The following is a 138,404-nucleotide window of genomic DNA, read 5'->3' as shown; positions in this document are numbered from 1 at the left end:
AAAAATTGTCTTCCACCCTGACCCGAACCCCTGGCACTGCCTTCCACAGAACAAGACCTGATTTTGTTTGGTAAGAATTTTATATGTATCTTGTGGAGTGAGTCCAGTCGTGTGCTGATAAATGTTTAAGAACTAGCTTCTGAGGGTGGGAGGCAGGATGATTTACAGAACTGGCCAACTTCTGTGGGGTGAATACTACAACCAGAGCCCATTTCAGGCTACCACCATGATTTCACCAAATGGGCAACCAGGAGGAAAAATGCTCAGACCTTTCAAGCCTGAGAAAGCCAGTTCCAGTGCCAATTCCCAGCCACTCTCGACAAATAATTGGATATTGAACTGCTTTCTTAAAAAAAAAAAAAAAAAAGTCAGAGTACAATCAGCTTACTGAGCTTTTCTCTTTTTGAGTGGGATAGGCAAGTTGAGGGCCAGAACTGAGTTCTTCCAGACGGTGGAGGGGAGTTTATGTTGTGATGGGGAACCCAGACAAAGGGAAAGAAGGGGGAGGAGAAAAGGGGAAAGGAGGCGGATATTTAGAGAAGAAGTTTGGGCAGAACTAAGGTGTTTAAAGGGAATTGCTTTGGTGTTTGCCACAAGGTATGCAATGTCTCTGTGAGGTGGGCACAGTGGTAAAGAACCCGCCTGCCAATGCAGGAGATGCAAGAAACATGGGCTCGATCCCTGGGACAGGAAGATCTCCTGGAGGAAGAAATGGCAACCCCTCCATTATGCTTGCCTGGGAAATGCCATGGACAGAGAATCCTGGTGGGCTACAGTCCATGGGATTACGAAGAGTCAGACACAACTGAGCACACACACACCAGCACACACACACATGCAATGTCACCCTTCTGCCACACCTTCTCCAGAAAATCTTCAGTAAAACTCTATCGCTGCATCACTGATAGAGCTGGTTTCCTGGCATTGCATTTAAATTCTGAATCCAGCCTCAGAGTGGACCAAGGGTGAGCGCTGTGATTACCGTTGGGGACCTTGCTGCATCTAGGTTATGTATTTTCCGGTCACATTTGATTATTTTTAATCATGAGCATGCATTATTCAAGTTGTCAGCAAAAATATCTTTTAAGTTACTTTCACCTAAAAATGTGGAGTTACTTTCTTACCCAACTCAGTTGAACGTGATGTAGAAACCTTTGCCCTTGCAGGAGGGAATCAAGTCCTGGAATGAAATATAAAGTCTCCCTAAAACTTCTGGTGAAATTTCTTCTTCTTCTCCATTGTGTTTTTATTACAAACCGTTGGCATAACCTCACACATGCTAATAAGCCAACCAAATAGCTTTATAAAGAGTAGACAGCTGTGCAAACTTGCCCTGTGATTCAAGTTCCTGAGATCATGCTGATCCTGTGGGCTAGAAATTTGGATGGAAGGCATTCAAGTCTCTGACATGTTCCTGCAATGAGGTGCAAATATGGATTCTTATTATTGCTAAGGTCCAGGACTATAACTAAGAAACTGACACAGAGAGAGAGACAGAGAAAGAGAGGAAAACAAAAGAAACCACATCTTCACACCTCGCTATAGGTATACATTTCTTGGCTTTCGATAGTTGCTTTCTTTATTTCAGTGGTCTCATGGACAAAGTCTGTCGGGCTACAGTCTATGGTGGTCACAAGAGAGTTGGACACGACTTAGTAACTAAAACAACAATAAAAACAACCTCTCAAATTCACCCTCTTAGCTGTTCTCAATGATGGGTACTCCTGAGGCTGGCACCCACCATACCAGTCTGGAAGAAAGGGTACCCAAGTTTGCTGCAAAGGCACACAGACTTGATGCTGTCTGCCTCTATCAGTGCATTTTCTAGTTTCCAGTCAGCCACTCAGTCTTGACCACGTCCCTTCTTTTTGCCTTCTAAAGTTTCTCCCTTTCCAGTCTCTGCATGCCTAGAGTGACACACAGCCTTGCCTGGGTTCCCAGCTGCAGAGTCCATCTAATGCTTGCTCTCTGATCCCCACTCCCTGCCCAAGCTTCCTCCTTGTGGAGGACTTCCAAGACTGCAGATCCTGAGCGCAGCCTTGATGGCTAATGTCACGCTATTTTATATCCTCCATCTCTTAAAGGTTCTGTTGACCTAAGACTAGTGCACCCAGTAGGGGCCTTTGGAGTCAGTACAGAATAATGAATAACAAAGCACAGGGCTGGACAGCAGGTACACAGAGAAGACAATGTGAATTGCTCCCCCCTGGAGGAATATCCCAGCTCTGCAGTCCATAGGAATGATTTTCCCTCCCTTTCCCCAAGGTTGAGCAACAGGGTCAACAAAGGTCTGTCTAGCCACAGACGGCAGCCCACCAGGCTCCCCCGTCCCTGGGATTCTCCAGGCAAGAACACTGGAGTGGGTTGCCATTTCCTTCTCCAATGCATGAAAGTGAAAAGTGAAAGTGAAGTCGCTCAGTGGTGTCTGACTCTTCATGACCCCATGGACTGCAGCCTACCAGGCTCTTCTGCCCATGGGAGTTTCCAGGCAAGAGTATTGGAATGGGGTGCCATTGCCTTGACGGACATGACTGAAGTGACTTAGCAGCAGCAGCAGCAGCCAAAGCTATAGTTTATCCAATAGTCATGTATGGATGTAAGAGTTGGACCATAAAGCTGAGTGCCGAAGAATTGATGCTTTTGAACTGTGGTGTTGGAGAAGACTCTTAAGAGTCCCTTGGACTGCAAGGAGATCAAATCAGTCCATCCTAAAGGAAATCAGTCCTGAATATTCATTGAAAGCACTGATGCTGAAGCTGAAGCTCCAATCCTTTGGCCACCTGATGTGAAGAACTAATTCATTGGAAAAGACCCTGACACTGGGAAAGATTGAAGGCAGGAGGAGAAGGGGATGACAGAGGATGAGATGGTTGGATGGCATCACTGACTCGATGGACATGAGTTTGAATAAGCTCTGGGAGTTGGTGATGGACAGGGAAGCCTGGTGTGCTTCAGTCCATGGAATTGCTAAGAGTCAGACATGACTGAGTGACTTAACTGAACTGAAATAAGCAACAGGGTGCTCTTACAAGCTATGTGACTGTGAACAAGCCAGTTTATCTCTCAGCACCTCGGTTTCATCATCTATAAAAAAGAGCTAAAATTCAGTGTTTATGTCACAGGACTGTTGTAAGGGGAAATGCTATGTAAAAGCAGCATAGTGCCTGGTACATTAAAAATGTTCTATGTGCCTTAATAGTTGTTATTTTCCAAGTATAAACTCAATGGCCAACCTTCTTTAAGTTGGATCAGAGATGCTGTCTTTCTACATATTGGTGGGACCAGCAGTAATATTCCTGGGTTGCTAGGAGTTTAGCTGGGCTGAGCTGGAAGATCCAAGATGGTTTCGCTCAGTATCTGGGTGGGTGCTGATTGTCACTTGCGGAGCCTCAGTTCTCCTCCACATGACCTCTCGTCCTCCAGTTAGCCAGCCCTACACCAGCACTCATCAAGGAGAGAACAGAAGATGTATCTTTTCCTCCCTAAATGGTGGGGCATGAAGATAGGAGATGCACTGAAAATAGCAGAACCCAGAGCAGCCACAGGACCAACCCTGTGTCACAGGGTGGTTGTAATGATTAAATGAAATAGCACGTGTAAAATGCCTAGAACAGTACTTGCACATAATAGGTACACAATACGTATGTGTAAGCAATTGTACTCATGCTGGTTTTTAACTTAGATTAAAATCCAGCCTCTTTATTGATCAACTACAAGAGCCTGCTCGAACTCTGTCCACCTTCTCCAGCTCATCCGCTCCACTCTCCTCAATGACTTACCTCTCGAAAACCACACTGGCCTTTTTCTTTCCTAAGTATGCCAAGTGTGTCCCTGCCCCAGGGCCCTTCTGCTCGCCATTCCCTCAGGCTGGGCTCTACCAGCAGCTCCACAGACAGCGAGCTCCATCTTGTAGCCTACCTCGTGGTTCAAATATGCCCTCCCGTGTGGGCATCACACAACCCCAAATTAGCCACCCCTACTGATTTAGTTTCTCTCTCCCACCACCCTGGCATTTCTGCTGTCTGTAACCATCTTGCTCATCTGCTTGGCAGCTATGTGATGACATCTTCTTAAGATCAGGGACCCTAAATATCTCCTTTACCCCTGGAACCCAAACTCCTCAAGTAATGCCCAAGGTGTAAGTCAGCACGCTATAAATGTCTGTTGACTGAAGGACTCAGGCGGGGCTTGCTTCCCTTTGGATATATCAGCACTCCACTCTGAGAAAAAAAATCTTCTCTATAAACTTGAGATAACAATGAATTTCTGCAGCAGAAATATTTTTCACATTAAATAATCGGATCCAAAAATGAAGTGGCTTTCAGGAGCCACGTGTGGAGGAAGTGCCATTTTTAACAAAGGGCTGACAGACTCGCCGTGCCGGCCGATCCACTTGGCAGCCTCAGCACAGACGCCTGGCAAAGTACTGTACCTACTACGGGCAAATTTTTTCTGCGCATTACTACCCTAGAGATAGCTATGTGCGATGTCCTAACAGTTGTATGTACACATACTTTTGGGAGACAGATAATACTGTAGGTTTTAAAAGTTTCTAATTTGAGAAGAATCACAGGCTCCGTGTAGAAATTTTGGAAAGCAAAAGCAAAAAACACAAAGAAAGCACTAGTCTTCCAAACAGTGAAACATTCCAACCTGTGTCTTTCAGTTTTTGGTTTTTTTCTCTTTGAATGTTTTACAAATGAGCCTGTGTCACATAAACCACTTTGGAATTGTGTTTTTCCAGAGGTGGTGTCTGCAGGATTTGGTGACTGATTGGCTGTGAAGGATGAAGGAGGAGGAGTCACAGACAACCCTGAGGTCTCTCCATTCCTGACTTGTTGGATGGTGGTGCGAACAAGGACACAGGAGCAAAAGCAACTTTGGTGAGAAAAGCAATGTGTTCAGTTTTGGATCTGATGCATTTGAGATGCCTCTGGGACAGCCAGTGTGGATACTTGGTGAGTGACTAGATGGTCAGCTATGCAGTCAGGAAAGATGATGGACTGGTGAAGAAGGTCTGAGTGTGGCTGGAACAAAGGCAGTAGTCAAAGAAATGGAAATGCGTTAATTCAGTTATGGCAGACTTCTCCATCTGCCCCAGCAGGCCCCGTGCTTAGTACCCACAAAAACGTGAGCAGAAAGTGAGTGAAGGGGTAGACAGAAATTGGGGAGAAACGTCAGCTACTTTGTCGTCGTTTCATCAGCCGCTAAGTTGTGTCTGATTCCTTCAAGACCTCATGGACTGTCTCCTGCATTGCAGGCAGATTCTTTTACCACTGAGCCACCAGGGAAGCCCGAAGTTACTTTGTTGGTTGAAAGCGTGTTAGTCGCTCCATTGTGTCTGACTCTTTGCAAACCCATAGACTGGGGGCCTCTGTCCATGGCATTCTCCAGGCAAGAATCCTGGAGTGGGTGGCCATTCCATTCCCTTCTCCAGAGGATCTTCCCTTCCCAGGGATCGAACCAGGGTCTCCTGCATTAGCAGGCAGATTCTTTGCCTTTTGAGCTTGTGGTGGTTTAGTTGCTCGGTCATGTCCGACTCTTGAGACCCCATGGGCTGTAGCCTGCCAGGCTCCTCTGTCCATGGGATTCTCCAGGCAAGAATACTGGTAGGTTGCCATTTCCTTCTCCAGGGGATCTTCCCAACCCAGAGATCGGGAAACTGATGAGAGGAAGCCTCTGAGGGGGAACTTGCTTTTGCTGCCATCTAGTGGCTGTTCCTGGTAGCTAGTGCTTCCCTGGTAGCTCAGACGGTAAAGCGTCCGCCTACAACGCGGGAGACTGGGGTTCAATCCCTGGGTCGGGAATATCCCCTGGAGAAGGAAATGGAAACCCACTCCAGTATTCTTGCCTGGAAAATCCCAAGGACTGAGGATCCTGGTAGGCTACAGTCCATGGTGTCGCAAAGAGTCGGACACGACTGAGCGACATCACTTCACTTCACTTCAGTGGCTGTTACTGGAGCAATTCCTGGGAAACAGACCTAGCGTTCCCAGGCCATTGAGGCTGGGCAAGAGCAGCGTTCTAGTGGGGCTGGAACCCACGTTTTCTGACTCCTAGTTCACTGACTACGACCAAACCAATATTGCTTCTTCTTTTAATATTAATTTTTATTTATTTATTTGGTGGCATCTAGTCTTAGTTGCAGTACTCAGGATCTTTGATCTTTGCTGCGGCATGCAGGGTCTTTAGTTGCAGCATGCAAAGTCTTAGTTTCAGCTTATGGGATCTAGCTCCCTGATCAGGAATCTAACCTGGGCCCCCTGCATTGGGAGCGTGGAGTCTTGGCCACTGGACCACCAGGAAAGTCCCTGAGGAAGCACTGTTATCATCTCTACAGATGAGGAAACTAAGGTTCAGTTCAGTTCAGTTCAGTTCAGTCGCTCAGTCGTGTCCGACTCTTTGCGACACCATGAATCGCAGCACGCCAGGCCTCCCTGTCCATCACCAACTCCCGGAGTTCACTCAGACTCATGTCCATCGAGTCAGTGATGCCATCCAGCCATCTCATCCTCTGTCGTCCCCTTCTCCTCCTGCCCCCAATCCCTCCCAGCATCAGAGTCTTTTCCAATGACTCAACTCTTCACATGAGGTGGCCAAAGTACTGGAGTTTCAGCTTTAGCATCATTCCTTCCAAAGAAATCCCAGGGCTGATCTCCTTCAGAATGGACTGGTTGGATCTCCTTACAGTCCAAGGGACTCTCAAGAGTCTTCTCAGCACCACAGTTCAAAAGCATCAATTCTTCAGCGCTCAGCCTTCTTCACAGTCCAACTCTCACATCCATACATGACCACTGGAAAAACCATAGCCTTGACTAGACGGACCTTTGTTGGCAAAGTAATGTCTCTGCTTTTTAATATGCTAACTAGGTTGATCATAACTTTCCTTCCAAGGAGTAAAGCGTCTTTTAATTTCATGGCTGCAGTCACCATCTGCATTGATTTTGGAGCCCCAAAAAATAAAGTCTGACACTGTTTCCACTGTTTCCCATTCTATTTGCCATGAAGTGATGGGACTGGATGCCATGATCTTCGTTTTCTGAATGTTGAGCTTTAAGCCAACTTTTTCACTCTCCACTTTCACTTTCATCAAGAGGCTTTTTAGTTCCTCTTCACTTCCTGCCATAAGGGTGGTGTCATCTGCATATCTGAGGTTATTGATATTTCTCCCGGCAATCTTGATTCCAGCTTGTGTTTCTTCCAGTCCAGCGTTTCTCATGCCTTGCAAATAGCTGAGAAGAGAGGTTAAAGGCAAAGAAGAAAAGGAAAGATATACACATCTGAATACAGAGTTCTAAAGAACAGCAGGGAGAGATAAGAAACTCTTCCTCAGTTATCAATGCAAAGAAATAGAGGAAAACAATAGAATGGGAAAGACTAGAGATCTCTTCAAGAAAATTAGAGATACCAAGGGAACATTTCATGCAAAGATGGGCACAATAAAGGACAGAAACAATAAGGACCTAACAGAAGCAGAAGATATTAAGAAGAAGGGTCAAGAATACACAGAAGAACTATGCAAAAAAGATCTTCATGACCCAGATAACCACAGTGATGTGATCACTCACCTAGACCCAGACACCCTGGAATGTGAAGTCAAGTGGGCCTTTGGAAGCATCACTACGAACAAAGCTAGTGGAGGTGATGGAATTACAGCTAAACTATTTCAAATCCTAAAAGATGATGCTGTGAAAGTGCTACACTCAATATGCCAGCAAATTTGGAAAACTCAGCAGTGGCCACAGGACTGGAAAAGGTCAGTTTTCATTCCAGTCCCAAAGAAAGGCAATGCCAAAGAATGCTCAAACTACCGCACAATTGCACTCATCTCACACGCTAGTCAAGTAATGCTCAAAGTTCTCCAAGCCAGGCTTCAGCAATACATGAACCGTGAACTTCCAGATGTTCAAGCTGGTTTTAGAAAAGGCAGAGGAACCAGAGATCAAATTGCCAACATCCGCTAGATCATGGAAAAAGCAAGAGAGTTCCAGAAAAACATCTATTTCTGCTTTATTGACTATGCCAAAGCCTTTGACTGTGTGGATCACAACATACTGTGGAAAATTCTGAAAGAGATGGGAATACCAGACCACCTGACCTGCCTCCTGAGAAATCTGTATGCAGGTCAACAAGCAACAGTTAGAACCAGACATGGAACAACGGACTGGTTCCAAACTGGGAAAGGAGTACCTACGTCAAGGCTGTATATTGTCACCCTGCTTATTTAACTTATATGCAGAGTACATCATGTGAGATGCTGAGCTGGATGAAGCACAAGCTGAAACCAAGATCTCCGGGAGAAATATCAATAATCTCGGATATGCAGACGACACCACCCTTATGGCAGAAAGTGAAGAAGAACTAAAGAGCCTCTTGATGAAAGTAAAAGAGGAGAGTGAAAAAGTTGGCTTAAAGCTCAACATTCAGAAAACTAAGATCATGGCATCCAGTCCCATCACTTCATGGCAAAAAGATGGGGAAACAGTGGAAACAGTGTCAGACTTTATTTTTGGGGGCTCCAAAATCACTGCAGATGGTGACTGCTGTCATGAAATTAAAAGACGCTTACTCCTTGGAAGAAAAGCTATGACCAACCTAGACAGCATATTAAAAAGCAGAGACATTACTTTGCCAGCAAAGGTCTGTCTAGTCAAAGCTATGGTTTTTCCAATAGTCACGTATGGATGTGAGAGTTTGACTATAAAGAAAGCTGAGGGCCAAAGAATTGAAGCTTTCGAACTGTGGTGTTGGAGAAGACTCTTGAGAGTCCCCTGGACTGCAAGGAGATCAAACCAGTCCATCCTAAAGGAAATCAGTCCTGAATATTCTTTGGAAGGACTAATGCTGAAGCTGAAGCTCCAATCCTTTGGCCACCTGATGCGAAGAACTGACTCATTGGAAAAGACCCTGATGCTGGTAAAGATTGAAGGGAGGGGGAGAAGGGGACGACAGAGGATGAGATGGTTGGATGGCATCACTGACTCGAAGGACATGAATTTGAGCAAGCTCCAGGAGTTAGTGATGCACAGGGAAGCCTGGCGTGCTACAGCCCATGGGGTCGAAAAGAGTCAGACACGACTGAGCGACTGAACTGAATTGAATAAATTTGCCCAAAGCTGCACCATTAATAATTAACAGAGTCATGCTTTGAATCCAGACAGTCCAATGACAAGAGTCCCTACTCTTAATTGCTTCATTTTACTACTTCTGAAAAGAAGCAGATGGTAACATGCATTGGAGTCAGTCAGTAGAGAGAGGCAGTGAGTGACATGGAGAAAGATGAAAAATAAGGAAGCTGAAAATTAAAGATGAGTTTTTCCTGTTGTAAAATTTGCTGAGACCGGACACTGTAAGGGGAGGGGAGAGGTTTCTTACATTCCGTTTTGTCATGCATTAAATTTCCTTAATGATAATATATGACTATTATTTTCCAAGGATCAGAATAGACATAAACTAAACATTGGTAATTCTCACATTCAGTTGTATACTGAGCTACCCCTCTTTTTGCTAAAGTGCTTTAAATACTGTCTTTAAAACAAAGAGTCCAGGGAGGGAGGTTCGAAAAGGAGGGGATATATGTATACCTGTGGAGAGTGAAAAAGTTGGCTTAAAGCTCAACATTCAGAAAACGAAGATCATGGCCTCCGGTCCCATCACTTCATGGGAAATAGATGGGGAAACAGTGGAAACAGTGTCAGGCTTTATTTTTCTGGGCTCCAGAATCACTGCAGATGGTGACCACAGCCATGAAATTAAAAGATGCTTACTCCTTGGAAGGAAAGTTATGACCAACCTAGATAGCATATTCAAAAGCAGAGACATTACTTTGCCAACAAAGGTCCGTCTAGTCAAGGCTATGGTTTTTCCAGTGGTCATGTATGGATGTGAGAGTTGGACTGTGAAGAAGGCTGAGCGCTGAAGAATTGATGCTTTTGAACTGTGGTGCTGGAGAAGACTCTTGAGAGTCCCTTGGACTGCAAGGAGATCCAACCAGTCCATTCTGAAGGAGATCAGCCCTGGGATTTCTTTGGAAGGAATGATGCTAAAGCTGAAACTCCAGTACTTTGGCCACCTCATGTGAAGAGTTGAGTCATTGGAAAAGACTCTGATGCTGGGAGGGATTGGGGGCAGGAGGAGAAGGGGACGACAGAGGATGAGATGGCTGGATGGCATCACTGACTCCGTGGACATGAGTCTGAATGAACTCCGGGAGTTGGTGATGGACAGGGAGGCCTGGCATGCTGTGATTCATGGGGTCGCAAAGAGTCGGACATGACTGAGCGACTGATCTGATCTGATCTGATGGCTGATTCATGTTGCGGTTTGACAGAAAACAACAAAATTCTGTAAAGCAATTATCCTCCAGTTAAAAAATAAATAAATTAAAAAAACAAAAAAGAGTCCAGAGGAGCTTGAAAGGGTGAGTTTTCCAAGCAGTTTATCTGGGCACTTGCAAAACTGTTTTACCTGCCATGTTCACCACCCTCCTCCCAAATTGGGAAGACACAACTTCAAGTGTACCTCCCTGTGCCAAGACCAGCCATTAGAGTGTGCTACCTAAGTTTTTCTGTCAAGGCAAGGCTTCTTGTTGAGACTTCTTTATATACAAAGACAAAGACCATATCTGTATGTATAGATGAGAGATTCTCAACCTCACCTTTATTGAGATTTTGAGCCAGATGATTCTTTGTTGTGGGGAGGTGCTCTCTGCGCACTGCAGGGTATCTAGCAGTATCCTGTCCTCCTACCCACGAGAAGCCAGTAGCACCACCCTCATTTGTGACAGTCAAAACTGTCTCCAGACATTGCCGTCATCCCTAGGAAGTCACAATCACCCTCAATCGACAGCCACCAGCATAAATCAATGACAGTTTACGGTTCAAGAATGCCCACCACCATCTGTGAGTAGGAGTGTACATTGGCACAAACCATTTCGAGAGTGATTTTGAAAGTAGACTTTGGAAAGTCATCATTAACAATATTCAAAATATTTTCATTTGGAAGGAAAAGAAAAGGATTTACTGTTTATAGCCCCCGAAATAGAAAAAGATTCGTTAGGAATAAAGGTTTGACAGTGTATTAAAAGATTTTATTTTCCTTGAATGATGGGCACAGATCTGGTGGCTGCCAGCTCCCCCAAATCGCTGAAGCAACTGTGTGCGTGAGAAGCCCTCGGGCAATTGATGGGAGGTGTGGGCAGCTGACTTAGTCTATACTTTATTTCCTGGACTACAGTGATTGGTCCAAGGGTGAGCCAATCAGAGTGCCTCGCTCGGGTTCTTCTAACTAATCTGAGGGGACCGGCTGGGGAACAAGGGCTTCTCTCCTCTATGATCACGAAGAGGTAAAGATGTGAGCCCAGCGTCTGATAGCCATGCCCCCACCTAGTGAAGAGCTGTTCCAAGATAATGAAGTATAGACAGCAGCATGTGTGAGAGACACAGAGAATCCTTTAGATGTTCCAGTCTCAAGTTCTGGCCGTCCCTGTGGCCAACTCTGGCCAGGACGTTCCTGTGGTTTCATTATGTGAGCCAGTTTATTCAAGCTAATTCACGTTGGATCTTTGTCTCTTGTAACCATTGGAATTTTTTATATACAGTTTTTTTTAATATTTATATTTCTTTATTTGGCTGTGCCGGGTCTTAGTTGCAGCACATGGGATCTTCGATCTTCACTGTGGCACGTAGGATCTTTAGTTGTGACATTCGAACTCTTAGTTGCAATATGCAAACTCTTGTTGCAGCATGTGGACTCCAGTTTCCTGACTAGAGTCCACATGGAACCCCGGACCCTGCATTGGGAGCACCGAGTGCTTAGCCACTGGACCACCAAGTTGGAAGTTCCCAACTTGGGATTTTTATTTATTGTTTTTAACTAAACTTTTTATTTTGTATTGGAATATAGCTGATTAACAGTGTTGTGATAGTTTCAGGTGGACAGCAAAGGAATTCAGCCATACATATACCTGTATCCACTCCCAACCATTGAATTTTGACTAAGACACCTTAGCAAAGACATAAAGAGAATTCACATAATGAACAGGAACACTGGTAAATTTTTCACTCATAAATGTTCTGTGCAAACCACATGGGTACAAATCCACCTATATTGTAAATTCTAGTGTGGCTCTGGAAAACTAAGCAGATATGGCTGCCTCTTGCCACATACAGATAAAACCCACAATGGCTCCCATTGGTTCAAGGGATTTATACCTCCTGAAGCTTTCACATCCATTACCTCATTTGCCTTCTACCAAAACTCAACCAGACAGGGAAGGAGACTTTAGCATCCCCATTTCCAGGTGAGAAAGTGGAGACACCATATGGCTAAATGACTTTTTTATGTAATGCAGGGGTTTGGATCGAGATCAGCAGTTCTCAAATTCAGTCAGTCACGAACTGTGTCATGACTGATTTGATGCTGGTGGTTAAAGTACCGGAGCAGGAGAATGATTCATCTTTTTAAAAATAACACATTATCCTTGTAACAACCTAACTCTCCCCAGCAGTCGGTATGCTTTCCTGGCTAGGAGAAAAGGAGTGGGGTTACAGCTGGCATAATCGGAATTCCCATGGGGGTGTTATGCATGTGAATAGTCAACCATGTGCATTCCAACAGTTTGGGGGAATAAAAAAACAGTTGAGAGTTAATGGATAAGCCAGGCCTGGAGGTTGCTTCCAGCTCTAAAACTGGATGATTCACCCAAAATAAACTATGAGTTGATGGCATACAAGATCAAAACAAACCACTTTTCCCTGTCCATGGATCTTATTAAGGATCACTTACTTTAAAGCGTTGTAGGTTGATCATAAGATGTATCATCCAAAACAAGATGGTTTTGTTTTTTAAATATTTATTTATTTGGCTCTCCCTGGTCTTAGTTGCCGCACACGGCATCTTCAGTCTTCACTGCAGCATGGGGGATCTTTAGTTGATAAGCTGCAGCATGTGGGATATAGTTCCCTGACAGGGATGGAACCCAGGCCCCCTGCATAGGAAGCATGGAGCCTTAGTGACCGGACCACCAGAGAAGTCCCTAAACCAGGATAATTTTAGGAGAAAAGGGGGCATCAATGGAATGGAACATCAGGACAACATATTAAACGGGAATGACTCGATGGACATGAGTTTGGGTGAACTCCGGGAGTTTGGTGATGGACAGGGAGGCCTGGCATGCTGCAATTCATGGGGTTGCAAAGAGTCTGACACGACTGAGCGACTGAACTGAACTGTGTTGAACAAATCAGGACTAGAATCACCCTACGTATATGTAATGCAAGATATGTGTGCTTCAGTCATGTCCAACTCTTTGTGACCCTGTGGATTATAGCCTGCTAGGCCCATCTGTCCATGGGATTCTCCAGGCAAGAATACTGGAGTGGGTTGCCATGCTTGCCTCCAGGGGATGTTCCCGACCCAGGGATTGAACCCATGTCTCTTATTACATCTCCTGCATTGTCAGGCGGGTTCTCTACCACTAGCGTCACCTGGGAAGCCCCAGGTACATTTATAGAACTGGAAACTGCCAGACCTGCCCCAAGGAACATCATTGTAATGGTGAATTGGATGTGCTTTGATTTCAGTTCCCCCAAAAGCAGACTCTAAGACAAGGATTTTGGTGCAAGTAGTTGATTAAGAGGTGAAGGAGAGTGGGTAAGTGAGGCAGGGGAAGAAAGGTAGCCAATAAGAGTATATCCTCAAAAACAAAACAAAACAAAACTAGTATATGGAAAGGAAAAAAAGAGTGTGTCCTCAAGCCAGCAACGGCAGAGGCCAACTGCAGTAGAATCCCCGAGCTTGTCACAGAGGTGTGCCACCCAACATTCCCCCTTTAAGAAAGGGCTTGCTGTCCACTTGCAGGGAGTGGGGTCAGCAGATGGCCCCCAAGCTCCTTCAGGGTCTGTTTTAGGAGCAGAGCTGCCTTGCTCAAGGTCATACCCTTTCCAGAGCAGCCTGTACTACTGAGCAACCAAGGCAAGGCTGTGAAGGGTGCCCGTCTCCTCTGGATGCAGGGCACTCTGATGGGCAGTCCTCACTGCACACCTTCCCTCTGGGTTGGCCAAGACTTTGTCAAGCTGGTACTGTAGCCAGACTCTTCCTCTCCTTTCAGAGGGTCTGATCCCTAATAAAAACCCCATAAGTATCTGCTTGCATAGAACCAATCCCAAAACCATTCCTCTAGGGACACTCAGTGAATTAACATTTTTTTTAATACCTTAAAAATGTTTATTTATTTATTTATTTGGCTGTTTCATGTCTTAGTCACCACACTCAGAATCTTCAGTGTTTGTTTTGGCATCCAGGTTCTTTTATTTTCGGCAGGCGGAGTCTTCATTTGCAGCATGTGGAATCTTTAGTTGCAGCATGCAAACTCTTAGTTGTAGCACCTGGGATCAGTTTCCCTGACCAGGGATCAAACCTGGGCCCCCTGCATTGGGAACTTGGAGTCTTACCCACTGGACCACCAGGGAAGTCCCTAATCATGTTTTGTTTTGTTTTTTTTTTTTTAATTTTCTATATCTTATGAGATTGTGACATCTTGGGGGATCTTGCAGATTAGAGGAGAGACTGCATTTGTAGAGCTAGCTAATCCCTTAGAGGAGGTAGATTGCTTTCTGGAACATATCTAGTTATGCAAAGGTCGTCTGACTCAGTGTCATATCCCACCCACCTGCTTATCTAACTCACACACCAAGCCAATAGCTGCTCCTCCCTAATCACCCTAAATCAGGTGCCAGACAATTGAAGACAGCTCCTATGGCCTAGAGCCCGCTGGAATTACGCAAAGGAGCCCATCCCAAGTGGTGTACACTGTCTCTCCTTTTCTGCAGAAACTTGAGTAAAGGCTGTGGCTTAGGCTTTCCGCTTATTCCTGCTTCTGCCTCCTGATCAAGACCTGACGCCTCCCCTGTGGCCCTGAGTGGCGTGCTGTGTCCCCTTCTCTCAGGAAGGTGAGTAATAAACGATCCATTCAGTGGCACTGGCTTCTCCACGTCATCACTCAATCAGAGAATGCCTGTAGCACCTTTGTTTAAAACTGCCCCCACTCTGAAATGCTTCAAAAGGTGAAAAAACAAATGAAAGCAGCCAGTTTGAAAAGTTCAAACTCTGTATGACTCCAGCTACACAACATTCTGGAAAAGACTATAGTCAAAAGTAAAAAGGCTTCTAGTAAAAAGAGATAGGAAGAGATCAATGGTTTTCAGCACTTTGGAGGCGGGAGGGAGGGATGAATAAGAAAAGCACAGAGGATCTTCAGGGCAATGAAACTGCTCTATAATAACAGACATATTACGTATTTGTCAAAAGCCATACCACTGTACAGCACAAAGAAGGCCCGTGATATAAACTAAGGGCTTTAGTTAACAATAATGTATCAATATAAATTAAAAATAACCCTGAATCAATATTGGTTCAGCAACTATAACAAATATATCACACTAATGTATGATGTCACTAACGGGAAATTGTGAGCAGAAGAGAGAAGTGGTATATGGCGACTGTCTGTGCCTGCCTGCGTGCCAAGTTACTACAGTCATGTCTGACTCTTTGTGACCCCATGAACTGTAGCCTACCAGGCTCGTCTGTCCATGGAATTCCCCAGGCAAGGATATTAGAGTGGGTTGCCATCTCCTCCTCCAGGGGATCTTCCCAACTCAGGGACTGAACCCACATCTCCTATGTTTCCTGCATTGACAGGCAGGCTGTTTACACTAGTACCACCTGGGGAGCCCAGCAACTCTTTGTACTATCTGCTCGATCTTCTGTAAACCTAAAACTTCTCAAAACAAAAGTATGTGGAAGAAGAAAGATGGTGGGGGCAGGGGGGAAGATGGATGTTTGTTCCAGGACAGGTATATCAGGGCTCAGACAGGACAGGGGGAAATTTAAATTAAAAAAAAATAATAGAGGTAACCCACAAGATACCACTTCACACTTATTAGGATGGCTATGAAAGAAAGTAAGTCGCTCTGTCTTGTCCGACTCTTTGCGACCCCAGGAATGTAGCCCACCAGGCTCCTCTGTCCATGGGGATTCTCTAGGCCAGAATATTGGAATAGGTTGCCATTTCCTTCTCCAGGGGATCTTCCCAACCCAGGGATCAAACCCAGGTCTCCTGCATTGCAAGCGGATTCTTTACCATCTGAGCCGCCACTTTATTATTTTTTAATATTTATTTATTTGATTGTGCCGGTCTTAGTTATGGCTTGCAGATCTTCAGCCTTTCATTGTGGTATGTGAACTCTTAGTTGCAGCATACGGGAGCTAGTGCCCTGACCAGGGACTGAACCCAGGCCCTCTCCATTGGGAGCACAGAGTCTTAGCCATTGGACCACCAGGGAAGTCCCAGGTTGGCTATGGTTTAAACACACACACAGAATAACAAGTATTAGTGAGAATGTGGAGAAAGAATTCTCATACATTGCTGGGGGGAAAGTAAAATGAGTGTAATCATTTTGGAAAACAGGTGATTCTCATATGACCTAGAAATTCCAATCCTAGATAAGTACCCAAAGAAATGGCAAGTAAGGACTTGAACAGATTACTTGTATGTAGGTGTTCAGTTCAGTTCAGTTCAGTCGCTCAGTCGTGTCCGACTCTTTGCGACCCCATGAATGGCAGCACGCCAGGCCTCCCTGTCTATCACCAACTCCCAGAGTTCACTCAGACTCACGTCCATCGAGTCAGTGATGCCATCCAGCCATCTCATCCTCCGTCGTCCCCTTCTCCTCCTGCCCCCAATCCCTCCCAGCATCAGAGTCTTTTCCAATGACTCAACTCTTCACATGAGGTGGCCAAAGTACTGGAGTTTCAGCTTTAGCATCATTCCTTCCAAAGAAATCCCAGGGCTGATCTCCTTCAGAATGGACTGGTTGGATCTCCTTGCAGTCCAAGGGACTCTCAAGAGTCTTCTCCAGCACCACAGTTCAAAAGCATCAATTCTTCAGCGCTCAGCCTTCTTCACAGTCCAACTCTCACATCCATACATGACCACTGGAAAAACCATAGCCTTGACTAGACGGACCTTTGTTGGTGAAGTAATGTCTCTGCTTTTGAATATGCTATCTAGGTTGGTCATAACTTTTCTTCCAAGGAGTAAGCATCTTTTAATCTCATGGCTGAAGTCACCATCTGCAATGATTTTGGAGCCCAAAAAACTAGTCTGACACTGTTTCCACTGTTTCCCCATCTATTTCCCATGAAGTGATGGGTCTTAGTTTTCTGAACGTTGAGTTTTAAGCCAACTTTTTCACTCTCCTCTTTCACCTTCATCAAGAGGCTTTTGAGTTCCTCTTCACTTTCTGCCATAAGGGTGGTGTCATCTGCATATCTGAGGTTACTGATATTTCTCCCAGCAATCTTGACTCCAGCTTGTGCTTCTTCCAGCCCAGCGTTTCTCATGATGTACTCTGCATATAAGTTAAATAAGCAGGGTGACAATATATAGCCTTGATGTACTCCTTTTCCTATTTGGAACCAGTCTGTTGTTCCATGTCCCATTCTAACTGTTGCTTCCTGACCTGCATACAAATTTCTCAAGAGGCAGGTCAGGTGGTCTGGTATTCCCATCTCTTTCAGAATTTTCCACAGTTTATTGTGATCCACACAGTCAAAGGCTTTGACATAGTCAATAAAGCAGAAATAGATGTTTTTCTGGAACTCTCTTGCTTTTTCGATGATCCAGCGGATATTGGCAATTTGATCTCTGGTTCCTATGCCTTTTCTAAAACCAGCTTGAACATCTGGAAGTTCACGGTTCACGTATTGCTGAAGCCTGGCTTGGAGAATTTTGAGCATTACTTGACTAGCGTGTGAGATGAGTGCAATTGTGCGGTAGTTTGAGCATTCTTTGGCATTGCCTTTCTTTGGGATTGGAATGAAAACTGACCTTTCCCAGTCCTGTGGCCACTGCTGAATTTTCCAAATTTGCTGGCATATTGAGTGTAGCACTTTCACAGCATCATCTTTCAGGATTTGAAATAGCTCAACTGGAATTCCATCACCTCCACTAGCTTTGTTCGTAGTGATGCTTTCTAAGGCCCACTTGACTTCACATTCCAGGATGTCTGGCTCTAGGTGAGTGATCACACCATTGTGATTATCTGGGTCATGAAGACCTTTTTGTACAGTTCTTCTGTGTTTTCTTGCCACCTCTCCTTAATATCTTCTGACTTCTGTTAGGTCCATACCATTTCTGTCCTTTATCAAGCCCATCTTTGCATGAAATGTTCCTTTGGTATCTCTGATTTTCTTGAAGAGATCTCTAGTCTTTCCCATTCTGTTGTTTTCCTCTATTTCTTTGCATTGATCGCTGAGGAAGGCTTTCTTATCTCTTCTTGCTATTCTTTGGAACTCTGCGTTCAGATGCTTATATCTTTCCTTTTCTCCTTTGCTTTTTGCTTCTCTTCTTTTCACAGCTATTTGTAAGGCCTCCCCAGACATCCGTTTTGCTTTTATTCCATTTCTTTTCCATGGGGATGGTGTTGATCCCTGTCTCCTGTACAATGTCACAAACCTCCATCCATAGTTCATCAGGCACTCCATCTATCAGATCTAGTCCCTTAAATCTATTTCTCACTTCCACTGTATAATCATAAGGGATTTGATTTAGGTCATACCTGAATGGTCTAGTGGTTTTCCCTACTTTCTTCAATTTCAGTCTGAATTTGGCAATAAGGAGTTCATGATCTGAGCCACAGTCAGCTCCTGGTCTTGTTTTTGTTGACTGTATAGAGCTTCTCCATCTTTGGCTGCAAAGATTATAATCAATCTGATTTAGGTATTGACCATCTAGTGATGTCCATGTGTAGAGTCTTCTCTTGTGTTGTTGGAAAAGGGTGTTTGCTATGACCAGTTCTTGGCAAAACTCTATTAGTCTTTGCCCTGCTTCATTCCGTATTCCAAGGCCAAATTTGCCTGTTACTCCAGGTGTTTCTTGACTTCCTACTTTTGCATTCCAGTCCCCTATAATGAAAAGGACATCTTTTTTGAGTGTTAGTTCTAAAAGTTCTTGTAGGTCTTCATAGAACCGTTCAACTTCAGCTTCTTCAGCGTTACTGGTTGGGGCATAGACTTGGATTACTGTGATATTGAATGGTTTGCCTTGGAAACGAACAGTTGGTGTTCACTGCAACCTTATTCACAATAGCCAAAAAGTAGAAACAGCCGAGTGTCTGTCCATGGATGAATGGATAAACAAAGTGTGGTGTAGCCATACACCAATGGAATATTCTTCAGCCACGAGAAAGGAAGTGTTGATACATGGCACAACATAGTGAAACTTAAGATCATTCTGGCAAGCGAAAGAAGCCAGATTGGAAAGGTGACATATCATATGATTCCCTTTATATGAAATGTCTAAAATAGACAAATCCGCAGAGATGAGTGGTTGCCAGAAGCTGGGAAGAGCGGGGAATAGGAAATGACTGCTAATGAGTATTGGAGTCTTTGGGAGGCAAAGGAGCAGTTCTGGAATTAGGTGGTGGTGACAGTTGCATAACATAGCGAATATACTAAAAACCACTGCCTGCAATGCAGGAGGTGCAGGCAGATGCGAGTGCTGTCCCTGGGTCGGGAAGAACTCCTGGAGGAGAGCATGGCAACCCCCTCCAGTATTCTTGCCTGGAGAATCCCGTGGACAGAGGAGCCTGGCGGGCTACAGTCCATGGGGTCGCTAAGAGTCGGACACGACTGAAGCGACTGAGCACACACTCACTGGTTCATTCACTTTAAAAAGGGTGAACTTGGCTGCCAGACTTGCCCTCTGTGATGGCCCATACTCTGTCCGTGGAGTGTGTTTCTCTCTAAATAAATCCACTTCTTACTTATCAAAAAAAAGTATGAACTTTATGTTATTCAAATTAAATCTTAATTTAAACACACATAAATAAAAGAAATGCCAAACTATGTCACTGGAACTCCATGAAAATGGAGCTTCCTAGAAGTAACCTACTTATGGGTAATGCTGATCTGTTAAGTGGAAAAAAATTTGTCTTTCAGAGGCTACACTTTAATTTCTACCTAGTGTTTTATTAAAACTACTGGGGAAATGTCATAGCCAAAAATAAAAAAGGAGGGGAGATGTGATAGCCCCCCCAAAAAAACCCAATCCAGATACCTACATGCCTATAACCTGCCACTTAAACCACAACTTCTTTCTTTCCTGTTTCTTTCTTCCCTTCCTTCCTTTCTCTGTGCTGAGTCTTAGTTGCAGCATGCAGGATCTTCAGTTGCAGCATATGGGATCTAGTTCCCTGACCAGGGATTGAACCTGGGCCCCCTATGTTGGGAACGTGGAGTCTTAGCCACTGGACCATCAGGGAAGTCCAACAATTTCTGATTCATGAGATATAAAGCAGTCACTCAGTTTCTAGCATCTGAGTTTCCTGGGGAACCCAGTTTCTCAATAGGAGTATTATGAGAACAGTTTGCCAGGACACCTACAAGCAAAGATTGGGTTCACAAATAGGCTGCATTTGCGTTACCAATGGGTGTTCTGAGATGCACAGAGCCTGCTGGATATACACTTTAAAACACCATCTCTAGATCTATCTTTAGTTCCTGCCTCCCAGCTTATTACACTCATGAAAATAAGTGCATCCACATGATAAGGGCAGTTTTGCCCTTAGAAAACACACAATTCCAGTGTGTTGATGGATTTCTAAATGGTGATCCACGGGAACCCTCATTGATATAGGTGTTCCAAGTCCCGTTCTTTCATTTAACAAACATTGGCTGAGCATCTGCTATGTGCAGGCAATATTTTAAGCTCTGGGTTCAAGAAAGAAGGGACCAGAGAGTCCTGTGCCTCTGTTTCTGGTCACAGAGTCAGTTTATAAACCCACTGCATATCTTTGTGCTGCTCGACAGAACAATAATCAAATGCCTTCAATGTGCCCTGCACAATGCTAGAAGCAGGTAAAAGAGGCCCTGGTCCAAAAAGTTCACAGAAGGGAAAAATGGTCAATAAATAAAGGGAAAATGTTAAACCTTGCTAGTGTTTATTTATTTATGTGCTGCTGTGTTCCAAAAAAAGATTTAAGGCAGCTTACAAGGATACATAAAACACAGCCAGATTGCATAAATTGTAAGTGGGAGAGAAGGGAGAGAAAGAAAAAAAAAGAACGAGGACTGGCAATGGGGCCAGAAATGAGACTATGTGATAACTTCCTCTATGCCTGACGCTGTGTAGTAGATGCTGCTGGGGTCCTGCCCAGAGTTCCTCAGTCCTAATCTCTGTACACAAAAAGATGCTCATCGCTACACCTGCAACTCTCTGAATGAGGGCTTTGTTCTGGCTGTGGAAGGACACCTGGCCAGCAAGCAGGATGGCCCAGAAGTCGCAAGGCTTTTCTGTCTGTAGAAACGGCCCCACCAGTTGGTAGATGAATATCCCAGCTTCCTCTCCTTCCATGGAGATAACACGGGACTTGTTCTCTGCAGCCTGCCAGTGCCCCCTGCCCCCAAGGATGCTGAGCTCCAGTTGCCTACAGCAATAACTCACTTGCCACATGTCCCTTATTGGCCCTCTTCCTTTCTGTGTCTCCCTTTCTATCCTCCCTACTGTGCTTCCTGGAATCATCTCCAGAATAAACTACCTGCCCTTGAATCCTTGTCTCAGAATGAGCTTCGTGGGGAACCCAACCCAATATAGCTCACCATACCCTCATTTGCTATTTATTGAACCTGTATCCCCTGCATCGGAAGGTGGATTCTTAACCACTGGACCCACCGGGGAAGTCCCTATGCCTTGTTTTGAGTTTGAATTATTTGACTGATCTTGTCTTTCCTTCTGGGCTTCCCAGGTGGCTCAGTGGGTAAAGAATCTGCCTGAAATGAGAGAGACCTGGGTTTGATCCCCGGGTTGGAAAGATCCCCTGGAGGAAGGCATGGCAATCCACTCCAGTATCCTTGCCTGGAGAATCTTCATGGACAGAGGAGCCTGGGGGGTTACAGTCCATGGGATTGAAAAGAGTTGGACACAACTTTTGATGAATTATCTCCTAGTAGCGGGGGGCAGGGGAGGTGGTCCTTGGGCCCTTGGTGCAAACAGTATACATTCAAGGTGTCTTGGTATACAGCAGTATTAACTAAAATACTACTGAATACTGGAGGACATCTACCCGAACCGATCAGTTCTTCTTTCTGGCAATTATAGAACAGGGTCAGCTGTCCACTGATGCTACCGCTGGATCATCTGTATGAAAAAGAAAAAAAAGCATCTGTTACACCAAGGCTCCCCATTACCCATAAAATAAAATGTAGGTTTCTTTACATGACCTACTGGCTCCTGCTTGCCAGTCCTGTCTCCTGTTCTTTTCCCTTTTGCTCACCACATCCTCATCATATGACTTCCTTTCTGTTTCTCAAACACACCAAACTCTTTTCCAACTTTTGCTTTGCAGAGTGTGTCTTCTGCCTGGACTGCTCTTCCCATGGCTATTTGTGTGGCTGATTCCTTTTTCTTCAAATGTTAATTGTCATCTCAGAGAGATTGCCCAGTTACCTAAATTAGACACATAGTGTACACACACACACACACACACACACACTCCCGCCATTTGATAAAGTTGCTCTTTATTAAGTCATTATATTGATACATTGATATTCATTTTTTCCCACAGAACATGTCAGCATTTGGTGCTTATCTTATCTTATTCATTGGTTTCTGTCTCTTTTCACTGGGATGTAAGCTTGATTCAAGGACAGGCACCTGGTTTGGTCTTTACTCCTAAACATGCAGCAGCCAACAAAGTACACGTAGTGTCCACTCAATATGTTGATGAATGAACATACATAGACAAGTGCTTATTTTCTGTTCTCAACGGCAGAAAAGTGCACACTTTCAGTTCATTCAAAACTGAGAGTGTAGATCGATATGTATGTCTTAAAAAAGCAAGAAGGTCAGAAAGCATCCCTTATTTTTCCTCACTTAAAATATTTTAGTGATTGTATCATAAGACATTTCCCAATGATTCTGCCTTCATATGAGCATCAGTAATTGGCAGGAGAGGAGGAAACCTTCATAGAATTCCCACAGCTTAACTGGTAACCAATTCTGGTCCAGGCTAAAGTCTAAGGAAAGGTCAATAAAATTGCAAACATTGTTTCCAACCTACTTTTTCACAGGATAGCAAAATTATATATAAAAGTTCACGGTGGGGGACTTGCCTGGAGGTTCAGTGGTTGGGACTCCACGCTTCCACTGCAGGGGGCACAGGTTTGATCCCTGGTTGGGAAGCCAGGATCCGTCATGCTGCTTGAGGAGTGGCAAAAAAAAAAAAAAAAAAAAATGTTCACAGTAGGTAGTTAAAAAGTTTTCTGAATTAGTATCTAGCTTGAGTTAAATCTTTTGATAGACCAATATTGTCCAGTAGAAATAAATGTCAGTCACATGTGTTATTTTTTTCCCCACATGCATAATTTTCAATTTTCTAGTAGCCAAAATGAAAAGAATAACAAAAGCTGAAATTAACTTTAGCAATACATTGTATTAAACTTAATATTTCTAAATAGTATTATTTCATTATTAATTAATATATTTTTAAAAAAGATAAATAAGATCTTTTACATTTTTTCTTATTTTGTAGCGTACCTCAATTGAGATGATACATTTGTTGTTTTTTTTTTTTTGTCATACTCTATGGTTTCTTCATATGGGATCTTCATTCCCTGACCGGGGACTGAACCTGGGCCCCAGCAATCAAAGCACAGAGTCCTAACTGCTGAACCACCAAGAAATTCCCGAGATGATAAGTTTGAATTGGAAATTATTGTTCTGTATTTATTTTATTTTTTAAAACATTTTTTATATGGACCATTTTTAAAGTCTTTACTGAGTTTGTTACAAGACTACTTCTGTTGTTTATGTTCTGGTTTTTTGGCTATGAGGTCTGTGGGATCTCCACTCCCCCACCAGAGATCAAACCTGCACCCCAGCTTTGGAAGGTGAAGTCTTAACCACTGAACTGTCAGTAAAGCCTCTACTCCTCTGTGGTTAGATTTCAAAAGTGTAGAGTTGAAAAAGTAGATTCATAGACCCAAGGAATTCCAAACATATTTAAAAGTTTTTCAATAGTGGAGTTAAGTATCAATTTGACTTGATACTTGACTCCAGTATCAAGGGGGAGGGGAGAGTGAGGAATACTTAAAGGATACGAGGTCTTTGGTGGGGGTGATGAAATGTTCTGAAACTTGATGGAGGTGGCTGCACAACAGTATGTGCTGTGCTAAGTCACTTCAGTCGTGTCCAACTCTGCGACCCCATGGGCTGCAGCCTACCAGGCTCCTCTGTCCATGGGATTCTCCAGGCAAGAACACTGGAGTGGGTTGCCGTAGGCTCCTCCAAGGGCTCTTCCCAACCCAGGGATCGAACCCGCAGCTCTTATGTCTAACCTACATTAGCAGGCGGGTTCTTTACCACTAGGGCCACCTGGGAAGCCATGGCGTTGTTCATTTATAAATGTTTAATTTTTTGTTGTGTGACTTTGACCTCGATTTAAAAATTTGAAATGAATACAATTTAATTAAAATTATGACATCAGTTCCACCATCCCACTAGCCCCAATCCAAGTACTCAACAGCACTGGACTATGACGTCACTCAACATGGGGCCAAACCACTCCCACGCAGAGGCCGGGGCTCTTTAAATCATTTATTTCTCTTTTTACAGGACACAGCTTCCCAGCACTTCCTGAAAGTTTTCAAGGTGAAGTGCCCTAGTTTTATTTAAGCACCACCTGGCAGCCGCTGAAGTGTCACGTTTCCATTTCACGAGAGCCAGCCACAAATCTGATTGCTCCTGTTCCACATGATTAGCACGTTTTGGGGTGACATTGTTAGGTCGGTCACACTTCTGAGCATGTTGTGATTCTTTAATAGTTTTTCTGAAGGGCGCCAGGCATCCAGAAGCCTGTGGCCTGTGCTTCAAAAGACATTACAAGTCGTTCTAGTGGTTTGCAGAAGCTTTCCTCTCCAGGGAGCCGAGGAGAGCAGAGAAGGGAGGTCAGGGAGAGGAGGTGCTGCACTGTGACACCCATGAAGAGAGCAGTTTAAATGAGGAGGGATATACATGTTTTAATGCCATTCACAAAAAATAAAAAAAATAAAAAAATAAATGAGGAGGGGGCACAAAACCCCGAGAAACTCCAAGGAGGACTCACAGGACTCTGAAGGCTCTGATCAGCTCACCCGGTCCATCCCAAATGAATACCAGAAATTTGTTCTTTTCTCTGAACTCCCCAGAGATAAAGATCCACAACCACTCTTGTTTTCTGATTGAACTATATCGTACCTCTCAGGTATCAAGAAGTATTCCTCTAAGTCTTTCTTACCCAAAACTCTCCTATTAGTTTCTCTTTTTTTCTCTTGTAAACCTCCCAGCTAAGACCGGGAGGCTGTTCCCTGAACATCAGGACCCTTTACCTGGAAATATCTCCTTAGTATTTTCTCACTTTTGATGCTTCTGCATCCCAATATGATTATTCAGTTTGTAGACTTGACTGTTTATTCTCTTTCCATTTTTCTTGCTCCCCACTGCCTTTTTTGTTCTTCTCCTTTATCAGATTGGAGAGAAAAGTGATTAAAGTTTCCACTGGTCAGTTTTTCCTTGGCCAGTCCTGTAGAGGAAATGTATTCAAATTCTACTTTATTAATACTGAAGTGATAGCTGTCACCACATATCTATGCCTCTTATTTATTTATAACACAGACAGTGGGTAGTTTCTTTGAATAGCAACAACAACAGCAAAATATAAATCATGGTGACATATTCAATCCTGTTGCTGACAAAAGTGATATTCTTTTATAGACGCCTCAGGAGAAATGACATCCTCCCAAAGAATTGCTGTCTTTTTACCTCTTTTAAGATTAAATTTGGCTGTATGCAATGTCTCACTTTAAAAAAACTTTTTTTGGCCACACTGTGCCCCAGGCGGGATCTTAGTTCCCTGACCAGAGATTGAACCTGCGCCCCTGCATTGGAAGCACAGTCTTCCAATGTCCCACTGCACAGCAGGGAAGTCCCTTGCTTGTAAAATTTTGATGGCAATTAAAAGAAGCGTCCTGTGGTTAGTGTAAACCAAAGAAGAAAAACTGGATAAGAGAGAAGAGGAAGTTAATGAAAGGATGTTGGAGGTATTTTGTGGCATCAAAGGAAAAGCTGAACTATTAAAATTTATCAAAGGAGGAATCCAGGGGTGAGTCTTGAGAATTCGACAGCAGCTCATGAACTTGTCCTCCAGAGCCCTGCGTGAAGGAGCACACCATTTGGTTCCACCACTTGGTCTCCTTCTGCTTCCTTCCTTTCTATTTCTGAGTTCAGATTCCTGAGAGAGAGCCCAGGGTGGGTCAGGTGAGTTTTAAGAGACTTGGTGCAAGTGAAAGATGAAACTAACATTTAAGAGGGGTGACATTTGATTTGCTCAAATGATATAAAACATGTAAGGTGAATTGTGTTTGCCGAAGATGGCTACATCCGTATCTGCCACACACTCTTTGGCAATGCAACCTTGTCACTCCCTCATCAGGAGATGTTCTAATCCCTCCCCTTGAACCTGAGTTGCCTTAATGGCTCACTTGTAACCGATGCAAGAAGACCACACCACTGACAAAGTGACAGCAGCCCTTGTGCCCTACTGTTAGCGCTGACGGACAGCATGCGGGACACACGGCCAGCTTTGAATTGCAGATACCCAGTGAATAATTTTCAGATAAACACTGAGTATGTCCAAATGGGACACACTTACACCAAAACAGTTGTTTATCAGAAATTCAAAGTTAACTAGGATTCAGTTCAGTTCAGTTCAGTGGCTCAATCGTGTCCGACTCTTTGCGACCCCATGAATCACAGCACATCAGGCCTCCCTGTCCATCACCAACTCCCGGAGTTTACCCAAACTCATGTCCATCGAGTCAGTGATGCCATCCAGCCAGCTCATCCTCTGTCGTCCCCTTCTCCTGCCCCCAATCCCTCCCAGCATCAGAGTCTTTTCCAATGAGTCAACTCTTTGCATGAGGTGGCCAAAGTATTGGAGTTTCAGCGTTAGCATCAGTCCTTCCAATGAACACCCAGGACTGATCTCCTTTAGGATGGACTGGTTGGATCTTCTTGCAGTCCAAGGGACTCTCAAGAGTCTTCAACTGGGATTATTATACTCTAATTCTGGCAATCTTATCCAGTTTCTATTCTCCCTTTCTTCCTTTTAGTACTAGTACCCACCCCCAAATCCAGGGGTTTTAGCCCAGCTAGAGATGGTTTCTTTGCCTCCCTTGCACTGAAAGTGGTCAGGTGACTGATTCTTGTCAGCAGAACGACTGGAAGTGAAGTAGGCTGCTTCAGCGGCTTGCCCACTCAGTTCCTCCCCTTCCTTCCTTCCCACAGGGTCAAAAGCTGATGCTGTGCTGGAGAGCCAGCTTGCACCATGTAGATAAAGTCAGTACCCACCCGGTACAGCAGGGCAACAACAAAGAAGGAACCTGGGTCCCCTTTCAGCTTCCTGGAGCAGACGCCTAATCTTGGACCAACTCCTACCTATGGGCAAGAGCGTGAGAAAGAAGGGAATGTCTAACTTGATTAGCCCTCTCTATTTTGAGGTCTGTTTGTTTGCTTTAATATTTATTTACATTTATTTATTTGGCTGCACCGGGTCTTAGTTGCAGCACTTGGGATCTCTAGTTGCGGCTATGCAAAGTCTTAGTTGCGGCATGTGGGATCTAGTTCTCTGACCAGGGATCAAACCCTGGCCCCCTGCATTGGGAGCATGGAGTCTTAACCACTGGACCACCAGGGAAGTCCCAGGGTCTGTTTGTTATGGTAACTTATTCATGAAATAATAGAGCTGGGATCACTGCACTGGATCTGAAGGGCCTTACAGTTTCTGCCTACAATCTAGGCATTCAGAAACCCAACAAGATCCAGTTTCCATACATGCAGGGAAGCTGAATTGTGTGCTTTTATCTGGGTTCTCATGAGGCGGCCTTTTGAGTTTTCTGCCTTCCCCATTTCCATTTATATGCTTGTGGTAATAGGAGACCATCTGTTTCTTGACACCAAAAGCCCCTAAAAAATTCTCCCCTTTACTCCTGCACTTTTCAGTTGTATGTGTCCTTTCTGTCTTGCCTGCTGAAAGTGAGTTCTGTGAGGACCAGAATCATTCTCTCTCCAGTGCTATTTCTTCAGCAGCTTGTGGGGTTCCCGACACACAGCAGGTGCTCTATAGAGGATGGGTGGAAGAAAAACTACACTGTAGCTTATAGGAAGGAAAGCTTTATGAAATTTCTACCCTTAAGTTCTGAATTCCTTCAGCCTTAACCACCTCTGTGTCACTGTGACATTTAAGTAGGCCACATTCCCTGTTTTTCTCCAGTTGTGGAGAAATGCTTCAATGGAAGTGTTAAGTTAGGAAAATGTGCCTTTAGGATCTTCCTTTTTGGCGTTTTCTACAGTCTTACAAGAGCCTCCCAGGGGGATTCGTGGTAAAGAACCCACCTACCAATGCAAGAGACACAAGAGATGTGGGTTCGAACCCTGCATCAGGAAGATCCCCTGGAGAAGGAAATGGCAACCCACTCCAGTATTCTTGCCTGGAGAATCCCATGGACAGAGGAGCCTGGTGGGCTACAGTCCAGTGGGGTCCCAGAGAGTTGGATGTGACTTAGTGACTCAACAATAAGAACAATCTTACTGCCTTCCTCCTGAGCACCTAGAGGCCTGATATTATGGACCTTCCCTTAATCAAAGATTCCTTTCCTGGGTTCTACTTACTCTGAGACAAGGATTAAAGTGCTTTATTTAGGAGGTAAAAGCCTACAGGAGGTGACGATTTGGAAAAAAAGAGAAAAGTGAGGAAAGATGCAAAGCAAACATGATGCAATTCCATGCTGGCTTAGTGATCCCATGATGAGTCGTATATGCCATCCAGTAATTTCTGGTTTTTCCACCAAAGGGAAAGAAACCATCTGTAAGGGAAATTTCCCACTTGCTGCTTGAACTGTTTCACCTTTTGTTATCCTAACCACCAAGGTTAGTTAATCACAAACAGGACTTTGAGACATAGCCTCTGTGATGAAAGAAAATAAGGTTACGAGGCAGGGAGGGGGCCAGCTCGTTACCATGCTGAAGCGGGTGAGCGTGTCTTTGTAAAGATGAGGGGAAAGCAGGGGCCGACCACGGAGAGGTAGACACTGGGAGGGGAGGTTGAGTGGAGTTTTAAAAAAATTTGGCCAAGAATCTAACAGTACATCATTTTGTTTGCCTGTGTGTTTTAGGCTAAATGATACCTGAGATTTCAAACAGCAAGCATGAAAAGTGCATTCTTTATGAACTTTTAAAAATAACTCAGGCTTCTTGGCTAAGACCTATAAATTTGGACGAACACATACATTCAGAGTTTATTTCCTCTATTTTTATTAAAGTTAAATCCAATTGGTATGACTCAAGCCGAAATTTAAAAGTGGCATCAGGTGTCTTTTAGCTTTTCTTCACCCCCCCCCAGGTAGCCAGCTGAAATGAGAAAGTGATAAAAGTAAACTTAAAAACCAGAACTCATTTTCTTAACGAATTTCTCAGCTCTGCAACTCACCCACACAGAGCTGTGTGCAAGTGGTAATTGATACTGAATACATTAATGGCTTCCTAAAATAAGCAGAACTGAACCACAGAAGTTGGGAAGGAGGCTTAAAATAAATAAATAAGATAAATAACAGAAAGCCCTCCCTACCACAAAAGACTCACTTTTAATCATCACTTGAAATAATATCAGATAATTATGCCGGACATTCCCAAGAATGCCCTCTGCAAAGAACAGTCAGCCTCAAAAGTTAGCCCTCTCCAATTCGTTGAGAGCCTGAGCAGAATAAAAAGGCGGAGCAAGGCTCTATTTGCTTGTTTTGTGTTGTTTCCACCTAAGTTGGGACTTTCATCTTCTGCCATTGAACATTTTTGCTTGTTTCTCAGGTCTTCAGACTTGGAATGAGACTTACACCAGCAGCCCCATCCCCCCCCCTTTCTTGAGCTTTTGACCTTCGACTCAATGGCACCGCCAGCTTTCCTGCTTCTCCAAAAGGCATATAGACAGATTGGGGGTTTCTCAACCACCATAATCATGTGAGCCACTTGCTATAATGTTTCTCCCTCTCTCTCTCTCTCTCTCTCTCTCTCTATATATATATATATATATATATATACACACACACACACACACCTTATTGGTTCTATTTTCCTGGAGAACCTTGACTGATAACAACCAACCTTCAGTAAAATAACACAGGGTATTTTATTAATATTACCTATCTCTGGTTAAATACTTCTCTTCACTCACATTTTCTTTGTAAGTCCTATTTACCAGTTGTTTAACCATGTTTTGTGATTCTCTGAACCATCCGCTAGTTTTAGCATCGAATGCTGGCTCATGATTAGAAAGTAGCAAAGTGAATGGTGACTAGTCCCTCTCTTTGCTTGAGGTCCCCTGGACCAAGCCTAGTTTGCTCCAAAGGAAACAATGTCCTAGGCTCAGATGAGCTCCATTTCATGTTATTCTTCTGTACCTGCCCCAAACTACCTTATAGTTAATGTGCAGCAGCTCACCCACACCTGAAAACCCCTAATTTAGTGCAAGAATTTCCCTAGTCTCACCCAAAGTCCTATAAATCTCATAAAACCCCTTGAATTCACACAAGAGCAGAAGTTTTCTTGCTGTAATGGCCCAGAATTCTTTAAAAGGACAGGGGAGAAAATTGTAGACTTGAGAGGTGGCACCAAACAGACCTCATATGACCCAAAGTTTTCTTTTTTCCCTATTGGCCAATTTCAGTCAATTAAATTCTACAATTTGAGAGCATTCCTTTGGATGTTAAAACATTGACATTATCAGTTGTGACTTCACTGGCATCAGTCAAGTTCTTATATTGGCTGTAGTGACCAGTCCTTATGAACATGCAAGTTGGGTTATGTGACGGCCAGAGCGTGGGGTACTGCCTGTGGGGGTGCTGGCTTTGTCTTGCCAGAGCACAAAATCCTGGGAGTGTGGGATACGAGGAAACAGAGGGAGGGGCACCAAAGGAAGAGGTAAGAATAGACAATTCAAATAAATCCTTCACAAGTTGGCTTGTGCTTTAAGAATAAGAGTTATGCAGATTCCAACAGAAAAGAAGCAAATGTGCTCTATGAGGTCAGATTTTGTCTACCAAGAAAACTCATACAGTATTAACACCTTGGAGAATTTCCCACCAATAACAAGATCAACATTTGATCAACAACTCCATAATGTAAGCACTATTTTTTTTTAATTGAAGTATAGTTGATTTACAGTATTGTGTTAATTTCTGCTATACAACAAAGTGATTCAGTTTACCACAGGATACTGAATATAATTCCCTGTGCTATGCAGTAGGACCTTGCTGTTTATCCATTTCATATATAGTGGCTTGCATCTGCTAATCCCAAACTCCCAAGCCATCCCTCTCCCACCGCCTCTCCCCACTGACAACCATAGGTCTGTTCTCTATGTCAGAGTCTGTTTCTGTTTTATAGATAGGTTCATTTGTGTTATATTTTAGATTCCACATATAAATGATATCATATGGTATCTTTCTCTGACTGACTTCACTTAGTATGATAACCTCTAGATCCATCTATGTTGTTGCAAATGGCATTGTTTCCTTTTTATGGCTGAGTAATACAGTCTTAACATACTTGTTTTTTTTTTAAGATCTGCAAGAAACATATGTACCAGCTGAATGCCGCTGAAGAAAATCGTTATAGGATTAGCAGTTTTCTGACCCACTTACTAAAAAAAAGCCGAATCACTCAATTGAGACCCCAGGGAAATGCAGATTTATACCTTTGACGTATTACTTGGTTTTTCTTCAATTAACTTAAATTCTGTAACCAGTTTTTGAGTCCTTGCCATCTTCTTTTCTTTTAATTGGGTGATTTTATATGCCTTATTGAATATAAGCCTTTGCAAATTCTTGGTTTTTCTAAGTGCAAATGTATAATGAAACCTGCATACGGCTTTCTTCTATGCAATTATTTTCTAAACCCATCAGGAGGACTGCTTCTCTCCCTAATCCTTTCCTTTACTAGATTGGGGCTGGATGGGTGGAGTGGGCAGTTGAGAAGAAATGTCCAGTGCTCTTTGCTTCCAGATGGGAATTGGGGGAGATGGGGAAGAGGGTCTCTCCACCTGTGGCCATAGTGGTGCAGTAGATGAGAGGCGCTTCCATTCCCACAGGCATGGAGCCATGATCAGCTGTTTCCTGTCTCCTGGCCTTGACTAACGCTTTTCCAACCACAAGGAACAAGCCTTTTCCTCCTGTCAAGTACTCTAGCCCTTCTCTTCCATCCAGTGTAGCTTTCTTTAAGAAGGTTTCTTTCAGTTGAAGAATCTCTTTTTATTTTCAAGCCCACTGATACAATTCCTGACCAACATCTCCACAACTCACTCTTACAACTGCTGTGTTTATGCTGATTACATGCTTGTCTTATTTCCCTGTACAGGCCAGACGTCCTCGGCCACAAACAAATCCAAGGGCCTGATTGTGGAATTCTCTTTTTTCTGGCTTTCTTGTTTCTGGCAATAGCACCATCATTCTATTGCCCCAGTTAGTAACCTCAGAGGCATTTCTGCACCCTCCTTTTTCCTCACTCGCACTCCCTAATCTCCAATCAGTCTCCAAATCCTAGCAGTTCTTTTTTGTTATTATTTTTTAAACTTTATTTATTTTTGGCTGTGTTGGGTTTCTGCTGCCGTGTGGGCTTTTCTCTAGTTGCGGCAACCGCGGGTTACTCTCTAGCTGCAGTGCGCAGGCTTCTCATTGTGGGGGCTTGTCTCGTTACGGAGCACGGGCTCTAGGGCCCAGGCTCAATAGTAGTGGCACATGGGCTTAGTTGCTCTGCAGCATGTAGGGTCTTTCCTCACCAGGGGTCAAACCCGTGTCTCCTGCATTGGCAGGTGGATTCTTTACCACTGAACCACCAGGGAAGTCCCCCTAGCAGTTCTTTTTTAATAACCTCTCTGATTTCTTTTCTGTATTTCCCTATTTCTTTCATCCCTGTCATCTAGACTCTTCCAGCTGCATCTTAACTGCTCTCACTGGTTCCCAGCTCCCACCACGAGCTCGTCCTTAATACTAGCGCCAGGTGGGTCTTCCTGAGCTACAGCTTTATTCAGGACACTTCACAATTTTAAAATCACCAGTAGCCCCCTGTTGTCTTGGGGTTAGCATTCAAGGCTGCTGCTGCTGCTAAATCGCCTCAGTCGTGTCTGACTCTGTGCAACCCCATAGACGGCAGCCCATCAGGCTCCCCCGTCCCTGGGATTCTCCAGGCAAGAACACTGGAGTGGGTTGCCATTTCCTTCTCCAATGCAGGAAAGTGAAAAGTGAAAGTGAAGTTGCTCAGTCGTGTCCGACTCTTAGCGACCCCACGGCCTGCAGCCTACCAGGCTCCTCCGTCCATGAGATTTTCCAGGCAAGAGTACTGGAGTGGGTTACCATTGCCTTCTCCAAGCATTCAAGGCTACATAGGTGGAAAGACCACAGGTTTTATAAGCAATCTGAACTCTGCTCACATACCAACTCTGCCCTTTACTAGTTTCAGGGCAAGACCCTGACCCTCTCAGAATCTGTTTCCACATCTATAAAATGGAGATGATAATACCCATATGGAAAGGTGACTGTAAAGTTTAAGCAAGCAAACATAAGCTAACCCTTTGGCCTCCCACAGCAGGCACTCAGAAAATGGCATCTTTCCTTCTTCTGCAAGTCAATGCCAGACTGTCTTTACCTTTACAACTTCATTCTCCCTCCTTGGTTCTTCTCCAACACAACTCCTGCCTCCTGTGTCTTTGGAGAAGCGGTTCTCTCTACTTGCCTTTCATCTTTGCCCATGGAGTCCCCTATGTCCTTTAAGGGCCAAAGTCATGAAGTGTTCCTTGATCAGTTTTGTCAAATACTGTCAGTGGGATGCCAAGGTGGGGGAGGTGAGAGTGTGTTGCCACGGACATTGTTTAGAATCACCATCTTATAGTGACAATAAAAAGCATACAGGGATTCCCTGGTAGTCCAGTGGCTAAGACTCCTCACTCCCAGAGCAGGGAACCAGGGTTCTATCCCTTGTCTGGGAACTGGATCCCACATGGCACTACTAAAAGATCCCTCATGCCGCAACTAAGACTTGGCACAGCCACGTAAGTAAATATATATATATATATATATATATATATACAAGACAGACTTTTTTTGGGGGCCTCACCACACAACATGCAGGATCTTAGTTCCCCAAACAGGAGTCCGAACCAACACTCCGTGCAGTGGAAGCACGGAGTCCTAAGCACTGGACTACCAGGGAATTCCCTATGCTCAGTTATTTTATGCATTTATTTACTTATCAAGCGCCCACACTGTGCCTCCCATGCGCCAGGCGCCATTTTAAGTGCTGTACATTTATGAAGTCTTTTTAATAAAAAGCTGAGGGAAAAGGGGGAAAGGGAGTGTGAGGTGGGGTTGAGGCCCCAGAGAGGACCCTAGGAGGGTGAAGGGAAATGTGAAGGGGCTGCCAAGATAAGAACCTAGAAATGAGAGAAGCTGGGTAGGAGGTCCCAGCAAGGTGAACTGGGGCACAGTAACAGGTAGCAAAGAAAGCTCACTCCTCCACCAGGCAGGGCATGGCACCTGCTAAAGACTGATGCTACTGAGCATCAGCCACTGTTTTTCCCTTAAAAATCAAGTTGAGAATCCCTAGAGGTACACATACCGCATTTTGAAAAATGTTGAGTCAATTCATCTCCAAAAAATATAAAAAGCTTTTGGGTAACATTTTAGGAATTTTTGAGAATTTTATGTTCCCACTACTAGTTCATAAATAAAATATAAAACTTAAAAAATGCATATGCACTTATAATTGCTGAATGAAAATACCAAGTGTAGAACTGCTTTATCACATAAAGCAGTGATATGCCAGCTCCTCATATTTCTTCCACACTTGACTTTTCAAAAACAAATTTTCTGGAATGTTTTGTCTTCTACACTTTCCAGTTTTTGCAGATCAGGAGGCTAGTAAAAAGAAATAAGGAAATTTGATGAGTGTTATCACATTTGGAAATATCAGGATTCCTAAGAAAGAATATTCCATGCTTTGCTCTTAGGGATGTGGCAGCACTTTCATGTGGAAATCCATCCGTGGCAAGTTAAGATGGGTCTCACCTAAGTTCACAGGATATCCAGATACCAAAAGCAACAGTGATGCAAATATATTATAAAGGAATATAAAAATGATAAAAATGCAAGGCTTAGTAACCAAGAGCAATTCTTCATGTATTTCAACCAAAACAAACATCACTACATTGAATGGAGAGGCAGATATAAAAACCCATTTTCTACTGTTAAGTCAAACATTAAAGAGATTTTATAAAAATAAAAAATAATGCCATTCCTCTTTGCTCATTTTTTAAATTTGGGAATTGCCTTGATGGGAGGGAAGTTTGAGGGAGAATAGATACACATATATGTATGGCTGAGTCCCTTTGCTGTTCACCTGAAACTGTCACAACATTGTTAATTGGCTATGCCCCAATACAAAATAAAACACTTAAAAACATAAACTTGGGAATATATATCTTTTATTAACTATATTATGTCAACATTTAATAGGTTTATTATAAGTATTTAAAATAAGAATTAACATTTTTTCAGTTTTAATTTTAATACAGCAAATATCAATATCTAAACCAATATAAAGATTTTTGAGATCTTCAATGATTTTTAAGAGTGTAAACAGGTTCTGAGAGTGAAAAGGGTAAGAACCACTATTCTAAATAGTTCTCCAAACTTGGGCTGGTCTCCTTTGACTATTCACAGGAAGATAGTACTTTAGGGCCAAAGTTGTAGTAGAATATGATTGCTTCCTAGTCAGGTTAGGCAGGGGAACATTGTGAGGAAGGTACTTCAGAAATGAGAGTTAGCATTGTAAAAGTTCATTCTCACAGTAACAGGCAAGTCTAATAGAGTAGGACCACGGAGCTTAAGGAAGGCAAGACAAAGACCTCTGGGGAGAGATAGGCTGCAAATCTGCTTCAAGGGAAAATAAATAGCTGAAACCCCTTTTGATTAGGATTTTGTTTGCTCTTGATATGTGTGTCCCTAATCCAGTGTTCTTGCCTGGAGAATCCCAGGGACGAGGGAGCCTGGTGGGCTGCCGTCTATGGGGTTGCACAGAGTCGGACATGACTGAAGCGACTTAGCAGCAGCAGCAATCTGTTTACAGGAGTAACTTCTTTCCTGATCAAAAAAGACAAAAGGGATTTGCAGTTGGCTGTCACCATGGACCCACTATTTCTGCTCAAGGGGGCATAATAAAAACTGCTAGAACAATGCATTGTTGGAATGATACCACCGTCAACTTTCAAAACTTGGTTCTAAGATGTGTGAACCCCTCTATTGTCTGTCTTCTTTTCAATCAACTAGAGAACAGAGTCATCCCCTTCAGTCGGAAGGTAAAAAGTATGTACTGGAGTTTTGTTTAGGCTTTGACTTTAATAAGGAGAAAAACCCATGAGAAACCATTTGACTCATTTCAGCCAACTGGTGTCCTGAAATATTCCATCTCACTGTGATGAAAAGGATCAAACTGTGATCTAACTCAAAAATGGATTGTTGTCCATAAGAAAAGGGAAAGAACAAGGACAAATTCTAGCCTCAGATGGGGTTGTTTCTGAAAACAGGAGACTGGGCATCACTAATGAGGTCAAAGCAAGAACTGACTGGAATCACCCATTAGGCTCTTCAGTCCTTGATTTTTGATCATTGCAGGAAGCTTTCCTGATAGAACCATGGATACTGACCCAGGCCATCTTGGTCACAAATTACTACTTATCTTCCTCAAGACTTGTATGTGAGGAAAGTAAAGAATAATAGTATATACGTGAACCCTGGAGTCAGCCTGCCTAGATCTGATTCTGTATCTCAGGGCCTCAGTCTCCTTCTCTGTAAAATGAGAAGAGTGACAGTACTGACTTTTAAGATTCTTGTGAGGATTATCTAAGATAATGCCTATAAAGCACGAGACATGGCACACACTAAGTGCCTAATAAACAGAAGTTATTAGGGAGGGTCTTTGCTTCGCATTCCCATTTGTGAGCATTTTTCCCCCGTTATTTCTCAACAGCACCCCTTTCTTTCGGAGCTGCTGATCTCCGAGGCTTCTAGTTCCTTATATCCCTGAGTCATCATCGAGATGCTGGATTTCTGAAGTCGTCCCTTCTACTGCTTTCTAGGGCTCCCTCTCCTGACTGCTTAGCTCTCGCGGGGGCTCAGACCCACAGTCAGTGGCAGCAAGTCTCCGTCGGGCTTGGCCACCCGTCTTGGAGAAACGTCCTGAGTCCCCTTTGGAGACCAACCACCTGAGACCCATCGCACCCACAGAAGCTCGCCAGTCCAGAATCCCGAGAGAGGTCGAAGGCGGGGCCAGGCCTTGAGGTGAGAACGAGGCTGGGGGTGGGGCCGTGCTCGGAGGTGCGCGCGAGGCCACACCCCGAGGTGAGCGTGCCGGGGGCGGAGCCACACCGCGAGGTGGACGCGAGGCCGGGGGCGTGGCCGCGCCGAGGAACCGCCCGGACCGTTACGGAAGAGCCGGCCGTCTCCCCGGGCTGCGCACGCAGCTGCCCCCGGGCGTGAGGCAGTGCAGGGGTTAAGGCTGCCGGCGCCACCTGGGCGCCGCTGAGGAGACCCACGAACCGGCGAATCGCGAGCGGGCGCGGCGAACAGGTGCCCGTGCGCGTCAGGCGCCGGCAAGGGGCGGGAAGAGGGGGCGCGGCCGGAAGCCCGGGGCGGGGCGCGGCGCGGCCGGCCGGGTGGAACTGGAGAGAGCTGAGGCAGGCAAGAAGGAGGTCGCCGGGCCGCGCGGTGCGCGATGTGGAGCCGCCGCCTCGGCGCCTGCAGCAGCCGCCGTCGCCGCCGCTGCTGCTGCTGGGGCTGCCGCCGAGCCGAGGGACATGGAGCGCGGCTGCAGAGAGCGGCCGCCGGCAGCAGCAGCGAGCGTCGCAGCGACAGCGGAGCGCAGCCCGCCCCGTGAGGCGCTGCCCGGCCGGCGGCGGCAGCGGGAGCAGCAGCAACAGGGTGGCTGAAAACCCGGCGGCGGCGGCGGCGGCGGCGGCTTTCCTCCCCGCAACCTCCCCTCCCGCTTCGCGTCCCCGCAGTCTTCCCTTCCTCAGCCTTCCCTTTGCCATCCCCCCGTCTCCTCCTCCTCCTCCCCCCCGGCGCGCGCCGAGCAGCTGAGCCTGGGGGCGGGGGGAGGGGGCGCGTGCCGCCGGCGCGGGGGAGGGGCGGGCCGGCGCGCGCCGCGCCCAGGGCTCGCGGAGACCCGAGGGGCGCGTGCCGCGGCGTGAGGCGAGGCGCGGGGCGCCGGGCGGCGCGGCGGGGCCCCTCCCCCCTGCAGCCTGGCGCGCGCCGGCCGGGCCGCACCGCTGCGGGCTCGGCGCGCGCGGGCCATGTCCGCCTTCTGCCTGGGCTTGGCCGGCCGCGCTTCAGCACCCGCCGAGCCGGACAGCGCCTGCTGCATGGAGCTGCCCGCCGCGGCCGCGGACGCAGTCGGGAATCCAGCCACCGCCACCGCCGCTGCCCTCATCTCCTTCCCCGCGGGCCGCGGGGAGTTGGAACTGGCGTTAGAGGAGGAGCTGGCGTTGCTGGCGGCTGGGGAACGGCCGTCCGAGCCCGGGGAGCATCCTCAGGCCGAGCCCGGGCCTCCAGCCGAGGCGGCCGGACTGCAGCCGCTGCCCGCCCAGGATCCCGAGCTGCTGTCAGTGATCCGGCAGAAGGAGAAGGATCTGGTCTTGGCGGCCCGACTGGGCAAGGCATTGCTCGAGAGGAATCAGGACATGAGCCGGCAGTACGAACAGATGCACAAGGAACTGACTGATAAGCTGGAGGTGAGGACGTCACTTCTGGGATAGGTGGGAAGCGGGAGTGGGGGGAGACCAGGTACCCGCCCGCCGGCCCTGGGTAGCTTCGGGGGCCAGGCACTCATCCACCTCACCCCACTCCTTGCTTATCCTGTCTTAACAGAAAACCACCTGGGAGGTGGGTAGCATGGAGGGTTTGGGGTTATCAGACGAGGGCATTCTTTGAACACACCTGGCTTTCCTACCCTGCTCACAGCAAATGGGTCCATGCACGGCCCCAAACGCTGTGGGCCGTTCTATATATGTACTGTACACAGCATCTAAAATAGAGCTTACAGTATGACTAATTTATACAGCACTGAGGTGATGTCTGCACACAGAGAAATTACAGAGTCGGGAACATTTAAAATATGCTCCAGGTTTTCAGAGAGGTAGTTAATCGCTAATCAGGGTGTTAGCCTAAAGCTTTTTAGCTTTGGAGTTAAGGGCTTCCACATGCCCTTGTCTTAACTTCCATACAGCTCAGAATGGTGGGATACGAGTGCTCCTAAAGGAGCTTTATATAGCCTTCAGATACTCACGGATTAGGAAATACGGTTCCACTGCAGAAATCAGGTGAGCCTGGGCTCAACATGTGACGGTTGTGATTTGATATGGACTTCAGTATATATATGTATTTAAACAGTACTTTTGTTTCTGTTCTGGGTCTCACACATGCATTTGGATGGCCAAATGCAACTTGTGAGAACCATGTAACTTTAACCATTGTTATAAATACCCCTTAAAATATCTATAAGATTTCTGCCAATTCTCTGGACCAAAGTCTTTTGCTTCTGTTTTCTTGCCCTTAACTAGAAAAGGGCCTTGAAACTGATACAAGTGGCCGCCACTTCTAAAAAAATTTTTAGAGTCTTTTTTTCTTAAGTGAAGATGGGGAGATGCATCTGTGGCAGTGGCGATGAGCTTATCTTTTTCTGTCTATGCATTTAACATTGTCTCCCAGTTTGGTGGCAATGAGTTCTTTTTATTCTTGTTACAAGAGAATAGTACAGCCCTGAGTAAGGTTTGAAATTAACCATTGCCTGGTTCCATATCACCGCTACTGGTTTAATGGTCAGAGTGTAGATTCAGAAACTTTTCTCTAGTAAGTATGTCTGTAGTCCAACAATATATCAAAAATAAATAAGAGAGGAAAAAAAGGAAACCAGTGAGTGCCCTGTAGTTCAGTTGGCCTGTTAACTAGGTCTGCCAGTCGATGAACTCCTGAGATACCTCTCTGAAAAGTGGTTTGTGAAACCTATATGTAGATTGCCAAAAAGCAACCCAGTGAATTGAATTGTTTGATTTTCACTTGAAGTACACGTCTCAGACTAAAAGTGTGTCTTTTTTTGAAAAAGAGATTAGATTACAGACTCTAAATAGAAGTACTACTGCAGAGATGTATGCTTGTGATTTGAAATTCCTTCAGTGAGAGACTTGATTAAAGAGACAGCTGGCTTGAAAGGAACATCATATCAGTTGATATGTTGAGTGATAGTTTTCAAGGGTAATCCTGAATGTGTAGTTAAACACATCCTGGGTTCCACTTGGAACCTTTATATGTGTCTTCACCAAAGGAAAAAGATTTTCAAATTCTGTAACAAGAAAGGTTATATTGTAGAAGAATAAATTACATTTGACTTTTTGCTATTGACTTGATAGACAATATTAAAATAGTTTAAAATTCTTATTAAACTATTTTTAAAAATCTTCACTCCTCTCAGGTCAGCATATGAACTCAAGTGTTAGAGGTTTATTTTTAATTTCTGGAAGTTGGTTACACAACAGTATGAATGGACTTAGGGCTACTGAACTAACAGTACACTTAGAAATGGATACGGTGATAAATTTTATGTTATGTATGCTATGATCTAAGGCACTAACTTACATTTATACACTTTTTTCTTCAGAGATTTAATCTTTATTTAGTTTTTTAAAAGTATGCTTTTGAAGTCCAGGATTCTCTTTTTCCCCCATTCCAGGTGAGAGTGAATTCTCTCTTAATGCAGAGGTAGTCTCTTGCCTAGGTTACATTTTCTTCCCTCTTCCCTAGGCCAATTCTAATGATTCTGGCACTACTTTTTTTTTTTTTTTTAAGAGGCAAAACAAGTATGGTGGGACTTCCCTAGTGGCCCAGTGGTTAAGAATCTGCCAATGCAGGGATCTGGGTTTGATCCCTGGTTGGGGAAGTTCCACATACTGTTCAATATGGCCAAAAAAAAAAAAAAAAAAAAAAGAATAAATGTTCTTGTTAAACTTTTTTGTTAAAAAAAGTAAGGTGAAAATGATTACATAATTGGGTAGTAGATTTAGTTAAGCAAATGCAGGAGTCCTTGTTTACATTCAGTGCTTGATCCACTTAAATAGTATTTTTTTTCTTTGTATCTTTCAAGAACCATATCCTGGACTTAGGAGAATAATATGCTTTTTTGGTTCGTGGCAGAAGTCCATTTCTGTAACAACCAATTTTAGGTGAGCTAGTGATACTAACTTCTTCAGAGTTTTAAATAAGCTGTTTTTAGAATGGTTTTAGATTTACAGAAAAATTGGAAAGATGGGACAGAGTTTCCATATGCCCTGCCCCCAGTACTTGCCATAATTAGTAAACCAATAGTAATACAGTATTATTAGCTATGAGGCTTTCTTGGTGGCTCAGATGGTGAAGACTGTGCCTGCAATGCAGGAAACCCGGGTTCCATCCCTGGGTTGGGAAGATCCCCGGAGAAGGGAATGGCTACCCAGCCCAGTATTCTTGCCTGGAGAATTCCATGGACACAGGAGCCTGGCAGGCTACAGTCCCTGGGCTTGCAAAGAGTCTAACACGACTGAGCGACTAACACTTTAACTTTTTCATTTAGTTTAATTAGATTTCTTTGGGCTTCTCTTGTGGCTCAGCTGGTAAACAATCTGCCTGCAATGTGTGGGAGACCTGGGTTCGATCCCTGGGTTGGGAAGATCCCCTGGAGAAGGGAAAGGCTACCCACTCCAGTATTCTTGGCCTAGAGAATTCCATGGACTGTATAGTTCACGGGGTCGCAAAGAGTCAGACACGACTTATTAGCAAATAGATTTCTTTAGCCTTTGCCAAATGTCTTGTTCTGTTTCATGATACCCTTACATTTAGTTTCTGTATCTTCTTAGTCTCTTTTTTCCTGTATCAATTTCTTAGACTTCTCTTGTTTTTGATGACCTTGACAGTTTTGACATGAACTTTTTTCTTTTTCTTATTGAGGTGTAATTGACATATAGCATTATATTAGTTTCAGGTGTAGATATTGCCTTTTAAAGTACAGTGTAACCCCAAGAAACAGGGAATAGCATGGACAGAGCCTGACCGCTACACTTTCTGATATTCTTCCTAGAGTTTACTGGTTAATTTAGCACTTCACTGAAAATGTAATTCTGGGAGAAACCTTTCTTTTCTCAGAATAGACAGAAGGCTAAGTTCTGTATGTACGTTAATAGGAAAGTCTTGACTTTTTCCCCCAGAGTGTTGGGAAACCTGAATTAGGAAGAAATGTAAGGACAGAAGAGATTAATCAGCATCACTTGTCCTCAACCCTGCCTCACTCCCTGCACGTGGATTAGATTGTTTTAGTCGCTTAGTTGGGCTGTTCACTAACAGCTGTTTGCGGAATATTTTTAAGTCTCTCTGTTCTTTTAGAACACAAGCCTAATTTATCTGGCCTCTCAGTAATACTGTGATTACTGAGTTCTTGCTGTTGCCTTCTGCTCAGTCTTTTCCATTTTGGAAAAACTCAATAAAACCAAGTATCACAATTTTAGAATTGTAATTACCATTTACTTCTGCATCTCATCTTTCTGAAGTTTGTGTAGTGACTAAAACATCCTCATTTTTGGAAGTTTAGCAAAATGAGGGAAGCATAGAACAGAAAATTTTCATGCTGAGAAGTACAAGTCCCTCTCTTGAGAGAAAAATCTTTTTTTAGGCACATCTCAGATGTGAAATAATGAGACTGGTTTTCTCGTATAACTGTACACTGCCCCTTAAGGCTTTCCAAAAGAGGCATCCTAAAAAACATTTGAAAGGTGAGAACTTAGATGGAATAAGAGTGTAGATTCACAAGGTGAAAAGATGTCTGAGTACGCTGAGGAGAAGATGCAATTGCCTGTCTTAGCCTGTTGAAACAATCTCAGTGCTTGATAGTCAGCCTTTAGTGCATCAGAATTTCCAATAGAACCTAAATAGATGAATGGGTAGATAGACAGATGCCTTCCTAGGCCTCATCCCATTCTTTACTGAATCACAGTCTGGAATTAGTGTTTAGGTGGATATATTTTGAACAGTTATATCAGAGATTTTCTGACAGCAAAAGTTGAGGACCATTGCTTTACTTCTCATATGCATCTCATATACTCTGAGGTATTTACTTGGTTTTTTGGTACTTGCTATGCTTTTTTTATTGTTTATTTTTAAAATCTATTTATTTATTTGGCTGCATCGGGCCTTAGTTGCAGCAGGTGGGATCTTTTGTTGTGTTGCGTGGACTCTAGTTGTGGCCCGTGGGCTCTCTGGTTGTGGGATGGGTCAGTCAGTGTGTCACGGAGGCTTAGTTGCTCTGTTCCAAGGCATGCGGGATCTTAGTTCTGGATCAGGAATCGAACCCACATCAGCCTGTATTGAAAGGTGGATTCTTAACCACTGGACGACCAGTGAAGTCCTCATACTATGCTTTTTAAATAGGAGAACATACTTGCGTCTGAAAAGAGGCATTCATATTTATCTTACGGAAACAAAAAGATGTTCTTATTTCCTTCAATCCAAAAAGAGTTCTTTTCTGTTGTTGCTCCTTCAAACCATCTGTACTTTTCCTGTATACCATTTGTCACACTGTACAACATAATACTTTTATCAATCTCTCACTAGAGTGGAAACTCCATAAAGGAAAAGATCAAGTCTCTTTTGTTCAACATTACTTCAATGACTAACCTATAACAGTCAGTCAGGAATGAATGAATCAGAAATAAACATGCAAGGATCGTAGGCCATGATTTAATAAAAGTAGGTCTGAACTTGCCTTAATGATTCTGAAATGCAATGCTATATATAGCAGCAAATATTTATTGAGTTGTTATGTAGAGCATTAAACAGTCAAGTAAGGGAGACCCCAATCCCAGCTGTCCCATTTGCTAGAACAGACCTTAAGCTGGTTGCAGAATCTCTTCTGTTGCTTCATTTTAAGAAGAGGTGGTTGATCTGGAGGATCTCTGAAGTCCTTTCTGTCTCTGAAAATTCTAAGTGCCTGGTGTTATACCAAACATAACAGATGACAGCAAAAGAAGCTTTCTCAAGGGCTTGTTTTAAGTTGCTTAAATGTGTATTTCACTGATTAATAGATGACTTACTAAATTTCAGGTGAGTTCCTAAGTCTAGAACCCCCATGTCCAAGGACAGGAATAAACATAATAACATTAAGTATTTCAGTAGGAATGCGTTCTCTTTGTGAAGTTAGCCTTCCCTACTCTGGCAGAAAGGGATATTTTTGCAGCTGTGAAATGGGCAACTTGTCCTACATGGCAGAGTGTTTTGTTGTGCTGACTGACTAGGAAAAAGAAAAGTTAGAAGAGTGTGAAAAGAGAAAAAAAATTAATGACTCTGGAATTTTTTAACAGTTTAAAAATCCTCTTCATTTTCACCCAGCACTTAGAACAAGAGAAACACGAACTAAGAAGACGATTTGAGAACCGAGAAGGCGAGTGGGAAGGGCGTGTGTCTGAGCTGGAGAGTGATGTGAAGCAGCTTCAGGATGAGTTGGAGAGGCAGCAGGTTCATCTACGGGAAGCAGATCGAGAGAAAACACGGGCCGTCCAGGAGTTATCAGAACAGAACCAAAGGTTATTGGACCAACTCAGCAGGGTGAGTCACGAGTTAAGAACTTATGGTATTAGAAAAAAAGAATTTATGGTATAAAATACTAAAAGTTGAAACAGAGCTTCTGTTTAATGTCATCATATATATGGTAAGAGTAGTTCTCATTTTTGTTGCCTTTGGTATTGATACCAGTAAATCAGGTATTTTTCACCTCTTAAGAATTTCGACTGGGGTGAACTAGGTGCCAGGAGCAAAGACCCTTGCTTGTCACCAACCAACTTTTGGCAATCATTTAACTTGGGAGTCTTCTCATTTTTAAAATCTAAGAGTTTGCTTAATGATTTGATGTTCCTTATAGCTCTACAAGTCTGTGATTCTTTTACCTAGAGAAAGTCTGTCACTGGTAAAATTACGTTAATGCATTTAGTTCAGATATTAAATGGTGCCATCTTTTAAAAAAAATAAATTTACCGTTTTTCTTTTCTTTTTTTTAAAATTAATTAGTTAATTTATGTTTGGCTTCCCTGGGTCTTGGTTGCTGTGCTTGGACTTCCTTGGTTTCAGCGAGCAGGGGCTACGCTCCAGCTGCAGTGTGCAGGGTTCTCTTGTGGAGCGCGGGCTCTAGGTGCACAGGCTCCAGTAGTTGCCACCCATGGGCTCAGGAGTCATGACATTGGGGCTTAGTTGCTCCATGGCATGTGTGATCTTCTGGACCAGGGATTGAACCCGTGTACTCTGAATTGGCAGGTGGAATCTTAACCACCGAAGCACCAGGGAGGTCCAAATGGTGCCGTCTTTAAACTGAAAAGGTTAGGGAAAATTTCTAGAGCAAATGATTTTCAGTGTGAATGTACATTTCTTATTATTTAAATATGAAAAGAGGTATGTGTAGCCGTATATATAAAATGTGTTCTCTTTATTTCTACATTAAGTAGAAGTTCTTTATTTGTACCTTTATAGTGTGGTGTCATAGAAGTATTAATTAACCAAAGTCAAGAGAATGCAAAGAAGGAGTATGAGAGCTGAGTAGGTGGAAATCTAACTTAAATACGAGCACACCTTTTAACAAATGCAGGAATGTTGTTAATGCCCTGGTCTCTAAAGCCACTTACTTTTGAAAATTAAGAGCTGGATTTACTTTTGTACCTCGTGCCTTCTTATGTATTGAAAATAAAACAAGTTCAGTTACTCGTTTTAGAGGAAAAAAGAACTTCTACTCTGATCACACCCCTAAGCACAGATGCCCTTAGGAGAGCACTGCCCTTGTCTGCATGCTTAGTGTTTGGTGCTTAGGTCTCTGGGAGAGGCTCAGCTAGAGCAGCACGTGAAGTTATTTCACTAGGTTGTGTCTTAGTTGCTTCTCATGGGGACCTTGTGCTGTGCTTAGTCGCTCAGTCGTGTCCAGCTCTTCGAAACCCCGTGGGCTGTAGTCCACCAGGCTCCTCTGTCCATGGGGATTCTCCAGGCAAGAATACTGGAAGGTTGCCATGCCCTCCTCCAGGGGCATGGGGACCCTGAGACTGGTCTAAACCTCGTGCCTCACCAAGAAGTACAAAGTAAATGCTACCACTAGAGAAAGGGAGAGGAAGGAGGAGAGGATGGAACCAAGGGCGCCGGGGGCCAGAGCGGGCAGGGGAGAGACCGAAGGGGAGATGCCAAAAGCTTGGGAAAGAGCTAGTCACAGGAGCTCTCAGAATGTATGTGAAGATGAGAATTCAGGTGGTGGTGGAGCTGCCTGCAGGTTTCTCGCTAGGGAATCAGACTGCCATTTGATTGGCTGGAACGGAGGGGCTGGACAGTTCTTCCGGAAGTCATTACAGGGCCAGCTCAGGAGCCTTTCACAGTCAGTTCTAAAACCTTTTTCAGCAACTGGGAAGGGAATCTCTATCCTTTTGAGATTATATAGCTTTTTGAGACTTCATCTATCATTCATGAGAAAATTTTTTAAATTATTGATTTATGACTGTGCTGAGTCTTCATTGCCGCATGGGCTTTCTCTAGTTGTGGCGAGCGGGGGCTACTCTCCAGTTGCAGTGCTCGGGCTTCTCATTGCGGTGGCTTCTCTTGTTGCGGGGCATGGGCTCTAGGGCATGCAGACTGTAGTTGTTATGGCGTGAGGACTTGGTTGCTCTGCAGCATGTGTGATCTCAGTTCTTGGGCCAGGAATTGAACCAGTGTTCCCAGCATTGGCCAGGACCCCTGGACAACCAGGGAAGTCCTTTCATTAAAGATTGACCAGGTCAGCCTGGCCAGATTGATTGATTTGTTCAAAAACATTTAATACTTATTCTGAATTAATGTTTCTTACGGAGACTTATGAAAGGAATACAACAAACCAGAACAATTTAAGAGGAAATTATTTATTGGGAGCTGAGTTCATGTTACAAAGTGACATGAACAGAAGCCGCCTCAACTCTGCTTTTTGATCTGGTGAAAGATAGGTGGTGGGAGAAAGCAAGTTTTAACATAACATAGGGAGAGCCCTCAACTTAGAATTCAGACACGTGTTGAATCTTGACTCTGCTTCTTTACTGGGTGACCTTGTTTATGACTCCCTCTCCTTATCTTTGAAATGGGGGTAAAAAGTTGTACCTAATGCAAGTGCTGTTGAAATCGAAATGAGATAATGTGTTTATGTTAAGCAGAATATGAAGTTAAAGAATTTGTTTCAGTGCTGATGGTTATTTTACTAAGGTAGTATTTTTATAGTTGAGATTCCTGTGCCTGATTTTTCTGTAGACAATTCAGATAAGTGGTTCCCAGAAGAATATGGGAGGATAACATTTCCACTAGATCTAGATTCTTGTTATCTTCTCTGGCCTTGAATGTAGGCCCTTGATGAGTTTTGTGGCTTTTCTCCTTTCTCTCTTTAAGCAGGCCAAGCCCCTTGGGTTTCCATCAGCAGCCAGTTTAGATTGCATTTTATTATCATTTTATTAACTGAGTATTCAGAAACTAGAGGAGTGGAGTACTTTGAAGTGAATTAAGATTCTCTTAGGACAAGTTAACAACCAGCAAAAGTAGTAGAAGGCCATGCTTTTCTTACAGAGTGAATAATGTGTTTTTATAAGCATGAAATGTATGATATCTAAAATGTGTTGATATTTCCGTGATGCTTTTGTCCAAAGTATTTTTTTATTGAAGTATAGTTGATTTATTTGTCCAAAGTATTTTTAAATGTATTTCCTTTGCTGCCATGGCCTCCATGGTTTTTTTTTTTTTTAATGTTTGTTTGTTGAGATAGGATTCATATACCATAATATTTGCTTTTTAACAGTGTACAGTTTCACCATCACCACTATCTAATTATAGAACATCTCACACCTCTCAAAGGAAGCCTGTACCCATTAGCAGTCATTCCTCATTCCTAACCCCCATCCCACACACTGACACCTGAAAACCATTAATCTACTTTTTATCTCGATGGGTTTGTCTGTTCTAGACATTTCATGTAAATAGAATCATACATATGTGACCTTCTGTGGCTGACTTCTTTCCCTTAGTATAATGTTTTCAAGGTACACCCACATTGTAGTGTATATCAAAACCTCATTTTTATGGCTGAAGAATATTCCATTGCATGGATACAACACATTTTGTTTATTGATTCATTAATAAATGGACATTTGGGTTGTTACCACTTTTTAGCTTTTATAAATAAGGCTGCCATAAACATTCATATTCAGGTGTTTGTATGACCAAGATTCTTTTCAGCTCTAAAATAGAATGCTATAATATATATCTCATAAGCTTTCGGATCCACGTTATGATGATGGAAGGGATGGGAATTGTCCTAATTTTATAGCTGAGAAAAACTGGAGGGACCAAAAGATATGTGGCTTACTTAAGGCTCTTCCAGTACAAGACTGATGAGGGTTCCTTTGCCTCAGTTTCAAATTTCTAAGGTAGCAATCAAGGTCACAGGCTTTGGAGCCCAGACAGCCCTGGGACCAGACACCAACTATGTTATGTACTAGCTGGGTGAGTATGGGAAAGTTTTCCCACTTTTTAAAATCTTACTTTCATTCTCTGTATAATGGAAACAATAGTATTATTACTATTATCTGATGTTGTTATGAGGATGGAATGAGGTAATGTATGTAAACTCTAACTATGATGTCTAGCATATAGTGAGTGCTCAATAAATGGTAACCATCATATCCTCCTCATGAAGATGAGATTTCTGCATCTAGTCCAATGTTGATTCTCTAATTTGAGAGGATGGAAGAATCTGACGTGTCCCCAGCACTTATCAGCATGTTAAAACTGTTTTGTCTAGTAGTCAAATCTCTTTTCAAAAATATTTGTGTAAAATTGACCCTCCTGGGAGTTGAGTTAGGTTTATCCTGTAGCACTTAGTATTGACATTGCTGCATATATCCTGAGGATACCTTTGTTGTTGTTCAGTCACTAAGTCATGTCTGATTCTTTGTGACCCTTTCATGGACTGTAGTCCACCAGGCTCCTCTGTCATGGGATTTCCCATGACAAGAATGGGAAGAATTCTGGAGTGGGTTGCCATTCCTTCTCCAGGGGATCTTCCCAATCCAGAGATTGAACCTGTCTCCTGCATTGCAGGTGGATTCTTTACCACTGAGCCACCTGGGAAGCCTTTGTTTCTTCTTTGTAGAAATGTCTAGTTAGGTCTGCTCCCCATTTTTCAGTTGGGTTGTTTTTTTGTCGTTGAGTTGTATAAGCTATTTGATTATTTTGGAAATTAAGCCCCTGTTGGTCACATCATTTGCAAATATTTTTCCCCATTCTGTAGGCTGTCTTTTCATTTTGTTTATGGTATGTTTCCATTGCTGTGCAAGTTTGTTTGTTTTTATTTCTGTTGCCTTGGGAGACTGACCTAAGAAAACATTGGTACAATTTATGTGAGAGAATGTTTTGCCTATGATCTCTTATAGGAGTTTTATGATGTCATGTCTTACGTTTAGGTCTTTATTTTTGTGTATGTTGAGAGGATATGTTGTAACTTCAGTGATTTACCAGCAAGTGGCCAGCTTTCCCAACACCACTTGCTGAAGAGACTGTTTTTTTCCATTCTATATTCTTGCCTTGTTTGTCGAAGATTAATTGACCGTAGGTACGTGGGTTTATTTCTGGGCTGTACCACATCTTCTTTATCCATTCATCTGTTGATGGACATTTAAGCTGCTTCCATGTCTTGGCTATTGTGAATAAGGCTGCTGTGAACATAGAGGTGTGTTATCCTTTTGAATTAAACAGTTTTGTCCGGATATATGTCCAGGACTGAGATTGGTAATTCTAGTTTTAGGGAACTTCCACAGTGTTTTCCTTAGCAGCTGCACCAGTTTACATTCCCACCAGTGGTGTCGAAGGTTCCCTTTTCTCCACACCTTCTCCAGCCTAGGAATGAGTGGAAAGCAGGCTGATGTGACCATGGTGCCATTGGCTTAGGAAGATGAGGTCAAAGGGGAGTAGTCAGTGGCCAGGTGATGTAGGCCCTTTCCTGCCATGATACAGATTTGGGGTTTTATTCAGTGTTCTGCGAAGCCAGTGATCTGCTTTTGGCAGAGGAGCATCAAGACCTGATCGATAACTGTTTTAAAAGTTTACTCTAGCTACCATGGGAGAATGGATTATAGGGGCCAGCAGTGGAAGCCTAGAGGTCAGGGAGAAGCCACTCTCCAGTGGAGAGTTGATGGTCACTTTGGTTATAGAGGTGATGAGAAGGGTTAGATGGGGTGTATGTTTTGAAGGTAGAACCAACCAAGAGTTTTGAATGGAATGGATGGATGTGAGAAAGGGAGTTAAGAAAAGAATCATAAAAAATGACTCCTGGATTTTCATCTTGGGCTCCCTAGGGAATGGTGGCATCATTAACTTGAGAGACCAAAGGCTAGAGGAGAGGTTGGAATATAAAATCGAATAATTACTGTTGGATGAAGTTTGAGCTACCCTTAATATCCATGTTGGTTTCATATAAGTAGAACAGTGAGAATTCTGTTGTATTGAGGTGAAATATTGCGTTAAATTTCCCACAGTCATCTGAGCACTCTCAGGGCCTGAGGCTCTGTTTTATAGTGCCTTCTGTTGATTGTTCCCAAGAATTTATTCAGAGTGACTGAAGCTGTATTCAGATGAGTTCTCATTCCGTCTAGCCCTGACTTCTACCCTCCATGACCCCCTCTTCTCGTTTGTCCCCCACACTCTCAGCCGCTAGGAGAACTGCTCTTCTGAGTTGGTGTCTGTGGAATGACGTGAGTAGGAGGAAGTTGGTGCAAACAGGTGCTTTGTCTGTCTGCTGCCTGTTCTAAGCTGTATTCCTCAGTCTGCCTCTAATGTCTTATCTACACACAAAGAAGGTAGGATGCACAGTAGCTGGAGCTAATCTTCCTGAAAAGACTAATTTTCCCCTGAAGAGCAAACAGATCCCTGTTCTTTAAACAGCTCATTTGGGATTAGCAGCTCTGCATCCGTGTACTTTTTGAAGCAAATTTCTCCCAGGTTTCTTTCTCAGGGTTAAAGGCTTTAAAATCGTGACTGTTGTGGCTCTGCCTGGTGACACACAACCATCCTTGTTTCTAGAACACTTTACAGTGAACAACAGCTGCTCATCAAAAGTAGTTTTAATTATTGACTGGGCTTTTGGGAGCAGGGGCCTGTATTTTACTTGTCTTCTCCTTAAAGTCTGTTTCATTTACCGGTTTTGTGTTGTAGAAAAAAAGACATGGCAGTTTTTAGTCAGCTTATCCTTGAAAGAAGTTTGGAAGACAAAATTATTTTCCAGCCAGACAACAGTAAATTCAGACTTCCAAAAGGACACATATGGGACCTTCTGAGATCTCATTACCACTCTGTGATGAAACGGATAGCAGTTATTCTTTATTTGACAGATAGGAAACTGATCATCAGAAAGTCAGTGAATTGCTGAAGGCTTTAAAGTGGTTATGGATTAACTAGTGATGTTAAGATTGGTTTTTGTACCTTTTCTAGGAGAGGTGGTCAATCAGAAACAAAAACCTCCTCACGTGTATTTCCATCTCGCTGGCTTGTTTTGTTGTTGTTGATATTTGCTGCATGTTGTTTTGGATGCCCCTTAACTTCAGAGTCACTGAGTAAAATGCATCCAGAGGTTTAGGGTCCACTTTCAGCAGCTTGTATTTGTTTTGTCAAGGAGGTACTATGAAGATTGAGAAGGATTTGTTAAGAGGCTCACTTCAGCTAGAAGAGAAAAGGGGTTTTTGCCTATAGGAGCTCTCTGTGAAGACAGCATTTTCAGCTTTTTCCAGATTGGTACTGTTGCTAATTAGTAGGTTAAACACATTAAGGTGATAATTGCTTGTTCGTTCAGCATATGGGTGTTTTTATGGGTAGATTTGTATCTTGATTATTTGAGACTGATCTTAATTATTTATCCAGAGAGAACCGTGCCTGATTCAGGAATCTTAGGTTGGTTCTGTTAGTTACAACTATATCGTGTTTTGATTCTCTTTTTCAAAAGAGGAGAGCCAGAGGTTCTGACACGTTAAGTCTAAGTTTGGGGGGTTGCCAGGCCCAAGATTTAGATGAATCACTGTGGGAGTAGGTTTTCTTAATGCTGCTAGATTTGACTTAGTACATTGGTAGTCAGGTTTGTTTTTTTTTTTAACCTGGGTTCCCTTAGTCTCTGTAGACAGATTAGTGTGCTGTGTTGGAGTGATGGAAACAGAATTAAATGAGCTGCCCCTGCCTGATGTGAGGTGAGGCCTCTAAGTTTTATACCTGGCAAATGATTGCAAGTGATAGTAAGGTTGGCCTTTACTGGCAGAGAAAACAAAAAATGGCCACAAACTATGCACTCTGTTGTTACCTATGCTGGCTGGCCCGCAGGTCTGGTCCCTAAATACTGTTGCCTTGAAAAATAATGTATCTGTATTCAGTGAGTAAACATAATCATTAATATAATAATCGTAATCATAATCATCAGCAGAAAAGCTGATAATGTTTTAACTGTGACAGCGTCTTCTCCATTGTTCTTCATTGGTGTCCAGGACAGTGATCCAGTATTCTCATATAATTTTTAGAACTGAAAAAGAACTTCCAGTCTAGCTGGACTAGACTAGAAAATGTTTGTAAAATGTCTTTTTGGAGCTTCCACAAATTTGACTGTTTTTAAAATTTTGTCACGCTCTGAAGAGTCATTACCAGAATACACATATCATGTGCCCTCTTAAGATGAGCGCTACGTTAAATGAAGGAAAGGCCGCTGGTGTCTCAGGCTGTGCCGCCAGCTCACCTTGCCTTTGTGCCCTCTCCGGTAACTCAGTAGTATGACACTGTTGTAAGATGAACTGCGTATAAACTGGTCGCATTTGTAACTACTTCAGTGCTTTAAAATCAAAGCTGAATCCACAATTACATTGATACAGAGTAAAGCTAGTACTATCATCCTTATCCTCCAATTTCAATTTTTTTAAAGACCTAGGTATTTTTAATGATCTTCTAAATCTTAGTTAAATTTATAAAATATTTAATATTAATAAAAGGTTACCCTTATCTGTATCTGTTTATCGAGGCTTCTTATAAGATTATATATGGGAAAGCATATGGAGAGGGAAAACCCACCCCCACCACCACACTCATAACTTGGACAGCCATTGGTTTAGATCAGTGGTTCTCAAACTGTGATCAGAGGAGCCATAGGTTTCCAAGAGGTACCTCAGAATAGTTTGAAGGAAGGAAGAGCTGAAAGGGACATTTTGCTGGTGGATTCCTGTCCCCTCCCCCATTTCCATTTCAACCTGAGCAGTTTTATGTTTCATGTATTAAAGTTCTGCTTAATATTTTATTTGTAAAAAATATTTTTTCGCCTGTATATTATAACATGATTTGTAAATCACTAATCCATTAGTGAGTAGTTAAGCTGAGCAGGATGGCAGACTGCTGTAAGTGTGCCATGTATACCATTTTGTTCCAAATAGAGAAGCTGCTGGTCTTTTTGTACTCAGGCAATATATCTGATAATCACAGATTTGAATAAATTCCTTTGAAGCTATAACCTGGAATAGAATTTCCAAAGAAAAAGGATGTGTTTTTCAAATTGCCCTAGGGTAGTACGGTGATTTAGTCTCTAAGTCGTGTTGGACTCTTGGGACCCCATGGACTGTAGCCTGCAAGGCTCTTCTGTCCATGGAATTCTCCAGGAAAGTATACTGGAGTGGGTTGCCATTTCCTTCTCCAGAGGATCTTCCCAACTGGGGGATCAAACACAGGTCTTCTTCATTGCAGGCAGATTCTTTACTGACTGAGCTACGACATACATTCATTTTTATATTAAGTAGAGTAACATTAACTGTTACAACAGATTAACCCTAAGATCCCAGTGGTTTTTGTTTTTCATTCTCATAAAATCCAAATGATGTTCCTCTTTAGACATGAAGGAAAAGAAAAATGGAATTCTCCTTTAATGGAAAGGGTTGGCATGGAAAACAGAAGACCTCAGTTCTAGCCCATGCTCTGTCACTAACTTTCTGAGCTTAAAAAAAATTTCACTCTGGGTCTCAGACTGTGACTGTAAAATGAGGGAATTGAACTAGATGTTTCTTCCACTCTCTAAATGTCCATGTATATAGATATTTATGTGATCTCTATTGAAAAGAAAATGCTTAAGAGAAACATTCTCACATTTATGTGGTATATGGGGAATCTGAGAGCTTTGTAATGTTGCCTTCTTTACATATAGAACACATCCATCCTTCTCTGAGACCAGGGATGGTTTCTCCTCTCAACAAAATTCATTGCCTCTGTATAATGAGAGATAGAGGTTGAAATGATTGGTGTCACTACAAAATGTATTTTCCATTCTAGTCATGACGTGTAAGGTACTTTCCATGCACACAACTGATACTATAGGCAGTGAGGAGGTGTTTACATGCTTTTCCTGTTTAAAATTAAGCAGCATGGTGCAAGCGGCTTTTTTTAAAAAAAGCCTGACATTCCCAGTTCTCTACAGATAAGTCCGCCTTTCCACACTGCCCTAGTATTATTAGTTGCATTCAGTGTTGCATGTTTATCATTTGCTGAACTGGAAGAATTCCCCTACACATACCTCTCGTCATCAGTTGCTAGGTTACAGCTTTTTACATGGTCCCAGTCTGGTGATGTTTCTATGGATACCAGTCATTCTTTCCACTATGACATTGCTGTGGTCAGGCTCAGAGTGCAGGGAAGATGTAACCATGATGTCACAGGTGTTTTAGCATATGGCCTTCCCTCTAGATTGATGATAAGACTTAAGTAATAGATGTCAATTTCATGTTTTCTAATATTATATAAATTAAGGAAACAAGGTATTAACTGAATTTTGGATATACCTCATCACTTCAGATCTTTATTCCATAATTATTTCACAGAAATAAAACTAACAAAGTTATAAACTGTTCACAGAAGACCTTCTGTTCTCTGTACATCCAACTCATGCTCCACACAGTCAGCCTCTTCCCTCCTGAAGGGAGGGCTGCCAACAGAGGATAAACATTAACTTGTCCTCAAAGGTTAGGGGCACTGACCTGTGATGCTCTTTCTCAGACTCAGTTTATTTAAATGATAAAGCCTGAGGTCTATATTTTCTTGCCATTTAATCTCACAATGATGATGTTTGTTTTCCTGCTAGGCTTTAGACAATATGAAGGCAAGGACTGTGTCTTTAACTGATTTTTATCCCAATGCTTGGTATAGTGCCACACACATGGCCACAATCCTGTAAAGGTTTATTGATCTGAAGACTGAAAGCATAGGTAATTACCACTTTGACTTCAGATTTCTAGAATAATGTTTTAAGATGGTGAGAATTTCTTCTTACTAAAATTTTGAAGGCCAGGCTTAACCCATTACTTAGCTTCTACCGTATGACTCTTTCATCTTACACTTCAGGAAACAATTAGGGCCTTAAGAGGATGTGACTCACCTAAGGTCACAGAGCAAGAAAAGCTGTGGTTTATGCAAATGTGTGTTATAAAAAGTCTGTAAAACACAGAGTTTAAACTCTGTGCAGTAAAATTAATTCTCTTTACTTAAGCAGTAGTGTTTTCTTTTGTGTAGTCTGTATACAGACAGATTATTGAAAAGGAACTTCAGTGTTTAATAGGAACTCTACAAAAAGCATACCAGTTTTTATTTAGAATCGATTCAAAGCCTTGCAGTCTATTTAAATATTTGACTTATTCTTCAAAAACCAGATTGAAGTCGAACATAGCATAGGATTGAGGCCAGTTTTTCAAAATTAACATCCTATTTAAAAACTGGCAGAAATGAATTAAAAAGTCATTCCTTGCATGCACTTCCTTAAAGTGAAAGGAATTTATTTGCCAAATAGAATCCTTTGGGGTAAAACAAAGTGAATGAAAAATGTGTCTTCTGAAACACAGACTGCCAAAGATGTTAGTAATGGACTCTTAACTGCCAGTGGGAGAGACAGACAGATCCCAAGAGCATTGGAAAAAATGACAAAGCAGAAGCTCTCAAGAGATGAATTGTAATTCAGCATGAACCTCCCCTCCTTCCTGGGATCAAAGAATCTGCCCCCTCCTTTCTATACAGCCACATCCTTTGTTGAACTTTAGGCAATAATCACACCTTTATCTTGCATTTATGCTCTGCCCCTTCATTTTTTCCTTTTGTCAGATTACCTTCTTCCATGGAAGTTCTGAACAACTCATTGCCTTCTGGGGACTCCCCTTTGCCAACTAGATAAAGTTGAGGCTCCTTGGCATGGCATTTGGGCCCTGTACCATCTGGACCTACACGTTTCCAGCCTCATCTCCCATTCCCTCTCTATGCCCTGTGCTTCGACCGGACTAGTGTGTTTCCTGAGAATGCCCTGTGCTTTCCCTCCTCACTCTCTCCTCCTGTTGCCACCTGTTGGAATTTCCCCAGGCCTTAAGGCCAAACTGAGTTACTGCTTCCTTCATGAGGCCTTTGCTGTTCCTTCCCCACCTGTGTTAATCTCTCCTGACCACCAAGAGCACTTTAGTACTTTTCTTCTGTCACTTAGGTTTTGTCGTCTGTTCCGGTTAATTCATGTCCTTAATTCCATTGAGTCGAGGGCTGTGTACTCAGGGCATCTTCTGCAGGAGGCTGAGCACCTTGATGAAATAGAATGAGTATAAGATGACATTCACAGGTCAAATAGGCATACACTACTTAGTTCTGTGGTTCTAGTGTATAGTAAATATAACTGTTACTAAAAATTTTTACCCAGAGAATTTCTGTTTTACTTCGTTTATGCACCCTCACTCTTGCTGAATTCCTTTACTATTGTCTATATAGCTGGTTCCCAGTCTTTCAGTATGACGTCCCTCCTCTTTTACAACTCTAATCCAGTGACCTTCTACGATATTTTTGAATGACCTTTTTGAGATATAGGGCTTCCCTGATAGCTCAGTTGGTAAAGAATTCGCCTGCAGTGCTGGAGACCCTGGTTTGATTCCTGGGTCAGAAAGATTCGCTGGAGAAGGGAGAGGCTGCCCACTCCAGTATTCTTGGGCTTCCCTAGTGGCTCAGTGGTAAAGAATCCGCCTACAATGCAGGAGACCTGGGTTCTGATCCCTGGGTTAGGAAGATACCATGGAGAAGGGAAAGGCTACCCACTCCAGTATTCTGGCCTGGAGAATTTCATGGACTGTATAGTCCCTGGGGTCACAAATAGTTGGACACGACTGAGTGACTTTCACTTTCGTTGAGGTATAATTTACAGTATAAAATTCACTCATTGTAAGTGTAAAATTCAGTTATTTTTAGCAGATTTACAGAATTGTGCCACCATCACTGTGATCCAGTTTTAGAACATGTCTATACCCCTGCCCCCGCAAAAGTTCTCTCCTGACCTTTTGCAGTCGGTTACCACCCCCACACCCATTTCCACCCTCAGCCCCAGGCAAACACTAATCTGCTTTTGATCTGTATTGATTACCTTTCCTGGATATTTTGTATAAATAGAATCAGACAGCAGGTAGTTTTTGTGTCTGGCTCTTTAGCATAATGTCTGTGAGGTTCACTAACATTGTAGCACATATTAATAGTTCCTTTTTATTGCTGAATAGTATTCAATTGTATGATTATACTATATTTTGTTTATTGGCTCATCCGTTGATAGATCTTTGTATTGTTTCTAGTTTTCAACTATTATGACTAGTGCTGCTTTGATCATGAATTGATTCATGTACAAGTCTGTGTGGACATTTGTTTCATTTCTCTTGAGTGGAATTGCTATCTGATATATCTCTGTGTAACTTTTTAAGTAACTGCCAAACTGCTTTTCAAAGAGGCGTGTGTAATTTTATATTCCCACAAGCAGTGCCTGAGAGTTCCAGTTTCAACACAGGAGGACCCCTTCTTAATATTTTTTAAAATCGTATGCTCTCACGTGATAGTAGAGGTTATTTTAGTATCTGCAGGTCGATAAAAAGAGTAAAAATGACACAGAATTAGTGATACTTCTAGAAGGATATGTATATTCTCTTATCACAACAGCATTTAATGACATGATGTATTTTGTCTGTAGGCAGTGCTTTGTGTGCACTAGAATAGCAATTCAGTGCCCCCAGGATCACAGTTGGGTGTTCCTGGTCCAGATGACTTGTTTAGTAATAAATGTAAGCTATCTTTTTTATCCATCTTCTGTAAAATAGAGACCTATTTCATAAAGTTGTTTAGAAACTAAAACATTTGGTTCATAATAGGTACTCAATTAGTGACAGCTGTTACTGCTGGGGATAGTGTGACTTGAAGAGCATAGGCTTTGGAGCCTTACAGGTGAGAATTCTAACTTTGCTGAACCAGGCTAGAGAAATAGCAGACTCTCCTTTAGTGAAAGTGCCTTTGAATGGAGACAGTGTAAATTCTTAGAAACACTGCTTTTCATGCTTATTCCTTGCTGACTTCAAAATGCTGTTTGTTGTCTCTCCATTTCGTTTGGTCTCCTCTTTTTTGGATTGGAACCTTCTCCCCCCTACCCTCCATTTATCAAAGTCGCTTAGTGAATGCTATTCTTGTATTCTAAAGCTGATTCTCATCCCTGATTGCATATAAGGATCACCCAGGCAGCTTTTGCACTGAATTCTGATTCTTGGGTCTCACCCCCCAGAGATTCTTATTTAGCTGCTCTGGGATGTGACCTGCGCATCACGAGTTTTTTTTAATCAGGTGATTATAATGTGTAACCAGGGATGAGAATTACTATTTCTGATATGAAACTAGGATTGGTAACAGCTGTTCTTGCCTACTTGAGTATCAGCAGCCAGTGTTACGAGTTTCTTAATTCCTTCATCAGTAAAGGCATTAAGCAGAATGGAGTCTCTGGGATACCCTGTTAGAATGACACAAAGCCGCTGGAGGAACCCCTCAGATAAGCACTTTCTTCCACCTCAGTGGTACAGTCAGTGCCTGGAAGGTTGTGTGGAATGAAAGCAAACACTAAGCCCTGCTGCAGTTAGGGCATGTCTCGTCCATCATCACCCCTTCTAGGAGACGGCGTGGCGAGGTGAGGCGGGCTCAGGTTTTGGTACTAGGTGAGTCTGGGTTTACTTTGTTTCTGTTGGTTGCTAGCTGTGTTGACTGAGATTCAGGGTTTGAAACCGCACATTTTTCTCATGTGGACAAAAAGTAGGGATTATTAAAAACACGACCAGAATCATACTATATACCTTACGAGATTGTTAGGATTGTTGCTGCTGCTGCTAAGTCACTTCAGTCGTGTCTGACTCTGTGCGACCCCATGGACGGCAGCCCACCAGGCTCCCCCGTCCCTGGGATTCTCCAGGCAAGAACACTGGAGTGGGTTGCCATTTCCTACTAGCTCTTCTCATGCTTCCTGGCTTATTAAAGAGCAGTTGTATGTGTTGATACAACTCACGCTAAAGACTGTCTTTGACTTATTTGTATCTCTGTGCCAATCACAGTGCCCTTAAAGCTCAGAAGTCTGTAAAATTTGATGATGATATAGAAAACAAAATTTGGTTTTATAAATCAATCTGTTTCCGCAGTTAAACAATTAGGAGAGATGTGGCATTCTAAAATTAGTGCTCAGCAAATAAATGTTGCTACACATTACTTTAATGGCAATATCCCTTCATTTTTGCTTAATGTGATTCATGGTCAGAGCCATGCAATGTCATATAACGAAGGGACAGCAATAGTAGCGCTTCAGTATTTAGCAGGAGGTGGCTTTAACAGTTACAGCAGGCTGAGGTGAGCAAGAGAATGGGTATGAGGACAGCTGTGAAGAGGAATCAGGCAAGGAGTTAGTATCAGAAAAATCAGACACGAGGACAGATAGATAAGCATAAATCAGAAGATACAAGACACGTGAAGTTCATCATGTATTTTTTTTTTCCAAGCTCTGTCTGCAGAAGAACCTAAATTAATCAAATGCTAGTAGTAATGAGTACCCCTAACGCACAGATTTTACTTCCTATATCCTTCCCCACTAGAAGGAACCAGGGCTCCTTGGAGAAAAAGAGAAATTCCAAGTCTGCAGTAGGAACTCAACAGGGTAAGCCTGAGAAATCATTTTGTGCTAGAAACAAGAAAGCTTTGCAAAACCTAATGGAATAATTATATGTGTACTTCAGTTTAGATCAAACAAGCTAATGGAGTTGTGTCAAAGGACACCGAAGGCAGTTTGAAAGGACCCACACTGGCTGAAGTTGTGACAGCTGGAGCATCGGGGAGAATAGTGGCTGCAGTTGATTTATTCACATGAATATGTAAAAATCCATGAGTCCTCAGAAAAGAGACCCTTCCCCCATCCCACAATTGACCGTCTTAAAAATTACTCTAATATCAGCTGCTTACTCTAAATACTGATTGAATTGACCATTTTTCTAGTAGCAGCTATTTTAAGGTAACTGAATAACTCTAGGTAAAGAGGGTATGCTCTTTTTTTATGTAAGAATGCCAGCTAGTATTTGGAGAAGTAATGGTATAATTAGAGAATCACCATTTCAACTCCTAATAAAATATCTGATTCAGGCAAAAACCATCTACATATGATAAAAATTATTAGGTGAAAGGTAGATGGAGAACTGGAAATATCACCCCACAGATTATTTGGTTATTTCAAGGGGAAAAACACAGCTTTACAACAGAGGGATTACATTTTTAAAGGATTGTTAGAACAAGACAGAAATAAACCAGGAAGCAAAAAAAAGTGTATGACAGAGGTAGTAAGTGGCCCACAAAGCCTAAACTATTTCCTGTCTGGACCTTTAAGGAAAATTTGCCAACCCTATTTTAGAGGAACAAGTTAATTGATTTTATAAGGAAGCAATTAGACAAATCCAAACTGATTAACTTTGCCCTATACCTGAAATGAACACAACACTGTAAATCAACTATACCCAAAAATTAAAGATAAAAAATAGGGACTTCCCTGGTGGTCCAGTGGCTAAGACTCTGCACTCCCAATGCAGAGGGCCCGGGTTTGATCCCTCGTCAGGGAACTAGATCCCATATCCTGCAACTAAAGATTGAAGAACCCACATGCCCAGCACAGCCAAATAAATAAATACTTAAAAAATAAATTAAGTTAAAAAAACCCAAAATAGCATGAGAAAAAAAAAAAAACGAAAAAAGATTAAAAGAGACTTGAGGTTTATTCCTAGGTGTTTTGTTGTTGTTGTTGCAGTAGTAAATGTTTTCTTAATTTCTCTTTCTGATCTTTTTTTTTTTTTCACTGTATAGCAATGCAAGACATTTCTGTGCATTAATTTTGTATCCTGTGACTTTACTAAATTCATTGATTAGCTCTAGTAGTTCTCTGATGGCATCTTTAGAATTTCTATGTACAGTATCATGTCATCTACAAACAGTGACAACTTTACTTCTTTTCCAATTTGAATTCCTTATATTTCCATACTGTCCTCCAGAGTGAGGCACCAATTTACATTCCCACCAAGAGTGCGGGAGGGTTCCCTTTCCTGTACATCCTCTCCAGCATTTATTGTTTGTGAGTTTCTGATGATGACCTTTCTGACCAGTGTAAGGTGATACCTCTGGTACTACCTTGTACTACCTCATTGTAGTTTTGATTTGCATTTATTTGATAATTAGCGATGTTGAGCTTCTTTTCATGCGCTTTTTGGCTGTCTGTATGTCTTCTTTGGAGAAATGTCTATTTGGATCTTCTGCCCATTTTTTAATTGGGTTGTTAGGTTTTTAAACTTAGATTTGCATGAGCTGTTTGTATGTTTTGGAGATTAATCCCTTGTCACTCTCTTCACTTGCGAATAATACCCTCCAGGTTCATTGATGTTGTTGCAAATGGGGAGATTTCATTCTTTTTTATGACTGAGTAGTATTGCTGTGTGCACGCATGCACATGTGTATCTATCACATCTTCTTTATCTGTTAGTCTTTTGATGGACAGAATGGTACTTGCCAGCACCAGTGTCCACAGAGTAGAACAAGCTCCCAAAACGGCTGCCACCAGTGTCTGTCCCCAGTGTGAGCTCCAGTTGCCCCCTGCCTCTTGGGGGACTCTACAAGTTCAGCAGGTGCATCTGACTCAGGCTCCTTTCAAATTGCTGCATCTGCCTTGGGTCCTTTAGCAGGTGGGATTCTGTGTGCACCCTTTAAGACTGGAGCCTCTATTTCCCACAGCCCTCTGGGTCCCCTAAAAGTAAACCCCACTGGCCTTCAAAGCCAAACATCCTGAGGACTTATCTTCCTGGCACAGGACCCCCGGGCTGGAGAGCCTGATGTGGGGCTCAGACCCCTCGCTCTTGGGGAGAACCTCTGAAACTGTAGTTACTCTCCTGTTTGTGGGTCACCCACTCGACCATTTGGGTCTTAACTATACTTCCACTCTGCCCCTCCTACTCACCTTCTTGTGCTTCCTTCTTACCTTTAGCTGTGAAAGGTCTTTTCTGGAAGGTTCAGGTCTTTTTCTCATCAGTAAGTTCTCTCTGAATAGTTGTAATTTTAGTGTGCTTATAAAAGGAGGTGAGCTCAGGTCTTACTCCTCTGTCATCTTAGGAATTCTTCCTGGCCATTGACAGTTTTTTTCCTAAAGATTTATTTGTTTTTGTGGCTGTGCTGCTGTGTGCAGGCTTCTTGTGGCTTCTCTTGTTGCAGAGGATGGGCTCTAGGGCACGTGGGCTCAGTAGGTGTGGAGTCTTCCTGGACCAGGGATTGAACCCATGTTCCCTGCATTGGCAGGCAGATTCTTAACCACTGGACCAGGGAATCCCCCTGGCCATTGGCAGTTCTTATTTAACTTATTTTTTAATTATTACAAAAGCAGTGCATGTATCCTGAAGAAAATTAGAAAATAGAGACAAGCGGAATAATGAAAAAATAAAAACATCACATGTCCACCTTCCAGAGATCACCATTGTAACAGCTTAGTGTAAATCTTTAGGAACCTTTTCCTAGGTATATGTAAATTCATCTATACTTTTTTAAACCAAATCATATGCTGCATGTATTGTTTTGTAACCTGCTTTTTAAATTAATGACCTATGCCTTTTTACTGCAGTAACTTTTCATTATCTTAACTTCAAGCTCATATTCAGATTTTCCCAATTAATCTCCAAAGATGTTCTTTTACTCTTGGTTTGCAAATCAGGATCCCACCCAGGACCATGCATTATGTTTGTTCTAATATGTCTGGTCCCTTAAGTGTTATTCTAGTGCAATTCCTCTTTTTCACTGACATATTGAAGAAACTGGGCCAGTTGTCCTGTAGAAAATTTTAGCCTCTGATTCCTCATAATGACATTTAAATCATTCTTCTATTCCCTGGCATATCCTACTAACTGGAGGTTATGTATTACAGCTTGCTGGATTCAAATCAAACATTTTTTACTAGATGTGCACTTTAGGATGATAATGTGAGATGCCCTGTTATTCAATTGTGTTGTCTCACTTTTGACAAGACACGTAATCTGTGGAGTTTTCAGGCATTGACTTTTTCTTTATTAAACTTTTTATTTGTATGGAGTATAGCTGATTAACAATGTTGTGAAAGTTTCAGGTAGATAGCAGAGGGACTCAACCATACGTATACATGTATCCATTCTCCCCCAAACTCCCCTCCCATCCAGCCTGCCTCATAACATTGAGCAGAGTTCCTTGTGCTATATAGTAGGACCTTGTTGGTTATCCATTTTGAATATAGCCATGTGTACATGTCCATCCCAAACTCCCTAACTATCCCTTCCCCCCATCCTTACCCTTGGCAACCATAAGTTTGTTCTCTAAGTCTGTGAGTCTGTTCCTGTTTTGTAAATAAGTTCGTTTGTATCATGACTTTTTAGATTCTGTGTGTAAAGGATGTCATACATTGTTTCTGCTTCTCTGTCTGACTTCACTCAGTATGACAGTCTCTAGGTCTATTCATGTTGCTGCAGATGACATTATTTCATTCTTTTTAATGTATGTGTAATATTCCATTGTATATATGTACCACATCTTCTTTATTTCTCTGCTGATGGACATTTAGGTTGCTTCCATGTCTTGGCTATTATAAACAGTCAGGCATTGACTTTTAAAAGATTCTGCTTTCCACACCACCAAATACTGTTTCTCATCCTTTGTGGTCACTGAGCATTTTGACAAAAATAGCATATCACCAACTAAATTTTCACATGTTTCCTGTGGTTTCCTGTGGCCATACAGTTTTGGTTCATATAACCTAGTGTTCTGATGTTGGAAAATGAACCAGTATTACTTTTAGGCTAACATAAATTGTATTTTATCTCTAAAAATGAGATTAGGAAGACTTTAACCATAATGAATAAAATTGCCTGACAAACCAAGAATTGTCTTTTAATGAGTACAGGTTTGGAAACACGCGAAATACAATCAAGGCATAAAGTTATGGTACTAGAGTTAACTAAACACAGAGGGGTTTGAGAGCTGCAGCCTCGTGGTGGGTCTCCTTCCCTGGAGTGGGAGTGCTAGGCTGGAACAGAAGTTTCTGGTTCTGGGCAGTTGATCCCTAGAGACACCACAACATGTGACTCTAGTTGGCATGTAAGGACATCCATGAAACTCCCAAACTAGAATTTGGCTTCACATGCCAATTTCTTTGAAAGGATTCAGGGGTCAGCAAACTATTTATTATCTCATCATTGCTGGTGATCAGGAGTCAGCCTGGCTTCACTGAGCCCCATGCTCTAGGTCTTACAAGCCCCAGCATAAGCAGACCCCACCCTCTGTACAGAGCAGCCACTCCCCAGACTTTTGTGGTGATCGTTCCTTACCTGTGCTTTCTTGTGAGTTTTACTTGCTAAGTGTGAATCCATAAATAATCCTGTTTTGTTTTGCCTGTTTGGGGATTTTACACCAGTGGAATCATACAGCATGGTCTGTTTTGTGTGTAACTTCTTTTGCTTAGCATTTCGCTTTTAGAGTTCATCTGTGTTGATACACGTATGTTAGGTAATTCACTTGCTTTGGTGTATTGTATTCCGCTGTGTGAATATATAACGTACCTATTGTTCTGGTTAATGGTTGTTTATGGGTTTTAGCTGTTAACAAATAATGCTGTTATAAGCAATCTTGGATATCCATTCTGGTGGCCAGAAACACATATTCCTATAGGATATACCCATAGGGAATTGCTAGGTACATAAAGCTTTGATGGCTTCTCTGATTATTCTTGAAGATAGATTCCTAGAAGTAAAATTAGTGGATCAGAAAGTGTAACCATGGAAGGTGATTTCAGGACTTTTATAAATTTACTAGCCTTTATTCTAGTTTAATTCTATAGTATAAACTAGCTACACTTTGTTCAGTTGGCAGCAAACTATAGAATCAGGAATACAACCAGTTCCTTGTATTGTGAGCATCAGACTTGTTTTTTCCCTCAAGTTAATCTGGTAATGTATTTTTCCTTTTTCTTCTTTCTAATTTATCCCCACTCCCCCATTCTCTGCTTCCCCTTTGGTAACCATAAATTGGTTCTCTCTGTCTGTGAGTCCATTTCTGTTTTATAAATAAATAAGTTCATTTGAACTATTATTTAGATTCTGCATAGAAGTGATATCATATAATATTTGTCTTTCTCCGACTTTCTTCACTTAGTATGATAATCTCTAGGTCCATCTAGAAGTGTACTTCTGTCGTGCTTCCTGATACCCATTCATGTGAGTCTATGTAGTAATTATGGCTGATTGGAAGGAAACTTAGAACTGTTGAATATTATTGTATAGAAGTCGTAATTTGTCCATGATCAAATGTATAAATACATTGATTCAGTATGCTTTTTTGGAGGATTCACTTTCCAGAACTTAAGTTCTATCAATTGAATGTTTTAATGTATGTGCTTCTCTGTTGCTGCTTTCGCTTTAGCAAATGTGAAATGTGTTTGTTCATTTACCTGTTTCATGTCCTTCCTTGAATGTAGCTGCATCCGAATCAGTGCCTAACAGTGCCTATCAGTGCCTTTCCTGTGAAGTATGTTTAGTAACTGTGTTGGAATAGTATCGGATTATGACGTTATTTGGAATTACTGCCATTTTGGATTTTTGCTTTTCCTTCATATGTTAGGTGTGTTAGTGATTATGATCATTTTCATTTTTATAGCACTTTCTCCTCCATCTGGGATCTCTCAGGTGACAGGTTATTTGGATTGTTTTCGGTTTGGAATAATTATTCTGATATTTAAATAAGCCTCTGTCAGAATGGGCCCTAATTTTCATTTCTATATTTTTAAGCTTCCCTGCTCTGAAGAATTTTCAGGCTTATTAGACTGCAGTTAGTTAATCATCTCCATCATTCCATCCCAGATAGACATGGAAGATGACAGAAAAGAAACAGAAACAAGTTTAAATAGAATAGTGCTTAGCTGTGAGATAGCACCTTATACCTGAAAGCTTTAGCAAACATTAACTCATCAATTTTCCAACATGTTGGAGAAGTGGGAAATGGGTTTTTATTATGTATTTAGTGGCTGAGAAAGTGAGATATGCTTTTGATCAGAAGTGGACACTCACTTGGAACAACTTCCTTTGTTTAAAATCATAGACATTTTTTGTAGCCAACTTCCCATAATAAATTTCTGTTTTTCTTAATCTGAAGTTTTTGAAAGAGGCTCATCCTCTGACCTTCTGTTTTTCTCAGAAGGAGACAACTGAGTCAACTTTAAAGCTTATGGGTTCCATTTTCATGAAGCCAGCACCCTCGGCAGTTTCCAGAAGCAGTAAGCTCCTCCTGCTCTCTCACCATCTTGGAGAAACAAGAAAATAGACCAGATGCCAACTCAGAACACAAAGTAACATCTCATTGTCCCTGAAGGACAGTTTGGCTGTGGGCAGAGTTAATGTCCCTGTGCTGGAAGGCCTGAGGAGACAGAGGCCAGATGGCTTACCTGAGTTGCTTATGTTCATCCAGCTAGGAAAGGAGTCAAGCGGCAGCCAATCCCTGCCCCAGTGCTCTTTGCTTCTTAACCTTTTGTCCATCAAGACACATGTTTAATGTGGACAGAGGACAAGCTCTAGCTCTAATACCTTTTTTTTTTCCTAGTCATGAAAATATGTGAACATTTTGAATTTACTATTGAAATTTTTTTGAAGAAATGAAATATTAACTTCATTACATTATTAGTAATAACAAATGTCTTGTAATATATCTCGCAACTGATCAAGACCGAACAGTATGTTCATAGAATATAGCTTTATATAAGATCTTTTATTTTCTTCAAAATAGTAAATGGACATTGTTAGAAATCTTTCAGTATGTTTGATTTCTTAAAACAAAAACCAAACAAACAAAAGCCCCAGCAGTGTCTGCCTCCCAACTTGTTTATATCCAGGGTAGTCCTTTTTATTTATTTTTTTCTCTGTTGATTTTCTTTTTTTTTAATCTGTTGATTTTCTTTAAATCACTTTTGGCCAACTGATTGCCTGTTGTAAGCCAAGCCCTTGCTGAATCCTGGAGAAGTGGCAAGAGGCAAGCCTCCCTTTCCTTGAGGAGCCTATAGTCAAACAGTAATGATTGTTTTGAGGAAATAAACTTGTACTGGGGAAATCACTTCACCTCTCCAGAGTTTGGTTTCCTCATCTAAATAGTGGGTTAATGATACGTGCCTAACAGGTATCATGAGGACTTAAGGAGGTCATTCACGTGACAGTACCTTGCCGGGTGGAGAGCACACACTCAGGAACTGTTGATTCAGTTTGCGTCTGGGAAACCAGGCAAAACAGTATCATTAGATAAGTAAATTATGGTATGTAGGCCATTAAAGAATGTGAATCAAGAGACAGACTGAGAGTTGAGAGCTGAGATTTGTTAGGAAAGACTCTGTGGAGAATGTGGAATCTAAAGAGGCTCAGAACTTAGGTGATGAAGCTGTAGGTATTATCCGGGTAGGGAATGGATTGGCTCTAATTTGGAGGAAGGGTTTGGGCTTCACTACTTAAATTTCACCAGTTTTTTATTCCCACGTAGTATCTGTATTGCTTCCCCAGTGACTTCACAGAAAATAATCCTGTACCCAGTGGTAAAACCGTATGGGGCTAATCCTTGTTAGCATTACTACTATTTCCATGGCAACCATCAGATGACATATAATCTTAGTGAGGCAAGATGTGAGAAGTATTTTCATCAACAAATGTCCAAATTTACTGGTGGAATGTCCAATGGGAGATTACCCGACCACTTAGCTGCTGTCTCCAAAATCTAAACCCTGCTCTTCCACATTTCCGTGTTTGACATTTAGTAGGAAATATTTTTTTAAAAAAATCTTACTGTGGATTTTTTTCCATAAGGGAATGTAGTTATGCTTGAATTCCATTTGAATAGTTTTTGCAAAATGGGCATAACCGATAACATAAATCTGAGGGAGGAAAAGGCTTTTATATCTCATTTATAAATATTTTTGTGACTATTGATCGTTTGTGACTACTGGTAAGTAATTATGTAGAAGGGTAAAATAGACTTGACTCATATTCCATCAGTTTTACTCAAATGAAAGATTTAAAGTAAAATTCTTAATATTTTCCTGCTGAAAACAACTCATCCTGTAATATGGGGGGTGAAAGAGCAGGGGGCAGGTGGGGAAAGGAATCTCATAGAGTCTTATGTTGTTGCTGTGTTTGGTCACTTAATCATGTCCAACTCTTTGTGACCTCATGGACTGTAGCACAACAGCCTCCCCATCCTTCACTGTCTCCCCAGGGTTTGCTCAGAGTTATGTCGGTTGGAGTTGGTGATGCTATCTAATTGTCTCTTCTGCTGCCCCTTCTCCTTTTGCCTTCACTCTTTCCCAGCATCAGGGTCTATTCCAGTGACTCTGCTCTTTGCGACAGGTGGCCAAATACTGGCACTTTAGCTTTAGCATCAGTCCTTCCATTGAATATTCAGGGTTGATTTCCTTTACAGTTGACTGGTTTGATCTCCTTATTGCCCAAGGGATTCTCAAGAGTCTTCTCCAGTACCACAGTTCAAAAGTATCAATTCTTTGGCACTCAGCCTTCTTTATGGTCCAATTCTCACATCTGTACATGATGACGAAAAAATCTATAGCTTTGTATGGACCTTTATCGGCAAAGTGATGTCTCTGCTTTTTTAATACACTGTCTAGGTTTGTCATAGCTTTCCTTCCAAGAAGCGAGTGTCTTTTAATTTCATGGCTGCAGTCACTGTCCACAGTGACTTTGGAGCCCAAGAAAATAAAGTCTGTCACTGTTTTCACTTTTTCCTTATCTATTTGCCATGAAGTAATGGGACTGGATACCATGATCTTAGTTTTTGAATGTGAAGTTTTAAGTTAGCTTTTCACTCTCCTCATTAGCCCTCATTGAGAATCTCTTTAGTTCCTCTTCACTTCCTGTCATTAGGAGGGTATTATGCATATATGAGGTTGTTGATACTTCTCCTGGTAGCCTTGATTCCAGCTTGTGATTCATCCAGCCCAGTGTTTCACATGATGTACTCTGCATAGCAGTTAAATAAACAAGGTGTACAGCCTTGAGGTACTCCTTTCCCAATTTTAAACCAATCAGTTGATTCATGTTAGGTTCCAACTGTTGCTTCTTGACCCACATGTTGGTTTCTCTGGAGACAAATATTCTCATCTCTTTAAGAATTTTTTTCAGTTTGTTGTGATCCACACAGTCAAAGGCTTTAGCATAGTCAATGAAGCAGTAGATGTTTTCCTGGAATTCTCTTCCTTTCTGTATGATCCAGTGAATATTGGCAATTTGATCTCTGGTTCCTCTGCCTTTTCTAAACCCAGCTTGAACATCTGGAAGTTCTGGTTCACATACTGCTGAAGCCTAGCTTAAAGGATTTTGAGCATAACCTTACTAGCATGTGAAATGAGCGCAATTGTATGGTAGTTTGAACGTTCTTTGGTATTGCCTTTTTGGGGGATTGGAATGAAAACTGACCTTTTCCAGTCCTGTGACCACTGCCGAGTTTTCCAAATTTGCTGACATATTGAATGCAGCACTTTAACAGTGTCATCTTTTAGGATTTTAAATAGCTCATCTGGAATTCCATCACCTGTACTAGCTTTGTTCGTAGTGATGCTTCCTAAGGCCCACTTGACTTCATTTTCCAGGATGTCTGGCTCTAGGTGAGTGACCATACCATCATGGTTATCCCAGTCATTAAGACCATTTTTGTATTCTTGTGTATTTTGTATATCTGTGTATTCTTTCCTCCTCTTCTTGTTCTCCTCTGCTTCTGTTCAGTCCTTACTGTTTGTCCTTTAGCATGTTCATCCTTGTGTGAAATGTTCCCTTGAGGTCTCCAATTTTATTAAAGAGATCTCTAGTCTTTGCCATTCTATTGTTTTCCTCTATTTCTTTGTGTTGTTCATTGAGGAAGGCCTTCTTATCTCTCCTGGCTCTTCTCTTTAACTCTGCATTTAGATGGGTATATCTTTCCCCTTCTCCCTTGCCTTTCACTTCTATTCTTTCCTCAGCTATTTGTAAAGCCTTCTCAAACAACCATTTTGCCTTCTTGGATTTCTTTTTCTTGGAGATGGGTTTGGTCACTGCCTCCTATAGAGTGTTATGAACTTCAGTCCATAGTTCTTCAGGCACTCTGTCTACCAGATCTAATCCATGGAACCTATTTGTCACCTCCACTGTATCTCCCAGAGTTTGCTCACATTCATGTCCATTGAGATGATGATGCTATCTAACCAACTCATCCTCTTCTGCTCCCTACTCCTTTTGCCTTCAATCTTTCCCAGCATCATGGATGGAGGTGTTAGTTAATGTTAAGGTGGTAGTCATTTTGCTTTATATAAGGATATCAAATCAACATGCTGTTTACCTTAAATTTACACAATGTTACCTGTCAGTTAAATTACAATAAAGTTGAAAAACAAGCTATAGATTAAGTGAAGAGATTAATGAGGATTGACAGAAAGTATTTGCACCACATATGACAGAGCAAAGGTTGACAGCTTTGATGTAAGTAAATCAATTTCAAAGAAACTAACAACCAATCCAATAGAAAAATGAGCAAGAGATGTGAACAGTTAGTTTGTAGCAGAGGAAGAACACCTGAATTTATACAAGAAAAGATACTCAAGCTCATTCCTAAGAGGAGAAATGCAAATTAATACTATTTTTCACCTACTGGATTACAAAGGCTAAAAAAAATTAATCTGACTAACTGTATTTCTGAGGGTGTGAGGAAACTCAGAGAGGACAAGGGGTAGGGCGTAAATTGATGAAACCTGTCTGGAGGATAATTACAGTGACAACTGTATTTAAATTGTAAACATTCCTTGGCTGGGTAGTTCCATTTCTGGGAATTTCTCAAGCAAGTCGTCAAGGATATACTTTGCAGCATTGTTTGTAATAACAAATGATAAGAAACACCCTACATGGTCACTCAAGAGCACTTTTCCTGGGTGCTGTTACAGAGGATCTCCCACACAGATTAGTTCAGTTTGGTTCAGTTGCTCAGTCCTGTCCGACTCTCTGTGACCCATGGACTGCAGCACGCCAGGCCCCCCTGTCCATCACCAACTCTTGGAGTTTACCCAAACTCGTGTCCATTGAGTTGGTGATGCCATCCACCCATCTCATCCTCTGTCGTTCCCTTCTTCTCCCGCCTTCAGTCTTTCCCAGCATTAGGGTCTTTTCCAATGAGTCAACTCTTTGCATCAGGTGGCCAAACTATTGGAGTTTCAGCTTCAACATCATTTGTTCCAATGACCACTCTGGACTGATCACCTTTAGAATGGACTGGTTGGATCTCCTTGCAGTCCAAGGGACTCTCAAGAGTCTTCTCCAACACCACAGGTCAAAAGCATCAATTCTTTGGTGCTCAGATATCTTTATAGTCCAACTCTCACATCCATACATGACTACTGGAAAAACCATAGCCTTGACTAGATGGACCTTTGTTGGCAAAGTAATGTCTCTACTTTTTAATATGCTGTCTAGGCTGGTTATAACTTTCCTGCCAAGGAATAAGTGTCTTTTAATTTCATGGCTGCAGTCACCATCTGCAGTGATTTTGGAGTCCCCCAAAATAAAGTCTGACACTGTTTCCCCTTCTATTTCCCATGAAGTGATGGGACCAGATGCCATGATCTTAGTTTTCTGAATGTTGAGCTTTAAGCCTACTTTTTCACTCTCCTCTTTCACTTTCATCAAGAGGCTCTTTAGTTCTTCACTTTCTGCCATAAGGGTGGTGTCATCTGCATATCTGAGGTTATTGATGTTTCTCCCAGCAATCTTGATTCCAGCTTGTGCTTCATCCAGCCCAGCATTTCTCATGATGTACTCTGCATAGAAGTTAAATAAGAAGGGTGACAATATATAGCCTTGACGTACTCCTTTTCCTATTTGGAACTGGTCTGTTGTTCCATGTCCGGTTCTAACTGTTGCTTCCTGACCTACATACAGATTTCTCAAGAGGCAGATCAGGTAGTCTGGTATTCCCATCTCTTTCAGAATTTTCCACAGTTTATCGTGATCCACACAGTCAAAGGCTTTGGCATAGTCACTAAAGCAGATGTTTTTCTGGAACTCTCTTGCTTTTTCCATGATCCAGACGATGTTGGCAATTTGATCTCTGGTTCCTCTGCCTTTTCTAAAACAGCTTGAACATCTGGAAGTACACGGTTCATGCATTGTTGAAGCCTGACTTGGAGAATTTTGAGCATTACTTTACTAGCGAGTGAGATGAGTGCAATTGTGTGGTAGTTTGAGCATTCTTTGGCATTACCTTTCTTTGGGATTGGAATGAAAACTGACCTTTACCAGTCCTGTGGCCACTGCTGAGTTTTCCAAATTTGCTGGCATATTGAGTGCAGCACTTTGACAGCATCATCTTTTAGGATTTGAAATAGCTCAACTGGAATTCCATCACCTCCACTAGCTTTGTTCATAGTGATGCTTCCTAAGGCCCACTTGACTTCACATTCCAGGATATCTGGCTCTAGGTGAGTGATTATCTTGGTCGTGAAGATCTTTTTTGTACAGTTCTTCTGTGTATTCTTGCTGTATTCTTCTTAATATCTTCTGCTTCTGTTAGGTCCATACCATTTCTGTCCTTTATTGAGCCCATCTTTGCATGAAATGTTCCCTTGGTATTTCTAATTTTCTTGAAGAGATCTCCATTCTATTGTTTTCCTCTATTTCTTTGCACTGATAACTGAGGAAGGCTTTCTTATCTCTCCTTGCTATTCTTTGGAACTCTGCATTCAAATGGGTATATCTTTCCTTTTCTCCTTTGCTTTTTGCATCTCTTCTTTTTACAGCTATTTGTAAGGCCTCCTCAGACAGCCATTTTGCTTTTTTGCATTTCTTTTTCTTGGGGATGGTCTTGATCCCTGTCTCCTGTACAGTGTCACAAACCTCCGTCCATAGTTCATCAGGTACTCTGTCTATCAGATCTAGTCCATTAAATCTGTTTCTCACTTCCACTGTATAATCAGAAGGGATTTGATTTAGGTCATACCTGAATGGTCTAGTGGTCTGCTTTCTTCAATTTCAGTCTGAATTTGGCAATAAAGAGTTCATGATCTGAGCCACAGTCAGCTCCTGGTCTTGTTTTGCTGATTGACTAGAGCTTCTCCATCTTTGGCTGCAAAGAGGATAATCAACCTGATTTCAGTATTGACCATATGGTGATGTGCATGTGTAAAGTTGTGTCTTGTGTTGTCAGAAGAGAGTGTTTGAAGTGACCAGTGTGTTCTCTTAGCAAAACTGTTAGCCTTTGCTCTGCTTCATTTTGTGCTCTAAGAACAAACTTGCCTGTTACTCCAGGTATCTCTTGATTTCCTAGTTTTGCACCAGTCCCCTATGTGAAAAGGGCATCTTTTTTTTTTTTTTTTTGGTGTTAATTCTAGAAGTTGTTTTAGGTCTTCATAGAACCAACTGTTCAGCTTCTTCAGCATTAGTGATTGGGACATAGACTTGGATTGCTATGATGTTGAATGGTTTGCCTTGGAAATGAACTGAGATCATTCTTTTGTTTTTGAGATTGCATCCAAGTACTGCATTTCATCCTCTTTTGTTGACTATGAGGGCTACGCCATTCCTTCTAAAAGGTTCTTGCCCACAGTAGTAGATATAAGGGTCATTGGAATTAAATTTGCCCGTTCCCGTCCATTTCAGTTCACTAATTCCTAAGGTGTCAGTGTTCCCTGTGCCATCTCCTGCTTGATCCCATCCAATTTACCTTAATTTGTCGACCTAACATTCCAGGTTCCTATACAATATTGTTTTTTACAGCATCCACCTTTACTTTCACCACCAGACACATCCACAGCTGAGCCTCAAGAAAGATGATCCTGCTCTGGCCCAGCCTCTTCATTCTTCCTGGAGTGATTATTAATTGCCCTCCTCTCTTCCCCAGTAACATATTGGACACCTTCTGACCGGGGGCTCATTTTCTAGTGTCATATCTTTTTGTTTTTTCATACTGTTCATGGGGTTCTTGTGGCAAGAATACTCAAGTGGGTCGCCATTCCCTCCTCCAGTGGACCACATTTTGTCAGAATTCTTCTCTGTGACCTGTCCATCTTGGGTGGCCCTGCACAGCATGACTCATTGAGTTACACAAGCCCCTTCACCACAAGGATGTGATGTGTGAAGAGGGTAGAGTCTTATAAGCCATAGTAAGAACTTTGTTGCATTTTATTCTGAGTAAGATGGAAAACTTCTAGATGCTTTTAAGCAGTGACAAAATATAACTTGGGTTTTTGAAAGATTGCTGCTTGGAGAGTAGGCTCTAGGAGGACAAGGCTGGAAGCAAGGAGACCGCTTAGGTGATGACTTCCTGCAGTCAGTAGTCCCGGTGGGTGATGATGCTGGCCTAACGGAGAGTGGTAGAGTGGGGACAAAGAGTAACGGTAGGATGCTGGGTGTTTCTTTTGCTCCATAAGTACTCATGGATGCTTATGCCGAGCACTGTTCTAACAGTGCTTTAAAAAACATCAACTCATTCATGCTCATAACAGCCCTCTGAGGTAAACTTCAGAGGTACAGCCCACAGGATTTGTACATGGATTGGATGTGGGTAGAAGTGAAAAAAGGAGGCGTGTGGGCTAATTCCTTTGTGTGGAGCTAAAACTCCTAAGAATGGAGTTGCCATCTGCTGAGAAAGGGGAGACGCAGGAGAAGCATGTTTGGTGGAGGCCCTAGAATCAGGGGTTCAGTTTTCATGCCTGTTGAGTTTGAGATGCAGTCAGTGATCTAGCTGGACATGTGGAGGAGGTAAGCCTAACTCCAGGTCGGTCTGAGGGGTCTTTTCCTGTGGGTGTGGCTATAGAGTGACATTTTTATTAACTTTCGCATCAGACTTGCATTTGAATACTAGCTCTGTCATTTACTAATCAAGTGTCCAACTATATAACTTACTCAATTTAGCTTCACTTTCTTCGTTCTGTAAAATGGGTTAATAGGATATATCCCGTAGCATTGTTAAGATAGAATGAAATAACATATATTACCTGGAGTGGTGCTCCGACACGGAAAGTGTTTAGTAAATGCTCATTATCTTCCTTTTCTTCAGGTTTAGTTTGTTGCATTCAGTGCAAACTAACAGAACATGAGCTTCTCTTCAGGATAAATAAATAAGTTTTGATATAAAGCCCAAGTGTGTGTGTGTGCTTAGTTGTGTCTGAACCCACGTCTCTGGTGTCTCCCGCATTGGCAGGCAAGTTCTTTACCACTGTGCCACTTGGGAAGCCCCCAAATGTTCTCTTGGGAATGCCTACTTAATGACAAGCTCCAAAAAGGACTTAATTCGAACTCATTTCCTAACAATCAATAATAACTTTATAAAAGAAAGGACTTTGGTGAGGTTTATAGACGGCACAGGGGAAGAAGTTGTGGATTCTGAGTATTAGGTTCCACACACAGGCAGACTGAAGGTACAGGGAGAAGCACCAACCAGCAAATCCTCAGATCAGTCACGGCTAATTTACATCAAAGTGGAAGTAAACCCGCCTGAGCCATGGTGATGACCTGTGGGGGAAAGAGTGCCCTTTCCTGAGGATGGACTATTTAAATCAAAGGGAATTATCTCATTAACTACCTGGTGATCCTGCTGGGAATTTGCTAAAGGGACACTTCTGGGATTTAGCTTAATCCCACTTCTATTTCCTCCAACCTTAGCTTGACCACCTCAAAAAGTACACACTTAAGGAATTCAGATTTTATCTCATACAGTAAACATTTGAGTACCTACTATGTGCTGTGTATATTTGTAGGCAAACAAAGATGAATATGAGATACAATTCCTGTCCTTAAGGCCTTCACAGTGTAAGAAAGAAAACACACATGTAAACAAATAAACAGACTATGTAGTAAGCAAACAAAAAAGAGTATGTAATACTCAAAAGAGCATTATTACAGGACTGCAAATAATGTAGTCGTTTTAACCTAGGAGATTATGAAAGTGATATAAGGGTCACCTTTGAACTGGGTCATTAAGGTTAAGAATTCATCAGGTGAAAATTTTCAGGGAAAGATATTCCAAAAAAAGGAGCATGCCATAAGCAGAACCATAGAGGCATGTACAGAGAGAAAAGGAAAAGACATAGTTTGATTGATAATTTTAAAAATAATTGTATTTCTTGTCCGTGTTGGATCTTCATTCCTGTGCAGGCTTTCTTTAGTTGCAGAGAGCGGGGCTGTTCGCTAGTTGCAGCGCTCGAGCTTCCCGCTGTGCTGGCTTCTCTTGTTGCGGAGCATGGGCCGCAGGCAGGTGGACTGCGCAGTGGTTGTGTCCAGGCTTAGTTGCTCTGCAGCCTGGGGGTCTTTCCGGACCAGGGATCAAACCCATGTCTCCTGCATTGGCAGGCGACTCTTCACCACTGAGCTACTGGGGAAGACTGATAATTTTGTTTTTATGTTGGTGGGAAGTGACCACCAATTAGGAGAGCAGATTTTCCTTAATCCTTCTCCAGCTCCAAACAGTAACATTGGAACATTCCAACCTTTCTTAAGGTCTAGATGAATCCCCTGGTGGGTCATATGACTAAAAGAAATAAAAAGCATTAAAAATACTAGAATTTTCTTTATTAGGATTAGCCGTGACAGTTATTTTCTGAGGGAATCTTGAGTGTGTCCCTGGGACACCACCGGTCTTCTGGGAAGGACTCCTAGTGTTTACTTAGCCCAGCCCATTCCCATCACTGACCTAAATTAAACTTTGTTAAGTCGAATGTCATTCAAAGTATCTGTCTTGCCCTTCAGCCTTCCTGTTTATTATGAAAAGGTTCTCAGTTTCTCTTCCAAGTACCTCCATGTAATCTTTTGAAAGCGTAAACATTTCAAATTCTGGGAAATCTGCAGTGCTCACGGTGTTTTCAACCCTGAGGGAACAGGGAAGCCTGTTCCAGGATAGACATGTTCTTGTAGACAATGCAGTTCCTCAGTTTAGCTGGATAGTAATTCTTTTAGCTTATCTTCAGGTCCATGTCCTCGCCCCCTTTACCGCTAAGACCTTTGAGGTGATCACCACACCCCATCCATGGGCAAAAGAGAGCGCCTAGATTCTCTGCCTCAATTCGGGCTGTCCTTCTTGCCATCAGTCTCTACCGCATTTTCTTAGGCTGTTGAGACCTGCCCTCTTTTACATTTAAACCCAATAATTTTGTTTTTATGTTGGTGGGAAGTGACCACCAATTAGGAGAGCTACACTTTATCCTAATTTTACAAGTGAGGAAACTGAGGCACAAAGCATTGCGGTTTTGCTTGAGGTTGCACAATACTGTAATTGGTAGAGAAGAAGAACTGTTCTTTTCAGACCCTGAATTCGGAAGACAGTTTTTCCACAAGAGTTGAGTCTTATTCTCTGTGTATCCTCAATTAAAAGCATAGAAAGCAAGTGTTTCATCCATGTTGGAGTTAGTGCAAAGCACCAGGCCATCAAGTGAACACAGAGGATTGTGTCATTTTGATTTAAAAAAAAGATTTAAAAAAAAAAAGCTCTACGTGTGAATCAAAAGCTCTGATTGTGAGTCCAGTGTATTGGGGATATCCAGGGCTTGTTTTCTGGTATGGGTCCTCGTAGGACATTTAAAAATGTAAATCCTTTTCTCTGACTTCTGAAATATTTTTTACTTAACGAGCAGTAGGGATCTGACATGGAGTAAAGGCCCTCCTCCAGAAACAAAAGCAGACTGACATTTGTCCTTTTGTCTTTTTCAATTAAAAGCCTGTGCTGCCAGAGTTGCTGGCCTTTGATACTGAGGGATTACATTTTGACAGTGATTAAAAGGATGACAATAAAACTGTTATTGTGCTCTACTTTTAAAGTTCATTCAAACAGAATTAGACATGGCACCTATCTAGTGGGTGTGCGCCTTCTAAATGTCAAGGAGCAGCTTTCCACGCGTTTCATGTAAGCAGGTATTCCCTCTCGTGAGTAATACGCACTGGTAGTGGCATCAGACTTTCTTCATTCTAGAGGATGAGTTTTTGGTATCCTTGAAAAGCATCTAATATGTGACTCTTTGTTATTGTCTAAAAGAAGAAAAAAATGGTATTGAAATGGAAAGAAACTGAAAACGGTAGTCATGTGTGGTCTTAGGCAAGACCTTACTGTGGTTCACTCAGATCACATCAAAGGCCTCACTCTGTTGACCCAGGCCTCCGTTTCATTAACCACCAAATTAGGGGTCAGGACCAGGTAGTCTCTGAGGTTTCAACTTTGAAATTGCATGCTTTCCTATGAGCACAATTTGGAGTTTTCACTTGATCATAGATAAGAGTAATAGCTATAACTTCTTACATATTTAGTCTGCACTAAACGTTTTATCTACATTACTGTGACTAGAGAGGGATGCCTTCCAGGCCCCAAGAGGGGCTTTATCTGACACTTGGAAATGAATTGTCCAAGGAGACACACTTGCTGATGAAGCAAGACACTATTGAAAAGGGGCCACTTGAGTGGAGAGCAGCAAGGTCAGGGAACCCAGGACTGCTCTGCCTCTTGGTTCGCAGTCTCGGGTTTTATGGAGGAGGGGTTAATTTCTGGGTTGTCACTGCCCCATCACCTTGCTTGTGTCCATATATGGTCTGGGCATTTCCAGGTGGCATGAGAGTCTCCCGGTGAAGACAGATTCCAGCATGAGAGTTTCCGGGAGGTTGGCAGGACATACTATGGCCCAGCATCTCCTCCCTCTTTTCGGCCCCTCCCAAATTCTTCAGGTTGGCGGCAGCTTGTCATTTCCTTGTTCCTTATTGGAACCTTCTCATGAGAGACAACTTGTGTAAGTGATTGTTTTCATCCCTGGTCAGGGCAGAAGGTTTCAGTCCATGGTTCCCTAACATTATTTCATCTTAATGCTAAGGTAGATCTTTTACTCACCATTTTTCAGATGAAGAAACTGGGGTACAGTGGCTGTATAGTTTTCTCCAGATCACTCAACTGTATGCTTGGCTTTCCCTAAGATGTCTTCCTTAAGACATCTGCCGTATTTTGTCTTGAGCGGTTTGTGCGTCTCTCATGCCACCCTCAGCGCACGCCAGAATCCTGTGCCTTGTATTGGCTTTCTTCATGAGCGTTCACCTCATTCTCCTTCCGTTGCTTGAGGGTGGAGATTGTGTCTTGTATTTTTTGTATACTTCATAGGGACATGAAACTTTGTAAATTTTCAAACTTTAAAAGTTTAAAAAATAAAATACTCTTCCCCTTCAGTCTTTCTAAGCTTATGCTGTCTGAGGTTTGTTATAATTGTTGTATCACTCTCCCCAGCCTCATTATTACTAAAATTTCTGATCTTTATTTGATGTTAATAATACACTTTTTTCCTTTCACCTGTGTCCCTAGGTTGATATTTTATGAATTTATCTATTTTTAAATAAATAACTTTATTTTCCCTCATTATTAAAGATAATACATACTACTGTTGAATATTTCAACTTTACAAAAAATTCTTTTCCAAGGCAAACATTGCTAGGAATATCATGTCCTATAGGTAATTTCTGATAGTATTTTGATGAACAGCTTTCCAGGCATTCTTCTATGCATGTGTGCACCTAAATAAACATATAATGCTTTTTAAAATATGTTACATTGTTGACATCTTTCCACATTAAGGCAAAGTAATTGATGCATGGATGACTCACCGGTAGACTTCTTGCCTGTCGTATTGGTGCAGGCAGATTATACAGCATTTGATTGCACTGATACATACAGGCTGCTAATGGTGGACACTTTGGTTGCCTCTAGTCTTCTACAAACAACGCTGCAGTGAACCTTGTTCTACAGGTCTTGAGTACAAAGTGAGTCTCATCTGTCTGCATCACATACCTGCACTAAGATAGTATTAATTAGCAAAATAGTACAGCAGATGTCTATAGCCACACCATTGTCATGTAACACCATAAATTTGCAAGAACCCAATAACCCAGCATGATTAGATGGGCAAATATCTACCTGTAACAGGTATGGAACTTTGGGTTGCTCAGGAAAACTAAGATTCCTATTAAGCTAAAATTAAAAAAAAAGCTTGATCAACATGAAATTTATCTTCATTTTGTTAAAATCTTGAATTTTTCACTTGAAAGAATTGTTAGATATTTGTTTCTGTATTTGTTTTGGCCAAAAAAAAAAAAAAAAGTAGTGGTTTGCATAGTCTATAGAGGATATTTTGTATTCTAAAGTGAAAAACAGAACCTTATAGGAAAACTGATTTTCTGATAAAATATAAACCATTCATTGTGCAAATATGTTTTAAGAACCAGTGATGTACTAAATAATGTTGTGGATACTAGGGCTCAAAGTCTAGCAGAAGAGAGGTTAAAATAGTAAATTATACTTCAAACTAGTTGAAATCCAAGATGAGAGAGAGAGCAGGAAAAGAAAATATTTTTCTTTGAATATTAACCAGCGTTAGGTTTGATTTTGTTTTTTCATTCTCTAACCTTTCTCTGTCAACTGCCTTGCTATTAAAATTTAAGTTCCTGTTTCTTGTGATTTGTTTTTCCATCCTTTCAAGTCATTCTCCCTAAATTGGTATCTCACTTGTTTTACCTTTCAGTTACTTGTTATATGATCCTTATGGATTCCTTCTGGGCCTCAGTTTCCTTGTGTATACAGTGAAGGAGTTCAGTAACTGGTTTCTTTTTTCTAGTAGGGTTCCAGCTCAGAGAGTTCTAGAGACCAGATCTGGCTCAGACAGTAAAGAATCTGCCTGCAGTGCAGGAGACCCAGGTTCAGTCCCTCAGTCTGGAAGATCCCCTGGAGGGAGAGAATGGCTACCCACTCCAGTATTCTTGCCTGGAGAATTCCATGAACAGAGGAGCCTTGTGGGCTACAGTCCATGGGTTGCAAAGAGTCAGACACTGACTGAGACTAAGTGACTAACACTTTTTGTCTTCCTCACTATTGTATCCCTAGTTTGTAGAATAAATCTAGCCACTCTAAAAGTGGAATAAACTTTGTTAACATTTTGACTTTAATTTGGGGGTGTGTGTCTACTCTGGTTCTTTGGAGATTTTTACTTTTTTTTTTCATCCCATGGTAGCTATATTACTATACATTTAGACTTGATTCTTTTTTACTTAATCAAGGGCAGTTTCTAACAGCCATGAAAGAGATACTTAGTTCAGACATTTTTTGAGTACTTATCATATGCCAGGCATTGCGCTATCCACTGGCAATATAAAAATGAATTAGATACCATCACCCCCCATCTTAAAAAAAGCTTAAAATGTGGTGAGGGAGAAGGATGCAAATGGATAACTGTAATAAAATATAATATGTGTTCTGCTAGAGGTATGTGTCCAGGGCACTATGTGAACTAAAAGGATTGTTTTTTATCGCTGGACATCTTGTGCCATTTTCAGACTGGTTGGTTGTATTTTATATTTTCCTGTTCCATAGAGAGATTTTTAATCATGCCTTTTATTTATCTAAACACAATCACAGTTGTCTTATAATCTGTAACTGATAATTCTAGGATCTGAAGTCATTGTGAATCTGTTTCTGTTGTTGCTTATGCTGGTTCTTGCTCATGAATCTTTGTTTCCATGTGTATTTTTGTTTTGTTTTACTATAATCTGCTTATTTTTATTAGAACATTATTTATGGAGATTATTTGACCTTGAATGACGTTCCCATCCTTCAGAGATAACTCGTTTTCTCCTGCAGAGTGTCTAGGGGCACTACCAATCAGCTGTTTTTTATTGTTGTTGTTAAGCAATGTTAGCCTTACAGGGAAGTTAGGGGAAAGATAGAGATTCTCATACACCCTTCTTCTAGTTTCCCCTAATGCTAACATCTTAGGTAACCATAGTAGTTATTGAAACCAGCATTGAGACAGTATTAGCTAATCCACATACCTTCTGGGATTTTGCCAGCTTTCCCACCTTTGTCCTTTTTTGGCCCAGGATCCAGTTCAACCTCCCATGTTGTATTCATTTGTCATGTTTATTTTGTCTCCTTCAATCTCTGACAGTTCTTCAGTCTTGGTTTGTTTTTCCTGAAGTTGGTAGTTTTGAAGAGTAATGATGGATTATTTTATAGAAAGTCCCTCAATTTGGGGTTTGTCTAATGTTTTGTCATGATTAGGTTATGCCATTTTGCAAGGTAGCACAGAAGTGCAGTGGCGCCCTTCTCAGTGTTCATATTGAGGACACGTCGTGTTTGACATTTTTTTTTAACTGATGACAGTAACTTCTAAGGTAGTATCTGCCAGGCTTCTCCACTGTGAAGTTACTCTTTTCTTCCTTGTGATTAGTAAGCCTTACAGGGAGATACTTTGAGACTGTATAAATACCCTGTTTCTTGTCCAATTTTTGCCACCAGTTATTAGTGTCCATCCTCCAGCTCTTGCCTGCAGCAGTTACTGCTGTGATGCTTGCCTGCTGGCGATTTTCTGTTTACAGCATTCCTTCTATATTTATTAGTTGGAATTCTCTGTAAGGAAGAGCTGCCTCTTTTCCCTCAGTAACTAATTTATCCAGTTATTTACTTATCATTGTGGACTCATGAATATTTATTCTATGCATTTTAATCCATTACCATCATTATTTGTTTCATTGATCAAATGGTCCCAGCCTTAGCCACTGGGAGCTCCTTCAAGTTGAGTTCTATGTCCATTCAGTGTACCTCTCTCATTTATTAAGCACTTCCTTTCTTTCTGGCATCCTAAGATGGTTTAAGCTCATCTTGTATTTTTTCCTCCCCGACCCTGAAACAAGCCATTTCTCCAAGGAGCTTTGTTTGGTTCATTTCTTAGAGATTAGTGTATACAAACCAATGTGTGCACTAAGATGTCATTACTTTTAGGTCCTCTCAGAAGACAGAATTAGGGAATGAGTGTGTAAAAACTTACCTCATTCATAAACAGATGCATATAATCATTTTCTCAATCCCTCCACTTATATATATATGTGTGTGTGTGTTAAACACCGTAAGTTCGTTCTGATGTCTTCAATTCTAATCTAGTACCATAAGGTTCATGTTAGCCTTCCCTCTTTCCTTATTTGTAACTTCTTTTTCCACAGGAAAACGTGGTTCTCATTATCCATGATACATTTACTTATTTGTTCAATTCTATAAACACAGTAATGTTAGAATTGCTAACCCATACATCTGTGAGAATCAAGTTATGACCTACAGTTCAGTAGCTCTGTGTAGTTCTTTCTTCCTGAACCTTATAGTACACAGTCAAAGGATTGTTTTCCAAAGCCATTTAACTGAGTTATTTTCTTCTCTACCCACTTTACTTGTGGTTTTGCTGTTCATTTGTGGTGTAATTAGGTTTATTTGTTACTGTTTGTGTTCCATTGGTTGGTTGTAATAATGTGAAGCATTCTTATGATTCCATCACTATCTTGTCAGCTCTTTGACGCTTTTAAGAAGTCTTTTCCATTTTATCCAATATTTTTAGCTGTTTTCAGTAGGAAAGTCAGTCCAAGTAACCTAACCTAACATATTACCAGAAATGAAACCTTCCCTTTGGAAAGGTATTGGTAAAAATCTAACTAACAGAAGCGGAAGATATTAAGAGGTGGCAAGAATACACAGAAGAACTGTACAAAAAAGATCTTCACTACCCAGATAATCACGATGGTGTGATCACTCACCTAGAGCCAGACATCCTGGAATGTGAAGTCAAGTGGGCCTTAGGAAGCATCACTACGAACAAAGCTAGTGGAGGTGATAGAATTCCAGTTGAGCTATTCCAAATCCTGAAAGATGATGCTGTGAAAGTGCTGCACTCAATATGCCAGCAAATTTGGAAAACTCAGCAGTGGCCATAGGACTGGAAAAGGTCAGTTTTCATTCCAATCCCAAAGAAAGGCAATGCCAAAGAATGCTCAAACTACCGCACAATTGCACTCATCTCTCACGCTAATAAAGTAATGCTCAAAATTCTACAAGCCAGGCTTCAGCAATACGTGAACCGTGAACTTCCAGATGTTCAAGTTGGTTTTAGAAAAGGCAGAGGAACCAGAGATCAAATTGCCAACATCCGCTGGATCATCGAAAAAGCAAGAGAGTTCCAGAAAAAACATCTATTTTTGCTTTATTGACTATACCAAAGCCTTTGACTGTGTGGATCACAATAAACTGTGGAAGTTTCTGAAAGAGATGGGAATACCAGACCACCTGACCTTCCTCTTGAGAAACCTGTATGCAGGTCAGGAAGCAACAGTTAGAACTGGACATGGAACAACAGACTGGTTCCAAATAGGAAAAGGAGTACATCAAGGCTGTATGTTGTCACCCTGCTTATTTAACTTATATGCAGAGTCCATCATGAGAAACACTGGACTAGAAGAAGTACAAGCTGGAATCAAGATTGCTGGGAGAAATATCAATAACCTCAGATATGCAGATGAAACCACCCTTATGGCAGAAAGTAAAGAGGAACTAAAAAGCCTCTTGATGAAGGTGAAAGAGGAGAGTGAAAAAGTTGGCTTAAAGCTCAACATTCAGAAAACGAAGATCATGGCATCCAGTCCCATCACTTCATGGCAAATAGATGGGGAAACAGTGGAAACAGTGTCAGACTTTATTTTGGGGCACTCCAAAATCACTGCAGATGGTGATTGCAGCCATGAAATTAAAGACGCTTCCTCCTTGGAAGGAAAGTTATGACCAACCTAGATAGCATATTCAAAAGCAGAGACATTACTTTGCCAACAAAGGTCCGTCTAGTCAAGGCTATGGTTTTTCCAGTAGTCACGTGTGGAAGTGAGAGTTGGACTGTGAAGAAAGCTAAGCGCTGAAGAATTGATGCTTTTGAACTGTGGTGCTGGAGAAGACTCTTGAGAGTCCCTTGGACTGCAAGGAGATCCAACCAGTCCATCCTAAAGGAGATCAGTCCTGGGTGTTCTTTGGAAGGACTGACGCTGAACCGAACTGAAGTAAATGCAAAAATGTATGGTAGTCTTTTGTTCTCACTAGGCTTCAGTGTGCCAATTCCTCCCAAAGCCTTCCAAAAATAAAACTCAGAAGTTTGTTATATATTTATATTTTACTTCAGTTCAGTTCAGTCGCTCAGTCGTGTCCGACTCTTTGCGACCCCATGAATCACAGCACGCCAGGCCTCCCTGTCCATCACCAACTCCCGGAGTTTACCCAAACTCATGTCCGTCGAGTCGGTGATGCTATCCAGCCATCTCATCCTCTGTCGTCCCCTTCTCCTCTTGCCCCCAATCCCTCCCAGCATCAGGGTCTTTTCCAATGAGTCAACTCTTTGCATCAGGTGGCCAAAGTATTAGAGTTTCAGCTTCAGCATCAGTCCTTCTAATGAACACCCAGGACTGATCTCCTTTAGAATGGACTGGTTGGATCTCCTTGCAGTCCAAGGGACTCTCAAAAGTCTTCTCCAGCACCACAGTTCAAAAGCATCAATTCTTCAGCGCTTAGCTTTCTTCACAGTCCAACTCTCACTTCCACACGTGACCACTGGAAAAACCATAGCCTTGACTAGATGGACCTTTGTTGGCAAAGTAATGTCTCTGCTTTTGAATATGCTATCTAGGTTGGTCATAAGTTTCTTTCCAAGGAGGAAGTGTTTTTAATTTCATGGCTGCAATCACCATCTGCAGTGATTTTGGAGCCCCCAAAAATAAAGTCTGACAGTGTTTCCACTGTTTCCCCATCTATTTGCCATGAAATGATGGGACTGGATGCCATGATCTTCGTTTTCTGAATGTTGAGCTTTAAGCCAACTTTTTCACTCTCCTCTTTCACCTTCATCAAGAGGCTTTTTAGTTCCTCTTTACTTTCTGCCATAAGGGTGGTATCATCTGCTGGCCATTACTTTTAGTACTATAAATACCCAAGACAGTAAAAAGGAGACTTATCATATAATATGCTCTCAATAAGCTGATAGCACCCATTACAAATTTGAAAGTTTTTATCAAGAACAATAAGACCTTGAAAATAAGAAAATAGAGACTTTTGGTTAATTGAATTTTCCAGTTAAGCATAGGGTAATCATAAACCCATTTTTGGTTCAAATTGGTGTAGATTTCCTCTTCTAAACTATAATCATCTACTTTTTCAGTTTTTGCATTCCACCGGAAAACTCAGGCTTTCCATTCTACTTCTATTAGTAGGAAAGCTCTACTACCACCATCACAGTGACATGTAATCATTATAACTGTGCAATCTGGGAAAATCACATATGCCTAACAAGGGAGTGCTGCTGCTGCTGCTGCTAAGTCACATCAGTCGTGTCCAACTCTGTGTGATCCCACAGACGGAAGCCCACCAGGCTCCTCTGTCCCTGGGATTCTCTAGGCAAGAACACTGGAGTGGGTTGCCATTTCCTTCTCCAATGCATGAAAGGGAAAAGTGAAAGTGAAGTTGCTCAGTCATGTCTGACTCTTAGCAACCCCATGGACTGTAGCCTATGAGGCTCCTCCATCCATGGGATTTCCCAGGCAAGAGTACTGGAGTGGGGTGCCATTGCTAGAGGAAATCATAAGTTATCTTCATGATGAAATATTATGAAGCCATTTAAAGTGATGACTAAGAAGTATAATAATAAATAATTGGGTTTCCCAGGTGGCGCTAGTGGTAAAGAATCCACCAGCCAATGCAATAGGTGCAGTAGACACAGGTTCGATCCCTGGGTTAGGAAGATCCCCTGGAGAAGAGCGTGGCAACCCATGGACATGAGGAGCCTGGAAGGCTACAATCCATAGGGTCACAAAGAATTGGACACGACTGAAGCAGCTTAGTGCATGCACACACACAATAATAAACAACATGGAAATGTTTTTGACACCTGATGTTTGTTTTTGATATCAGATGTTTTGATGCTAAGTGAAAAAAGAAAAATTTATATAAGCAATATGATCATGAGTAATTTAATTGTACACACACACAGAAGTGTGTACATACACACAGAAAGATTGGGGAGAAATCAACAAAATGTACTTTGAAAATAAACCCATATTCTGCAATGGGGTTCTGTTACAGAAATTGAAAATTGAAAAATAGGGACTTCCCTGGCAGTCCAGTGGTTAAGACTATGTGCTTCCACTGCAGGGAACACAAGTTTGATCCCTGGTGATGGAACTAAGGTCCCACATGGTGTGGCCAAAAAATAGAAATAAATAAAAATAGGAAATTGAAAAATAAATTTATTTTTAAATTGATGTCCTAATGCAACAGTTTTCAACTGTAGTAAATTACAAATGGTTTTTAATAATTCACCCTTTGTCTTAAATTAGAATAAATTCAAGGTTGTCAGTCTGATGTCACTTTCATTTTGTAAGCTTTTTTGAGAGGGAGCAAAGGAGAGTAGAAAGGGAGTGCTGTGTGTTGGGGCTGAGAGTGTCAGGGTAGGAGCTGCAGATCTGGGTACAAATCCTGGCTTCAGCACTGACAAGCACCAGTGTGCTGTGTTCATTATAGAAGTAAAACTGACTTTATAATCTTTCTGATACTTTATTTAGAAAGCATTTAGAACATTAGAGTTACGGACAAACTTCAGCCATCATTATTTCATTTATGTGCAGAAACAGCTAATACTCATTCTGTTAGATCTAAAATATCTGTGCCAGTTTCCATCTCTGAAAAAGAAGGAAATAATATATTTTGGAAGGTGCATTAGCTCCTTGAAAATGGTGCTTATGTGTCTGACCGATGTGTTCCCCTCCATCACCATCACAGACCGGTGACTGGCCTCCTGGCTGGAGGTGGCCAGGGTGTTGTGGGCGAGCACAGAACCAGGAGGGCCAGGGCAGGGCCACTCCCTCTCGGCCTCCACCTCCTTGTCTGCAAAATGAGGCCAGCAATTCCTGCTTCTTTGGGCGGTTGGAGATTCAAATGAGAGCTATAGGTTAAAAGCCTTCGTCAACAGTATATCCTTGGGTACATCTGAGGAGTCAGACATTTTAAAGAGACATTATAACATAGTGGTTAAGAGCTGAGACTCTGGTGTCATGATGCCTGGAGGGAAGAGACAAATTTCGTTTCTAGGAAGGTTGCTTTGAGAGGAGACTGTCTACAGGAGCCCTTCTGATAACTGGGCCTATTTGTGGTCCCCAGTGCACCTCTTAGGCTTGGTTGTCTCATGATTCATGTCAAGATGGCGATGCTCAGAATAAGGTCCCAGCTGCCTAAATTACCCAGTGCTTTGTAATCTCCAGCATATTTGAAACTCTGATAGTCAACTGAATTTGACGTAGGTGACCAAACTACCAAACTACAGCATTTTTAAGAGGAAATTTTCCTTATGGGCCCTAAATTCTATTCAAAGAAATTTCAAGAGTCATAAATAAAATTGCTTAGTATTAAAAAAAAAAAAAAAAAGAAAAAAAGTCTAAATTGGACTCATAAAGTTGGTTTCAATAGTGAGTGATAGAAATAGGAAAACCTACTTCAAGGTACTGTATAAGAAGGTAGTACTGAAGTCCTAATTTCAGAGTAAGATAACCCCAAATTGACCGTTCTGATGCTGTCATTCACTGAGATGTGGGGCAAGATCCCTCACCTCCCTGAGCTTGTTGCCTTGAGTGAGGGTGATAGGCCCCACTTTGGTTGTGACAATTGAGATAAAGCATTTAGCACAGTTCTTGGCACATAGGGAGCACTTGGTAAATAATACTCATGGTATTTTTAGGCAGGAGCGACTAATACTGTGTTTCTAAGTGATTCGGTAATAAGCTGGTAGTGTCTAAAACTAAAATTAGAATAAGAAAAAAGAGATGGTTTGACTTTTCTTTTGCTGTGTATCTTGTAATTGTTTAAAAATTAGCACTGTGGGTTGATTCTTGTGGCTCTGTAGTCTGGGGGCAGGGAGGGGGGCATGTTTGTTGAATCTGTGGGACCAAAAAAAGATGGGCAATTGATTACATAGCACTTGAAGATAAAAGGAGCTATTGAACGTGTGACCATTACTATGAGAGCCTCATTGAACAGCTCACCTACCATTTCAAGATTATTACCACCCGCCTCCTCTGAAAGCCTTCCCTCACCATTTCTGCAGCTGTGATCTCCCCTGAGAACCCATAAAGCTTACTGACCCCGTTTGGCCTCCAAGAAGCACTGAGGCAGTGAGTTGCCCTGTCTTGTGGCCACCCTCCCCAGGGCTGCGCTCAGGGCTCTGCTCTGCAGGCTTGGCTGGCTGGGCCCTCAGGGGTGTGACAGGGCTTGGATCCTTCCAAGGGCACATTCTTTCAAAACATTCTCCTGCATATTCGAGAGAAGGCGCGGATACACTGAATGGTACTTGGTGTTTGCTGGGTTTCCACGTTAGAGAATAAACAGATTAGGGTGGGAAAGGAGCCCCTCGGCCAGCACTCCCCAGAGAATCGAGAGGTACAGAAAACATCCTTGAGAAATGAACAGCAAAAATCTTAACAGACATGACAGGGTATTTTAAATAGTGCCCACATTGGGAGTAAGACAGATAGATTATTTGCCTGGCCCCCACTAAGGAAATGGACGGGGAAGATAAAGGAATTTCTAAGGTTTAGGTATATTGGTCTTATTCTTTCTTGTAAAATACTGAGACTGTCTCTGAATTTAGTAGATGTTTGTGGAGCTTCTGCTGTGTGCAGAGTCATAATGATAATAACTAACATTTGAGAACTTACTATTTTCTAGGCCTGTTTCCTCTGATCAGCGAAGTGGTCTTAGACCTAGACAGAGTCATTCATGCTTTAGGTAGGGATAGGGGTCAGTCTTGTTTGGGCATGAGAGAACAAAGTGAACGGGGTGGGAAACCGGTTGTTTCTCATCTGTACTTCCTGTAGAATAGAGTTGCAAAGATATGCTTGAGAAATGAAAGGCAAAATTCTGAACGGCCTTCCTTTGTACAACCTCTGAATCAGCCCCATGGTCTCTTTTGCTTACAGGCATCAGAAGTTGAGAGACAACTCTCCATGCAAGTACACGCCCTCAGAGAAGACTTTCGGGAGAAAAACTCATCAACCAACCAGCACATCATCCGGCTCGAAAGCCTTCAGGCCGAGGTCAGCCTCCCCAAGCAGCCATGTTGGGCGGAAGGACTTTTCTCATTGCAGGAGCCGTGCCTGGCCTTTTAGACACGGAGTCCTCTGAACAAAAACCTGCCCTATCTAGCATCTCTGGAGAGAGATGTCTGTGAGAAACTGAATGGGGATCGCGCGACCGTGTTTCCCTGGGGAGCCTGTTGTCTAGAGAAGTACGGTTGCTCAGAGTTACTGCCGAGTGTGCTGAAATTAGGGATGACCTACTTTTTACTGGATATGTTGATCCCTCCAAAACATCCTAAACGGAGGATTGGAAAGAGAATCTTCCCCTTCTCCATTCCATTTGGGTCCGCTTCAGTCCCTCTAAATAGGACCTATTATTCTTACCTATAAACCGAGAGTAATATGTCCTTCATCGGGTTGAAGTAATCTACTTCATAGTGTTGATGAGAGGATTTGATGAGTTAACACATGGAAAGCACTGTGTGTGGTGTTTAGAAGAAAGTAGTGTTATTGAAAGCATACGAGAGGCCAGGCAGGGTCTATGGCCCTGGCGGGCAAGCCAGAGCAGGGAAAGTAGCACTGAGGGGACGAGTCTGTAAGAAGCAGGTTGTGGGGAGGTGAGGAGCGGAGAAGGGTCACATCACCAGCCCAAAGGGGGCCTCTGTGCTGGAGAGGCTTCCACCTCCTCTGCTCCTGAGACCCCTCAGCCAAGTGTCTGAACAACAGCCCTTTGACTGAGTTACATTTTGAGGGACAGTCCAGCGCCACCACCATGGTAAAGGAACGAGCCCGCATGGTCAGACCCAAGAGGCCAAGATGGCTACTCCCCTGTTTCATACATGATGCAAAGATGTTTTTCTAAAGTCTGTCAATATCTTCTCTTTTCTCCTGGCTCTCACTCCCTTCTTCCCTCCCTTCCCTTGGGATTCCTACGGGTATTGAGCAGCAGGTCCTTGAAGTAAGTAGTTGGTGCTGGTGGGTTTGGCATGCCTGTCTGTGATGGTCTGTGTGCATGACGTGCTGTTCAGCCACCTCTGCCAAGGTCCAGCACCCTCAAGTTGTCTGTCTGCCTAGACCCTTGTGACACAGGGTCATGCCCAGGAATGTTTGTGGCCAGATTGGGTCCCAAGTTTCAGGATGTGTAGGATCGGGTGAGGGAGTTGGCTACCTAATGCCAATTCCCTGCTTCATCTAATAACATTTTTACATCTAAAAGCCAAGCTATGAAATTGTTTATTTCCAGTAAGTCACTCGGAGAAGGCGATATCACCCCACTCCAGTACTCTTGCCTAGAAAATCTCATGGACGGAGGAACCTGGTAGGCTGCAGTCCATGGGGTCTCGAAGAGTCAGACACGACTGAGCGACTTCACTTTCACTTTTCACTTTCCTGCATTGGAGAAGGAAATGGCAACCCACTCCAGTGTTCTTGCCTGGAGGCTCCCAGGAACGGGGGAGCCTGGTGGGCTGCCGTCTATGGGGTTGCACAGAGTTGGACATGACTGAAGCGACTTAGCAGTAGCAGTAAGACACTTCACAAAGCTCTGAACTTCTGAGTTTGTTTGTTTTCTGTTAAGGGGTGGGGTTGTATATCAGAACCAGGTTACCTCATGACTTCACTGAATGGAACTTGGGAACCAAAGATGATCCACGGGAAGGAAAATGTGAGAGTCAGAGGGTACTTAAATGCAGCTAGAGTAAGAGCTCCCTTCACGTGGGCAGCATTGCTTCAGCGTGGAGAAGAGTAGACCATTCACACAGCTGCTCCGTTGGTCCTTCCCGGGGTGCACACCTGAGAGACCCTTTGTTTGGCCGGATACCTGATCCCTCTGGACAAAGGCCTCATACTTCATTTCCCCAGGACGGCATCTCATCCAACGGAGGGGAGGTGGCCGGGGAAGAGTCGTGCCCTCTGAGCAAGAATTCTAGTCCAGAGAGTGAGAACAGCCAAAGAGCGGAGGGGAGGCAGGTTTCAGAGGACTTGGGACATTCATTTCCAGATCTCTCCTGGAAACGATCTGTGGTTGGTCCCCTTAGTGAACTGTCATCATGCTAGACTAGAGATCGTAGAGCACATCTGAACCACGCCAGGAGAATACTCACAAGAAATGGGGTAAGAGATCAGTCTAGCAGGGAACTGATAATGGGAGGAGCCGAGGCACCTACAGGACTCTAGAAGTCCCCCAAGGCCACTGGCAGTTGAGGGGACTCGGGAAGGTTCCTGCAGGCCCCTGAGCAGGGCAGGGTTCCTGGGCTGGAAGCATTGCTGGCCTGGGGGCATGCTGGGTGGCTCTCACCCTGCAAACCTTGAAGCCACAGAAGACTTGGCATCTCTTTCCTCTTTTCCTCTGTTTTCTCACTGAAACAGAAGAGACAGAACAGACTTTCCTAAAAGAAAGTCTGTATCTCTCTTGTGGCTGGCTAGATACTCAGTGTACAAACATATCAACCTGTTTAATAAAAGGAGAAAGATGGCTTCTATTCACTAGTTTCTTGCTGAAGCAGAAGATACCTTGAGTAAAATCAGTTATTTACTTGTCAGTGTCCTGTTCCCTCCCAGGGCAGGGGCTGATGCAGGCAGTGCTGTTTTCTGTATCCTAGGGCTCCCCCATTCACCTGGGGCCCTGGGTCTGAGCCATGACCTCGAGTGCCAGACCTGCCAGCGGTGGGGGAAGGACAGAGGAGAGAGAGAAGAACATGAGAGTGCAGTGCCCCAGGGGCTGTCCTGGGCCTTGTCTTAGGCTCGGGACTTGAGAGAAGTGTCCCACAGGTTAGGTTCCACTACCCCACCAGCTGTTGGGTTGGAGTAAAGTCGTAGGCAGGGGACTTCCCTGGCGGTCTGTTGGTTAAGACTGCACGCTTCCACTGCATAGGGGCACAGGTTTGATCCCTGGTCAGGGAACTAAGATCCTGCATGCTGCATGACACAGCCAAAAAAAAAAAACCGTTGTGGGCAGCAAGGTGGAGCCCTTCTCTGTGTTATCTGTGGAATTTTCCAGAGCACTAACCTTCTTTGCCTCTACCTGGCACCCCACATTCCAGCTTCCCCAAAGCTTAACTCCCACTCCTTCCCAGACTGGTTTACGAAGGGGAGGGGTTTTCTCCTCAGCTGGAGAGTTCATAGCTGTTCTGTCCAGTGTGGGGGCTGCTGGGGCAGAGCACTGGAGAGACGCCTGCCTTCGTGTTCCGGGGCTGGTCCCTCCTGCCCTACTCGTCAGCCCGGGTGTAACCCCACACCGCCCTGTGGCGCTCTCCCTGCTTTCAGATCAAGATGCTGTCGGATCGGAAGCGGGAGCTGGAGCACCGTCTCAGCGCCACCTTGGAGGAGAATGACCTGCTCCAGGGGACAGTGGAGGAGCTGCAGGACCGGGTGTTGATCCTGGAGAGGCAGGGCCACGACAAGGACCTCCAGGTGCGGGCACGGAGGGCGGGCTCAGGGCCAGGCGCGCTCGGCCGCCCGGCCCCGAGGAGGGGCTAGTGCATGGGCAGTGGGCGACGCTGAGGCCTCTCCTCAGGCCGGATATGGGTCTCCTCAGGTGTGGCTAACTGGTTGCTCTTTCTCTGCCAAGAACCAGTGCGTTGCTCCAGCAGGTCATCCTTCCAGTTTGTTCTGAGCCACTGGCCCCAGGAGCAGTTTCATGGAGTTCTTTCCGGGCTATTAACGTGACTGGAGCACCTGCAGTGCTGTTCTGCCTCCTGGGGTTTGTGGAATCTGGGGGGGACTTCAGAGGGAGCCCGTGGCTGTGTCTTGGACTCACGGTGCTCTCTGCTGCTGCTTCCCCAGGCCCCTGCCTTCAGTGGGCTGGCCCCGAGCAGAAGCCCAGAAGCTGCCCACTGAGCACAGCGGGACATATCCTGATTCTGCCAGTTGCTAGCGAAGGCACAGGCCTACCCCTCTATGAGCCTCATTAGCCTCTTTTTTTTCCTTGCTAAAAGAAATTGTTTCATGGCTATATTTGTCCTTATTTGGGAACTGCCACCAGGCCTCAGCTGAATCCCAAAGCTCACACTTGACAGGAAACGACCCCTTAAACACTCAGCCTCCCCAGAAACAGTGCAGCATCTGCTGCCAAGAATGCTTCGCCTCAATGACCTAGGAGCACTGGGCCTGGGGCTCCGGGCCCTGCTTCCCTGGGGTGTCCTCTGAGTGTGCCAGGGAGCAGAGCCGATTGCAGCAGTGCAGTTCGCGTGCAGGTGGCCAGCCAGGGATAGTCCTGTGCCAGGTGGGTCCCTGCCCAAAGACCAGATTGCAGAAGGCCCCTGGGCTCAGCAGTCAGCTGTTGAGGAAGACCCTGGGTCGTGGGATGAGGAGACATCTTAGGCTAAGGTCATGTGATACCATCAGTTAAACAGCCCTCTGAGTGATTAGCCTCTTTAAGGGCAAATTAACATTTTTTCTGTGTTTTATACCTTCAGCTCAGAACTTTGTGTAAAGCGGGGCCTCAGTAAGTGTGGAACAGAAAATGATGCTGGCTAAAGCCTCACATCAGTTTTCAAAATGGAAAGGAGTTTGCTCTTATTTTAAAGTTTACGGTGATAACAGCCATGGACATTTGTCGGTTGCTCTGCACAGAACAGAGTATTTTTGCAGATGTTCTAAAACTGAGGCTAAGAAAGGTGAGCTCTCTGTCCTAAATAGTGTAGTAAGTCCTGGGTAGAATCCAGAAGGGGGCCCTCCTGCCTGCTTTACTTGGTTCTCAGTGATGACTTCCTGTGTATCATGTGCCTCTCCAAGTCAGTGTCTCACCAGCGTTTATTACCCCATCAGGTGCTCTCCTGAGGGTTGCCGAGGTAGAGTATGGAGAGGAGAAGGAAAAAGAAAAATGGGGAAATGGCCCTGCCTAAAAAAAAAAAAAAAAAAACTTTTGTTCAACATGAATTCACAAATGAGAAGTCCTTATTTCAGATCAAGAATGGGAGACCTGGGGGTGAGGAAGAGCCAGGACCAGTGTGGACTGTGTAGTACTTGGCTGGCACGTGGGCTATATGTTCTCGGCAGCCAGAGTCCCCAGTCGCACCTTCGTTCACATCCTCGCCCCCTGCACATGCGCTGCCTCCTGATTGGGCTTCTTCAAGAATGGGAGTGCAACGCTTGCATCAGGTCAGAGAGGTCCCACCTTGGGACCTCTGCATTGGGAAAAGCTGCGTTTATGACTGAAATCTCTTCTTTCCCAACTATTTGTAATTTTTTTCCTCCTCTAGTCATATAAAACTCTTTAAGGTGTTGCTCATTAGTTCTGTTGCTGAAATGGCCTGTACAGAAATAGAAATCCCAGCTCGCTCAGGGAGTAGGTGAATGGTCCTGAATCAGACTTGTAGACTGTAGAGCTAGTGGCCTTGGAATGTTTCTAATCCCCCCGGTTTTAATCCTTTTCCTCAGACACAGGATGAGAGAATGGCTGAGCGGGCAGGGCAACAGGCTGCCGCAAGCAGAGTAGCCCCCTTTGATCTGGCTCACTCTGTAATTGGGGTTCTACTGTCAGAAACAGGTTTTTAAAACACTGAACAAATCCAGCTCTGATTTTTTTTTTTTTTTTCAGTCTGAGAGGGATAAAAATGACTATTGAGGGCCCAGGAAATTGAAAAAGTAGGCATTTTGCTAAACTCTTAATACCCAGTAAAGGATTTGTCCCTCAAGAGGACCACTTAACTGCTCTGTTTCATAACAGTGAGCGTCTTACAGATGTGTGCAGGGGCCTCGTCCCAAGGAGTGGGTGGCTGTCATCAGCAGAGAAGGCAGGCCCTGCTCCCTGTGGGGACCCAGGAAGCAAATGACCTGGAGTCTAGACCTCGCTGACTCTGGGTATGTGCCGTTAGGCACATCACTTAATATCAGCCATCTCAGTTCCCTCAGCGTAAGACGGAGAGAGTGCCCCGACCTCTGCCCACTTTAAGGGCATTAGTGTTGTAAGCTCGAACTTCGCAAACTCTTCAAACACAAGGCATTTGGTGTCTTCCTTGGTCAGACATATAAATTACATTTAGTTTCATCTTTGTCCTATAAAGGGTGATATTTCATATGTTAAAAGGTTCTTGTATTTAATAGACTCTTCGTTGGTTTAGTTTTTCTGCATTTATTTATGGATCAGTTATTGACCAGAGAGGGCAGACCTGTCCTGGTGTTTGTTCTCTTGCTGTTACAAGTAATTAAGCACCTCTGAGTGTGCGTGAGTAATTGAACTAATGTCCAGTGCCTAAGAACTCGTACTTGTCAGTGCTGAACTTCCCCTGCTGAGATGTATATGGAAGTTGTCTAGAAAATAATTGCAAAGCATTTTGTCAATTTAATATGCCGTTTGTAATTGTGCCAAAGGCTTCCTAGGCATATCTTAAAAAAAAAAAAAAATCAACCTAATTTCTTCTTTCTGAGTTTCCTCAAAACCAGAGCTGGAGGAGTTCCCACTGGACCAGCACGTATTGCTGACCCACTGGAACCATGCAGGGCAGGCTTGCCAAGTCCTTTGTCATTCTGTGAGCAGCCAGGCTCAAATCCTTCCTAGTTAAGGCACACCCAGACCACTGGTGCCATTAGCCAAATGTTCTCTGATACTGACCAGCAGAGGAGAGGCTCCCAGGGCACCCAGAGGGATAGCTGAAGGCTCTGCAAGGCAGCTTGGTCCATTCATGAGAACCACAGAGCTTCGAGTTGCTGCCTGCTGCCCCTGGGCTCTGTATCTCTGCAGGAGCCACAGACCTACGTCAATGATAGTCTGGAAAAGAGAGTATGGCGTTCCGTCTTTTTAATGAACAGGGGTGACCGAAGATGCTATTTTATTAAAGGATTAACTAAATTTAAATCCCAGGAAGTTCTTCTCCCCACCTCCACCTCCCAAAGTGTATTTTCAGTCGGGGGACGGGAGGTGAGCAGCCCTCACGTTACAGAGGTAGGAAACACTGCTCCTGTACGTAGTGTGCGGACAGTGCACAGCAGCTAGCCAACAGACTGATTCTGCAGTTCGGGGCTGTTGTGGTGAAAGTAAGTGCAGGGATGGAGTGTACCAGTAAGAGTGTGGTGTTTAGCAGCCATGGTGGAGTCTCCCTTTACATTCAACAGTAATAACCTCATCAGGTGGCAAATGCCCTGTTTGGACTCCACAGGGAAGGGGCCACAGAGAATGCAGAGAGGGGTGAGGCAGTGGCAGCGAAAGACAGGGAAGGAGCCCTGGCCCATGAGTCGTGATGCCTGCGTTGCCGTCCCCTCTCTACACGGGTGTCGCTCTCCTCCTCTGAGCCGCGTGTGCTGTGGAAATCTATCACACGCGTGCTCCTAAAATCTGTCCCCCGCTAAGGGCTTCACCTGTAATCAGTGAGTAAGGTGAGACTGCCTCTCTCGTGAGTTTGGGAACTCTTGGTATACAACCCTTTTCCCCTTCACGTTTTCAGCAAAGTACAACATGCATATAGTAAAGCATACAGACCTTAGGTGTATAGCCCACTGAAGCTTTTATCGGTACCTGTGTAACCACCATCCAGGTCAAGACAACCCATCGTTAGCACCCATAAATCTTCCTCCTGCACCCTCCCAGTCAGCACACTGTTTCTTCCTCAAAAGCAAACCTCTCTTCTAACTTTTATCTCTTTTATCTCAAGTTTTGGAACCTTTTATAAAGAGAATCATACATTATAAATTGTTTTGTGTCTGGCTTTTGCTGAACATCAGTGTCTGAAAAGCTCACCCCCATTGTGGCATGAGAAGCAGTGTGCTCTTCGTGCTCTTGTGGCGTGCTGTACAGTATTGCAGGATGTGAGCATACCCATTCTGTTTTTATTGGTATTCAGATTGTTCCTGTGAGTGGCTTTTGTGGATAACGCTGCTGTGAACGCCCGGGTTGTCTTTCATGTACATTTCAGTCATTTATTACTGGGTCTGCACCTAAGAGTGGAACACCTGCATCAAAAGACACGTGTGTATTTCACTCGCTAGAAACTTGCCGAACAGTTTTCCAGAGGTGCACGTCATCTTCCATTCCGACCAGCAGTGAGAATCCTGGTTATTTTACATTGTCATCAAAACCTGATATTATTATTCTGTTACTATTATTTTTCTTAGCCATTCTGGTGAGAGTCTAACGGTGCCTTATTTTGTCTACCTGTAGGTTTGTGTGTGCAACTTTTTATTCTGGAGAATTTCAGACAAACTCAGAATAGTACAATGACATGCCATGTACCCCGCTGTCCAGATCTACACACCATCCATCCCTGGCCAGCCCCACCCTATCTTCATGACATCCACTTGCTCCCCTCTCATATTATTTTGAAGTAAAATTTAGCCATATTTCTTTAATGTCATCAGCTATCTAGTCAGCATTCAAGTTTTCAGTTATCTTAATAATATAATTGTTTTCCATATTTTTCTTTTGAGGCAAGATACAAATTAAAATGTGCCTGCATGTGGCAGTCGGGTCATATGTCTTTTAAGTCTCTTTTAATCTGTAGGCTCCCCTTTTGTTTTTTTCTTTTTGAAATTTATCTACTGAAGAAGCTGGACTGTTTGTCCTGTAGTTTCCCACATCTGGATTTTACCAACCGCATACCCTGAGTGCCATCTCCACTCCGTGTTTTCCTGTAAATTGGTGGCAGGTTCCGGAAGCATGGTCAGGTTCGGGGTGGGTTTGTCAGCTGGGGCTTGGCCCCCTCACCCTCCTTTGCTGTCTCCCCGAAAGCTGCACCAGAGCCAGCTGGAGCTGCAGGAGGTGCGGCTCTCCTACCGGCAGCTGCAGGTGAAGGTGGAGGAGCTGACCGAGGAGAGGAGCCTGCAGAGCTCTGCCGCCACCAGTGCGTCCCTGCTGTCCGAGATAGAGCAGAGCATGGAGGCCGAGGAGCTGGAGCAGGAGAGAGAGCAGGTGCTGGCGTGCCCCCGGCCCTCCCGCTCACCCCACGCCTGGGGTGCCGTGGTCTGCACGTGTGCAAGCCCCTCAGCCTGCTGGCTGGAGATGTCCTGAGGCGGCCTCTTAGGAAATGCTTGTTGACTAATCAGCCTCAGAACTCTGGTATTGACAGGGTTCTGGAACATTCGTGATCCACCTGATCGGCTTCTTTTCATATTACCCGTGACCACTCATTCCCCTAATTATATGGGGACTTCCTCCAAAAGTAACTGACTATACCAAGAATTACTTTATGTGCAACTGGGAGGGACCTGAGGGCAGAGGATATAAGAACCGGGAGTCTGTGCAGTTGTGCGGGAGAAGGAAATGACAACCCAGTCCAGTGTTCTTGCCTGGAGAATCCCATGGACAGAGGGGCCTGGCCAGCTACAGTCCATAAGGTCGCAAAGAGTCGGACACAACTGAGCAACTAAGCACACGAAGTTGTACGGGGCCCAGAATAAGTACATGTTTCTTGGGACAAGTAATTTAAAAAAAAACCTTTCCTGGAACTAGACTCTTAGACTCGTGTGCTAGAGACAGACGGTGCTGGCCATCTCCCTGGAGCCCCTGCTGCTGCTGCTAAGTCACTTCAGTCGTGTCCAACTCTGTGCGACCCCATAGACGGCAGCCCACCAGGCTCCCCCGTCCCTGGGATTCTCCAGGCAAGAACACTGGAGTGGGGTGCCATCGCCTTCTCCAATGCATGAAAGCGAAAAGTGAAAGTAAAGTCGCTCAGTTGTGTCCGACTCTTAGCGACCCCATGGACTGCAGCCCACCAGGCTCCCCCATCCCTGGGATTCTCCAGGCAAGAGGACTGGAGAGGGGTGCCATCGCCTTCTCCGCTCTGGAGCCCTAACCGGGGTAACTCTTTGCCGCAGCTGAGACTGCAGCTCTGGGAGGCCTACTGCCAGGTCCGTTATCTCTGCTCGCACCTGCGCGGAAGCGACAGCGCTGACTCGGCCGTCTCCACGGACTCCTCGATGGATGAGTCTTCAGAGACGTCATCGGCCAAGGACGTGCCAGCCGGCAGCTTGCGCACTGCCCTGAACGAGCTCAAGAGACTGATCCAGAGCATCGTGGATGGCATGGAGCCCACGGTAAGAGGCCGCACTGAGTGCTCCGGGCTCCGCAGGGCCTGGAGGCTGAAACCGAGTCCAGAGGGTGAGGTTAGCCCTGGAACCCGGAACCTAATAAAGTCTGCAAGAATGCCTTCTGAGCCCTTGTCGGAGCTCACTTCCCACAGGGGAGCAGGCACAGGGACTGATCAGCCCCCAGAGTCCCTCCCTGCAGGCTCAGGGTGAGGATGAGGCCTCGGGGCCTTGAGTGTGAGCACTTTCCTGGGAGGCTGTGAATGTAGAAATTTGGATCCTGGTAAAAACTGCAAGTTGCTCTTCTGTTGTCCACTGGTCCTGGTGGTGGAGGTAATCGTGAATAGGCAAACTTAAAAGATCTGAAGCTTCTGCTCAAAGGCTAGACGTGAGCACGGAAAGTTGAGACGATCAACAGCCGGGCCTTTTAGAATTCCAGACATGGCTCCTCTGGTGCAGAAGAGGAACGTTCCCATGGGCAGACAGGCCTTTCTTCCAGCTTCGTGTCAGATTCCTGCCAGACTCCCCCTCCATTTACACCCACAGCTCGAGGGCTGTTGTTTCTCATCAGGTTCCTCCTCCTGCAGGATGGTTGCGTCTCTCTCCCCGTATTAGGTGAAGCTAGATGAAAAGGTGGCTGTCCTGCCAAGGTGGTTCATGGGACGCGCTGTAGTGCGGAGGCTGGGCCAGCGTGGGAGAGCGAGCTGGTGGAGGGGTGTGCTCTTGGCGTGTGCAGTTTCCCTTCTCCAAAGCCTGAAACAAACTTCTAGTTATTGTCTGCACGTCGAAACTGAGCAAGACAGCCTCTCTTCTCTAACCTTCTGTTTCTTCGTTCTGCTTCTCTTTTTTTCTCCCATCCCCCCACCTTGCTCTTCCCCAAACTTAACCGTCTCCCTGCTCCCCTCCCCTCTTCATCTCTCCCATTAACCATCTCCCCACTCCCCTCCACTCTCACCACCTTTCTGCTTGGCCGGCTGACTCTGCTGTCAGAGCGCCCGGAGAATTGACGATGACTCCTTAGAAGAACAGATAAGGCAGACCAGTGAGGATTCGAGAGCCCTGAGGGAACTCATGGAGGGAGAGAGGGGTAAACTGAGGCAAAGCCTGGAAGAGCTGCAGCGGCTGCACAGTCAGGTGAGCACCCCCGTCCTCAGCCCAGTGCAGGATGTTCATGGGCTCCTGTTCCTTGGGACCCCTGTGAGTCCCCCTCTCCATGTCTCTCTGAGAAGGGCTCTCCTCTGATGGTCGGACCCTCAGGGGTAGTGACCTGAAGCTGAGATGAGCTGGGTGTCTTCAAGAGAAGTCAGTCCTCAGGTTTAGACCACAGTGAAATCGTTAGGAATGAGAATAGCCAAGGGACTTCCCTGGTGGTCCAGTTGCTAAGACTATGCGCCAACGCAAGGGGCCTAGGTTTGCTCCCTGGTCAGGGAACTAGATCCCTTATGCCACAACTAAAAAGATCCCGCCACAACTAAGAACAGCTCTCCATTTCCTTCAGGACTCCCAGTCCTCTACAGAGCCTGAATAACCATGTGGACTCTGATAGTTAAGAGTGCCACAGCTCCCAAGACACATTTAGAAGTTTGTCCAGCAGCTTCTGTGCAGGAAGTTTGCAAACCAGGGGACAGTTGATCCCTTGAGGGCCTGAGCTCTTTGTGAGTGCTGTCACCTCTGCCAGCCGTGTTTCAGCTTTCGAGGCACTTACTGCTGCTTTTGCTGTTCCCTTCCTGTTTGATCGTGATCTCATCTCTCGAGAACACCAGAGAAGGACATCTGTATTCTCATCTGAAAAGTTTTAAAGGGCTTAGGAGCGGCCCCACCCAAAAAGGAGCTTCTAAAATCTACCTAGAAGATAAATAAAAGCTCTTCCTTTTGACTGAAGTCCTGTATGGAGGTTCTGTCCCATTTGCAGGGCACACCAGACAGGTACCCCTTTAAACCCTGCCCCCTTCTTTCCTTGTCCAAAGCTAGTCCTCCCTTCCTGCTACAGGAAGAGGTTGCTGAAAGATGGAATTTAAGCCGGGCTTTCACTTCATTCGGTATTTCTTAAATGTAATGGAACTTACAGAAATAAACTTCTGCCTTCGGGTTGTACCCATTAGACTTCCTGGTATTATTCTCTTGGAAGATACTGGGAGACAAGTCATCACTGCTCTCTTCTTTTTGTGAGTGACCAGATAAGAAGGGCAGAAGGATGCTACTGAAAGCTGTATCTTGTTCCTGACCAAGCCCTGGGCAGTAGGTTTGGACAGCCAAAAATACTCTTGTGCCTAAAACCTAAGACCCTCTGGTGGTCGTTTAGCCAGAAGGGTTGGCGGCAGGAGGGATCATACCTTCCAAACGGGTAGAATAAAATGCAAAAGAAAGTGGGCCTTAAAGTTATTTGGATTAATAAAAGCCACTTTGTTGCTTCTAGAAGCCCGAGAGGGCATTATTTGACCCAGAAACATAAGGTAGAGGTTGCTGAGAGTCTACTATGGAACAATTAATATTTAGGAAGTCATCTCTACCAGAGAATTTTCCTTAAAAGTTCAACTGACAACTGATTTAGGTCAATTCCTATGGATTCCCTTTAAAAAAAAAAACCTATCAAGCAGATGGTTACATTCAGTCCCACATAAGATACAGAGTTGGGCCTCTGCCAGGGCTTATGAGTACCCACAGGCTCAGTCAAAGCCACAGACCTCTCAGCCAAGTTGCGTCATCCAGGAGTGTCCCTTAGGAGGGACTCCGACTCCCGGGGCAGTGGGCGACGCAGGGGGAGTTGCCAGGGCTGTGGAAATGGCAGCCTCAGGGTGGGCAGGGGTGCCTCCTGCAGTTAGCTCAGTTCGTGCCTGTGCCCTGAGACCCTGAGAGGCTCAGGTGGATGTAAGATGAGGGGAGTCAGACCAGCTTCGTACCCTTTGCGGAGCCCAGCTCAGGTGACGTGGGGCTGAGGTCCAGCCTCCCCAACAGATGGTCCCACCTCCACTGCCACTGTTTTCCTGCCTGAGTGTTCTCTTCTGTCCTGGAAACGAGGCCAGAGGTAAAAGGTGTGTGGGACCTTGACGGTGAAGTGCCCACACTTCCCCACCCCTCAGAAGCCTACCCAGATTCTAAACTAAAAGAGAGCCCAGGTTCTAATTAATCATCACCTGTTTGAGGCAAAGCCCCAAAGCCAGACCTGCAGACTTGCTCCTGCCCTTGTGCTGGCTGTGCCCGGCCCCCTCTGCCCCATCCCTGCAGCTCCCCAGGGAGGGCTGGCCATGGGGTCTGGAGCTGCTGCCCGGAGGCAGGAGGACCTGTGGGGCAACATGACAAGTAGTTCTCCCAAGCCAGTACACCAGGTCCTGGGAGGCAGAGTAAGAGAAACAGTCTCACCCCATCATTTGGCTCCTTTAGGCTTGACTGAAGCACATGCCAGTTACTCCAGGGACGTGAACACTCAGGGGAACGTGAGCCAGGAGCAGCTGAGCCTCTCACTGATGAGGTCTGGGTGCCCCCTCCTCTGAAATCTCAGCACGTTATGTCTCCTCCAGCCTCCCAGCCACTGTCCCCCTCAGAACTTCATTCTTTCACACCTTGCCTTTGGTCATCACTTCCCTAGCCACTCACCCTTCAGATGGTCTGGAGTGATCTTCTGAATCACGACTTGAAGGTGGGACACCCCTTGCAATATTCTCAAACCCTCATGGCCCCACGGTCTGGCTGTGTCCGACCGTCCAGCCTTTGCTCCTGTTTCTTTTTCACTGCCTCTGCTTTAGCAGAATTGAACGTAGGTTCCAGATGGGCGTGGCACGGGCTGCCCTTGCGTTCCCACAGCTGGGTCTTTTATCCCAGTCTTTCTCTCTCCCTGGAAGACTCCCCTGCACACACAGCCCTCCTCATCCTTCAAGTTCCTGATCAGGTTTCACTTCCTCCTCGAAACTCTCCTGCCTCCCTTGCTCAGGGAGTCCCCGGCCCTGCTTTGTCATGGTTACCCTCACTCCCTTCTCACCTTCCCCTTAGAGGCCTTAGAGGGCCGCCTGCACGGATAGGCTCCAGGTCAGGCACACCTCTCTGTCTTCTCTTGAAGCGCCTAGTGCATGCAGTGCCTTACCTAGAGCAGGCACTCAAATGATTGTCAGCCCCAGATGTATGACCTCAAGTTTCCTTTGATGCTGTTCAATTTCAAGGACACCCACCTTAATGGGAAAGAGTGGGTTTAGGGGTTGCTGTAACCTAAGTCAGCAGATAAACCAGCTGTTAACTGGAAGGTCCTCCGTGGAGGGGAGAGAAGGGGTGGCGCTTATACTCTGAGCTGGGCCCTTGAAGTTATTTATTTCATTTGATCCTCATGACAACTTGATGGCAGGGGATAGTTCCTTTTATTCCTGCTTTTTATCGAATTCATGTGCAACTCAGAGAGGGTAAATCCTTTGTCACTCCTAAGCTGGCGGTCTCTACCTTGGTCAGGTTTTCCAGGCCACAGCAAAAAGTTCTTGTGGAGTTTTATCTGGAGACTGTGACACGTTGGCATTTCCTGCCTAGCATGTAGTTTTATCTGTTGCCGACTCAGCTGGCAGAACACCTGGCTGGCTCGAGGCCATGTCAGGGCTCATTTGGTCTGAGGAGGGCTGGCTGTCTCTGCTAGGTGCTTTCTGGGTCTTGAGTTCTGGCTTATCAGGCTGCAGAACCTGCTAAGAATAGGGTGAGGCTGGGCTTCTCACCTGATGCCTTGTCTGCCTCAGAGCTCACTGCACCTGCATGCCCTGGCCTCTGCGGATGCCCAGCACCCTGAGGCTCATCACCAGAGCTGTCCCCTTCATGGACGCACAGAGCACAGGCCCTGACATTCCCTCCCGCACACCTGAGAGTGCAGAGTCCACTGCATATAGTAACAAGTTGTCCCATATCCCTCTTGACTGGTGTGCGTCCTCTGATTTACTCCTGAGTGGCTGCTACCCCAGGAGCTGGCACCTCTGTTGTCTCAGCTTATAGAGCCAAAGGTATCTCAAGAGAAGCTTGATCTTCAGCCTTAGTCCTGGGGCGTTTGCTCAGCTTCACTGTCAAGGTGATCAGATCTAGGCCTCAAAGAGCAGAAAGGTGATGTCTTTCCCCTTGTGGGAGAGACAGATCTGCATGGATGGATCCTTCCTTGGAAAAATGTCAAAGGCATGTGTAATAGTTAATAAGAGGGCAGGGTCAGGCGTCCTGACTCCAGTCTGATTCTATCGACTGTGAGAAGGAGGGTTCCCCGCCTTCCATTCATTCAACAAATATTTTTTGAAAGCTCTACCAGCCAGGGTTTCTGGTTGCAGACAACTGAAACTCACTCTGCTTAACTTGAGCAGAAAAATAATATACTGGAATTAAATCTGAAGCATCACAGAATCAATAGGCAGGCTGGAGAACTGAGCTCCAAAACAGGAAGGAGCCATGGGAAGTGGGGTGACAAAACCATTTGCTGTCCGTGCAGTAATCTCCCACTGGCCAGTGGTTTGCTGTACCCCTTAGAGCTATAGCCCCAGGTAGGGGCCCAGGTACCTAGGAAAGGAGGTCTCTTCCTTTGGCTTCCTTAGTGGGTGGGCATGCTTTGCCTCCTGCCGAGGCCCATGCAACTAGGAATGCCCCAGATGGGAAGGAATTCTGGGTGCTTGACAAGCCCCAAAATGACAGCTGTCCACTGCACAGGCACTTGGGGATTAAGCATTGTTTCTGGTCAGGCTCTGAGACACACATATGGATAGGACATGCTTCTTGCCACGGCAGAACACAAGGTGTGTGAGACGTCGCTGTGTACAGAGGGTGGGGTAAACTCTGGTCACTGAGGGAGCCTCCAGGAGGGGCGCCTCACCACCGAAGGGTGACTCTCTGTGAGTGGACTCTGATGCCATTCACAGAGGCATGGACCATAGAGAAGGTAAGAGGCTTGAAGTGAAAGATGACAATGTTTTTCTGCCTAAATTCCCTGTGGCTTTGACCTGGGGAGCTGAAGGAAGAGGATGGGAAAGCCAGGCTGCGTCTAGTGCTGTAACAGAAACGGGAACCAGGTCCCAGGCTCTGGGGCCAGCCAGGGTCCGTGTGGGGCACAGGGCAGTGTTCCATGTCGAGTGGAAGATGACTGGAAACAAAACTCGAGTCCCTATCCCCCTAAATGTGTTCCCGGGCCCTGGTGCGCACGTGGCCTTCACTCAGCAGCTCCCAGAGAGTGCCTGCAGGTGAAGGAGGTGCCGTGGTGTGCACAGGGGGACCAGGCCCCGGCTGCAGCAGAGGAGTGAGCGCCCCGTCCACCGAGCTCCAGCTTCGCGTGTGGTCCCTCCCTCCTGGAGCGGGGGGGCAGTGGGAAGTCACCAGTCTGCCCCGCACAGGCCCTGAGCCCGCCTGGGCCTATTCTCTTCTCCCTCGGGAGGGAGACACCCCAGGCCGGCAGCAGTGGTGCGCCGTGTTCATCCCCTTCGTCTCCCACTAGGTGACACTGCTGAGCGTGGAGATGACTGCCCTGAAGGAGGAGAGAGACCGACTCAGAGTGACATCTGAGGACAAGGAACCAAAGGAGCAGCTTCAGAAGGCCATCAGGGACCGAGACGAGGCCATCGCAAAGTGAGTGGGCACGACTTGTTTAACTGCAGGTATTAATAAATAACACGAGAATGTGCTCAGTCTTAGGTGTTAAATCATACAGAAGAATATAAAACTCAAAGAGTTTCCCTGCTCCTCGGAATTTCTCACTCCCCATCCCATCTTCCCGCACAGACACTACTGTTAAAAGTCGGGTATGCATTTTGTGCAGGTTTTTTACATACGTGTATGTAGGCGTATATGCAATACAGTTTTTGTGGACTTTTTAAAAAATCAGTGAGATGATGCTCTCTCCATGGGTTTTTGTTGTTGTTTTCACTTATATCTCAGCATTCCGGTTGCGTTACGCGTGCTCAGTTGCTTCAGTCGTGTTTGACTCTTTTCAACCCCATAGACTGGAGCCCACCAGGCTCCTCTGTCCGTGGAATGCTCCAGGCAAGAATACTGGAGTGGGCCAATCTCATTTTATATATACACACACACACATAATTTTTGTTGTTGTTTTTGTTTTACTATTCATCATAGACATTTTCAAGCATACACAAAAGTAGAAAACATAAGACGAATTCCAACCTACCTACCTCTCAGTTTCAGCGCTGATGAACAGCATGGCCAATGTAGTTTCATCTGTAGCCGTCCATTTCTCCCCCCTCCCCTTCTGGACCATGTTAAGGTGGATCACGAGACATATCATCTCATCCATAAACATTTTCACAGAAATCTCTACCAGAGAGAGACTCTTTATTGTAAAACACACGCCAGAAATATCACACATGTAAAAACTTCAATTTCTTAATATCATCCAGTATCCAGTGTTCAGATTTCCCCAGTTGTCCCGTAAATGTCTTTTTATACTTGATAAGAGTCAGATGCTAAAGTCCAGCATACTCTGTTTAGTTGTTATGTTCCAAAAGGTTGTAACTCTTCCCCGTCTTTTTTTTCGATTTGCATTTACTGAAGAAACCAGCTCTTTTTAATTCATAGTTTTCCTACATTCTGAGTTTGACTGCATCCCCAGAGTGTCACTGAACATTTTTCTTTGTCTTTGTTAATTTCTAGTAAACTGGGTCATTTTAAAATAATGTTTTGGACTTTCTCTGGCAGAGAAGAAATGCATAAACGCGTTCTTGTACATTCAAAACATTTGGCAGTACAAAGGCAAAGACCATATTTATTTCCCATCCTCCTGAAAATTATCTTTGTCAAACATTCAATCTGTCCTGTTTATTGAATCTAAGGAGATAAAGGGTACTAAAATTGTATCTGCTTTGCAGGCTTTATAACACATTAATAACAACATTTGTGCATCACTTTACTGCTTACAAAGCATCCTTTAATCCTAGCCACAGCAAGAAGTAGAGCTTTTTAATCCCAATTTTACAGATGAGGGTGTTTCCCCAGGATCACAGCCAGTGCTGATCACTGGCCTTCACCTCAGTCTCAGGCTCCTTTGCCCTTACCTCAGGGCTACTTGGCAGAAAGCTAAAAGGAGCTTATTTAAAAGAATTTGTAAATAGATGCTATTTGACTTTTTTAAGAAGTAATGTGACATTTTAATTTCTGATTCTAAGATTCCACACATCTTCCCCTTTTCATTTTCATATACCATTGTACCCTCCCTTCTGCTCTCTTCAGTAATTTCCATCATTTCCATTTTGGTTTTACGTTTGGGTCCCCTTTTCTGTCTGGTCAGAATCTCCTATCAAGTTGTCCTTTAATTTCCAGTTCATTTTGGAATTATCCTCGGTTAGAATCACAAACCTACACTATCTTTGCCATTCCTTATGGTTGTAGTTCAGCTCAGTCGTGTCCGACCCTTTGCGACCCCATGAACTGCAGCACACCAGGCCTCCCTGTTCATCACCAACTCCCGGAGTTTACTCAAACTCATGTCCATTAAGTTGGTGATGCCTTCCAACCATCTTATTCTCTGTCATCCCCTTCTCCTGCCCTCAGTCTTTCCCAGCATCAGGGTCTTTTCCAATGAGTCAACTCTTCGCATGAGGTGGCCAAAGTATTGGAGTTTCAGCTTCAGCATCAGTCCTTCCAATGAATATTCAGGACTGATTTCCTTTAGGATGGACCGGTTGGATCTCCTTGCAGTCCAAGGGACTCTCAAGAGTCTTCTCCAACACCACAGTTCAAAAGCATCAATTCTTCGGTGCTCAGCTTTCTTCACAGTCCGACTCTCACATCCACACATGACCACTGGAAAAACCATAGCCTTGACTAGACGGACCTTTGTTGGCAAAGTAATGGCTCTGCTTTTGAATATGCTGTCTAGGTTGGTCATAACTTTCCTTCCAAGGAGTAAGCATCTTTTAATTTCATGGCTGCAATCACCGTCTACAGTGATTTTGGAGCCCCCCAAAATAAAGTCTGACACTGTTTCCACTGTTTCCCCATCTATTTCCCATGAAGTGATGGGACCAGATGGAAGAACCATAGCTTTGACTATATAGACCTTTGTCAGCAAAGGAATGTCTCTGCTTTTTAATACGCTATCTAGGTTTGTCATAGCTTTTCTTCCAAGGAGCAAGAATCTTTTAATTTCATGACTTCAGTCACCATCTGCAGTGATTTTGGAGCCCAAGAAAATTAAGTCTGTCACTGTTTCCATTGTTTCCCCAACTATTTGCCATGAAATGATGGGACCAGATGCCATAATCTTTGGTTTTTGAATGTTGAGTTTTAAGCCAGCTTTTTCTCTCTTCTCTTTCACCTTCATCAAGAGGCTCTTTAGTTCCTCTTCACTTTCTGCCATAAGGATGGTGTCATCTGCATCTGAGTTTATTGATATTTCTCCCAGCAATCTTGATTCCAGCTTGTGCTTCATCCAGCCTGACATTTCTCATGATGTACTCTGCATAAAAGTTAAATAAGCAGGGTGACAATATACAGTCTTGATGTACTCCTTTCCTAATTTGGAACCAGTCCATTGTTCCATGTCTGGTTCTAGCTGTTGCTTCTTGACCTGCATACAGGTTTCACAGGAGGCAGGTAAGGTGGCCTGGTATTCCCATCTCTTGAAGAATTTTCCACAGGTTGCTGCTATCCATACAGTCAAAGGCTTTAGTGTAGTCAATGAAGCAGAAGTAGATGTTTTTCTGGAACTCTCTTGCTTTCTCTGTGATCCAACGGATGTTGGCAATTTTATCTCTTGTTCCTCTGCCTTTTCTAAATCCAGCTTGAACATCTGGAATTTCATAGTTCATGTACTGTTGAAGCCTGGCTTGGAGAGTTTTGAGCATTATTTTGCTAGTGTGTAAGATGAGTGCAATTATATGGTAGTTTGAACATTCTTGGGCATTGCCTTTTTGGAGGATTGGAATGAAAACTGACCTTTTCCAGTCCTGTGGCCACTGCTGCATTTTCCAAATTTGCTGGCATATTGAGTACAGCACTTTCACAGCATCATCATTTAGGATTTGAAATAGCTCAACTGAAATTCCATCACCTCCACTAGCTTTGTTCATAGTGATGCTTCCTAAGGCCCACTTGACTTCGCACTCCAAGATGTCTGGCTCTAGGTGAGTGATTACACTGTTCTGATTATCTGGATCATTAAGATCTTTTTTGTATAGTTCTTCTTTGTATTCTTCCCACCTCTTCTTAATATCTTCTGCTTGTGTTAGGTCCATACCATTTCTGTCAATTGTGCCCATCTTTGCATAAAATGTTCCCTTGGTGTCTCTAAATTTCTTGAAGAGATCTCTAGTCTTTCCCACTCTATTATCTTCCTCTATTTCTTTGTATTGTTCACATAGGAAGGCTTTCTTTATCTCTCCTTGCTATGCTTTGGAAGTCTGCATTTGGATGGGTTTATCTTTCCTTTTCTCTTTTGCCTTTCGCTTCTCTTTTCTCGGCTATTTGCAAGGCCTCCTCAGACAACCAGTTTGCCTTTTTGCATTTCTTCTTCTTGCGGATGGTTTTGATCACCACCTCCTATACAATGTTATGAACCTCTGTCCATAGTTCTTCAGGCCCTCTATCAGATCTAATCCCTGGAACCTGTTTGTTACTTCCACTATAAGGGACTTGATTTAGGTCATTCCTTAATGGCCCAGTGGTTTTCCCTATTTTTTCAATTTAAGTCTGAATTTTGCAATAAGGAGTTCATGATCTGAGCCACAGTCAGCCCCTGGTCTTGTTTTTGCTGACTGTATAGTTTCTCCATCTTTGACTGCACAGAACGTAATCAGTCTGATTTCGGTATTGACCATCTGGTGATATCCATGTGTAGTATCGTCTCTTGTGTTGTTGAATAGCAGTGTGGTATTTTGGAGTGAGACCATACTATTACGAATAACAAAGCGTGAAATTGTGTCAAACAATTAGGGAATAAAATGGTAAAATTGGGGTGCTAATTGTGGAAGCCCAGTAAGTTAGAAGTAGAGTCTGGTTTGACAGCTTCTCTGAGCTAGAGAAACAAGAGAGCCAGCCATCAGGCTCTGACCACCCTCTGCCATCTATCTGCACAGGAGGTGGGGGATACAGCCAGAGAAAGTGCCAGGGTGTAGGAGAGCAGAAGAAACAAGTTGTCCAGTCCCCTCCATTAAAATGAGTGCACCTAGCTCCAACACCTGGGTGACAGGAAATTACAAGTCTCCATGGAACCTTGAAATGCATGCCCTTGCCTGCTGCCCTCGACAGAGGCCGAGTCAGCCTCCTGGGGTCTGGCTGAACAGATTAGTGAGTTCTCCCTCCTGAGTAGGAAAGGTTTTGGAGTGAGGCCCTGTCCTTCCTGGCCCTGCCTTTGGAGTGTTAGATCACTCCAGGAGGGCTCTTTTTCTGTCCCTCACAAATGAAATTCTGGGTATACAGAATTCAGACGAGACCTAAGGAATCATGGAAGTGTGGGGCGACCATACATTTGTGTAGGGCCGAGGATCCCAGAGACGGGGAAGCCTGATGGGCTGCCGTCTATGGGATCGCACAGAGTCAGACACGACTGACATGAAGTAGCAGCAGCAGTAAGAGTTTTATATACATCGTCTCTGATCTTGGCTGCATTTTAGAATTTTCCCCGCCCCCAACCCCAGGGCCCTCTCCAGAACATTTCTTCAGGCCCCAAACCTCTGGATTTGGGGCAGCTCCTACCCCATGATTCTAATATGCAATAAAGGTGAGACTCGCCCCCAAGAAGAATAACTTCCCTCTCTCCACTGGACAGCAAAAACCTTAAGGTGTTCAGAAAAGTTAACAGTTTTATCTCCTTGCAGGTGAAAGGTCCTCAGTGAAAAGAAATCCCAGGGTGGCATCTACCTTACACAGGCAGAGGGCTCAGTTGCTAGTGGTTTCATTTATACAAGGGATTCGCCTAACCCTTTGAAATATTCCTTTTTAAAACTGATTAATGTATTGTTCAGGGGCTTCTACAGCTTTAAGTTTTCCTTGTTTTGTGCTTTCTCATGAATAAGCTCCAAGATGCCCTACTGAGCAAACGTTCCGAGGGTGCCGTCCCAGGCTGTGACTGACACCTAGGCCCCCAAGGTGGGCCCAGCTCGAGGGCTTTCCGGAAGGAAAGGGTTCCCCTGTGTGCCCGGCGGGCCGCAGCTGCCCCTGGACCTGTGCCCCTCTGGCAGCGGCGTTAGTCAGCACATTCCGGAGTCTTCAGGCTGCTCGTGGCGCCACCTGCCGGGAGACGCCTGTAAGCTCAGGAGGCTTCCCTGCCGCGGGGCGCCGGGGGTTTGCGCTGACTTTCCAGGACCGTGGGATGGGCCCGCCGGGCGTCCGTGGCAACCGGCGCCAGGCAAGGATTTCCGCCTCTCGCGACCAGCCAATGGCAGCAGCCGTGACGCTTGCGGCGCTTGAGACACCGGCGTTCATTGGCCAGGCTCGGCTCCTGTCCAGGCAGCCGCAGTGTGGGTGGGCGGACCCTCTGCGAGCAGCCGGGAGAGTCCGGGATGGGTGGGTGGGGCGCCGGCACGGAGCCCCGGCGTGTCAAGGGAGGTGACCAACTGCCCGGTGGACTTGAGGCCACAGAGGAAGTGCTGGTCGCGCAGTAGCCCGAACGGTTCACCCCAACTTCCTTCTGGTTGAGCTTGGCTGTGACGGGGGCTGGGCAGCCTCTGAGGGTGGGTCCTCACAAGGCCATGCGCATTGGTCTACGGCCCTAGGTGATGAGAGCCGTCTTAGTTTTGCCTTTTCATGTGAAAGGTATCAGTCCCTGAAAGGCTAAATACTCATTTGGCAGCAGGACAACCACTGCCACCTTATAGAAGGTACCCAGCTAAGGCTCTGCCACTTTATTCCCATTACCTGGTGTCCCTCCAAAGTTACTTTTTGCATTGAACCACCATGGTTTAGGAATGCTGGGGAAGGTGAACAAAGTATGTAAAACACATCAAAATGTGAAAATACAAAATGCAGAAGTGTGGGAGCAATTACTCATCAATGGTCATCATCCCAAGAGAACCAAGTAGACATTTTTGGGTGTGACCTTCAAATATACACTGGCAGGTTTTCTTGTACAAAGCTAGTATCATATGTGACCTTGTCTCTTGGTTCTTTTTTACACTCAGCATAAATCACGAGTGTTTCCCCACTGTCAGTAAATATTCAACATTGTGGTTGTTACTGGGAGGTGACTGTATTCCATCATATAATCTCCCACAGGTCCCCTAATTGGCTACAGTGATTAGCTGAGCTGTGCAGCACTGTGTGGCTGCCAGTGCACACACCCTCAAAAGAGGGGGTTGCTAGTAGAAAGGGGGCACCAATGGGTTAAGTCCAACTTCCATGGGGACTGGTCTTTTGGGGGAAAGATGAAGGCAGCAGCCCCTTAGTGCTGTGAGAGGTCTTTGATCTCTGGGTTCCAGTCCTGATTTAAGTATCCTCTGTTAATCACTTTAAGATGGCGGTCAGATAATCCTTTCACCTACAGCTTGTTTATGAAAGTTGAGAAAATGTGTATGAAAGCATGTTGCACAACTTTCCAGTCCTCTAGAAGTAACACTGTAGTTACAGTTAGTTTGTTGTGAGCTTGGGGTCAGAGACTGTTTCCTTACCCCGTGGATGCCAGGTGCCCCGGGCAGAGGACCTGATGCTCTGGCACAGGGTGTCTGCGCTCACCCCGGCCTGTGTGTTTCCAGGAAGAACGCTGTGGAGCTGGAACTCGCCAAGTGCAAGATGGACATGATGTCTCTCAACAGCCAGCTGCTGGATGCCATTCAGCAGAAACTGAACCTCTCGCAGCAGCTTGAGGCTTGGCAGGTAAAGGAGTCTGTGAACCCAGCCTGAGTGTAAAGATGGGTTTGTTACTGGAGGGTCCCGTGTGTGCAGGTGAGCAGTGATTCGTCTTCACTGGGTGAGAGTTGGGGTTCCAGGCCCCAGGCCCTGAGTGCCTGGAGGAAGCTGCTCTCAAGAGCGAGGAACCCAGCTGTGCCGACCTCCAGGCTTGAACAGGGGCCTCCTTCAGCCGCTTGCCTTGGCTTTGATACTGCTGTCAACGCTAAGGGCCCAGGAAGCCCTGTATAACTGACTGGATTACTGGATGCATGTCATTCCGACACCCTTGGGTTGTTAGCGGCTGCTGCTCTTCCCTTTCTCAGAGGCCAGCTTCCTTCTTCCACAGAGCACCGTCCTGGCGCAGGTCTGGGGAAAGTGAGTCAGTGTGTCTGTCTCTAGCACCACAGGTGTCAGAGTCCAGTCAGCCTGCCCTGTCCCAGGCCCCGATGCGCTCCCCACTGGGCCAGGGCCACGACTTGCTTTTTGTTAATGAGATTGCTGCTGCTGCTAAGTCACTTCAGTCATGTCCGACTCTGTGCAACCCCATAGACGGCAGCCCACCAGGCCCCACCGACCGTGGGATTCTCCAAGCAAGAACACTGTAGTGGGTTGCCATTTCCTCCTCCAATGCATGAAAGTGAAAAGTGAAAGTGAAGTTGCCCAGTCGTGTCCAACTCTTAGTGACCCCATGGACTGCAGCCCACCAGGCTCCTCCATCCATGGGATTTTCTAGGCAAGAGTACTGAAGTGGGTTGCCATTGCCTTCTCCATTAATGAGATTAGGGAAGTACAATTTCAGGATATGGGTGTAACCATTCACGTTTCTCCCCAACAAATCCTAACTGGACAGATGAAAAGACCCCTGCAGCTTTCCGAGGCAAGCCCCTCGCAGGGGGCAGCTTACAAGTGGCTGTTCCTGCAGGGCCCTGCCCAGCTGGCTGCAGGCGCGCCAGGGTCCCCCCACCCCAAGAGCTGTTCCCCGCCTCCCAGACCGCCGTGTCCTGGCTCACTGCGTCTGTTCTTCTCTTTTCTCTCGGCTACAGTTTGCTTCCTCAGGGCTTTTTACTATCTGGCTCCTTTGGTTTCTGATCTAGTGGCCTTTCTCAGTTCCCGTATCAACAGCTTTAGTTGTACACCCCTCCTGCCTTTGAGGTGAGCTCAAGCCCTCATCCCCTCACCTCTCCCCTCCCGCCATCACGGTCCTGCCCCGCTGCCTCCCTCGTGGTCACCATGTCGTGTGTTGGTGCCGGCGTCATCTCATCCAGTGTGCCATGCCATCGCTCCCCGGCCTCCCGCTCCCTCCACTGTCACGACCATGAGCGCGGCAGCACGTGGCCCGGTCTTGACAGGCTGACCCGGCCAACGCTGGTTTCTTGGTTCCACCTCCTCACAAGGGGGCTGTTTTATGGATGTGACCCAGCATGGAGTTACAAGCAGCTTGTGTGTGTATCAAGTTATGACGTGATAGATTTCATGGAATTCTTTTGCTGAATCTTACAGTATAAAAAAAATGCAGTTTGCGGTGTATCAGAAAAAACACTGGCAGCTTTGAAAGGGTTTCTCTCTGAAGGACCTCGTGACGTTCCTGAAGTTGCATTTAATGTAGGTCTTATGGCGCGCATCCCAAGAACAGAGCACTGGGCTGAGGATTTGACAGTGGGACCTTCAAAGTGAGGACCGTGTCACTTGACGAGGAGGGGGTGTAGGTGGGAAGTTGTATGTGAAGAAGGGGCGGGGAGGAAGGCAGCAGAGCGGGACGTGAGTCAGGGGTCTGCCCGCCGCCACCTGGTGACACGCTCAGGAAACTTACAAAGACACCTGAGTGACCGCAAGCTTAGGTGTGTGGGAGGTGATGGACAAGCTGGTCAGCCAGCGGCCCAGCCGGCCCACTTCCTGTGCTCACCGAGGGCGCGGCTGCTCTGGCCTCAGGAGCACCCGCCCCGCACAGCCTCCACATCTGTGCATGTGGACGCTCACTCCGGCATTCAGCCCGTGGCTCAGTCTTTTCACCAGGACATCCCAGAGCCCACCCTCCCCACCAGCTTTAGGGTAAAGCAGCCGGGCAGATGCTTGTGTTTCTGGCTGATGTTACTAGAGACAGGGCTGCTTGTTTCTAAACCAGGACTTTTCATGGTCTGTTAGCGGCCCTGTCCTGCACAGACTCAGTCCAGTGAGGAGAGCGGAGCCGCTCTGTCCAGCAGCTGCCGTGGGGTAAGAGCTGGTTCTGTGAGGCAAAGTCGGGGTGGAGGCAACATCTACTCTGCAGTTAGCTTGCCGGAGGGGGAGGCGTGGCGACCTCACTGAGGAAGCACCGAGGCTGGAGCGTGACAAACCTCGAACATGGCGACTCCCCAGCCTCCACCAAACAGGGGCCCATCTGTGGGTGCTGAGCGTGGATGGTAGTTGGCGAGGATGCAGCAGGGAGCCTCGATCTTGCACACGGGCCTGCCAGGGGCTCATGGGCGCCAGCAGCTCAGGCTGGCAGGAGTCTGAAGGGGGCAGAGAGGCGAGAAAAGCCAGGCTGTGAGGCTGGAGAGCTGGTGGTGGCCTCGGCTACCCTGAGGCTGCAGGAGTGGGACCAGGTGAGAGGGGAGCACTCAGCCCGAGACACACAGGAAGCAGGGTCGAGAGGGCTGCCCACAGGCTGAGCAGGGCTGGGGGTGATAGACAGGCACCAGTGGCGGCTGCTCCCAGGGCCACAGGGACATAGCTGGTCCCGGGTCGGCCCGGGAGTAACACTGCGCAGCCAGCCAAGCCCCGGGAGACCAGGAGGGCGGTGCTTCTTGGTCTCGGGTCAGGGCAGCCGTGGCCGCAGCCGCTCACCCACGTCCCTGCCATTCTCTCCTCTCGTGCTGCCCCGCTCCGCCGCCTCCCCAGCCCATCCGCGCCAGGTCAGCATCCTCACCCCACCCGTCTGCCCGCAGGATGACATGCACAGGGTCATTGACCGGCAGCTGATGGACTCGCACCTGAAGGAACGGAGCCGGCCTCCCGCCACCCTCGCCCGGGCCCCGGGCCTGGGGCGTGGGGACGAGCCCAGCACCGCCGAAGGCAAACGGCTCTTCTCGTTCTTCAGGAAGATTTAAACCGGGAGGAGTCAGGCCAGCGAGGACAGGCACACTGACGCCGACTCAAATAGAGGCGTGGGCCGGGCCCCAGGGCAGCACGTGTGCCCACCGGTCCTGCCGCGCTGGGCCCGGCTCAGCGGCCGCACTGCCCACTCGCCTGGGGGCCGCGTCCTCAGGAGGCCCCGCCGCCTCTGAAGGCAGCTCTCACCGGGGCGGCCCGAGCCGTGTCCCTACTGCCGGGCCCGTCCTGGGGTCCACCACCGCGGAGCGGGGCTCAGGCTGCTTCCAGAGCGGCTGCCGTGCCCGGCTCCAGGCACTGCTGCCCTTGAGCAGGGAGAGAAGCGGAGGCCCACTCTACGCACCGAGGCCGCAGCTGCCCACCGCGGGGGGCCTCCTCCTGCTGGGTACCAGGCCCGGGCCTGGATCCAGTCCTCCCACAGCCCCGGCCCAGCAGGCGGCCCCTCACCCACGTGCATGCACCTCCAGGCCCCGGCCTGTGGGCCTGACAGCTGGCTCTTCGGCCACAGCGGGCCCGGCCGCGGCTGAGGCCGTCCCCAGCCTCAGAGGAAGCTGCCTCCCCGCGCTCTGCTGCAGGCCTTCCTCCTCGGCAGGGCCCTCTGCAGGCTCAGCCCTCTCCCCTTCCCGGTGCCGGGCAGAGGGCGTTCCAGCCCCCCCAGCCCCCCGCATACCCAAGTTCTCGGCTCGGCCGAGCACGTCCAGGCCACAGGACGGCTCCAAAGGGGTCTGCGCTCAGCCATGCCGCCAGGCAGCATCAGCTCCACAGGGTGGACGTCTCCAGAAACTGCCCACCAGGCCCACGGAAGGTCACCCCCAGCGACCTCCCACTCCTGCTCATCCTCAGCAACCGCTTCACCTTCTCTGCTGAGGCCCCGACTCGGGACTCAGAGGCACCGGGCTGAGGCCGCCCTCAAGCTGCTTTACAAGGATCATCTTCCTCCCTCACGGGGAAAGCACAGCAGGGATGAGTGGAAAGAATGTACCTACAGATATGTACAGACGCAGTGCTGTACAGACACAGTGCTGTAATTTTGTATGTAGCAACCATGTAAATACATGTATGGATTTTATAATATACATATTATATATGAATCTATAAAGGCATATTTTTAGAAAAACAGCACACCACTGCTTCTTTTGAAAATAGTCTAAGAATAAAATGAATTTCTACAGAGCTTCCCGCCTCAGTCACTGGGTACCTGGGTGGTGTCTGGGCAGAAGGCAGAGTATAGTTTCTATCCGCTGGCTGGTTATGCAAAGGCAGAGTCCTCCACGCACCTGGGGGGTCACCTCATATGTTGGCACCAAGTCAGTGGACTCAGCCAGGAAGAGGCGTGCGCACACCCTCCACCCAGAGAGTGAAGGCAGGCATCAGGGACAGCTGTTCTGTGAGCTGTGACCCAAGGTGCCACGTCCACCCTGGCCCTGGGTTCTTGGCCAGCACTACAGCTGCCTGGCTCCAGGCACCAGGCCCCAGCAGCGCCGCTGACCAAGCCCCAGGCAGACCTGACAGCTCAGCAGAAACCTCGAGGTAGAAAGAAGTCACTATAGGCACATCCTTCCAGAAGGAGAAACACGGCGCTTCCCCTGGCGTCTTTCTTACCGTGTGTCAGAAGGGGGAGCTCAACCTGGACCCACCTTTCGCGGACAGAGCCACCCTGGCTTCTGAAAGTGTCCCCGGGCCTCGACGGACACCTGTGCGGGACTCAGAACAGACAAGGGCTGGACCCAACGGGTGGGTAGCAGCCAGGCCCACTCGGAGCACAGCTGGAGGAGAGCAAACAGACCCTGCAAGAAAATTTGGCAGCTTGAACCTTTATTTTTAGTATTTTTTTTTTAAAAAGCATAATTAGAAACTTTCAATACAGAAATAATCCTAGCAAACCATTTAAAAGTGTTGTTGTTTGACAGGAAGTTCACATCAGGTCCACCAGGACGCTGGTCCAGCCCTGAGTCCCCCCCACTCCCACCCCCCATTCATGCGTGAGACACTCCGCGGACGGGCACGCTGCCATCACCAAATCTCCCCCCACCTGGGTCTGGGTGTCCAGCAGCTGAAGCCACGGAGGCTTCTTGCCTGCTCTGGCAACTTGCAGGACGCCCCCCACTTATTGCCTAAATCTGCAAGCTCTGCCACACCTGCGTCACCTGAACGCTCAGGGCTGAGCCCCGATTCTCCACGTCCACCGGGGACCTGGGGTGGCTGGGACAGTCCTGAAGACAGGCGGCGCTGTGGCCCCACGCACCCAACCCGACGGCTGCCTACTGCCAGCCCCCAGCCCCGCAGCACCCCCACCTCGTCCCGTGGCTCCAGAGTGAGGAAGGCCTGTCACCCCGATATGCGGGCTTTCGGCAGTCTGGGGGGAAGTGGAGAGAGAGGTCAGACGGAACCCCCTTTTATTGATTAAAAACCCATCAACAGTGACATGGGAAATCTGCAGTGAATCTGTGATGTGATTGTCCAGTCAGGGCTTGACCTGGAAATGTAGGAAAGGAAATCTAGTAAAACACATCATGGTGCTGAAATAAATTATTCCCAGGTTACATGATCTTTTAGGGGAAAGGTGAGTGTCGAGTGGGAGAGGGGGTGACCATAATCAAGTGCAGAAGACCCTGATCGTTCCTCCAAGGGCACCAGGGCGAGTCACGGCTGGCGCCCAGCCCAGGCGGCCATTCCCTACCACCCGGCCAAGAAATTCTCATGCTGCCTTTGTACTAAAACAGTCCCATTACGGACCCAAGGCTGCCTACATCCAGCTCAGAGGCACCATCCCCAGGGCCCAGTGGCCCAACACCCGCTCCCCCACACTGAGGGATGCCAGGTGCTCATCAGAGACCCGGGACTCCAAGGGAGGCCCCTCCTTTCCCACCAACAAATGGCCAGGAGCCCAGCTCCACAGCGACAGGAAGCCATTCATTTTTTCTAAAAACACTGGACCCAGAGTGGGGAGGCCGCAACTTTTGCTGCTGTGCCAACCAAGCCTCAGGAAGAGAGAAAAAAAGTATGAGGAACTTAATTCATTTGATTTGGCTTCACTTTTATCAGTTAAAATGACACTCCTTAGCAGCTCCCCCACTGGCAAGCCCATCTGTGCACAAACACACCCCTACCTTTCTGTTGGAACCCAAACAGGTTGGTATATCAGAAGCCACAGCTCCCCTGGGTTATAGCTGAGGCGTCTGAAAGGCAGGACGAGAAATTTGTGGGCCAAAGGGCAGGAGTGATCTCTCCTCTGGAAGCGAAGGGCCAGACCTCCAGGGGGACCCTGGGGCCCACCTCAAGGCGGGATCCCCAGCTGCCGGAGCGGTGACGGGGCGGGATGGGGGCCGGCCCTCCACGCGGGGGAGATGCTGAGGCCAGTGAGAGAGAACAAGTCCCGTGGAGCCCACGGCACCAGCCCAGGTTGGCAAAAGGTACGTGTTCTAGAACGTGATCCTGTCCTCTCCGGAAGCTGCTGGCGGTAAGTCGGGGTGGGGAGGGGAGGGGAGGGGGTGTTGCAGCAGGCTGGCACGAAGGAGGCAAGAGCCGGAGCGGGATGAGGGCGGCGCGCTGGTTAAAGCGATATACACTATGTACAGACTCCGGTTAATCAGTCCGCTCAGCTGGCAGCGTCCTTACCAGCCCGGGCACTCGGCCGGGGGACAGGGGCGCCGGAAGGGAAGGTCAGGCCGTCCCACACCTTCTTGGCACTCGAGATGGGGGAGGAAGTCCCGACGGCACCTCCCGGTACAAAAACGTGGAGAGAATTCTTTAAATAACGGCACGGAACTGAGACTGTCCCCCAGGAGAGGAGCCCCCGGCCAGGGGCGGGGGGGCACGGCAGCAGCGCAGTCTCTGCAATGGGCTGGGGGCATTAGCAGCAGCGTTTCTTCCGTTTACTGTTCTTCGTGAGCTTCACCACGTCATTCTGTTGCTGCTGCTGCTGTTTCGCTAGGTTGTCCTTCTTTGCCCGGAGGACCAGCTCTGTGATGCAGTTGAACATCTGTGAGGGTGAAGGAAGCAGGGCGGCCTCAGACCGGGGAGGAGACCCTGTCACAGCTGCGCCCCCCGCCCCGTGCTGGTCAGCGCGGCCTCTCCCGCCTCCCCGGGCCCAGCCTTCCAGTCCACTGGGGGCTATTTCTGTACTTCTGTCTTCAAGCCCCATCTAGAAGGCGATGCTACAGAGGTCAGAAAGGAAAAGCATCAAAGACCTCTGAGCTGTCTCAGGGAAGTCAGCCTCAGGGATTTTCCAGCCTTTCTGTGAAAGGATAGAGAGCTCCTTTCCTTCAGCTGACACCTCAGACGACACAGATAAAGGTGTCCCTGAACTGGTGACGAACCAGAAGCAGCTAGAATCTGCCCACTCCACACTACCTCACCGCACGGCCCACTGAGAACCTTCCCCAGACCACCCAAGACCACCCAAGACCACCCGCAGCCCCCTCCACTCCTGGGGAAGGAATCAAGTACAACCTAGGGGGCAGGGCTCACCCCTCCCCAACCTACACGAGAATGGGGGAGCCTGGAAAGGGCTCAGGGCCCTGCCGCAGGCCCCTGGGGGAAAGGCCCACGGTGTGACCCCAGCCGGACGCAGGGGCCCAGGGTCCCCACTGCTGGGTGGCTTGTGTCCCAGGACGCAGAGTGGATCAGCCCCCTGGACCTCTGGGCTCCAAGCCCACGGGCAGGACCTTCCCGAAAGCTCACAAGCACTTCCAGCAGCCCTGGCACATGTGGTACTCGGCCCGCCTGGGGCGTACTCGGGGCCGGCCTCGACACCCACCAGAGCTCTGGAGGCCACAGCAAAGCAAGCTGCTCTGCAGGCCAAGGCCCAAGGAAAGAAAGCCAGAGAGCAGAGCGGGGAGAGAGGGCAGTGGGGGGCGGGGAGGACTGAGCGGACGCGGGCTCGGCTGAGGGCAGGCCCACGTCTGAGGCAGCCTCTCCCTCAGGACTGCTGAGGTGCGAGGTGGCCCCGGCAGGGAGATGCCCGGACACGGAGCCTGGTGCACACAGCAGGTACTCGATCAGTGGCCGCTAAGACGATGCTGTCGACTACCGGCCCGGGTCAGCCAAGGCAGAGTGGGGAGCCGGGGTTGGGGTGGGGAGCGTGCCCGCGCTCCCAGCCCTTCCGGCGCGGGGGCCTCACCTCTTCCACGTTAACGTTCTCCTTGGCGCTGGTCTCAAACAACTGGATCCCCATCTGCCCGGCGAACTTGTAGGCGTCTTCCGTCTCCACCACCTTGCGCTCGGGGTCGTCGTTCTTATTTCCCACTGGACCACAAGACAGAGTCAGCCCGGCCCCCGGCGCCCCGCCCCGCCCCGCCCCGGGCCGCCCCGCGCCCCGCCCACCTGCCGGCCCCGCCCCGGGCCGCCCCGCCCACCGGCCGCCTCACCTAGGATCCGGCACACGTCGTCACAGTTCTGGTTGATTTCATGAAGCCACCGCTTCACGTTGACGAAGGATTCGGCGCTGGTGACGTCGTAGACCACGATGACCCCGTGGGTCCCCCGATAATACCTGTGGGACCAGGGTCGGCGTCAGAGGTACGGCGTAAACAAGGGCAGCCCCTTCGCAGGACCCGCCTGCCCGCACCCGGACAGCAGGTGAGGAGGGCAAGGGGCCGGTGCGTCCCCCCAGGCCCGGAGGCCTCAAGCTGACGTCGGGACCTGGTCAGCACTGCCACTCACCCTGCTCCCCGGGCGCAGTGCGTAGGGAGCGCCCCGCCCTGTGGGGTCAGCCAGATTGTTCAGAGGCAGCCAAAGGCATGAAACTTAAGTTCTTGTTTCCTTTTTCAAGTCCAGGCAATGGGGCCTTCCCTGATGGTTCAGCGCGAGACTCCCAAGTTCCCAGTGCAGGGGATCAGGGTTCGATCCCTGGTCAGGGAACTAGATCCCACCAGTGGCAACTACGACCCGACTGCTACAACTAAAGGTCTCCTGCGCCGCAACCAAGACCTGGCAGAGCCAGGTAAATAAACACAAAAAGAAAATATTCAGGCAAGGTTTACATTCGACAGCATATTATCACTGTGCTCTTTAACATCCAAGAAAGTTTTTCTGTCCTCAAATCTGTCTTAGTAAAATGCCATTTCAAGGACAGGCGCCACTTGTGAGGCCTGCCAAGGTCTGTTCACACCCCAGTGGATGGGCGGGAACCTGCCCTCCTGCCACTCCAGGCTTCAGGCAGGAGGGGCTGCTTCAAAAGTTCAGGGGGACAGACAGGAGCACGGGCCTCATGCTCCTCCAGAGAGCCAGCTTTGACCCAGCGGCCAACACGTCACCTCATCCGGTACAGGGAGACACTCACTCACAGGGGCCTCTGAGAGGGAGGGGAAGACCCACTGCCCACAAGAGACAGGCTCATGGTGGACAGCGGCCTCCCTGAGCCAGCCCGAAGCACCTCCACCTCTTGGGCCCGCAGGACAGCAGGCCCTCCCAGGTGGCAGTCCTGAAGCAACACACGCCCCGCAAGGACGGAGCCGGCCGGGCCGCACGTGCACCGCGTTCTCAGCCGCCCGCCCAGCAGCGCTCTGGCAGACTCCTCACAGCCCCATCCCGTGACAAAATCAACCAAGCTCCATCTCTGAAAGGCGGTGTGGACCTGGGAAGGTTACTGCACGCACCTCATGGCACCTTGGTTCCCTCAACTGTAAAATGGGGGTACCAGGATGCAACTCTGGGGGTGGCTGTATGACTAAGGCGATAATACATGTTTTCACAAGGGCCAGCTCTTTATCCGGAGAAGGCAATGGCACCCCACTCCAGTGTTCTTGCCTGGAGAATCCCAGGGACAGAGGAGCCTAGTGGGCTGCCGTCTATGGGGTCGCACAGAGTCGGACACGACTGAAGCAACTTAGCAGCAGCAGCAGCTCTTTATCATCACCATTAACAGTCCTTCAGCGACACTCCGGGCCCCAGACGCAGGCAGAGGAAAACCAAAGGCAGTGAGGGCGGCTCCCTTGGGCTGGCCACCAGGGCGGCGAGAACCGCCCATTCTCCACTCTGAGACCCCGCCTGACATCTCCTGGGGCTTCGTCCACCCACAGCTCTGCTTTCCTGGGGACAAAGCCCTGCCCTGGGCAGCCCGAACAATCAAGCCATCCACGCCCTGCCCCCCTTCCCCCCAGATCATCACCTGGGTCCACCTGGGGGTCGCCCACCTGAGCAGGTGCAGGAGAGCAAGCCAGGAAACGGGGAGAGGAGGGAGACAACTGTCCCCTGCCAGCAACGGACATGAGAACAGTGCACTGTGCTGCCCAGCCTCCTTTGTTGACGACAACCAAAGATGCCGAGAATCTGCAGAGGGAGGACCAGCCTGGGGCGTGGAGCTCAGGCGCTGGGCCTGTCACTCCCCACCATCAGGCACCACGTCCACGTGCCACAGCTTGGCTCTGTGCCAACATGACCGCGATGCTCTCCGCTCACCGGCTACCACAGACAGGAGGCCACCACGTCACCGCTAGGACAGGAGGCTGGTGAAGGAGCTGCCGGAAGCCATGGCCTGGGCCGGGCCTTCCCTGCCTCGGCCTCTCCCACCACCACCCGACCCGCACCCCTAGCCCCACCACTCGGGGTCAGCGAACCCCAGCAGCCACAGCCAAGAATCGGTGAGGGGACGACAGGGCACTCGTTCTCAGCAGGTGGACAGGATGCAGTTTTAGTTTCTCTTTTAGAGCCCTGAATCAGAAAGGGCCACACTATTGCCCCCAGACTGCCCCACCCCTGACCTTTTCCCAGCTCCTTCCCTCAGCAACCACCCCTAGCCCGCACGGGTGCAGCGCACCCCTCCTCCACCCTCCTGGGACAAACCCAGCTTGCCCTCAGGTGGCCGAGAACTCCAGTCCCCCCAAAGGATGAAGGAGGCAGTTCACCCCCTTCCTGCTGCCCTGGAGGGAGCTGACCCCAGCCCGCTGCTCGGCCTGTGGCCACATCTCTTGTGGTCACAGGCCCAGCGTTCTCAGCTGGTTTTAACCCACAGGAGCCACCACAGCATCTGCCGCTGGCTCAGCCCTGGTCCCTGAGGGTGGAGGGCCAGCAGAGGGCTGGGCCGTGGATCCACTAAAGCGCGGGTCCCCACCCTCCAGGTCGCGGACCAGCACCTCCTGTCAGATCAGAGGCGGCATGAGGTTAGAAACGAAGTGCACAGTAGATGCCATGAGCAGCACGTCCCTGCTGCTCCAGAGGCTAAGCCTGTGCTCCCAACGCAGGAGCCCGGGTTCAATCCCTGCTCGGGGAACTAGAGCTCACATGCCACAACTCAGAGTTCGAATGCCTCAGTGAAGACCCGACACGGCCAAATAAATAAATAAATTTAAAAAATATGTCATGTGCTTGAACCATCCCCAGGCCACACACGCCCCCACCCCCAGACCAAGGAAGAACCATCTTCCACGAAATTGGTTGCTGGTGCCAAAACGGCTGGGGGACAGCTGAGTTAAAGGCAAGAGTCTTGGCACAGGGCAGACCTCAACTCAACTCCTGCCTAACTGACCAAGCCAGGTCCCTCCACCCTCTGCGGGCCTCGCTTTTCTTGTCCGTACATTGGAGAGAACCACAGGACTCTTACCAGGATTAAACGAGATGAAGCAGCCACAGTCCTTGGCAACAGTCCTGGCCTAGAGGAGGACCCCTGGTCAGTGCCCACACCTCGCGACACCGACAAGAGGTCCTGGTCTCATTCAGGCCTGGAAGCTCGGGCGGCCCAGGCTCACGGCATCCGACTACCCCGGGAACCTTGACTCCAGCTGCCCCTCAGCTCGGGCCTTGCTGGCAGCCGCTGACACAAGGGGGCTCCCGCAGCTCATCGGGAGGTGGCTGCAGAGACCTGCCCTGCGGAGCTCCCGGGACTGGGGACCCCCAGGCTCTCAGGGAGGTGTGGACCACGGCGCATGTGCGTGTCTCAGGGCTGGCCCAGTCCTGCTCCAGGGTGGCTCAGGATCCGGCCCCTGAACCCCCTTCACCAAGGCTGCCCACCCACCGGTCTGTCACCCCCACCCCCCAAGCTGGCACCCCTGGGTTCCCCTGCACTCTCAGCCACCACCCTGGGGGCTCTTCACCCCGACACTTCGCACCCCTGGGATGCCGGCAGCCCCGATGGGTGGCCATCCTGGGGGCCGCCTGCCTCCACCTCGCAGGGAGGAGAGGGAACTTGGTGGCGCCTCCCCGAGAGCCCCCCACCACAGGACCCGCTGGAGGAGGCAGAAGAGAGGCCAGGAGAAGCAGCAGCCACTCCAGGCTGGGCCCGGCTCCTACTCTGCACACACCCCTCAGAAGCTCCCCCATCCATAAAACCGGGGTGATGAGAACACCAACCGCAGGGAGCTCCACAGAATCTTCTACGTGAAGCCCAAGCACATGGGACCTCGCATTAATGCAAACCCCAAAGACAAGCCCCCCAGGAAACCAAAGAGCAGAGACTTTAGGCAACTTGCCCAAGGTAACCCAGGGGGCAGAAATGTAAATTCCAAACCGCCTGTCTTCAAAGTCCTGTTCTTTCCCGGAACCTGTTCCAGTAACAGCCCAAGAACCGAGAGCCACTCCGCAGGACCCAGCACAATTCCGCCCATTTACAGCAGAGATTCAAAGGTCCTGCGGCAGCAAAGGAGGGCGACCCTCAGGGCGAGCTGAGTCTATTAGTCGCTCAGTCATGTCGGGCTCTTTGCGACCCCATGGACTGTAACCCACCAGGCTCCTCTGTCCCTGGCATTTCCCAGGCAAGAAACAGGAGTGGGTTGCCATTTCCTCCTCCAGGGCATCTTCCCGACCCAGGGACTGCATGAACCCAGGTCTCCTTCACTGCAGGAGGATTCTTTACCATCTGAGCCACCAGGGAAGACTCCAGGGTGCGCTGGGTCCCCAGTCAACAGCTTTGGGGCAGAGGAGGGGGCCGCCCAACAGCCTCCCACCTATCAGTGCTCCTTCCAGACCCCCAACAGAGAGACGCTCCTCCACGTCAGGGTGGTGACGGAGCTGGCACCTCCAGCAGGCGAGCTGACACTGAACAGGAGTACCCTTGCTGCCCGAGTGTCTGACCTCCCGGCGAGGCCAGCACCAGCACTGTGACCCTATTTTAAAGACAAAGGAGGGACTTCCCTGGTGGTCCAGTGGTTAAGGCTCTGCCTTCCAATCTCGGGGACACAGGTTCGATCCCTGGTTGGGGAACTAAGATCCCATGGTACACGAAGCCCCAAGCACTGAGCCCGTGCTCCACAGAAGGGGAAGCCCGCACACCACGACCAAGACCCAGAGCAGGCAAAATAAATAAATACATAAATCTTTAAAAAATAAAAATAAAGACAAAGGAGCCAGAGGTTCCGCTGACTGACGCACACTGCCCTGCCAGCCCCAGAGGGAGGTGCAAGGCTACTACCTGCCACAGGCAAGACGCGCGCACCCCATCCGCTTTTCTGGTCTCAAGGGGAAGGGCCGCACCTCGGCCAGGAGCGCACCTCCCCACAGCCTTGGGGGCGTCCAGAGCCATTTCCCAATGGCGGGGGCTGGGGGTCTGAGTGGAGGCAGGGGGCCTGAGTGGGGGTGGGTGGTCTAAGAAGGGGGAGGGGGTCAGAGCAGTCTGGGCTAGCCTGACTCACGTGGAGGTGATGGTGCGGAAGCGCTCTTGCCCGGCCGTGTCCCAGATCTGCAGCTTCACTTTCTCCCCATTGATCTCCACAGTCCGAATCTTGAAATCCACTCCGATCGTGGTGATGTAACTGCCTGCACACACAGGGATGTTAGCACGGCCCAGGGCCGCCCTGGTCAGACTGCGTCCTCAACAGCCCAGGTGACCCTGGGCTCCACCCCGCCTGGCTCACTCCAAGTGCCTGGAGGACACAGCCCTGGACAAAAAAAGAGTCTGAGCCCCAAGGTGAGGGCAGGAGACAGGATACAATGAAACCAAGTGATAAAGAAGACAATTTCAACAGCAATGAAGCCATCAAGGAAATAAGAGAAGAGACCATGACTGCAACAGGAAATGCTCCACCAGAGTGGCCCGGGAACTGTGGGGGACCACGACACACTCTGGGTTTCTCTTTTCTACTCCATTCCAAACATTTTAAACAACCCACAAAATTAACTTTCTAAAACATAAACAAGTCATATACACCCTGTCATATACAAAATAGATAACTAACAAGGACCTACTGTATAGCACAGGGAATTCTACTCAGTACTCTGCAATGGCCTAGAAAAGAGTCGAAGGAAGAGTGGATATATGTGTATGTACGACTGATTCACTTGCTGGACACCTGAAACGAACACAGCAATGTAAACCAACTATGCCCCAATTAAAACACACAAGTCGTGACCTGCGATTTGAAAGACTGCTCCAGGCAGAAGAGACAGAAGAGGCAGCAGCAGAAATAGCAATGGGGCGTGTGTGTGTGTGTGTGTGTGTGTGTGTGTGTGTGTGTAGCAATGGGGCGTGTGTGTGTAGCAATGGGGCATGTGTGTGTAGCAATGGGGCATGTGTGTGTATGCAATGGGGTGTGTGTGTGTGTGTGTGTGTAGCAATAGTGTGTGTGTGTGTGTAGCAATAGTGTGTGTGTGTGTGTGTGTGTGTGTGTGTGTGTGTAGCAATGGGGCATGTGTGTGTGAGTAGCAATGGTGTGTGTGTGTGTGTGTGTGTGTAGCAATGGGGCATGTGTGTGTGAGTAGCAATGGTGTGTGTGTGTGTGTGTGTAGCAATGGGGCGTGTGTGTGTGTGTAGCAATGGGGGTGTGTGTGTGTGTGTGTGTGTGCAATGGGGCATGTGTGTGTGTGTGTGTGTGTGTGTGTGTGTAGCAATGGGGGTGTGTGTGTGTGTGTGTGTGTGGGTGTGTGTGTGTGCATATAGCAATGGGGTGTGTGTGTGTGTAGCAATGGTAGGTGTGTGTGTGTGTGTGTGTGTGTGTGTGTGTAGCAATGGGGGTGTGTGTGTGTGTAGCAATGGGGCATGTGTGTGTGTGTAGCAATGGGGTGTGTGTGTGTGTGTGTGTGTGTGTAGCAATGGGGCATGTGTGTGTGTAGCAATGGTGTGTGTGTGTGTGTGTGTGTGTGTGTGTGTATATAGCAATGGGGCGTGTATGTGTGCGTATGTGTGTGTAGCAATGGGGCGTGTGTGTGTAGCAATGGGGTGTGTGTGTGTGTGTGTGTGTGTGTGTGTGTAGCAATGGGGTGTGTGTGTGTGTGTAGCAATGGGGCATGTGTGTGTGTGTATGTAGCAATGGGGCATGTGTGTGTGTGTGTAGCAATGGGGTGTGTGTGTAGCAATAGTGTGTGTGTGTGTGTGTGTGTGTGTGTAGCAATGGGTGTGTGTGTGTGTGTGTAGCAATGGGGCATGTGTGTGTGAGTAGCAATGGTGTGTGTGTGTGTGTGTGTGTGTGTGTGTGTATAGCAATGGGGCGTGTATGTGTGTGTATGTGTGTGTGTAGCAATGGGGAATGTGTGTGTGAGTAGCAATGGGGTGTGTGTGTGGTATGTGTGTGTGTGTGGGGGGCGGGTGATCTGAGGCTGAGCACATGTCGGGAGGCAGGTTGGGGTGGAGGTTCCAGGCCAGTTCTCGGCTTTTGCGCCATTTTCAAGAGCTTGGACTTTCTCTTGTGTGTGACAGGGAGGCATTGAAGGGTTTAACCCAAGCATGAGCGGCATTGTAAATAGCTCTCCAGGGGCATCTGTGTGAAAGATGGCGCTGGAGAGAATTTCTGGCAACAGAACAGTCTCGTCCAGGCTTTCAAAGGCCCGAGTGCTAGGAAGCAGGGGTCCCCAGCCTCCGAGAGCTAATGCCTGATGATCTGAGGTGGAGTCGATGACACAGTAACAGAATGGAAGTGCACAACGCAGGTGATGCGCTCGAATCATCCTGAAGCCCTAACCCCCACCCCACCCCGCCTGTGGGAAAACCGTCTTCCGTAAGACGGGTCCCTGGTGCCCAAGACGCCGAGGACCGCTGCTGGGAGGAGCCCACACGCTCACTCCCTCTGGAGCTGACGGTGACGCGGGGCTGCAGACAAGACACACCGACTGCATCGAGAGTGCAGAGCGGCCAGGAAAGGCCAAGGCTCAAAGTCGGGTGCAGCTCAAGGAAGGCTCTGGGGCAGAAGTCACACTTGGGCCTGGCCTGAAAGAACAGGTACATTTTCCAAGGCTGCGACCAGGCTGGGGAAGGACATCCTCGCCAGAGGAAAGGGTGGAGGCAGAAGCACAGAGACCAAGGCGGCCTCAGGCTCCGCGGGGACCGGGCTCCGCCCAGGAGAGCGGCCCAGCACCCAGCACCGTGGGCCTGTGAAACACGGCTGACCGCTGAGCGAGCGAGCGAGCTGGTGAAGACACAAAGGAGGGCGAGACAGCAGGAGGGAGGAGGCTGGACGGGGAGCTGAGGACAGTGTGAAGGCCAGCGGTCTTCAGCAGGGGGTGGTTGAGGCCCCCCCAGCCTGCCCCCCAGGATGCCTGGTGATGCCTGGAGACGTTTTCATGTCACAGCTGGGTGGGGGGTGGAGGACGGGGGCACAGAACAGCCTCCACAACAGAGAACTGCAGGGCCCAGAGTGTCCGTGGTCCTAAAGTGGAGAGACCTTGCTATGAGCTCGGCTCGCTTAAGAGAGGTCCGCTGAGGTTTTTAAACAGAAGAGACCCTACTAGAGACGACGAATTCAGCAGCCTGGCATGGGGTGGGCAGGAGCTGCTGGGATGTCTCAGGTGAGAACCAACCACAGTCTGAGCTGGTAGGAAGAGTGGAGAGGAGGAGACGGGCTGCAGCAGAGAGCCCTCTGAGAGCTCCAAGCGGACAGGGCGGAGGGGAAGGTCTCCCAGCTCAATGGCAAGTGCCCACTGGCTGCCGTTCCTGAGCAGCGAGGACAAACCGGCGATGTCTCCTCGCCAGGAGCCAGCGGCGAGGAGCTCCCCTCGCGGCAAAGGTCGCGAGGAAGGAGAGATTCCTTAGGCCCGGGCCATCCTCGCAAAAACTCTGCGTGGCGGGGATGGTCGTCAGCTCCTCTTTTAAAGGTCAGCTGAGACTCAGTCACGCTCATGGTGATGCGAAGAAGACAGCTCTTTCCAATGTCACACCACCGCTGTCAGGAGAAACCCACCTCTCCCCCGAGAGAGAGGCGCCTGCCACGTAACCACTTCCCTCCACGGCATCGCAGGGCATTCCTTCAGTCCTCAGTCAGAGAGGCCAGGCCGACCTGAAGCCTCTGCACTGAACCAATGAGCTCCAGCAATGAAAACGTGGCCCACTGGGATCGGGGAAGCAAGATCAAATGGGCAGCACTTTCCGCCCATCAGCTGAGCAAAAATGGAGACCACTGAGACCCAGCAGCGACTGGCATTGACAAGGGGCTCTCTGAGCCCTTCAGCTTCTCACAAGTGCGAAAGGCCAATTGGCAGGACCTGTGAAAACCTGAAAAGCACATACCCCCTGACCTCGTACCTCTGCTTCTATACAGGAATAAATGCAGTGTCCCAAGAAACGCGGCACCATTTGAGAGAGGCTACCAGAAAGCAAGCAAGCGCGCGTCAAGAACACTGTTGAACCACGTGCACCCCTCCACAGCCCAGGAAGCTGCACAGCCACTCGAAGAACCACAGGGCTGCGTGTTGACGTGCAAGGGTGATCTCCGATGTGCTGGGGGGGGCCGCCCACCACAGGCGGGGGCAGGGTGAGGGGGGACACTGAGCGTCAGTGCGGGGCAGGGGACCAGGAGCTTTCTCTTTTCATGTTGTTCAGTCTTCCTGTTTGATTCTTTAGATGGGCATGTCCTAAGCGTCAGTTTTTTGTTTCTTTCTTTTTTCAATGTTGGGGCACAAAAAAAGACCCTGAGTAGAAAAATGATGGGCCTGCAACTGTTTTTTTTTTTCCAAGAAGACAGCTGGAGACTGACTACAGAGACTTCTAACCTACTCGCCACTCCCCCCTTCTGTCTGCTGAGGCAGAGACCAGGGTGTACCGGCGCCAGGGGAAAGGATTTAAAACCAAAACACCCAGCAGCACCCCAGGGGCACACTCACCTGAGAAAGTGTTGTCTGCAAAACGTAACAGTAAGCTGCTCTTGCCGACACCTGCAGGGGAGAGGGCGGGGGGTGAGAGGCGGCCTGGGTCCCTGCTCCAAGCCCGACCCCACTTCGGGGAGACAGCCCGGGTCCCGGCTCTCCAGACACATGACAGCACCCACCTACCTCCCTAGCCAGCCTCCCACCGGAACACCCCTCCCTCTCCACCTCTGACCTTGCCCTCCAACTCAGGGTGAGCCCCAAACTGCCCCCAAGCCAGAGACAAGGAAGGGGTCCACGCCCGGCTCCAGCAACCCCTCAAGGAGACCCGACAACAGCAATGAGGCTGAGGAAGGCCGACCCTGTGCTCCTGGCCCCAAGGCGTGTCCAGAACACCGTCCGGAGAACACATCACGTGCAGCGCTTCAGCTTGGTGAGACGGGGGCTGCACGGCTGCAAAGCACCCTGGAGACCATCAGGGCTTTCTGCAGGCGAGGAAAGGGAGGCCCAGACAACTCAAAGCCACTGCTGGCCACTCTCCCCCGGCCGATGCCACTGGTGGGGAGGGGGTGTCCGCCTGACACTCCTCAGTCCGACAGCTCACGGTACTCAGACCGTTTCACTTACCACGACCTCTCCTGCTCCAAGGATGGACAGAATCCTCATAAGGATTGTTGAAATCCCATCAACACCCACACCCGGCACCATAAGCCCCCAGGTACACCTGTCCTGTGCCCTCCTGTCCCGCCTCCGAGGCCCGCAGGGTCAGCCAAGCACAGAAGGAAGCCCGCACGCACATGCCCGCAAGCCCAGCTGCATCTCTTAAGAGGAGGCACCTGAGGTTCCGAGACCTACACGTTGGTCTCAGAGCCTCGGCAGGGCTGGGGGGCGGTGCTGGATCTGAGTCCTGCGGATACATGCTGCTCTGGGAGTCTTCCTGTGTCTGCTTCAGGAAGTGGAATAATAAAAAGACCTGGGATTTCCCTTGTGGCCCAGGGGCTAAGACTCCACAATCCCAATACAGGGGCCCCAGGTTCGATCCCTAGTAGGGGATCCCACATGCCCCAACTAAGACCCAGTGCAGCCAAGTAAATAATATTTTAAATAAATAGAGAAACCCAAAGAGGCTCCTCTGTCTCATTCCTGTTAAAGAGTTTTAGCAGCACTGCTAAAAGCTAGACGTGAAAAGCTCCTCACCCGGGGTCTCAGACGGCACCCCTGCACATCCAGCTCAGAGCTAATTGTGAGTGTGAGTGTGAGTGTGTGTGTGTGTGTGTGTTCCCCAAACCCGCAGAAGGCCCGGCCTCTGCCCCTTCCCCAGCTGACCCAGGCATCCTCTCTGACTAGCTCCTCTGAGGACCTCTCCCAGTGGGTGAGTCGCCCAGGGATGCCCAGAAGAACTGGTCGGCCTCACAGAGCGAACCAGGCTCGGGCTGTCCCGATGGCAGGCCGGCGCTGCTCTGAGCAGACAGGTGCCGAGCCAGCCCCAGGCCCACCGCTCAGCGCCTGTGAGCACCGGGCCCACTTCCTCATCGCTGCCCCCGCGAGGCTTCCTGTCGGCCAGGCCGGGGCGGGGGGCAGATTCCGGGCCGGCCCCTCGCGGCAGTGCTCTGCCCCACGCCACCACCCCACGGGTTCCCTGCTTCCTCCCAGAGCCTCCTGGTCTGCTTACTCAGCGAAAACCTTGTGTCTGGGACACGAGTTCCTCCAGGAAGGGGATCTCACCTCATTTGCCCTGCATGGTCCTGGGGCTGGAAGCCGGGCCCAGCATTTAGTAGGCACCAACAGAACCCTGTTCAGTGAACTTGTGACTAAACCAGGGCCGATCACCACCTGATGCTACGGCTGCAGCAGGAAGAGGAGCCCAAGCGCGGGTGTTCAAACTCTGGGCGGGCTGGGGGGAGCAGAAGCCTAAGGGATTGGGGTACGCCCTCTGCCTGAAGCAGGAAAGCAGCAGCGTCCCCCCAAGCCTGGCCTTGGGGAGTGGGGGAGGGGGAAGGGCGGGGCTTCATTCACCCCAAGCTCATCTGCAGAGCTGCTCAAAACCACTACAGTCACCCCGTCAACTGCTACTTCAGGCCGACACCCACCTCTGGCCTGGCTGGTCCCTCTGGAAGGAAGGGAAACCCACCCTGAGAAACGCGTTTCCTAAATGTCCCTGAAGAGGCAGCCTTGGGAACACACGCAGCACCCACAGAAGCAGGGAAGTGCAGGGTGCCGATCGGCCTTCAGCTCAGCCGAAGTCAACAGCCTCCCCAGGGCCACCCCAGCCCATCACCCTCGACCCCGCAGGGAGTATAAGCCCGGCCCCTGATGCCTTCTGGAAGCGGGGAGACACAGACTCATTCTGTAAAAAACGGACCCACCACTTTCCATCTCCACCAAACCCCAGCCCTCCCCCGCTTCTGCCCCTCGCCCTGCACTCGTCCTCAAAAGATGCTCGTCCTCAAAGCCTCCACCACAGGCCCCACCTTGGCCATGCTCCTCCCGTGTGCTCCAGCTCCTTCACTCCTCCTCATTTCAGTTCTCTACTGTTGAAGACCCCAAAATCTTTGAATAAAGTGTGCTCAGCTTTAATCCTGGCCCAGTAACTAACTCACTGTACAACCTCAGACAAGTCGCTCCCCTCTCTGAGCTGCAGTTCACTCAGCTGTGGAGTCAGAGGCTTTAACTTGATCTCCAACACAGCCTGCAGGTTCTAAGAATGAGTCTGATCGGCCCCCTGGACCGGACGAACTGCTGTTACAGAGCCAATGTTAGAAGCCCCTGAGAGACCGTGATCCACCTTAAGCACAGAAGAGAGATGCAAAAGCAGAGGGTCTGTATTCCAGAAGCAAGTACAATGTGGCAGAGTGGGAAGAAGAGCTCTGGATTTCTACAGAAAGGGACTAACATTCATCGAGGGCCTACTGTCTGCCAGGCCTGACACCAGCTGCTCATAACGCATCATATGCATTAACTCCTGGCTTTGCCCTAGAGGAGGGCGTGGCAACCCACTCCAGTGTTCTTGCCTGGAGAATCCCATGGACAGAGAAGCCTGGTGGGCTACAGTCCATGGGGTCGCAAAAAGTCGGACACAACTTAGCAACTAAACAACAAAAAAGTTTATTATGAAACTATTTTGCTATTGAAAAAAAAAAAAAAACCTCCTGGCTTTACCTCTGAGGAGCTGTGCAACTTGGGGCAAGTCGATTAGTCAGCTACTCTGAGCCTCAGTTTCCTTATTTGACAAACCACACAAGCAATGGGTAAGAACCAAATGAGAGAGTGTCTATGAAATCGTTTGAAAACCCTTAAGGAAGCATCACATAAGAAGCCAGATTCAGGGGAGGGTGAGACGCCAGTCTACCTTGCTCAGCTGCCAGAGCTTAGCCTGAACTTCCAAGGCTTTGAGTGGCAGCGCACTGTCAGGGGACGTGAAACTGCAAAGCCTAGATCTCCTCTAGTCAACAGTCTACATGCTCAGACCAACCACGGAGCCGGATCCATAAATCCTGACCCAGTGAGTCTTCTCCCACAACTAACTTCAGAGTGAAGAATCAATACATCAGGTAGAATGTATGGTGAGAAAGAAGGCCCAAACCATGGCCTGAGTTTCACTGGGGAGAAGGTGCATCTTCTGGCTAAGCTTATGCCCTCCATTTTTGTGGGGCTACACGCAGGCCCCAGGCCTCTTGCAAAGGGACAGGGACCTTGAGCGTGGTAAGCTGACCTTAACTCCAAAAGGACAGAAAATCACCCTGATGCCAGCCCCTCCAGAACCGAGGTGAGGGCTGAGAACGAAGCTCAAAAGGCGTAAGCGTGCCAGGACCCTGGGAAACACCCAAGGCTGTGCTGGTCTCGAGGCTACACAGCTGGTCTGGGCTTCTCTCATTCACACCAAGACGAATCCATGCTCCCCTGCCCACAGCTACTCTTCACCTCCCTCATTAGCCCTTAAACTTTTTTCCCTTCCATGGGCAACCACAGAAACCTCAGCCATCCTTCACCTGATCCGAGTCACCGGCCACGTCGCAATCCATCTCCACTGTGAGACCACGACCCAGCCACTCGCCTGGTTCTGCCCGGGCTCTGACACAACGCTCCAACTTCAAGGCCTAACAGCCCCTTGATTTGGTCCCCGCTTTCCCTAACAATCCATGGGCTCCACCACCAACCTGGCCTCTGCCTCCAGTCACATGATACCGTTGTCAGCACTCAACTCAGGTCTGGTCTGTAAATCTGGGCCGTTCCGAAGCCTCCTTCCCCGTCGTAAAATCCCAGCACCTCAGCTATGCTCCTATAAACCTCCCAGGGCCTACCTCCCTGACCTTTTGGTCACCCCATAAACCTGCTTACCTGCCACACTCCAAACACCTCTACAACCTTCCACCCTTTCTCAGAAACAAGACTATCTTTTCTGAAGATGTTGGATATCCATTCATTCAATACATACATATTAGGCACCGACTGGGTGCCAGGCACTGGAGAGGGACTTAGGAGCTCTAAAGGAGGGTACACTTTTTTGTAATGTTGGCTGACCCACCTCCAGCTCTGTCCAGCAGACAGTGTGCAACAGCAAACACACAGGGAGCGCTCACTATGTGCCCGGTTCTGCACACTGCGCGTGTATTATCTCCTTGAACAACACTCCATCACCCCAGCGAGGCGGATCCCATTGCTGCTCCATTTTACAGATGAACACAGGGAACCCCACAGAGAGAATAATTCAGCAGGAATGTGCCAGACTCGGCGCGAAGTGCTTTACCTGTCTTACTTCATTTAAACTTCACAGGAATCCTATGAGGCAGGTTCTGAGATTAACCACCCCCCACCCCCGCCCCACTTTCCCCAGGAAGAAACCTAGGCTTACAAACGCTACTGACAACCACACACCAGGAGCTCCCTTTCCGCCAGGTCCAGTGTGAAGCACTTTCCCAGCTTCATCTCACCCAAGACTCAGGAACTACCCAGCGAGGCAAGTCCTCACCTCTCAAATGAGAGAACCGAGGTTCGGAAAGGCGAAACAACTCGCCCAAGGTCAGGGTGAGGAAGCTGGTAGTCCCGAGACTCGAACCCGGCTCCCTCCAACTCCAGAGGATCGCGAGACTGGACCAAGGTCACACGTGGGGCAGAGGGGTCGGCGCGGCGAGCGGACCGGGAGCCCGGACCCGAGCCCCGCGCGCCGGCCCTCCGCTCCGCGGCTCCGCGCCCCGGCCTCACCCCGGCGCGCCCCGGAGCCCCTCCGCGAGCCCCTGGGGCCGCCCGGCCGCCCCGCCCGGCCGCCCGGTGCGGGCCGGCACCTCCCCGCCCGCCCGGCCGCCTGCCCTCCCCGAGGCCCCTGCGGGCCGCGCCCGGCAGGGCCCACGCCGCCTCCGGCCGCTGCGGCCCTCACCGCTGTCGCCGATGATGAGCAGCTTGAAGAGGTGGTCGTAGTCCCGGGCCATGGCGGGCGGGGGAGGCGCGCGCGCGCGCGCGAGGGCGGGCGGGCGGGGTCGGTGCTGGCCTCGGGATCCGCGGTTCCCTCCGGGCTGCTCCGGCAGCGGCGGATCCACTTCCCGAACAAACAGCCGGAACTGACAGAAACACCTCCCTTCGCTCCCCCTCCTCCTCCTCCTCCTCCTCCTCCTCCTCGGCAGCGGCCGCCGCTGCCGCCGCCTCACTCCTTCCCGCCCCGCCCCGCCACTGCGCAGGCGCAGCGCCTGGCCCCGCCTCCGCGCAGCCGCAGTGGCGGCCGGCCACGCCCTCTCCGCGCTCGCGCACGGCGCCTGCGCCCTGTCGGGGTCCCGGGGGCGCGGACTTGTCTTGCCCGTGGCTCTTCAGCGACCATCGCCGCCACCACCGCCGCCCACCCGCCGTCCGTGGCCTGCTGTGCTGGGAGCTCCGAGAGCGCAGCTGCAGCCAGGCCTTAGCTGCAAGAATCCCGGAGTGCCGGGCGAGGCCGACCGTGGCCCGGGGTGGACTTGCTGCTGTTGCTTCATCTTCAAGACCCGCAAGCGCTGCGGAGAGGGACCGACTGGCACGCAGTGACCGGGCGGGGCGGGGCTTACGCCGAGCTCCAAGCTTCTCCGGACTGTGAACTCA

The 138,404-nt window shown here is 46.5% G+C and overlaps 2 protein-coding genes and 1 non-coding gene across 4 annotated transcripts; 1 reads left to right on the top strand and 2 right to left on the bottom strand.

The window, feature by feature from the left end:
* Positions 1-20,251: 20,251 nt before the first annotated feature.
* On the bottom strand, positions 20,252-20,324 carry TRNAG-CCC (transfer RNA glycine (anticodon CCC)). The gene has a single exon. It is a non-coding gene; the product is annotated as a tRNA-Gly (tRNA).
* Positions 20,325-38,364: 18,040 nt separating this feature from the next.
* On the top strand, positions 38,365-118,579 carry BICDL1 (BICD family like cargo adaptor 1). Of its 2 annotated transcripts, XM_070386038.1 has the most exons (10): positions 38,365-38,924; positions 44,599-44,814; positions 90,486-90,602; positions 93,849-93,995; positions 99,247-99,426; positions 100,332-100,550; positions 101,532-101,675; positions 106,972-107,102; positions 114,176-114,296; positions 117,236-118,579. In XM_070386038.1, exons 1-10 carry the CDS (start codon positions 38,487-38,489, stop codon positions 117,395-117,397), a joined length of 1,875 nt encoding a protein of 624 aa, XP_070242139.1. In that variant the 5' UTR covers positions 38,365-38,486; the 3' UTR covers positions 117,398-118,579. The 2 variants fall into 2 exon arrangements, with proteins under 2 accessions (XP_070242139.1, XP_005891534.2); XM_005891472.2 differs by lacking the exon at positions 101,532-101,675 and having other exon boundaries at positions 117,236-118,578.
* Positions 118,580-119,212: 633 nt separating this feature from the next.
* On the bottom strand, positions 119,213-137,952 carry RAB35 (RAB35, member RAS oncogene family). The gene is made up of 6 exons (XM_070386035.1): positions 137,716-137,952; positions 132,360-132,410; positions 127,964-128,087; positions 122,768-122,892; positions 122,521-122,645; positions 119,213-121,380 (listed from the first exon to the last, which is right to left on the bottom strand). The coding sequence occupies exons 1-6, from the start codon at positions 137,765-137,767 to the stop codon at positions 121,252-121,254; spliced, it is 606 nt and encodes a 201-aa protein (XP_070242136.1). The 5' UTR covers positions 137,768-137,952; the 3' UTR covers positions 119,213-121,251.
* Between the last annotated feature and the right edge of the window lie 452 nt (positions 137,953-138,404).

Source organism: Bos mutus, chromosome 17 (assembly GCF_027580195.1).
Source record: "Bos mutus isolate GX-2022 chromosome 17, NWIPB_WYAK_1.1, whole genome shotgun sequence".
NCBI lineage: Eukaryota > Metazoa > Chordata > Mammalia > Artiodactyla > Bovidae > Bos > Bos mutus.
Note: the sequence above shows the minus strand (reverse complement) of the source record. Positions and strands in the feature narration are given on the sequence as shown.

What these genes read in the sequence shown, in the direction of transcription:
- BICDL1 (XM_070386038.1), top strand. Translation starts at nt 38,487, where the DNA reads ATGTCCGCCTTCTGCCTGGGCTTGGCCGGCCGCGCTTCAGCACCCGCC. An exon ending in TGCAGCGGCTGCACAGTCAG is followed by an intron (nt 101,676 to 106,971) that starts GTGAGCACCCCC and finishes GTCTCCCACTAG; the next exon opens with GTGACACTGCTGAGCGTGGA. An exon ending in AGCAGCTTGAGGCTTGGCAG is followed by an intron (nt 114,297 to 117,235) that starts GTAAAGGAGTCT and finishes GTCTGCCCGCAG; the next exon opens with GATGACATGCACAGGGTCAT.
- RAB35 (XM_070386035.1), bottom strand. Translation starts at nt 137,767, where the DNA reads ATGGCCCGGGACTACGACCACCTCTTCAAGCTGCTCATCATCGGCGAC. An exon ending in GCTCATCATCGGCGACAGCG is followed by an intron (nt 132,411 to 137,715) that starts GTGAGGGCCGCA and finishes TCTCCCCTGCAG; the next exon opens with GTGTCGGCAAGAGCAGCTTA. An exon ending in CGACGTGTGCCGGATCCTAG is followed by an intron (nt 122,646 to 122,767) that starts GTGAGGCGGCCG and finishes CTTGTGGTCCAG; the next exon opens with TGGGAAATAAGAACGACGAC.